The sequence below is a fragment of the Elgaria multicarinata genome, chromosome 1, assembly GCF_023053635.1.
Source record: "Elgaria multicarinata webbii isolate HBS135686 ecotype San Diego chromosome 1, rElgMul1.1.pri, whole genome shotgun sequence".
NCBI lineage: Eukaryota > Metazoa > Chordata > Lepidosauria > Squamata > Anguidae > Elgaria > Elgaria multicarinata.
The window spans coordinates 208354429-208483757 of NC_086171.1; the positions used below are offsets into that span (position 1 = coordinate 208354429).

Below are 129329 nucleotides of genomic sequence, written 5' to 3' on the forward strand. Positions count from 1 at the left end.
GCAGAGAGATCTAGTCTTAAAAAGGGGAGAGGCACTACACACTTCAAATCCCACAGGCAGAAATGGGAAGCAACCTAGCAATATAAAAAGATTGCACACTACCCTTTAAAAAAGCATCATATGAAGTGCCCTATTTAAAACACAGAGGGATGCCTTTAGCCACATATTCCTGAGAGGTCAAATGGGGTGGAATGGGGATTAAGCCCCTTCCGAATGACACCCCCAGTGCTAAGAGGGGCATGAACTCAAAGCCCTTCGGCACCCCCTCCTCCTCCTCGTGGAGAGGGGTGTCTGGCCAGTAGCAAGCAGGCAAGCACTGGTGGTACCCCCACACCTGTCAGGGCAGGGCCCAAAGCATCAACCAGGTAGGTAACCAAGACCACCTTAGCAACCAACAGGAGGCAAGCAGGCAGGCAGGCTGGCTAGGAAGGACAGCCCCGCCCACCCGCCTTTCAGCCCTCGCGACCGTCCCCAAACGGTCCCGAGGCTACCTACACGCGCCAAAGCCCCGCCTACCTTCTCCGCCTATCCCCGCCTCTTTCGGCCACTCTAACGGCGAAAAACCGCAACGCAGGCGAGGGGGGAGAGAAAGAGGCCAAACCGTGAGCGCGCGCGCGTGCGTCGTTCCCCTTGCGAAGCCCCGCTGGGCTCAAGGGCGGCAACGGACGCGCCCGCTCGATCCCTCAGTGCCCTCAAGGCAGTTCCCTCAGTCAGCCGCCCCCCCGCCCCCGCCCCGTTTACCTTTTCACAGGGAATTCTCTTCCCTCACGTACATTCTTACCACCTCGCAAGGCGAACTTGCCTCATAAATGCTGCCAAGAATTAACCTTTCCCTCCCCTCATAAACGTTTCTTTACGTCTCCTGAATTCTAGCCTTATGCCCCGCCAACCCCAACCCCGACTCCATTTCTGGTTCAGCTGTAAGGGGAGATTCGCCTCAGCTTCGCCAACACGCGTGCCAGGCTTTTCACAGCGCAACCAGCGCTTTTCCGTTCAGACGACATTAAATACCCTCAAGAGGACTTACTTCCGGGTAGCACTGTATATGCAGGGAATCCCCGAAGTGGTTTTTATTGAATGCCCTTTAGGCTTATTGAAATTACCCAGTTCCATAGGTGCAAACACTTTTTCTGAGGCAAGAACACTACATTTCCCTCAATATTATTAATTGATAGAACACCTGCTTTGCATGCGGATGGTCCCAGGTTCAATCCCTGGCATCTCCAGGTAGAGCTGGAAAAACTCCTGTCTGAATCTCTGGAAAGCCATTGCTGCCAGTCAGTGTGGACAATACTAGGCTAGAAGGACTAGTAGCCTGACTCCCCATTAGGCAGCTTCCGAAGTTCCCAGGCTGCAATTCAATGTGTAACATATTAAAATCACCAGCCACTTCACCCATAAGCATGCCCTGAAAAGCCCCAAACCCAACCCAAACTCTTAACTATCATCTTAATTGTGAATGCAAGTTTACAAACTTGTGCAAGTGGCATCCCATAGGAAAGCCATATCTTGCTTCCTACAATCCTATGAATGACTACTCAGAAGTAAGCCCCATTTACTGTTGGGATTGTATAGGTTGCAGCCCTTTAACTTCATTTAGGTTTACTTACCACACCCTCCTCTGTACCATAACCATTTTTAATCAATTCTTTATTATAAGTTTAACAAAAGGAAACAATAAAAATACATTTAAAAAACCACCCAAGTGCTACTGCATATACTTCAAAAGCCTCAGTTTCAAATATTACAATGTTCTAAATGAAAAAGAAAGGGAAAGTCGAGTAAATTACACATAAACGTCCTTGAAGGCAGACCAAATTTCCAAATATAAGTCCATCTGTAAATGGCGCCTGTATACCACTCTTTCAAATGTTGCTAGTGTTGTTAGGTCTTCAATCCATTGCATTATAGGCAGTGAGCTTTTACCTTTCCAATGCTGTAGTGTCAGTCTTGAGGACAGGGCTCCTGTATGTTTAACAGTTGTATTGAAAAGGAAATTTCAGCAGGTGTCATTTGTATATATGGAGAACCTGGTGAAATTCTCTCTTCATCACACCAGTTAAAGCTGCAGGTGCCCTGCCCTCTTTTAAATCTGGTTACTCTAATATAGCTCCTGCAGCTTTAACTGCTGTGATGAAGAGGGAATTTCACCAGGTTCACCATATATATAAATGACACCTGCTGAAATTCCCTTTTCTATGCAACTGTTAAAGATACGGGAGCCCTGTCCTTTTCATATGGTCACCCTAATTTAAGCTGACCGTGTGTTACTTTCCCAAAAGCAGGTACATAATTTAAGATACAATCAGAAAATATCCAATTCACTCCAGAATCCAATATAAACTTCTCCTGTTGACCTACAAAGCTTTTCACTGTCTAGCTCCTTCCTATCTTTCCTCTCTCATCTCACACTATTGCCCTGATCGTGCTCTTCACTCCTCTAATGCCATGTTTCTCACCTGCCCAAGGGTCTCTACTTCCCTTGCTCTGCTTCGTCCATTTTCTTCTGCTGTCCCTTACGCCTGGAACGCTCTTCCAGAACATTTGAGAACTACAAGTTCAATCGCAGCTTTTCTTTTTTCTAAAGCTTTTAAAACTTGATTTTGTTCTGACTTTTATACTGTTAGTTTTACTCTACCCTGTGCCTGTTTGGTGCATTCTCTTCCCCTTCTTATTGTTTTACTATCATTTTATTAGAATGTAAGCCTATGTGGCAGGGTTTTGCTATTTTATTGTTTTACTCTGTACAGCACCATGTACATTGATGGTGCTATATAAATAAATAATAATAATAATAATAATAATAATAATAATAATAATGAACTTAACCATTTTTTAAAAATGAAATGTTATATAGTTCCTATGTGCTTTTTATCTATTTAATGTCCTTTTAATAATAATAATAAAAGTTTGGATTGCCCCTACAATTATGGGATAAATGCCAGGAATAGTTCAAACATCTTTATACATACACACACACACATATTCATTTTACATATTAATTTATTATTTTGGTTTATTTGGATTGTATCAAATCAACAGTGTCATTCTGCTAGCATATATGGCATTATGCTTAAGTTCCTGTGTGCAAGGGGAGAATCCTGCTAAAGTTCCATTTGGGTTACTGCAGCCACTTGCAGATCTTGGTCTCCTGATACAACAGGGAAAAGACAGTGGCCGGGTTCAGCCGACACAATAAGCAATGGTTGATTTCAATGTCCCTCCTATTACCCCCACCCCACCCGCCTCGTTGATTATCCTGTCATCCGAACTCAGCCAGGATCTCCACTACCTCAGCAATTTCTTCTATTAACAGTACACATTCATTCATTCATTCAAAGTATTTATATGCTAGTTTAATCTTAAACATCACCTTATAATAAATTCCCATAGGAAAAAAAGGAACGGTCAGGTTTTTTTTAATCTCCTGAAGAGACAAGAGTTCCATAATCAGAAAAAAATACCCCATAAACTAAATTTTATTTTCTTATTGTCCTATTTCTGAAACACCAATTTGCTCTTAGGTTTACCTATGGCTCCCATTGTCAATAGTTGCCACCAAAAATACATCTCACTAAGAACCATTTCCCCTTTCAGGACACGTTTACAACTTCCTAGAGACTCACTGCTTTTTCCAAACATTTGGATGTGCCTTAAACTCAGCTCCTGGATACAGGTGAATATGACTACTTTTCTTTTCTTTAAAGTGTGATTTCATTTCATTTGAGAGTACCCTGAATATGTTTCTTAAAAGGCACCAAAACTGGAAGAGAAAATTTAAAAAAAAATTAAAAAAAATTAAACCTGTTTGCTTTTAAACTATTTTAAAATAAACTGTAGTCTAAAAATATTTTTGTGAGGAAACATTACAACAAAAATATCCCTTGAAAAACAAATCTATGTAGGCAACACCTAAGATTAATTAATTAATTAATTAATTAATTACATTTCTATACCGCCCAATAGCCGGAGCTCTCTGGGCGGTTCACAAAATATTTGTAATCCACAGATATGTATGTACAAAAAGTTCCTGCTTTCTGTTGACCATTTTCCTCACTAGAATATTTCCACATAATATTGTACTCATGAATATATTGGTTGTCAATATTACTTTCTTCCTTTCTAATGCTCTCAGCTGCACTGAAATCTTGTGTCAGATAATTTAAAGCATAGAACAAGCAGCATGTTCCAATGTAGAGAGTTCCCATTCAGCCAACCTTGCCTCTTCGGGAAAATTTCATTAAATGTCCTCCTCATCCCATTCTCCCCACCTCGCCCAACAGACACTCAACATTTAGTGACTACTAAGCATGGTCAGTCCTCACTGAGTTATTTTGGAGTGGGGTTGGGTGTTTGAGGTTTGCTTTGTTTTGCTATCTTATTGTTGTATCCTCCCTCTCCACTTGATTTTTTGTACTTCTGCAAACCTTGGGGATTCCCTAAGCATTCACAAAGATTTCCCTGTTGTTTCTCAGTGAACGTGTTCGAGATACAATCCTGTCAGTACTCAACCACATAATTTCATAGTTAGGAGTGATAGTTGGTTGGAAAGCGAAGTTCTGGTCTGTTGCATATGGTTTACTCAGTGCTTGAGATTTGCAGCTAAATATGTGAACTGCCTCCAATAAAAGGTATTGAGTGTGGGTCTTTGTGAGATAGAGCTCCATTGCACCTACTTTTTTTTATCAGGTTTTCATCTGGGCTTTTCCCATTTCCTTAGCGAGTCAAGTACTGGGCACTTTTACATCTGTGCATTGTTGCACTCTTTCAGCTCATGTATCTTTTCACCTGGAGCGCTACTATGCCAGTGAAATCTCCCACCCCTTGGGAAAGGTTTACAGGGGAGGAGGTGCAAAGGTTGGTTTGCTCATTTCAAGGGATGGGCAGATGAACAATCATTTAAATTAATTTCTTTTGTAAAGGTGGTCAGTTCTCCTTGTTTGCTCCAAAATAACCAAAATGCTTACATCTGCATAAGTTTTAAAGATAAAGAGATCAAACTTGGCATGGTGATAGCTCTTAAGGAGGGCTTTAGCCAACCCAAGTTTGAATCAGATAGGTTCATCCCTTGATTTTAAGGAATTTTTAAAATTGAAATTAACAAAAATGTTTACATCTGTATAATTTTTAAAGATAAAGAGATCAAACTGGGCACAGTGATAGTGCTTAAGGAGGGCTTTAGCCATACCAAATTTGAATTGGATCTGTTCATCCCTTGATATTTTAGGATTTTTTAATTTCCCCCTTTTAACCCTGTTCACCAGTGTGAAGGATTGATTTTCCTTTGATAATGCAAAGCTATGCCTCTCCAAGTTTATAAAACAGAGACCTGCTAGTTCCCTTACTCAAGAGTAAATCACATTGATTTCAAATACATTTACATCCAAGTCACACTAAAATCCCATGCATGTTTACCTTTGAGTAACCTCCATTTTAGTAAGTCTCTCTCTGTTCAATGGGGTTTACTCAAAAATAAGCATGCATTGGATTTTAGTATGATTTGGATGTAAATACAGTTGAAATGCATCTGAGGATGCATTTTCAACATTTCTTTTAAGGTGAAAATTTACCCCTGGTCATGCCTACTCAGGAGTAAGAACATAGAGTTAAATGGGACCTTTCTCCCTCCCTCTTCACGGATGAGTGGAGAACCGCACCGTCCTCCTCTTTTGTTAGCAAGACCACCCTTAGACACACACACCCAACAAAGGATGGGATGGTCTGATAAAATGCAACGACACCAATACACGGGAGGGAGGAACACATTTATTTCACATGGAGGAAAAATAATCCAGACTTTCCCTGCTCCAAATGAAACAAACATGGAGGGGAAGAGGGGAAGCAGGATGTGGATGATGTTGCAAAACCACATGCCAGGCATGGCGAGTGTGCGATAAATCACTGGTGTGATGGAGCCCGTACTCTGAATGCTTTAATAAGTTTATTTGTGACTGTTTTCAAGCAGAAAGCTCATCACTTGATATTTCAGTCACTGGGTGATAATTAGAACTCAGTAATCTGTCATTTCATTACTATATATAATTTTCTAAGCCTCTGTATCTCTCCTTTGCAATCTTCTAAACCAGAGCTTCCCAAATTGTCTTCTGCAGAACCCTGGTATTCCACGTAATGTAAATAGGGTTTCCATGAAAAAATGGCAATGTTAGTAATATTTTCTCTCTAAAATAATAAATATGAAATTATGTATAAACATTCTTAATGAAATAGTATATAAATGGTAAACTCTACTATTATGACGTGGTCATCACAGTGTCTCGGTGGCTTCTGCAAGTTGAGCCAAAGAAGAAGACAGAACAACCACCACCTCTCCTATGGCCGCTACGGGCGACCTTGAGAATGCACTGCCGTATCAGAGCACAACATCTGCATCACATGGCTGTTGTCTGGAGCCAAACCTCATTCTTTTGTGTAGGTAGCAGCAGCAGGCATCTCAGCTTTGTGTGTGTGTGTGTTTAATTTTTGTTTCTGAATTCTGTGAGTGAGAGAGAGGTTTTGCTGCCTGCAAGCCTGACACAAACTTGAATCCTTCCAGACCATCAGCCAGGGCTGGCCCTCTCATGAAGTGAATCTACTGTCTTAGTGGGAGGAGCAGCAAATTGTGTACTCCCTCCCTGCTAGGAGAATCAGCTGGTGGTGGTGTCCATTGCCACCATAGCGCCACCATCCCTCCCTCCCTCATCGCCTGTTCTGCAGATCCTGTCAGAGCATGTAGTGGGTGGTGGCCAAACTCTCTGAAGAACTGCATGGGAGGAGGCATGTCCCTGGAGAGTGCCCATGGTACAGTTGATCTCCAGGGACATCCCTCTTCCCACAATGCCTGGCTTTTCTACCTGACATGGTTCTTCAAAGAGCTTGACCACGCCAACAGTGTGTGTGGTGGCAGCAATGGGGTGAGAGGGGTGAGCAGATGGGGAGAGGAGGGGGGAAGACAGATGGGGAGGGGACAAATGCATTGGGCAGGGAGGAAGAAGATAAAGGTGGGCAGGAGGTGGCAGTGGGAGAGCTTAAGCCAGCACTGCCTTCAGCAGAAAGCAGCATCAGCTAGAAGGTAGGACAGTTTTTTATTTTCTTGTTTTTGGTGTTTGTACAACTTGGGTGCAGCTCTAGGCTCAGTAAACTATTTTTTTAAGCCTTGGGTTCAGGCTCCGCAAATTAATTCTTTTAGGGCTCTGAGCTATGTAAATCGAGGTCATATCACATCCAGAGTCCTATGCCGAACTTAAGAGTTCAGCCAGATGCAATGGTATGCCACACATAGGGGACACTTTTCTGGAACCTTGGGTGCATGGTGTGGGGTGGGTTCAAAGGTTATTGTGTAGTGCAAACCTCCTGTCTGTATTTATTTCGATACATTAGGTATTATTTGCATGAGAGTACCATGCATGAAAGTGACTTGCACCAAACAAAGGATTAGGATGAATGCAATGCTGTGGTATCTCATACAGGCCACTCACCCTGAGGTTTGGGCATATACTTGGGGATGCTTCCATCTTCCTTATCTGTTCATCCATACTTTGGATATTGTTGGCATTGATGGTAGTATACTTATTTATTTTTATTTACAATATTTATATAGCACTCCATATCTACAATAGATTCTGGAGTGGTGAACATAGGAATAAAACAGTAAAAAAAGATAAAAGTTTAAAACAGCATATTAAAATCATTCATTTTAAAACAGAATATTCATAAAAACGGTGGCTGTTCAGTTGAGGAATGCTTCCTGGAAAAGAGCAGTATTGACGCTTGCCTGACCTCCAGGGGAGGAAGTTCCAAAGAAAAAGGGCCACCACACTAAAGGCTTTTCTCCTGGTGGACTCGTCGGGTCATAGGTCCATGTGTGCCCTCTAATGACCTTAGTGACCAGGCAGGTTGGTAAAGGAGAAGGCGCTCTCTCAGGTATCCTGGTCCCAAGTTGTTTAGGGCTTTGTACACTAGTACCAAAACCTTAAACCTGACTTCGTAGCCAAAAGACAGCCAGTGCAGTTCCCTCAGCAAAGAAGTTGCATGCTGAAAAGGGACAGCTGACTGGTAGAGAAGACTGAACACACAAACCACTCTGGTTCTTGAGTCAATTCCTGCTGGTATTGCCATAAGCAGGTTGTGTCACCTTGCTGTATGGCAGGGCCAGCCCTGGATAAGATAAATTGTGATTACATACAAAACTATGTGATTTTGTCACTGATATGAATGCACATTAACTATCATGGATTGCATACAAATGCCATCATCACCATGACCCTTTTCAGGTTTTTCTACTGTGTTTCTTTGTGGTGTGCAGGTACCTTCATAATTTTGGAATAAATTTTGACGCTCCAGTTTTGGGTGGGTGAGAACGTATAAATGGCGTACTTGGAAGATTTCTGACGTAAAAAACACAATATGCTATTTTCCATTGGTAACCCCACCACTGTGTATGTGTTCCACATTTGGGGTTAGCTTGGCAGGGGCTGTAGTAGAAAGGCATGACTGAAAAGCATACAGGGGAGAGAAAGCACATGCAAACATGCCTAATCCTTGCCCATGCTGACTGAGGTTTGGCTGAGAACTGAAGTCAACGGCATCAGATTGGGGAAGGTTGCTGCCGACATTCTCACTCTGAGATGATTGTCAGCTGCTTTCTCATCTAAAACGTACTTTTAGCCATTCTTTTCAACCTAATCTATAAAGACAGGTAAACAGCCAGTGTGTGCTTGAAATTTCAATTTAAGTTGATCACACAGCTGAAAGGTCAAGCTCCTTTTCAGTTAAAATTGTTTTGTTCAACTGTTGAGAAGTTAAGGACAGCTCATTGCTTTCTACAAGTGCTGGCTAAATCATGATCTGGGTCTATAATGTAATACCCAGGTGACTGCTTTGCTACTTCCATATTGAAAAATGTGAACAAATTATGGAACATCTTGTTTACAAGTTTGTTTAATTAATGTAAAACAAAATGACGATATCTGCTTTTTAGAAAAGCTTTTGAGTGAATTATTTCTTGTTCTGCAGGATGACCTCTGATGAAGCTTCTAATCAAATTGAAAACATAGACTAATAGATTATCTAGTAGATAATTATATTATAAAAATACTGATACAAAGGCTTTCTGTAGATGTTTATTTGACTTACAGTAACAAAAAACTATGAAGTTCCACATTTAATGTACAGTAATATATTCTGAAATATAAAATACAATTTACAGAAACCTCTGTCAAGTAAACCTAAACAAACACTCGATTTTGCATACGTACACGTATGTCTTTAAGGTAGAAACATCTTGAATAAAAAATTACATCATGGTACATATTTTTGTTCGACACCACTTCTTTAATGTTTTGCTAAAGGTTTTGCATACAGGCCATTTTTAAATCAGAATGTCCTTGATGTTTAAAGACTAAGGTGTACCAATATAAAGTGTAAATCTGTAGTGATTTATTTACAGAGTAGTGCTACTTGTAATGCAGATCTCAAAATGCAGATGTTATGAATCTAATTTTAGATTTGAAAATGTTTATAAAAATATCAAAGTAACTGCTCATCTGTAAATGTATAAATCTAGTTAAACTTACTTTTCCTATGAATTTTTTAGAATTATGAATTAATTTTTTAGAATTATGAATTAAAGAATACAGGAAAAATAGTATACTGCATTTCACAGTGAAAAACTTTCCCTTTTAAAGCACAGAATTGTTAATATCAGCTTTACTACTCCAATCTTTACACAAATACTTCCAATATTATCAAGATAGCCATAGGTTTGACAAGAACAGGAGGTCATATTACAGTCGAAATCAAGCACTAGAGTTTGATGGATGGTACTGATATAACTACTAGTGCCTTATTTCGACTGTAATATGACCTGTCCTGTTGTAGTAGTAATATCAGTACCTTCCATCAAACTCTAAACCACACCCACTGAAGGTGCTCCTCCCCCTTTAGGACTGAATGTCCCGCCCTAGCTGGCCGTCCCGCTGCTGGAAGTCCCGCTGCTGGAAGTCCCACCACCGGAAAGAGAGGTCACCTGACAGGGGATCACATGATCCCCTGTCAGGTGGCCTCTCTTTCCAGCAGTGGGACTTCCGGTGGCGGGACTTCCAGCAGTAGGACATCCAGCTAGGGCGGGACATCTGGTCCTAAAGGGGGAGGAGCACCTGTCAGTCGGCATGGTTTAGTGTTTGATGGATGATACTGATAATACTACTACACACTTTTAAAATTCTACTGTCAATGGGACACTGAAATCAATAGAACTTAAAAGTGCTTAACCTTGGCTAGAATATCTTCAGATATGAGTGTTTTTGATAGAAAATTACAGGAAAAGTCAAGCTGTTTAAATTTTAAATATTAATCTCTGCATGAAGCATTAGTTCTGGTAGCTATTTCCCCTTTGTTCGGTCAATTTATAAAATGTGTTCAATAAGCATGTTTTAAAAGCTTAATTGTATTGTATACAGATGTAATTTTCATCTATTATATATTTTGTAAAAATGCAACATTCAAAACCTTTTACTCACATGAAAGGTTGTTTTTTAGACATATTCATTTCTTGTCTGATCTCATACTAATTGAAGTCAAAATGCCCTTGTGTAAAAAGATAATGAACTTAGAAGCGTAACATTTGTTATTCAAATACTCTGCAAGTAGTAACACTGCTCCTTAGCCATCATTTCTTAAATACACCAAACCCATCCATAATTAGATTAGCTCAGGCCAGATATATTGGGCTGTTTTCTATGTCAGAACTATGTGAGACACCAAAATACTATATATCTGAGTTGTAAAGGTATGGCTTCTAAGATCTTGCTTAAATTCTCATAAAATTACAATTCAAGTTACTGGAAAACATAACTTTATATCCTTAAAAAGCAATGTGCTCTTTGAAGATAGTCCCTATCTTTTACTTCTGTAAATGGAAATTTCAAGATGATGTAGTAGGAAACAAAACATTTTAGAATTATAATGCTATAGCCCTGATCCTTCCATGTGTTGGTGCAGCACCTGTATATGGCCTCAGCAGATACCTGTCTCCAGACACCCACCCCAGCTGGTAATGCACTGGCCCAAAGAGGGGAGGAACAGGGCTTTTTAAAGCTATACCAGAATCTGTCTTATACAAGTTCTGTACCAATGCAGGGAAGAATTGTGACTTACGTACTTTGTAAGAAAACATTATGAACAAAATGTAGCAAGTCCAGTATGTACTTGCTTAATATGTGAATATATGCATTTACAATTCAAAATTTCTCTAATTTTTGTGAAAGAGGTTTTACCAAAGTATTTTCTAACAAAGAGAATATACAATATGAACAAGTAGTACAGTCATTTTTTTTACAATTTTTTTCTCTCTCAGTGACTCAGTATTGAAATGAGTCTACGTTTGAGTCTATGTCTATGTCTGTTTAGTGGATGAAGGAGCAGCTTCTGGCTGCGATGGTCTTTGGCCACCTGTCTGAGTTTCTGGCTTAGAGTCTTTATCACATTCCTTACTTTTGCTGCGGTCCTTGCGATCTCTTGCTCTGTCTTTGTCACGATCCCTATCCCTTTCTCTATCTTTTTCTCTCTCCCTACTTCGAGCTCGGTCTCTATCCCTGAACCTGTCATAGTCACGATCTCTGCTTCTTGATCTGTCTCGTCTTCTGTAAGTATCCCCTTCTCTGTTTCTGGTTCTGTCTCTGTTTCTTTCCCAGTCTTTACCGCGTTCTGAATCTCTTTCCCTGTCTTTGTTATAGTTTCTATCCCTGTTTTTATCCCAGTCTTTTTCTTTGTGCCTCTCCCAGTCTCTTTCCCTACCCCTATTCCAGTTTCTGCCACGGTCTCTTTCCCAAGCCCAATTATGGTCACGATCTCTTCGTCTATCATCAGATCCTCTATTTGATCGATTATCTGACTGATCAGGCTGCTCTGATGTTTTTTCCTTATTACCTCCCTCAAATCTTTCTCTCTGTCTCCCTTCAAAAGGCTGAGCCCTATAGTCATTACTTCGGCCCTCTCGAAAATCAGTTGCTGGCCACTGTGCTTCTGACTCAGAACTCTCTCCTGAAACATTAGGATGAGGGGCAGGTGGTCCAGTTTCATCCCACATCTCTTTCCTATGCTGTGGTGGATGACTTGGGAGATCCAGAAGAGGTCTGGGTGCTGGTTTCATACCTTGCTGAGACTGTCCTGGAAAATTAGGTCTAGTAGAGGAAGGCTCATTTTGTTCTGGAAAAGGGCCAGACACAGGCCCCCTTGGTCCTCCAAACTGATGTGGTGCTGGACCTCTCTGGTTTGGAAATCTAGGTGGAGAGCTCCCTCTTCGTTCTTCAAATGGTGGTGGTAAAAGTCCCCTTGGTGCTGGCATGTGACCTGGAGTGGGTCCTCTTTGTCCTTCAAATTGATTTGGAGGAGGACCTCTTGAACCTCCAAAATGATTAGGTGGTGGACCTCTTGGCCCTCCAAATTGAGCTAATGGGCCTCCTCTTTGAGCTTTAAATTGATTTGGTGGAGGCCTTCTTTGGCCCCCAAAAGGAAAGTGTGAAGGCCCTCTATTTCCCATAAACTGGGGAGGTTCAGGTCCTTCAAATTGTCCAGGAGGCCCACTCATTTCATGATACTGAGAATCTGGAAATTCCCTATGTTCCATGTTAGGTTCCCGATGATCTTCAAATTGAGTAGGTGTTTTTTCTCTTGGCCCATGAAATGATGATGAAGGGCCCCTGTTGTCTCCAAACAGAGGTGGTGGTCCATGCTGTGCAGAAAATAATGAAGGAATAGGTGCTCTTGGGGCACCAAACCTGTTTGGCAGAGCCCCCCTTTGTCCATCATTATTCGGGGGAGGATTATGGACCTCAGTAAATGGTTGTGCTGGACCTCTCTGTCCATGGAAGTCAGGAGCACCACACATTAGTGGAGGCCCACCTTTTTGCCCAAGAGAAGAAAATGGGGGCCCACCTCTTACTTCCTCACTTTGAATTGTGGAAGTTTCCATTTGTTCATAAAAGTGGGAAGACTGAGGATTTCTTTGGTCTTCATAATGTGATGAACCTCTTTCTGCTTCAAAGTGACCAGGAACTTTCTCCTGAGATGTGAACATTGGGCTTGAAAAAGAATCTCTTACTACTCCTGGAGCATTATTGTCCTGAGATTCATTCGACCAACCTACAGTCTTAGCATTGTTAGGTGCAGTGAATGTGGGGATGAAACATGGATTGGGAGGTGTGGGCAACAGGACTTTACGAATAGGTGCAGTTGTAGATGTTTCAATAGAAACTGGTTTATGTATTGTTTCCTGGTGAACTTGTGGAGCATTTTCAAATTTGACAGGAATATCTTGCTCAGGGAGAGCAGAACCTTTTTCGCTTGAAACCCATGCATCATTATGACTAGATTGAGTAATGGAAATCAGTGTATTATCTTCTTTGTCAAGTGAAGCTTGTAATGGACCTGAATAGCTGAGTGGGAGAATTTGTCCTGCAGAGGTTTCTCCCTGATTCACATGCTGCTTTACATTAGAGTCAGAACTTTCACTACATTCCGTTAGAATCCTTCTAGCTTGTCGGGGATCTCGACTTTGTCTGGGGTCACTTACTTGACTGAATACCTGAGTCTGACTTGAGGATGTAGGCAACTCAGATTTTTCAGGAGTTTGTTTTTCATGTTGGAATATCTCATTTTTTGCTATGGATGTTTTTGGAGGTGGTGACATTAAAGCATCAGACACTGAAAAGTGAGCCATTGATACACCAACAGCTGCTCTCTGTTGCCGGAGAGCTTCTTCTTGTTCTTCCAGTTGTCTTTTCTGTTCTTCTATTTGCTTGTTTAATTCTTCTAGCATTTTCTGTTGTTCTACCAAGGAGGGTGGTGCAGATATGCCAGGCGCAAATGGAGCAGGTGTCAAGTTGTTTTTAGATTCTGAATACATTTTATTAGGTAGATCATCAACAGTAACCTTTGCCTCTTCTAAAATAGTTTCATCTTCTGGATCATAAGCCTCATCTTCTTGCTCTGAAGTTTCACATTGTTTTTCAAGTCTACTTTCACTACTATGCATTTCAAATGCTCTCTCTGGAGCATACTCTTCTTCAGGGTCATAAGGTCTGTCATCTTCTTCTTCGTCTATAGATTTATCTTTCGACATCTGCCCAAATTGCTGCACAATGGGATCGAGTAAGGGAGCAGTTGGTAGCGCTTCATCAGTAATAGATTGCCCTGATGGCATTGAAGCGTAAGCACCTTCAGATTCCTTAGTAGGAGAGTCAAAAGATTTCTTTTTCCCAAAGAGTGTTTGCAGGATGTGGTCAAGTGGTGTGGATGACTTTGAAGATGAGGAAGTAGTAGAAGATGCAGTAGTTGTGTTAGTTCCTGACACCAAAGGATTTGATGGTGCAACAGTGGTTAACTTTCCTGCTTTAACTGACGACAATATTTTTAACACAGAAGTTGTACCTGTTGAAGGTGGCTCTGAAGGTGGATTTGGGGGTGGAGGTGGTGGAGATCCAGGTGGCGTTGTACTGACAATTGTTTCTCCAGAATAGATAGAGAATTTTGGAGATTTCTTCTCTTGCTGAGAAAGTGTAGTGCTTTTAGGGTATCCAGATACTTCCATTTCTTCCTGCATCTGAATCCTGCTTCTCTTTTCCTCAATTTTTTCAGATTCTAATACACTTGCAGGACGCTTAGCTTTTTGACAAATCACTAATCCAAGAATTAAGTTTGGACGTGTTGATTCAAGACCTGCAAGACAAAAGAAGATTCCATGTAAAAAAATAAGGTTCTTAAATTCAAGTTTAAAGAACTTCAGTATTTTAGTATTTAATTTTTTTAGAATTGGCAGAACTGCTAAAACTGCCAGGGAATTATCTATATTTCTAGTATTCCTGAAACCCTCAGGAGCCACTGCCAGTCAGTGTCAACAATACTAGGCTAGATGGACCAATGGTCTGACTCAGTATAAGGCAACTTCCTATGTTCCTAGTCAAACCATTGGTCCATCTAGCCCAGTACTGTCGACACTGACTGGCAGCGGCTCTTGAGGGTTTCAGGCAGGAGTCGTTCCTTGCCCTACCTGAAGAAGCTGAGGATCAAACTGGAATTTGTATGAAAAGTATGTGCTCTATTACACTGAGCTATGGTTCCTCTATGTTACATTATTATAGCCAAAATGTTTTGCTACTAAAAGAATAAATTAAAAATTTAAGAATTCTGGTGTGATTAAATAAAGGCCAAGAAACATGAAAAGTATCCATGTTTCATTTTCAGATTAATAAACATAATTTAGCGAAGGTAGCCATGCCATAATTAGAAGTGCCCAATTGTCATCAGTTTATTTTCCTTATACATTACTGAGAGCCATATATGTTTTATGTTACAGAACTAGTAACTAATTTTCATACCCTTAATTCAAATATCTTTAATGAAGGGAAAACGCTGATACCAAGACAGGTGGTCTTAATTATAAACTACAGAAATATTGCAAGCATAAGAGACTGAAGCTCATGGTACTTACTACCATCTATTACCAATCCACCACAAAGGTTGTAATTTATGCCTCTTAATATCAAGTGTAAATTATGTTGTGTTTTATTATTTAATTACTTATTTAAAACATTTATATCCCGCCCTATATCAATAAGATCTCAGGGCGGCGTACAGATAAAAGCATACAGTATAAAATAGTAAATATACACAGTTAAAAACAAATTAAACCATAAACCAAGTTAAAACAATATATAATTTAAAAGCAGTAAAACTATTAAAACAGTTAAAACAATGTGCCAGCTTAGTGAATTCAGTCATTAAAAGCTTTGTTAAAAAGCCATGTTTTCACTTGGAGCCGGAATAAAATCAGCGTTGGCGCCAGTCGAACCTCCAAAGGGAGGGCATTCCAAATTCGGGGTGCCCCAACAGAGAAAGCCCTCTCCCTTGTCCCATCATAGCAAATGTGTTGTGCTGGTGGGATGTGGAAAAGGGCTGCTCCAACAGATCTCAAGTCTCGGCCAGGCATTTATAAGGAGAGGCGCTCCCTCAAGTATCGAGGTCCCAAGCCGTTTAGTAATGTTATTTGTAGTGTAACAGTGTGGTGGGCCTTACATTTAGAGCTCTTGTTTTATTTGATTCAGACCCAAAAAACCAGTAATTATTTACAGGCACGCATACTCCTTGAGCCATAAAACAGCTTTTACATACCAGTTGAAAGAACTGAACTGAACACACCATGGAATGCAATGGGTCCAGTCCCTCTAATTGCGATCAACTAGGCTTCTATTGCATCCTATACTCAATTACCTAGGAATGAATGCTATTGAACTCAGTGTATAGATATGGGTAGGGTTGCACTGTTAATGTACACATCAAAAATGAATGGTACAGCTATGCCTTTAGAAGACTTTGTGGTTCTGTTATAGAACTGTAAATTATAAAGGGCCCAGCCCTATGAAGTAAATAATCATATGGATGACTCAGGATATCTGCTCCTTTTTCTTTTCTCAACCCCAATTTTGCTGTCCATCCTCCCCATTGAACCTGTGCAAACGTTCAGCAAATACATGACTGTTAAGTAGTATCAGAATATTATCCTTTGCACTCTACTAATATGTTGTACTAAAACAAATCAAATGCTTTATTTTCTTGTTTACTATTACCATAAATAAGAGTGCTACATAGAGGACAAAGAAGTCTGGTTTTGGGGATCAAATCTAATTTTCAGGACCATTTTTTTATTGTAAGAATATTGCTAATTAGCATAAACTTTATTATAATTTGGAGGAGGAGGAGGCTAAGTGCAGCACTCAATTGCTTCATCATTTCCAGATTTGTAAAGGGTCCTGCTAATACAATTTTCCATTTGAAAACCAGGTGATCACATCTCCTGCCGGAAAATCATCCACTTCACCTTGAATCCCTAATACTGCATTATTTCCAATTCTTTCATCTAGCAGAATGATCTAACCTATAAGCTGCCTATCACAGCATACTGTAATAGTTATTGGACTGGCTGCTACTGTTATTAATACAATTCAACTTTGATTTTGTTGTTATATTGTCAACTTAGGTTTCGTTGTATTTTGTTGTTATATTGTCACTTGTGTTTTAATTGTGTGTGTGTCAAGTAAACTTGGGAGTGATAACCATTTACATTTCAATTACTTCTATTTCTCATTAATGTTTTAATCTTAAAACTGGAATATATTTTTAAATTAAATTGTTCTAAATATATCTGATAGCAAAATATTTCACTGCTTTATCTTTATAATTAAGCATGCTTGCATTTCAGTTGAAAATATAATTTCTTATATACTTAAAATCTAACATATGTTTAGAGTCTGTGTAATAAGGACTAAAACCAATCGCTGAGTGAATGTATTGCATGAAGTGGATAAGTACTTTGAAAAGACAACATGTTTTAGAACAGTAAGGAAACAATGCAGGATTTAAGGGCAATATCCAGACAGCTGTTAGTATGGTGATCTGATTAGTAGTATAACTTTTAAATTGTTTTCGAAAAAACTCAAAAATGCGTATGTAATATTTAAAAAAGGAATACCTATTGTGATTCCAAATATAGCTGTAATTTGCACCTTTTACTTGTTCTGATAAAATTCTTTTCCACATATTTTAGTCAGCAGTCCTATACACACTTACCTGGAAATGCCATTGAACTCAATGAGGCTTACTCTTGAGTAGACATGTATAGGAGTGCACTGTTCTCATTAGACAATTTTTTCATGTTTTGCCTATTAATGTTATCAAGTGGTCAGTATTACACTGCATAACCTTTGTTGTCTGAACAAGCCTCTCTACCCCTCTCCCTCACCTTCATTACTTCTCCATCAATCCCTATTCTCCCTCTATCACCTTTGTTCCATTCTGGGCATGAACTGTCAGTTCTGTGTCCTGAACAAGGCCTAGTACAATGCTGGAATTCCAACAAATCTTGAATAGCATTAAGCCAGATTCTGGCTGGACATCAGTAAAAACTTCCTGTTAGAGCAGTACGACAATGGAACCAGTTACCTAGAGAGGTCGTGGGCTTTCCCACACTAGAGGCATTCAAGTGGCAGCTGGATAACCATGTCAGGTATGCTTTAGGGTGGATTCCTGCATTGAGCAGGGGGATGGACTTGATGGCCTTATAGGCCCCTTCCAACTCTACTATTCTATGTTCTATGAAAGTAGCTAAGGTTACTGGATTTAAACTGATGTTTTGTTGACTTTAATGTAGCCAATCCAATTTAAATTCAAGAGCACTGGTTTAAGAATGTAGGTGAAGTTACATGAAAATCAACATTATGTTGAGCTAGTTATTCATAGCTGGCATTAGCAGTCCTGAGACTGGTTCACATCATCCTTCAATGAGTTGCACTCATTAGCAGAGCGGATTATCTTGCTTACTTTTGAAGGAATGAGAAAACAAATTTGAACGATCAGCAAAGGGGGGGGCTAAAGGAAGAATGTGGTCTCCAGTAAATATTTCTACCCTACTTAATATATAAATGCATGATAAATGTAGGTAACGCATCACAGGTACAGATGCAGCTGTTTCTCATTGGGAAGATCCTTCTTTCAGTTACTACAATAGCAGAAAGAAAATACATATTTTCTAAACTAATACTGAGCCTTTGTTGTTGGAAATTTGTGGAAGTTGCGCATGGAGATGAGTTTTGCTGATGGATTTTGAAGATATCTGCTATTTCATTGTAGCAACAGTGGTTGGTGGAGAATTGTCTACCTGAAGAATCCATATAGGTTATCCCCACCTCCCCTTAGATTGGTTGGGGATGGGGAGGCAACAGAATAGATGCAATTGCTCCCAGGCCACCACTTTGTTGTGGGCAGCTGTCAACAAGGTGAATCACACATGTTGGAGTAATGATAGACGAGCTGTGATAATTTACTTAGGTAGAAACAAAATTCCTTAGTGGGGCTGGGAACAATTATTCTGGCTTATTTTTTCCATTTTCCATTACCAATTCGGAAGAGAAATGAAAACAAATGATGCCATTGAAACGTTTTTACCAAAATCTTAATGATTAAGAAATCACAACTTTCAAGGTTTAGCCATTTTAAAATATTTCAATCCCATTACAAATTATATTTTCTTTTCCTGTCTCGATTTTGATACCAGATGAAGTGAACTCTTGTAGAAAGGATGTCTGCTATGTGACAGAATCATCTAGTGGTCCAGGGACAGAATAAGGAATCCAGGTGATATATTCTAGTTCTGCTATTTATGATCAAAACCGTGTATGTCACAAGTATTTCACCCATAACCTTTCTCCTTACAAATGTAACTAGTTTACTTTCTCTTTTGTTTAGGGCTGCAAACCTACACAAACTTACCTGGGATTAGATGCCATGGAATTCAGTGGGGTTTACTGCAGAGTAGACATGCATAGAATTATGCTGTTAAGCACTATGGCCTGGTTCAGACAACACACTAAACCATGCTGCTTAACCACAAAACGGTTAAGGGAATGCATTAACCATTTTGTGGTTAAGCAGCATGGTTTAGTGTATTGTCTGAACGAGGCCTATGTAGTTTCTATCTTAAATGTTATTATAGCAGATGTTACTTAAGCTTTGAGATGTCTATCAGTATTTATATTTTGATTTATTTGGTTTTTTAAAAAAACATTTCGCCTTAGAATTTTAGTAAAGCAAGAGTCTGAAATCCAGAATGAACCTTGTGATACATAATACACATGCCTCAACTATGCTTGTAAAATACCACCCTCCTAGGTGTCAATAACTATTTAAATTGGGAGATACATTTCAGAAACTAGAAAGAGTAAAAATGTATTATTAAAGTTACAAAAACATTTAAATTGAAAGAGACAAAGACCACTTTGCATAAAATATTTTATTGAGATTATGTAACGAAAGCTGCAAATTTCAACTGGCATTATTTGAAAAATGAGCATTGCATATTTTATACCTTTCCTCATACATTTATGCATACACCAACAGAACTGAGATAACTCCTTGTCTGAAAAGTTTCGAATAGCCTTAATATAAATATGATTAAAACACAAATATAAATTAGTATTTCTTCCTAAGAAGGTGTGGACTCGGAAGTCTAAATTTATAGTTGGTCAATCCTATAATCTACAACACTTTCATAAATCTGCAGTACTTGCCATTTGCTTTGTCCGCTTTCTATGGTAGGAGCTAATTTCAAGGGTTTTGCTGCTGTAATATCCAATATTCTGGGTGGAATGCAATGTTGCATGTCAGGACTTTCTCCTCTGACCTCGCAGTCCTCTCAAAATCTAATTTAGAAGGTCACCCAACCTTACAGAGCAGATTTTAAGGGTGGCTGGCTGCAAGAGGAGGGGGAATCACCACCTTCCTGGTTCCTCTGACAAATATAGTCAACTTAATAGGATTTCACCACCTTTACTTAAGAGCCAACCAAAAATGGCCAATGTATTTTGCAAAACCAGTTAATCCCTTCCTTTCCCCTTCAAAATTACATTTCAATAAATAGTAGTCATGGGGAAAACAGTAATTTGAGGGATTGGTTTTAGTTACCAAAATAATGCAAATGGCGTTTGCATTTCTCCAAATTGTAAAATTTCCTTTACTAAGATCCCACCTCTTCTTTTATATAAATTAAAGGCAATTCAAACATTAAAGCTGCAATACTATGCACATTTACATGGTAGTAAATTCCACTGAAGTTAATAGACTTACTTCTGAGTAGACATCCATAGGATTGTACTGTAAGAGGGGCACTTCATACCACTCCCATTGGGCTATAATCTCAAAACACACATAGGGCATCATGGTTTGGATACTGTCCCCATTTTTAAAAAAATCCAGTCGATATTAGTACGCTTGTACTTGACGTGTATGTAAGCTTTCAATAGCAAGGGAAATTATGATGTGGGCGTGCTTTCAAACAAACCTCAAATGCCTTCTGATTGCACCATGTCTCCTCCCTCTCCCTGACTTGGCCTTCAGATCACAGAGAAATACGCAATCCAAGGGTAATCCTTTAAATTGTCAGTATTTTGAAATCAGGTTCTTTGCCTACAGAATTCTTTAGTGATTCAGAAGGTGCCTTTAGGGTCTCTGTTTTTCAAACTGCATTTTAGGGATGCCTGGGTTCTTCAGAAATTTATCAGGAGTTCCTCAAAAGGTAGGTAATGGCAAACAAGCTTCCTTGAAATACAGTTCACTCATGTCTACTGATCTTCCCTTGAAATGAACAACTGCAGGGTAGCATTGGATGTTATGTAACTTCTAAGGGGTAGTCTCGGTTCATATAGCGAAACAAGTTACTTAAAATGAGTGTTCTCTCAGAAGTAATCTGGCAAGGGAATGCAAGCCACTGGTGAGCGGGGTCAGAGCCAAAAGTGGGTCAGATCACCTGTTCTCTCTCGCTCTTTCTGCCACCCCATTTTCTCTCTTGCTGTCTTTCAACCAGCCACTGGGCTGCTAGGGGAGTAAATATCACCAGGGGGTCCGAACTTTTGAAATTAGGCAAAGTGTTGCATGTTGCTCTCAGGTTGCCCACCCCTGCCATAGACCAGTGTTTCCCAATACATGCCAATGAAATAATTTAGACAACAACTCCCATCAACTCCAGCCAATATGGCCAATGGTCAGGAATGCTGGGAGAGTTTCTGCATTCTTGAAAAGGAGTGCAGAACCTCACAAGTATAGATTTTTTTTAAAAAAATAAAGTTATTTCTATTGTGCCACAACACTTGCTTGATTAAAACCTATTTCTAGATAGGAAAATATCCTGAAGACAGAAGGCATGAACTTTGTAATGATTTCCTACCTTGGTGTGATTTATCCCCAATTGTTAGGGCACCTGATATCACTTTACTTGGAAGGTAGCTTAGTGTGTGCCTGTTTTTCAGTTATAAAACCTTAGTGTCTCCCCACTTTTTTTTTACGGATGGTATACTTGATGGTATATTCCTAGGTATGTAATGTGTGTGTTTTTTCATTTCTCATTTTTTGTTCTGTTTTGTTTTTATTCACAATAAAAAGGGTGTAAACAAAAAATAAAAATAAAACCTTATTCTCCCCTGCTCCTCCTTCACTCCACTGGGAGATATCAGTGCCCAAACCAGCAGATCTTGTAGGGTTTTATGTGAGGGATCACATACACCTTGACAATTATTTGCAATGACAATGTTTGATAACCAGCACGTAGATCTTACCTTTCAACCTAAATGACATTTTGTGAGTTTCTGTGCTTGCCACTATTTTAAGATCTCACCCACTTGCGTTCTGGAGCATGTCATGTTGTATATCAGTATCTTAAAATATTATCCTAGCTATGACTTTTTTAAAAGAACAAAATTATTTGCAATCCTATGGAACAAAAGTCTTCATTTATGTATTGTATTAGATTAGATTAAGTATTCGCCTGTTATGTGTTTTAGAGCAGAGAGTTGAAATTCTTGCAGTTATATTCCTCAACTTCCAAAACTGTTATTTGTATATAATACCTTACTTTTCCATGTTTACCAAATTGAAGGATGTGTTATGCATGATGTCTTGTATAATATCCTAAATTGTAACTTGGGAGGTTGGAGGTATTTTGGGGTTCCTACAATTTATTGCTTACCTGGTCCCTCAAAGGGCAAAAGTTTGGATGGAATAGGATCCTTAGCACTGAGAGGTATCAAATAGAGGTCCTTGACATGTCTGTTGTTATTAGCTACAACACCAAATCGGCCGCGACTGCTAAAATAGGAGTAGAGAGAAATATAGGCAACTTCCTCCTCTTCTGTTGCAGGATGGAAACGGATCAAGCACAGTTCCTACAATATAAAGATAAAACATTGACCTACTGGTAATAAATAAAAGAGCAAATAAGGGCAATATGACATAAATGCACCATCTTTTAGGGGGGAATAATTACAGAATTATGGTGGCATAAGGGTTTTTGTGTTTTTGCATCACCATATCAAAAAATTCAAGGTGCTATAAAATTAGATCGTTGTCAATTTTTTACTTCATGATGAAGTAAAATCATGTAATACTTCATGGCTATTACATGGCTATAAAATCATTGATAATTCATTCTGAGCTGTAAATTTCAAAGTCACTAGCAGAAGCCTGTAGGAGTACAGAAAATGAGGAAAAAATGAGTGTATGATGGGACAACCAGTAGGGCAAGCAGTTATATTCTTCTGCGTGACTTAAGGTGCTGGCTGGCTGGGGAATGCTGGAAACATGCATAGGTTCATACTCATAAAGATTTGAATTTACATCTTATTGGCTGGGATCCAAAAAACTACTGGGGGGCAGTCAGTAGTAATTTTAACCTTTTACTTTGGAGTGAATCTGTATGCAATATTTCAAAATGCTTTTTAAAGCCTCCTCCACTTTTAAAGATACTGAGTGCAAAGTATAGCTTGCTGTACAAAAAACTAAAGCCCAATCTTCCCTCATCTCTTGGGCAAAGGAAATGGCTATATGGTTCATTGGATCCCATCCGTTATTATTATTTCAAACAAAGTACAAATTCCTCCATCATTACCAGACTTTTTCTTTAAATGAGTACCTTTGTCACAGAAGATTTAAGTTTGCCAATATAATCCCACACTGTCTTCGGGGAGATTCTTCCTCCGATATGAATTGTATCAGGTAAATCCTAAATGAGAAGCATTACGTGGTGTGAGGAGAGGGCACAAGGTGATGGCAAAGTATACTACAGTATAAATAGAATTATACTAACACAATGAAAATAAAAGCTACATTGTTATTTTACTATAGCCAATGTTGTTCATAATTCTATCCTCCCCCTTCACATCTTAACATTTAGCACAGTGGTTCTCAACCTTCCTAATGCCGCGACCCTTTAATACAGTTCCTCATGTTGTGGTGACCCCCAACCATAACATTATTTTTGTTCTTCTCTACATGATCCATTGTCATGGGATGGTTTGCTAATGAAAATAATACATAACAATAGCTTTCAAAATACAAAAGATGATACATGACATAGTTCAGTCAATACAGTTTCCTAAGACCATCGGAAATATGTGTTTTCCAATGGTCTTGGGCGACCCCTGTGAAAGGGTCGTTCGACCCCCAAAGGGGTCCCGACCCACAGGTTGAGAACTGCTGATTTAGCACAACACATCTTGCCTAGCTGAGCCTACAAACCACAGATGCTTAAACTTTTGGGTTGGTCAAATGCTATACATTCTGAATCTGGTATGTCTGTAACCATGCTGTATTTTCTACCTGGGAACTGGGAGTAACATCTTACTTTATAGAATATGGCTTTAATCTATATACAGGTTTGTTCTGACCCCACCACCTTCTGTTCCTCTTATGGAGAATAGGGTCTACAAAATCTTGGGAACAGAATTTGGCAGCTCAGAGAGGAATTACATCCCTCTCTTCAGAATGGGCTGTTGGTTGAAAGTCATCTTGCTCTGAAGCAAGATGACCTGTATTCAAGTAGAAACATTCAACCCCCCTTTGTATTAATTTAATTGCAGTTGCCTCCACTTAATAAGTACAAATATATTTTCCTGAACAGTAGTTTATTACAACTCAGTTCAAAATGAATTATGAAAACCTTATCTGGTTGATTTGTTTAGCTCTCAGGCTAATGTTTATACTTGAGTAACCTTGAATTATAATTGAAGTATTACATGGCTCAATCATTCCTTAAAGCATATTTTATAAGAAATATATCTTTAGTTATAGTCCCCACACAAAGCAAAGCACTTCAAAGTCCCACCTCACTGAGGTAATCAAAGGATCCAGAGACAGGATATGCTTTGGTGACAAACTTTGCTACACCCTGCATGTTGATGAAGCCTTTCCAAATAGTGTTGAGACGAGAAAGAAAGTGGGTAGTATCTCCATCTTGAGGGGAACGTATCTCTGACATACTGCAAAACAGAAAACCAAGGGAGAAAAACTGGGTCAGGTGGGAAACCTCCATTGCTCTACCCACAACTATCTCTCCATCCCCAAAATTTCCACTAAATTATGCACAATTAATTTACTGATCCACATATATAATTCCCATTACTCTTAAGAGTTGTTAGAATGGCTGCTTCTCTCTTACAAAAAGGAGATTATGTCAGGCATGAAAGGAGGCTGAAGATATAACCCTGTTTTGGGTGCAGAAAACAATTTTATTTTCAGTTTAATATGAATTAAAAATAAAACTGCCAAGAACATACTCCCTATACAAATCTATGGTGCAACCACACTTAAATTAGGATACTGTAGAGTTGGGAAAAGTGCAGATCTTGTAATACTACAACCCAGGGTCATCCTATGAAGCTGATTGGTGGAAGATCCAGAACAGATAAAGGGAAGCACTTCTTCACAAAGCATGTACTTTTTGTGAACCACCCAGAGACCTTCAGCTATTGGGAAGCATAGAAATGTAAATAAATAATGGAATTCAATTCCACAAGCTGTAGCGACGGCCACCAATTTGGATGGCTTTAAAAGCGGGTTGGACAACTTCATGTAGGATAAAGCTATCAATTACTACTAATCCTGATGGTTATATGCTACTTCTAGTATCAGAGGCAGTAAGCCTATGTACACCAGTTGCTAGGGAACTTGAGTGGGATTGTGCTGTTGCACACATGCCCTCCTTGTGGTTTTTCCATGGGCAGGTAGCTGGCCACTGTGTGAACAGAATGCTAGATTAGATGGGCCTTGGTCTGATCCAGCATGGTTTTTATTACGTTCTTAAACAACGGAAGTCAAGCTGTATAAAATAGGATCCTAGAGGGTTATGGATCTTCTCTCATACATACCTAACATTTAGTGATGGTGAAACTGCCAAGTATCTTGGGTCTGATGAAGATGACGGCTTTGTTAATATTGATTTTGGAGTTGGTAAAACAGATCGTGACATTTCTTGCTTACTTTCTCCTATAGTCACTTTATCAGGTGTAAGGAAATGGTGGATTGCAGAAGTCCCAGCAGAAGCAGAGGTTGACAAAGTGCTCATGGCTGTTCTGGGATCCTTTCCAGAGACTGTCACAGTGGTGATAACTCCACCGGCATAAGATGTGGGATAGAGAGAGCTCTCATTAGGTAGAGAAGATTCGGGATTAGTTTGTCCTTGTGTTAAAGGAACGTATGTTCTTTCTGAGCTTGGCTGAGGAAGTGCTTTGGTCGCACATTCAGCAACAGGTTCTGCAGCATTCTTTGAGTCTTCTTTTGCAGCCTCCGTATCATCTGTTGGTGCTGGGCTTTCGAATTTTGCTTTTATTTCTGGCTTTGGTTCTGCCTTTTTAGCAAATAATTTTGGTTTCTTTAAGGCTGGTTCATCATCAGATGCTGAAACCTGACCTATATGATAGACAAAATAATCATACATTACTCTGAGCCAGAGTGCTATATAGAATCTTGGAGACAGGGAAATCCACTGTCTGTAAAATCAGAATGCTAATGACAGGGCATTTTCTGTGGCAGGACCTAATTATGGAATTCCCTCCCAAGGCATTCCATAATTTGGGCTGGCAGGGAAACATTTTTATTCTGCCCAGCTTTTAATTTGAAATAGATGTTTAACTGTTCAGTTTTAATACTTGGTTTAATTCTGTTATTGTTTGTTTAGTGGTATTTTATTTTATTAACTGCATTGGGAGTCCTTTTTAAAGCTGCAAGACAGTACAGACATGTCTATGTAAATAAACAACGCACCTTGCATGCTTACTATGAGAAAAGCAAGACAGAAACCCTTTTGAAAATTTTATATAAATTATAATTAATAACAAAAGAAATCACTATTCTGTAGCAAAGAACATTATGCAACAAAAGCAAAGACTTTTGCATCCTTTTCAGAAAGGGAGCTTTGCAGTAAAATAAGATAACTTGCTTTTATAGATTCAATAACTAAGGAAATTATTAGATTTGTTGAAAATGTCTTCAGTTTGAAATGTGGGGATACCACTATGAATGAAATGAGTTACCTGAAAGCTTGCCCACTAATGTTTTTGAACTGGCCATTTTTACATCAAAGTCTCTGACCAGATTTAGGCTTGTATTCTGAGCAAAACTGATCTTACATATCACCGTTTAGATTTCTGCCCTATATTCCTACCACATGGGTATTCAAGCAGTGTTATTAATTCATGTGAATACCTGTACAGATTTTGCAGTTCAGGTCAAAAAGATGGGCTCGATGCTGATTTGTTGTGTCCTGTAACATACTGCTGAAAACATCCAGAATGGGAGCACTGTTTTTCTCAGGGGCTGCTCGATCTGACTCTTGTTGCTCCTAGAACACAATGATATGACTTCCTGGTTTTTCATTCATTTCAATTATATATTCAAATAACAGAATCCAGTGGGCTTGAACCAATTAAAAACAACACACCCACAACTTTTTTTAAAGCATTCATTATTACTAAAAATCTGGAACATGACCTAGCCTTGCAACAAGTACAGCCTGCTACAGAGAGGGATCGTCTTGTGTAACTTCCCCATGGGAACTTTGAGTTGAAGGAGGAAAGGGCTGAATGGGGGACATAGGAAGTGTTAGTGTGAATTAATTAATGTATATCATTTGTCCTTTTGAAAAGGAACCCTGCCCAAAGCAACATTTCAACTAATGGCCAAGATATTACTGTGTATTTGCCCTTCAGGATGAGGTTCCACTGGGCCATAAGGGAACCCTGCAAGACATGTTCAGCTGTTCTGATTGTGCCCTTTCTTTTTAACAGATATTTTTCTTATTTAGATGTTACTGCATTTTTCAATAATTTAAACCATGTCATGTTATATTACATGGCATGTTCCCCTGTAATAACAAGGACGAGCTTTTGGAGAATTATGCATGTAATTAGTTGTAAACCAGTACCTCAAGTGATTTATACTTACATCAGAGTCAGACACTGGTGGGGAATCTTCCATGTTAACATCTGGGATGGGATCTTGTTTTACAACCAATTTCTTATTTTCGAATGTTTTGCGTCTGGATGCCATTATCTATGAAAACCAAAGCATTATTTGTACATGCATACACAAAATCAATGGGTTTGTAATTTGTACAACCTCTGTAGCTATTTACCAAACCTGCTGTCATTACTACTATGTAAAAAGGCAACTTATTCACACAGTTCAATTTCCTACAAAGATTTATGGACACATTTTTGTATAGCAATAAGGTATTTCTATGTACCAATCAATTAACAAGATAACCTTTCAGCAATTCTTACATAGCACCACAGAATTGTATTACTTACTGCTTTGGCTGGTCTTTCTTTCCACATAGATAACTCTTTGGATAAAAGTTCTTCTGGCTTCATTCTTACTAATTTTGACAAAGGAAGATCTTCTCGAAGAACACGATGGAAAAGCCCCTGGAGAAAGAGGATTGATTTTAATATCAAAGTAATGGCCACCTACTTATGCAAATAGCAAAAAAGAGCATCTTCTATTTAGTAAATTGTGTCAAGCAGTTTATGAATTACTTCTAAAACATCTTAACTGTAAATAGAATGAAAAATTGTGACTATTACTAGATGAAAAAAATGTTCTTGAACAATTTGTTGATTTTGTATAGGAAAGAGACTAGAACAGGGCTAGGCAATCTGTTACCTTCCAGATGAATTGGACCACAAATCTCATAATCCCTGACCATTGGCCATGCTAGCTGGGGCATATGGGAGTTGTAATCAAAAATATGGAGTGCACCGGGTCACCTCCCCCTGTACTGTATAACATTACATGTATATGAAGCCTCTGGGTGAGGCAATTAGGGGTTTGGGTGTTAGCAGTATACTGATGATACTCAGCTCTACTTCTTCTTGTCATCAGAGTCAGCTGGGATGGTGAAGGTGCTGGACCAGTGCCTGGAGGCTGTAATGGGCTGGATGAGGGCTAATAAAATGAAGCTGAATCCTGATAAGACAGAAGCTCTGTGGATTGGTGGTTCCTGAGTCCAGGAATTGGGTAAGCAACCTGTTCTGGATGGGATTGCACTCCCTCTGAAGGAGCAGGTGCGTAGCTTGGAAGTACTCCTAGATCCATCCTTGTCACTGGAGGCCCAAGTGGCTGATCCACCAGCTACGGCCTTTCCTGGACAGGGATAACCTAGCCACAGCAGTGCACACATTGGTAACTTACCAATTAGACTACTGCAATGCACTCTATATGGGGCTGCCCTTGAAGACAACTCAGAACTTGTAGCTAGTGCAAAATGCAGCAGGTAGACCAGTACATCTTACAGATACCATATAATTGCACTAGCTGCCAATACGCTTCCAGTCAGAATTCAAGGTGTTGGTAACGTTTGAAGCCCTAAACGGCTTGGGACCTCAGTACTTGAGGGAACCCCTTCCCTATATATGCCTGCCCGACACTTGAGATCTGCTGGAGAAGCCCTCCTCAGCATCCCAACAACACAATACATATGCTATGGTGGGACATAGGAGAGGGCTTTCTCTGTTGGGGCACCCCGACTGTGGAATGCCCTCCCCTTAGAGGCCTGACTGGTGTTGGCTCTGGCTTCATTTCGGCGCCAAATTAAGACATGGCTTTTTAACAAAGCCTTTGATAGCTAAATTCACCAAGCCTGTACATAGTTTTAATTGGTTTTATCGTTTTTAAATTCTATACTAGTTTTAGCTTATTAATGGTTTAATTTTTTTTAGCTCTATATATTTATTTTATATTGTTTGTAGGATTTCACCAGTATTTATTTATTTTATTTATTTAGAATATTTATATACCGCTCCCCATTGAAAAATTTCGGAGCAGTGTACAAGGTAAAATGAAAATAAAAACAGAATAAAACCGTTAAAACAAAATTTTAAAAGAAGCAAAAATCAGAAATCCAAGGCTGCATGTTAAAGAAAGGCTTCTTGGAAGAAAGGTGTTTTCAGGAGGCGCCGAAAGGAGTACAAGGTCGGAGCCTGCCTGACTTCCAGAGGCAGGGAATTCCACAGGAGGGGCGCCACCACGCTGAAGGCTCTTCCCCTGGTGGATTTCAATCGGAGGATGAATCTGTATGCCACCCTGAGATCCTTGTGATATAGGGTGGGATACAAATGTTTTAATAAATAAATAGAGTGGAGTTTATGGAGCAGTGTGCTCTTGGCTCTTCCTCCCACTTTGAAATCGGCCCCAGAGGATGGGGGAGGGGGCATTTTGGAATTGAATGGGAGGAGGTGTGGAAATAGTCTCACACGGAGTTCCATAAAACCATCATAACTAATAGCCATTGCCCTATCATCCAAGAATTTGTCTAACCTATTTTGTTATTTTATTGTTTTACTCTGTACAGCACCATGTACGCTGATGGTGCTATATAAATTAATTAATAAATTAATTAATTAATAACCGCCACCCCAACCTTTTAAGCTATTTAAGCTAAGCTAGTGGGAAATGCTATATCCTGCAGCAGCAGATTAAAAAAAAACAACTTCACCTCGTGAGAAGTACTTTTAGTTTGTCTGGAATTTATTGCCAGTCAATTTCACTAGACGACATAGAGGTTCTACTATTGATAGAAAAAAAAACTTCTATCCACACAATGCATACGTTTGTAAACCTACCATGCTCCTCCTTAGTCTTTTTGCTAAACAAAAAAAAAGCTCAAAACGTTTTAGTTTCAGCTTTTCATGCTTCCAGAACAATATATATTAACCTATATTGAAGATGGAGTCAGATCAAAGTCAGATTCTAATCAAAATGGGCTGTTAAGAAGTTGTTCACTCATTTTTATACAAACAAACCTGATTTTTGGGGTCCTTGAGATTAAACATTATGCTGCGATATTTACTCTTATACCGATTGTCTGTAGCTTGGAATAAATTAAACATTTCCTTTTCAATATTCAGTGCAATCTTTCCCACTTCACTTTCTGTCATGACCAGATCATCGCTGTCATTTACTCTGCCAAAAGAGAGGGGGGGAAAGACTTGAATGAGAGTACTAATAAATAACTTAGGCATTAATCCTGTACCCATTTACCTGGGAGTCGGTTCCATTGAGCTCAATGGGCTTTACAATCAAGTAGATACATAGGACTGCACTGTTCATATATCTAAGCACAGCAATGAGATATCGGATTTTCTATGATTAGCGGTCTATTGAACGCAAAGAGAAATTTTCCTTCTCCGATTTTCATTACTACCCTCTCCATGACTGCCATATCTTCTGGCCCATTTGAAATTACCCTAACTGAAAATCATGTAATCAAAGAAGGGCCATAGCTCAGTGGCAGAGCACTGGCTTTGCATGCAGATGGTCCCAGAGTTCAACCCCTGGCATCTCCAGGTAGGGCTGGAAAAGGTCCTCTTTGAAACCACGGAGAGCTGCTGCTGCCAGCCTGTGTTGAATATACTGGGCTAGACAGACCCAGCATTTTCAGCACTAGGTCTGGGTCAGCATAAGGCAGCTTCCTATGTTCCTAACGAACTGTTTTCCTGCTTGAAGTGTTGAGGATAATTTGGAACAAGTGGCGATTGGCACTGTCAAAGCAGGAAGGTGCCAACAGAAATACACATGCCTACCTCTATATTGGGAATACAGCATTTCTGTGTTAAAATAAAAGTTTGAAGACAGAAATTTAAAATGGCCTTTAAATGACATTTAAAACCTTTAACGGAAACCTTTAACAAAAAATAGTATTCACTGAATAAAATAAATCTTTGTCTCAGTAGAAATATTCACAAATATTAACATGAAACTTATTTCATATACTTTATCTAAAATGTTGTGAAATGTTAATGACTCTATACTATTCATGTGGCAACATAAAAATTATCCTAAAATATATGGATGATTTTGCAGTGAACTAATCGTACCTTTTCCACAAAATCTCTTTAAGGGATCTCCGTATATTTTGACGAATTTGGGAGTTAGGTTGTGATTGACTGGCACTTGCAATTAATTTTGCTTGCGAAGCTGAGGAAGTTGTCGAAGAAGAAGCAGAAGACGCCATGGGCCTCTTATGTGCTCCAACCATGCTAGAAGAGGCAATTGGTCTTTTGGAAACTGAGGATGTACCATAAGACAGAGGTGAAGGCTTTGATGATGATACACTGCTTGATGTAGCTGGACCTGTTGAAAGTGAAGACTTCTTAGGTATTACCCCTTTGAAGCTTGCAGCAGAGTGTTTAATTGGATGCTTAGTTAGTGAAGTACTAGTAAATGCAGTGGGTTTCTTTTGAGGCAGATTTCTAGTTTGGGAAGACATCTGTTTCTCAATTGCAGAACTTGATACAATAATTTTCTTTGATGCTGCAGAAGATTCTGCTGGTTTGTCTTCATTCTTCCGCTCTTCTTTTTGTGCTGTTAAAAGAACAAAGCATAATGAAATGTGCTATCTAAATTATGATATTTTGGGCACAGGTAACAAAAATTTAACAACTGGCATGATTTAGACCCACTGATTTTGATGGGAGAGGAGGCAGAAAACAAGGATCTGCTGAGCCCTACTGAGATCTTCTTTGGGGCAAGTGGATTCTCACCATGTTTAGTAATAAGAAAGACAATAATTATACAGCAAAGGAGAGAACACACATACACACAAGAGCAAAACTATTTCATATCTGTATATTTTTTACACTTTGCAAAATAAAAATAGATCCATCTTCAAAGACTGCACACATGGATTAACATTAAAACACACACAAATATAAGGAAAGAAGACCATTATTAAAATTCAGTCTATTGAACTCTTTCATTTCTTACTCCTATTTCTTTTCCAAAGAGTTACAAGAATGTTTTAAACTGCCCCATAGTCCTGTTCTATTCCCAGACCCACAAGCTGATTTTGAGCAGGAACAAGGGAAAATACACACATTCTAAAATCAGCTTTCTCCAGCCTGATGCCTTCCAGATGTTTTGAATCTCAGCTCCCAACATTCATAACCATTGGCTATGCTGGCTGGGGCTGATGAGAGTTGAAGTTGAAAACATCTGGAGGGCACCAGCTTGGGGAACCTCTATCTATCCCACACATCTATTCCACTTGTATCAAATATGTCAAATTATCAGTGTTCTATAAATCAAATAAATAAATAAATATTGTGTTTCTCAGCAAGTATAATTTCAGCAGGAGCACTTCAGAAATTTGCCCATAAAAACATATGAAGAGTTTCATTGTAACATCCATCATTTTCATTGCTACCTGTACAAATGCCGAAGGGCTACAACCGCCCACAACTGCCCAGAATATTCATATCAAGCACACATGCAGCAAGAAACTTGTAGGATTATAACATGTTATGATCACAACAATTTCCTATAAATACACCCCGCCTCTTGGCAAGAGACCTTGAACTGTGATCATGAAGTTGCCAGGCTTAGTTTCTGCTTAAAGGGAAATTAAGGTGTATGGGGTACACATATACAATAGCTAAAATTTAGCAAAAAATAAGGAAATAACTCCATTAACAATGGAGGAAGGCTGGGACAACAGGTGGAATGAGGAACAGTATAAGACAATAATTGGGAAGGTTTGTGACCAAAGAAGTACAGTGTTGGAAATAGCATTGAATAGGAGCCAACGATAGGCAGACTGAAGAATGCAGTGTAAACTATTTCTTCTGTTTATGGAGTTTCCAGTAACTATTTGCCACACCCCAAGTACAGACTATCATTTTTATAGCTAAACATCTTATTTGCAAGGAATTTCTAAATACACATCTGAAACCTATTCATCATCAATATTTAAATATGATCTCTGAAGTAACATCGCATGAGAAATCTACTCTATTCCCACTCATTAGAAATCTTATAATTGTGGGTTTGTTGGTTTGTTTTTTCTTTTACACAAGGCCTTTTTACTCTCAAGCACAAGGTAGCATTATCCTTTTGTTAACCTCACAGGCTTAGCAAGGTGTCACTATCTTGAACAAACCATCTATGTGAGACAGACCCTACAACAAAACCAAATGACAGCTCTGTCCCCACAACTACTCTGGAAACACTATTACAAAACCTAATAATGTCACCCACAACATTAGGGATTCATTCACTTGCTCATCTTTCATTGTGATCTTTGCCCTATGCAGAATGGCACTGCTGACAGAAGAGCAAATGGCCCGTCACTTCAGAATAGAATAAATGGACACAAATCTGACATTAGAAATGGCCCTAATCATAAACCAGTGGGAGAAACACTTCAGCCTTCCAGGACACTGTCGCTGATCTTAAAATGGCCACGGTGGAGCCAAGAAACTTTAAAGGGCGATTAGTTCGAATCATCGACAAGTTCAATTCCATCACTAGAAGCTTGTATTGGGATAAAGTACTTTTAAAATCACACTACATGTTAACTGAATGTTATTAACAAGTGCACTGTGAATCACTACTGTTAATAACATGAGTGTCATATATGTAGGGTATGCATATCCATAATATGAAATGGGCTGTACGCCACAAAAGCATATGCAGAATAAATGTGCTAGTTTTTAAGGTGCCACTGGATTGTTTTGATGCAATAGACAAACAAGACTACCCTTTGGAAAATGTGAGAGACTGAAAAACATACAGAACTTTGCATTCAATATTAACCATACTCGGTGGGATCTGTGGTAAGTCCACTAAATCCAGTTGGTAATCTGTAATTTATGAGATAGTTGCAAGTGACATGCACTTACTGTTACAGTAGTGATTGGGCATCAGGAGGCACTGATATCTGCACTTGCAATTAGAATTAGAAGTGGCTAGTTAATAGGGAATTACACTTTTCAATAGTAACATTTAATTCTATTTCTGCCTTTAATAGTCCTTGAGTAAGCATATATTATTTGCATCGGTTTCACATCAAGAGCAATAGATTATCACATCATAATGTTGAAGTAGCATAGGTAGCTTTTCAAAATGTATGTTGATCCAGATGTGCCCACTTTAGTGAGATTTGCTTATTGAATATATTCCTGTTGCAACATGTGTTCTGCAAAATGGCATAAACAGCCACAAAAGGAAGAGATTGCTGCCTCATCTTTTCTTTTCTTTTTTGGCAAAGCGGATAATACTGAGCTGGCAAAAATTGGAAATTACTTTAATTCTCTGTCTTGTGATTGTGTGACCTTAAGACAAGATAGATATACATGACTTTATGTATAGCTTACCTAATACTTTAAAAAGTTGTACTAATTTTTAATAGCCAGTAGAGAGAACTTTGACTACCATTTTTTCCCCTCTTCTTCTCCAAGCCATTTTTCATTAATGTGGATTCAAAGAGCTTAGGCTCACTCAGTGGGCTTCTGCTAGCCCAGTGAAATTCTTAACTTTTTTGCTTTTGAGTGGCTGACCTCCATGTCACATTTAGGGGAAAAGAACCTACTTCCAACACTCCCCTCAGTTTCAAAAGTCCTTTTTGCCATGCAGCATGGGGCACAGCCGTTCAGGAAATACAAAGCCACTCTGGGTGAAAAGGACCAAGTTTCATAATTCTTTGGATCCCGGCTGTAATCTTTTACTAAGTGTGTCACTACAGATCGTTACCATCTTAATTTGAAGACCTCTATGAAACAAGTTTATATTTTGAACGTGAACTTACTCAACATGTTAGTGTCATAATATGCCTCAAATAATTGCTTGAGCTTTCTAAGTAAAAGGATCCTTCAAGGTATTTTGCACATAAACTTGTCACATGGCAATTAGTCACTTTTTCCATCTATACTAGCCAGAACAGGTACAGCAGGTACAATTTTAACTTGCATCAGTCCTAGCCAGAATGGCAATGGTCAGGACTGCTGAGAGTTGTGAAACAAAAAACCTGGAGGGCACCAGGTTGCTTAAAGCTGAGGTAAAGGATCATTTGGAGGAACTGCAGTGTGAAGCTGTCTAAACACAGACACCTTGCAGAAATACTTTGCTTCTCCCACAGTCACAAAAATGGCTTTGGAGCTGTCTGCATCTAAAGCTTCATTCACACTAAAGCTTGTCCATGAGATCCTGTATGTGGCAGGGACTGCATTGATGTGGGGGTGGGGGGAACAGTTTTCAGAGGCACTAAATATATTCAACACTGCTCTAGCTCAACATTATTCCATTTGCTCAAGTTCTTCTCAGTGTGGATTTCCTGTACAGCTCTACCTGAATTGCTAGTGGAATTTAGTAGGTGACATTACAGGAATTTCTGCAGATGTTTTCATAACCTCTTGAAGAAGGCCTTAAAATTAAAATAGGTTGCAAAGCATTGGGCTTCTTTCTTACTTCCTTTTTTGGAAATCTTTGTTTCAGCATCTTGACACATTTCTCTTCCATTCATGGGTCAACCTAAATACTGGAAAACTATGCTGGACCCTCTCATGGAAAGCAGAAATCAGTCAGTAGAAATAAAAAGATGTTATAGCCATGTTTGCTACACCAATAAGCTAAAATAATTATTCCCAGCTGCAGAAATCACACAATTTTAATCTGCATTTTAGCAGTCAATTAACTCTATGAACTATTTCCTAGTTCTTACTGAGGTGGTGCATTTGTCTCTGAGCTGTATCGTTAAAGACTAAAGGTGGAGACTCTCACGACTGAATGCTCTTCCAAAAAATTACGTATCAGGGAGGTTCCTAGTTTTGCCTTCTCCCTGACATGCTAATTTCCTGCGTAGAGTTTTTATTTGTTTTTGTTTTCATAAAGGAAGATTCAGTCATCTGCAGTGGTACAGACAAGAAAGTTTTAGCACCTCGATGAGAACGGGCCTAAATTAAGAGCTACAAGACTTCTAAAATTGAACACCTGAATATAGGGAGAGACCTAGTTGCTGTGGCTATGCTTAACTGTGGGACTGTAAAATGAATAGTTTAAAAAGAATAGATATCCACTTTACATTGCACAATAGCATTACTTTATTGTCGCATTTCTCTTACATATCACACCCCTTAAATTGTAATTATGCATGAAACTAGTCATAATTGGAGCGAAGGCTGCAACCATACATATGTTTGAGAGTAAGTTGAACACAAATTGGACTTGTTTCTAACTAAACATGCATAGTACTGTACTAAACAAATGGAATAATGTATTTACCATTTCTGTCCCCTTCTTCCTTGCCTGAAATAACATTGTTTATCTACTTATACTTTATCTACTTATACATATACTTTATATGACTGTCTAGATTTTGCCATTCACTATAAGCATGACACTCTACAGACATTTATGCAACAGGAGATCTGCTCACTTGTTTGCTATTAATGTGTGTATAATTCTGTGTGGCAATAAAAAAGATAATTAGACAATCCAAGTGCTACAGGAAAAGGGATTCCTTGGCATAAATCACCTAAGCAATTATCAAAATGCAATTAACTCACAAAGACAAATAAATTAGAACCTATGTTTACATCACTTCCCATATCTAAGCACTAGAAAAAACTCAAGATACTGTGCAGCAGTTTGGAATCCTTTATCTTACCCCCTCCCCACACATGGCAAATATTATGTCAAACATAGGAATTGCTTCCCACCTTTATTTGTACGTATGTAATCTAAGGTAGCACCCACAGTGGTTTGTGCTGCTGTGGGTGAAGGGTAATGTTCTGTGCTTGCCAACCCCATCTAGAGCGTCATCACATGGGGGGAAATCGGGTTTCCTTACCGTTGTTTCTCCACCCGCGCATTTGTCCCTTTTGCCCTGAGGGGAAAGAGGAAGTAAGCAAAGACCACGTGACCCATTTAGGAGCCATTTTAATTGTGCCGCTTTTCCTGCATGCAGCAGATTACGTCACATTCCATGTTTTAAAAAAGTCGGATTTTGGGGAGGTCTATTTTGTGACGGAAAAACGAGTGGGAGGTGTGCAGGAGGCGGATGTTGTCTAAAGGACGTGCGCACATCCGTAAGTGGGCAGTAGCGAGCTTGTGATAAAATGCTCGTCTGATGAACCTCCTAATTATATTTTCAGTTGCAATTTCATTATAAAAGATTGCTACCAATGGTTAGGCATGTTTAATTGCCAGATACACAAAGTCTGGCAGGTAAAATACCTTTATTATACACATCTCTATACAATCTTGTCACACAATTGTGCATGCTAAACCCTACACTAAGGGAGGGTGGCCATTGCCATTGCATCTACACAAACTGCTACCTTCCCTGAGACATCTTGGCCGCCTGACAGCACTAGTTCGCACCCACCGCTAGTGATGTTGCACTCAGATGGCTTCCCACTTCAACATCCATTGATCCCACTCCACTGAATTCTGTGCCACACCATAACAATGCTTGACAACACTCAGTCATCCACTGGCAGTACCTGTTGTTGTCATGCCAATTCTGCTGCAATAACAATGTCCAATGTTGGCTTGTGACAGGAGCACAACTTTTCATGTTGAGCTAGCATATTGATCATTGAATTCCATTGTAAATAATCCACATACTATAACAGTGATTCAATAAAAACAGGTCACTAGAAATCTGATTCTAATTGCTATGGTTCAAAGTTAAATCTCAAATATTTTATCATTTAAATAAGTTTAAACTAGCATATAACCAAGTTCATGATACTGCCATGGTTATTTAAATCAGTAAATAAATATTTTAAACTTGATGTTCCCATAACTCCCCACCGCCCAGCTTTACCTTACTAGTTGTTTCAAGAACAGCTCACTTCTTCACTCTTTCCTATTAGACTCATTAAAATCAGAGGTCCAGCACTTCAACCTCAATGTGCTCAACCAAGGCTGTTTCTACACCTGCCTTCCCCCCCCCCCCCCGGGATCATCCCTGTGCATCCAAATGACACACAGGGGATCCTGGGAGCAGGCAGGGACGATCCCTCCATTTTCCTGGGATAATCCTTAGGTGTAGAAAGGGCCCAAGTCTGGTCAGGACCTATGGAAGCCATGCCTTTTGGTACTGAAACAGAATATTCTGTCCCCCAAGTAACATCCCTCCATACACATGCTTGTTACAGCTGTTGTTGCCCCACTAGAATTCCAACAGCTTGCTTTTCCTTTTCTACTCATCCCAATTTTCTATGCTGATGCTCCTTCACCAACAGCATCTTATGATACCCTTCAGGGAATTAAATTGGAACATCCTACTACTAATCACAGCTTATTTTGCAATAAATAAAAATAGCATGGAGTAAGCAGAGCTTTATGTACTCAGGAATGTAATATTGGGCATAAATTACAGCACTCAAGAAGCCCAGCTGTTTTGTCTTTTAAATAATTTCTAAACCTTTTTTGTTGAATTTATTACATCTGAAATTGTATGGGCATTGCATGCCTGACAAAATCTTTGAAGTCCAAGGGGGGGGGGCTGGGGGGGAGTTTAGTAGAGGATCTCACCAAAACCACAACTCTGTTCAATCTAATTTTCAAAAATTCTAAAGCATATGCAGCACTGCAGAAAATGTTAGCCAGCACTCTTTAAAAAATGTGCTTGTTTTTGCCTTCGTAGAGATGTATTTTAAAAAGTAGTCCTAAGACACCCTTTGGGCTTTAAAACACACACAGAACTGAACAGTCACAGGAAAGGGGCCTCCCAGGACTGCAATGGTCCCTCTCCTCAGATGCTAGAAATGCAGGAATGAGACTTAACGAGCTTCACTGGCATGGATGTTATTTTTGCTAGCCAAACTTGCCGTTAGTAAAAGTGGTTACTTGTCTCTACACCCAAAAATTAACCGGACCAAGCCTGCTTTTGCTTGAGAAATCAGAGACTCCACAACTGTTCCTGTGTAAAATGATTTCCCTTTTTATGTACACAAAGCTGAAATGAATGTGTTTGGTGTTAAGTTCCAAACTTTCTCTATTTCATCATCAAAAGCAGGTCCCCAAGATAACTCCTGGAATGCATGTGCATACAAGGTAAGGAAACTTGCAGTTCTTATTGGGGTCTTTATAGAGATTTGCAGGAAAATATTTTTCCTCTTTAAAGTTCCTCCACTATTCAAATCAGATGTGCTACATTTTAAGAATGACAGGATGTGATGGAAGTTTGGAATCACCAGATGAGGTAGAATCAGTCTCTCGGACATGAGACTGCTAAAAGCCCTATTTGAGGGCAGGATACATTAAGTTTAAAGAAAGAGCAGATCAACAGCTGGATATCCAGCTTTAAGAAGATCAAAGCTGCTTATTTCAAAACAAGGAGGGGGGAACCTCAAGAGGTGTAGCTGGGCAAACACTGGGGACATGTCACTAGAGCAGGCTATTGAACAGTGGGCCACCAAGTCCCAACAGGAGAAATGACAGTAGGTAGCGGCTGTCTGCATCCTGTGTACTTTTCTTCACTTTTGCTGCTGTTGCTGCCCATCCTTGTGCATTACTGCAGAAAGTACAAATCTTTGGAAATAGTGTTGCTAGGACATACATACCCCCCCCTTCCCACGCACACCCATACACATCTCGTCTCTTGGAAGGTAATAGCAGGGCAGAGGAAAATGAGGCGCGATCTTCAGGCACCATGCAGTTTTGTTTGTTTGTTTTAAATCCAAACAGACGGGGTCTCAAATTGCTTGCAGGCTTGTTGCGTTGCTGTTCAGGAAGTGGGGGTGGGGGATTGTAAGACCGGTTTAATAGCAGAGCTGCAGCCCAGAGTAGGTGAGCACAAAGAGCAGCTGTAGCAGATGTCAGCCTTGATCAGTTGGCAGGAAGCTTTGAGGTTTGAAGGGGGAGCCGAGAGGAACTATTTGATGGCGCTATGTGGGCTGAGCCTCCCAAGAGCTCAGTGTGTAAGCGTCTCACCAAGCAGCTGCTATTGAGAGACAAGACCAGCTAGGGCCATAAGGGCAAACCCCAACCTGTCCCAGCCAATGTTCAGATCAAGATAATGGGATCATCTCCATAGTGAGTAAACAACTCCATCTATCCGGACAATGGGGCAGGGGGAGAGAAGTTATTTGCTTGCCAAGATTCTCAGACTTGCACCTGTATATGCAAGATAATGACTTATGAAAATAAGAGTCCATAGTCAGCGATTCCAATGACTATTAAAGGTGCGACAAAACAAAAAAATCCAAATTTACTGGTGTACAGCACTCAACCTCACGTTAGGTAAGGAACCTCAAAGGATTGCTCATTGCCATTAAGACTTAACACAGAAGAGCATTGTTTTCGCCATTCAGGAAAGATGTAGGCTTCAGTGACCTGTATTAAATCAGTGAGGGATTCAAGATGCACAGGAAGGATTCGTTTCATGCTGGAAAAGGTTATGAATTCGTAGTGGGCATTAGCCAAAGATTTCCTGAAGGAGTTTTTATGTTTACTGGAGATACACCAATGGTGAAAAACTTCTGAAGGGATCTTACAATAAACTTAAGAGCACAAAGGAATTACTCTGTTCTTTTTCCAAAATCAAATAAAATGCAGAAACCACACTGGATCAACTGAAAAAATATTCAGCTGAATCAGGCCTCATGGAAAAGTAAGTAAAGACTTTAAACTCACTTACTGCCTTCTACAAGCACTAGTTCTGTCTCAGAACTTTAATGCTTATTCAGTGGTAGCCAGTCTTTTAGGTAAGTAGACCACACATCTCATCTGAAAGTGTCACTGTTGTACACATTACAGTCCCTGCAGTGCAAGGTGTTTTTCACCTGTAGATTGCTGTGCTGAGAAGCAGGCAACAGCACTACACAGGATCCAGACAATCCTCTCCAGGCAATGCCACACATTTGTTTATGGCACCTGAGCTTCAGGTTGGTTACCTACCATCTAGGAAGCTTTGCACATAGTGGGATTAATCATATCTTCTTGTGCAAATTGTAACAAAGCTAACACTATCTAAGCATATGATCAGTCTCCACTTTTGAGACTGGGTCTGAAGTGCAGACCTCACAGCCATATCTGACCTAATGTTCAGATTACCCCCATGCCCTGCTTTTTTGTACTACCTTTCCTGATGAAGAATTCTGGAGAACTCTAGAACTTGTACTCTTTAATGACATTTTGGTTGGGCCTAATGAAATTATAGCTGAACTACGGATTTAGGATTTATTTTTCCTCATTAACCAACACAGCTGCCCTTACCTTTTATGTACCTAAGGCTATGTTACACTACATTAACACAAATATAGGCATTTATTTTAGATGAACAACTCCCAATCTCCTTCCCCAAGTCTGCACTGAGGGCTGGTTTAGTACAGTCCACAACTCAGGGGAACAAAACTGTGTATACATTCGTTAGCCCCTGCAGGAAGCAGAATGTGGGCACAATTGCTAAAAGGCAGGGGCACTTCTCACAAGACTCAACCACATACGTGCAGTTTTACATATGCATCTTAGGGTGGCTGATGCTAACTAGGCCCCCAAACATAGGCCACATCTACACCAAGCAGGAGGTAACATTTTGAAAGTGGTTTGAAAATGGTATATGGAATGTGTCATGGGTCCCAACAGTCGTCAATACCATTATAAAGCAGTAGTGTAGATCCTGCCCAAGTCATGACTATGGTTGTGCGGACATCACACTAAACTATGATTAAGTGACATGTGAACAAGCCAAGCCTGCTTCCAGGCTCATACACTCCCCTTCCTGCGAGTTCACACATCTTCACTTCTGCTTTCGATTAACCAGTTTCCTGTGCCATCCGAATCCAGCAAACTGTGGTTAATCTTAGCTACAAGTAGTTCTTAACTCAACTTGAAATCATGGATTACAAAACTGGCTAGTTTGAAACAAACTAGTTTAGATTAGCCACAGTTCCAGGTTCATACAACAAGGAAAGTTGTGGTTAATCAAAACAGGAACAGAAAGATGTGTGGCTGGAGGAAGAGTGAGTGGTGCACACAAGCCTGGGACGTGACCAGGATCTTCCATGTCTAAGCCATAGTTTAGTACAATGTCCAGACAAAGCTTGCACCTATCATCAGAAATCCAGCAGCCCCTCCTTTATACAGGCAAATTGTCAGCATAGCACTGATGCAAGTGCACATACAGCCTGAGGGGAAGTGGCCACTAAATTTAATTTGCTGACATTCAAGAGAGAATTCTATTTCATTTAAAACTAAAAATTCATCCCACTGTGACTCTAAAAGCATTGGGGCTCTCAAACTTCCACAAAGCTAGCTTTCTTAAAATAGAGTTGTTTGGAACTTCACAAATACAGCATTCCTCCACACTATTTCATTGCTGTCAGTTGTGCCCACCTCAGATGTGAGGAGTTTGTGGCCCTTAAGCAGGAAGAACTTATCCTCCATCCTGCCACCACTTTCCAATGTGTGATCAAATGTCTGCGTGAAGATAGTCTGATAAATCAGCAGTGTTTGGGTTGTAAGAAACATAGCTGAGACTTGCTGTGTCTCGAATGTTTGAGCTTACAAACATAACTTTTCTAGAGAAGCGGCTCCATCTCTTATGATGGTGATACTGGGATGTATAGCACTAAGGTTTTACATTTCCCTAGCTTCAGGAAGAGCTAGACTACTGAAGTGTCAAATAATAAAGGATTTTACTCTTGGCTTTCTACAAATAATGCACTCACCATCGGTTCTGTAGGAAGCAGCTTTTGGCTTAATTCATATTCAGAATCGCAGGCAGATGGGGATCTTAAAGGTCGCAGAAGTTCTATACTGCCTAGCTAACAAAATGTAATAAGTAGGGCTTGTTTATACTGTACAATTTCTTAAATGCAATAGCATCTCTCATAGCAACATGGTGATATATTTATGTCTGCTTATTAGCTGGCACATAAGGCATTCATAGGCTTGTTGCACACAAATACTTTATGTGCAGCCTTTAGCCTATTCTTAATTCAACACAGGACACAAATTATTTGCTTTAGATTAAGCATGCACAAATTGGAGTGTATTAAATAAAATCTACATGTTTACTTTAGTTTGAGATTTAAAATCAACCCTTTCAGTTTATTGTTGTGCCTTTTCATTTGAAGAGAATCCCTTTAGTTCAACCAGCATGGCCACATAATCACATACTGCTGGTTTGCCCAACCTAGAAAGGTACACAGGCCAATCTTTCATTGAAAAATGGGTCACCTGGATTATGTGGCCACTTTTCATGCCCCCAAAATTTGACAAGGCAGCAGTAGTCAAGGGAGTCTGATAAAATAGGTTCAACACATTCAGTGTAGCTTTATTGGGTGGATATTAAGATTTGCTCAACATGTTGCCTTTTGGTAGGGAAATCTGCCCTTTTCTATTAGAATAATTAGCATTTAAATTTGATCGGTGAATCTACAGGTTCCAAATATGCTTCCATCAGTTCCAAAGAATTTTCAATAGAAAACTTACTTCAAATTCCAGCCTGATTGATGGGGCAGGGGATGGACACACGCACAGCAAAATTACTGCCATTGACACTGCAGTTTTGGGTCTCCAATACTCATTTGCCATTCCAGTTTTGTGACATGTGCAATATTCCAACCATAGAATTAGTTTACATGGTCATTGTGTTGAACGAAGCAAGCAACCAGCAGGGTCACTGCCATCTTCAATAGAATCTTTAATTCAGGGCCCAGATTATTTTGTTAAAACGATTTGGCTTCAGATGGTAAAGAAGGGGAGAGCAGTTGTAATCAGCACCTTCTCTCCCCAAAACTATCAATTCTGCATTGTGAACCCTTGCTGAAGTTGATGCTAACCACACTGAGCTGTCAGGAAAGGGTTTGAACATCCTACACTGGTGGGCACACTATTTTTTTTTTTAAAGGGTGTGTGTGTCTTCCTCCAGAACTTCCTTTTCACGTTTAAAAAAGTGACATGAATATAATTAACTCTGTATTACTGTGGACTGCAATCGCATACTGAGTAGCAACATGAAATGAAATGTTGCAATATTAGCAGCTGCAGCATGAGTCTGGCTCATTTTTTCCACCATGCCTCCTTTCAAAAATATCAATAACAATGCCTTATGAGTGAAGGGAGAATAGTGAGCTCTTTTCTCAGTGAAATGCTGAATACCTTGTGCGATTTAACACTAGCTTCCGATGTTGAAAATGGCTTAAGTGCATGACTCATGTATATACCCGATGAAGCAGTCATTAAGGCCTGTATTGTCTGTCAAACCACTGGCACCACTGTACAGCACTGTTATGTGAATAATGCACAAGTATGAGCCTGCACAGGCAACAGCAGAGATTTTAATATTATGCCAACTTCCAAGAGCGGTTGACATAGCTTAAGTATCTGAGGGGAGCCTTCACAAGAAAGCTGTAAAACTTAAATTGTCCTCAGGTCTACATCTTGGTATTCCTATTCATTAGAGATGGCTTCTTAAGCATACTCATTGCTTTAAGATTTGGGTTATTTTAATATTACGATTAAAAATGATTTCCAAGTTTGCACAGGGACAAGTTTACTGCCTGGCTAAAAGTTACAGAATTTGGGCCAGCATCACACCCAGTTCATTTTTCAGATTTCAATAAATTGCAGCTTATGTATTAATATGATTTCTAGTCCTCATGATTACAGGTAAGCTCTTAAAAAGCATTATTTCAGTAGAACAATCCATATCTGTCACAACCTACAAGCCTGCAACTATACCATGGGCTACCCACATTACACAACAGGAGTTTCCCTTCCATTCCTATTTCCTGGAAGCCCACCACCCCCAACCCATGCTTTTAAACAATCCCCCAATCCTCCAGATCAACAGATTTGGAGGGTGCAGGAGGGAGGCTTCAGGGGAGAGGGAATTCAGTCCTCTAGCAGTGCTTGTTCCGCTCCTCATGTTCTTTCCTGCTGTTTTGCATTATCAAAACATGTAACCTATTTCAAGTTGAACCGTCTTCAGTGAACTATTACCACTTTGGCAGATCAGTTTATATTTGACTTTACGTTATGAATAATTTACTTTGCTCACAGAAAATATGCAAAATTAGTTATCTGAAGCAATATAAAGCAAATTGCCAAATATATCCAGCAACTTTGAATTACTGAAAGAACCTTGAATGGAAGGATCAGTAAGAAAAGCTTCTTCTTTTTTTGAAGTGAATAACACAACTTAGTTTTCTGTAACAGATCAGGCCAGGGGTCCTAAAGTATCTTGGTTTTGCTACTGAAGTATGAATATAATGCTCTCTTTATGCTATGGCTACAGCCACCATCCCAAATTGTGTGGAGAGCTGTGCGCACAAAAGCAGGTTGTACCAGAAATAGCAGAGTTTGAATTTCAGCAAATTCACACAACTATTAGTAGTTATAACAACTATGCAATAGGGCAAAAATAAGTTGAGGCTAGCTGCTGGGGGTGAAGTGGCGAGATAAACATTGCATAACTGATCACTCGTAGAGTTGATCTCACACTGTCAGTAGCTAGAAAAGGGCAATGTGATGCCATAATTCAATGTTGCACTTTCCTAAGATTGTGTAAATGGAATTTCAAGTTTTTTTGTTTTGGTTGCTTCCATACTGCATTGGTAATATGAGCAGCAGGATTAAATCTCTCTCTTGATAGATGAGAGGCATCTTAAGGATTTTCAACATGAGCCACTCAAGGAGTTGACTGAGAATTGTACACAGATTGTGCTCTTTTCAGTTTGTCATAGCTCAAGTGATGTATCATATTGTAGACTTCTGTTATGTATCTGACATGATTTGATTAATTCCTCATGAGTGGTTTGAGGGAATCTTGTGTGTCCCCACGCAGTCCATTGTATGCGGCTGGGAGTACTGAGATATGCAGCAGACCAGAATCTCTGAAGACCATTTCAACTTCTCGCCGTGCTGATAATTTTGGTCTTATTCCCAACCCGCATCTCAAAAACCAGCCAGGACCATCACTTCTTACTGTAGGTTGTGCCCTTTGCTGTATGGGCAAACTGAAACACAACGCTGAAATAATGGTTTACAATTGAACGCAGAGCCTCTTTAAAACCAATGTGTGCAGACCTTAGCATCACTGCATGGTCCATCTGGCTATTCCTGGAGCAAAGCTGAAAGACATTTTCATGTGCTGCTTTCACATGCAGGAGCAGGAATGCATCTAATTAACCCTGGTATTACTTGATTTCCGGCCATATTTTTTTTTAGGTACTGACTATATTTAAAGGCTATCCTAGAACACAGTTCTGTTATAGAATTGCCTCCCTTTTTTTCTTTTTTTAAAGCAATTTTCAACCCACTGAAGTCAATTGGAAGCTTGTTACATGGATGGAATATGAAGATATTCCTGCAGAAGTGACTAACGGGGGGGCGGGGGAGAATAAAGAACTCCCCAAATCCACCCACAAATTGAAAGATGGCTTTGAACTCTTGTAGAATGGGTATTTTAAACCCACAAAAACAAGCCCATTCCATGCACTCTCACACGGCTGAAAAATTGTATTAAGTCAAGCAGGTGCTGTAGGCACTCCGCAGGGGTTACTTACCACAAACTGTAGCTCTTCAAGTGTTGCCTCTGCATGGTCACACTGTTGGAAGATGCATGCAACACTGCAGAGCATCAGAAGCTCCTATAAGAGGCATGCTTGAAAGGCACTCAAGCACCCTCCTGTGGCCCTGAACATTTTCTTAGACCTGTCACCAAAATCTGCCTCAATTCCTTATCTGGTGGATAAGGAATTGTTTAGAGGAAGAAAGATCCATCCGTTTTCAATTCTGTTGTATATAACAACTTTTATCTTTTATGCTTTTGTTCTTATAACCTGGACCATTTCCCGCATTTTATAGTGCACCCACCCTTCAAAACTCAACTGTACTGTCTTGTCCATTCCTCTCACTACCCATCAATTCAGACTTGGTACCAACTCTGAGAGGTTATTTACATGTCCGGATTTTCTTATAAAAGACATAGTGAATTAGACATGTCAATGAGTATTTGCCCAATTCAACTCACCCATGATCACTTTCTAGGTTAGATCAGATTCAGTTGTATTCATTCCCATTTGAAACATGAACCACAACTATTTACTGCTGCCTACAATCAGGATTTGAACTCCCATAACTTGTGCCAGCATACTGCTACTAGCTGAAATAAAAGCAAATTGACATTTTTTTTTTTGAACCATAGCCATCTAGAAGTGATGCCATTAGGGAAGTAAAACCTCTTTTCCAGCCTCTCAAAAAGGGGGCTGTAGGAAGTTGTACACTCTCTATACATAGTGTTGCATAAAATAGATAAAAGGCATAGCTTCATGTCTGCACGTTTCTTACAGCCTTTCTAAAATACAGAGTGATGAACGTCAGTGTTCAACTCATCTGGATGAATGTGAGGTGCAGTGTGATGAACTTTTACCAGATATGTCACCAGCGACCTACTAGCGGCCAGTAAGGATGCAGTTTTCAAGATTGCTTTTCTTCCTCTGAATCATCCAAGATGGCAAATGGGGCATCAGACTGGCAGGCCCTGATGTTGAAGGTCTACTGAAACTTATCTCGGGGAGTTTCAACTTAGCATGTCTTCCTTGGATATTCCGAATCTCAGTAGTTGGCCTGTGGGATAAGAATAGTCTACACACACTCCCTCCCCAACCCAGATTAATGGGTGACTCTGCAGCTTATACACGTCCCCTGCAATATGTGGTGCATCCCACCGCTTAAATCTTCTTGGACAGGTCTTGAAGATGTAGCTCCACGAAGGGCATCTTCAGCTCCCATTCACTGTTTTCAGGCACAGCCAGAAGCCACCCCAGCAGTCAGGATCTGCTCCATTGTCTCTAATACTGGAAATATGAGACACCAGCATGAAGAACCCCTTTTATTTGGTTGGGAGGGGGGAGGAAGATTCTACTTAGTTACTCAACCGGCTTAAAGAAATATTGATTTAAAAATACAAAACAATATTATGCCTAGTGATGTAATTACCCTTCCATTATCTTCAGTATTTGATTAATGAAGAGTTGGAGAGGGAGGCACAGAACACCCTCAAGCAATTAAGCTCCAGTTGCTAACTGTGCTGGATCATCATTCTCACTTCCTCCATTCTTGCACAATCTCACTCAGATGAGAACTTACCTCTGATTCTGCGAATTCTGCAGCATACCTTGCTTTTTATATCTATCTAATCCCAGACTATGCCTGAAAAGCTGTGTTCCATCTGTAGTTTCTTACACCTGCTCCATGACAGAAAGTCTTATGATTGCTCTAAGATGCAAAACCCTAAGTGTTTAGATAAAAAAGAAAGCCTGAGTAACAGACGATCCCCAGAGAAAATCTCTCCTTTCCTATTAATATTACTCGTCTTATAAAATATTTGGCTACTTAGCCAGCCCCCCCCTTTCCCCCTTCCCAAGCTAATTCCAAGCACCAATTCATTACTCCTGCTTTTCACAGATGCAGTTTATGACAGCACTTTGATACTACCAGCGACTCTAACAGGAATTCTACCTGTTCCTAAACTGTTTTAGGGGAGAATGTTACTTTACCATAACTCTTACATCTTGGTTATATACAAAACTGCAGCCTTTTAAATATATTTTTAAAGGTACCTACCTCATAACTGCTTTAACCAGAATTGAACCATGCAAACATTATAGTCTCCCTCTTAAGGGCATAATAACATTTGAATAAGACCACTAAGGCGTCAAGTTTTGGCATATAAAGTTTTGGCATATAAACGGCAATAACCACAGGGCGAGATAATGCTTGGTTGGTCCAGATTTTTCCAAAGTATATCTGGCTACTTGCCTACCATTTTTAGTGTTGACTGTCTTAATATGTATCACAAGTTAGCTCTCTGGAAGCATCTATATTATATCCATCTAGGAGTCAGTGTAATAATGCTAAAGTAACTTGAAGTTAACAGTATAAAACAAACTTATATACTTCTCTCCCCATATCCCATCCCTGCCTTTCCACTAAAGACAGTCTTGCCTTAAGATAAAAGTAAATAAATAAACTTAGCTACATGCTGGATTAGTAACTGCATATTAATTTGGACCTTTCATTGAGAAAATAATTTTGTTAATGCTTCTTTTGCCTGTGAAGGGACTTCACTTCCCATCCTTCACAACCTCCTGCATTGAGCAGGGGGTTGGACTCGATGGCCTTGTAGGCCCCAACTCTGCTATTCTATGATTCTATGATCCTTAGGGAACAATCCGATAAAGAACATTCATAGGATTTAACCTTTAATTTCTTTACTGCTTTTCATTTCTACTGATTATTCTACTACTATGTTTTCAATCCCTAATTGCTCCTATACTTCTAGTTTTACAAAGAGGAATAAAAGCCACAAGGAAATGGCATTTTAAAAGTCTGAAGTACATCACAACTTTCATTGCAGCCTATCATTCTACCAATTCCTCTGTTCCCTGATGTATAGGAAAAGCAGATGAATGTTGAAATTATACATTTTAAATTGTATCGTTGATGTTTTGATTCTAGATTGTCAGAATCAAAGTAATGAGGACAACGGAAATCCAGAAATTTTATCTTTCTCTTGTCCAGTAAGTGGCATAAGGTCTGTTTCGGGGATTTATTAGTTGATTCTCTAATAAAAAAAACTATCTTACACCTCCATAAATCACTTTGCTTCATTATTTGGATTCTCAATACCATCATTATTTGGATTCTTTGTGACTACATTTGTCCTGCAGCCATCTCAAAACTAGAATTATGACACCACTGTACCTTCAGAATGACAGTAAGTAGAACATCCTGTCCAATTCACGAATGATTCATATCAAAATGCTGCGTAAGAAATCCTACCATAGAATACACACATATACATAGTTACAGCAAGACAGATCGTGGTTTATTGGCTTTGCTTTGATGTTGAAGTTGTGTACCTTGAGCATCTTTAAATATTTTGATATTTTGCTTTCCATCTTACTTCTCACATAAAGCAAGTATGATTATATAAACTTGCCTGCTATTAAATTGATAAGTAAATCAATTCAAACAGTGTGGAATAGCTTGATTTGGGGGGTTGGATTGGGGTACTCAGATCAAAACCTTGTTCAGCTAGAAAGTTACTCTCATCCTAACCTGCCTCACAGAGCTGTTGCAAAGCTAATCTGGGACAACCCAAAATAATATGATTTAAGGCCTTGAGAAAGGAAGTAGGATACTCTAGTCTTCACAGAAATTGGCTCTAATGCTTAAGCACCTGCGAGCAATTACAATAGATGCAACAGAAGTTTTGGGGAACCAGAATCTAGCTGCCTTCCTGCACACTCCAATAGTCTTCTTGAAACTGTGACTGGGTTGGTGGCTTATTAGCCATGAACTGGTTATCCAAACCCAGAACCTGACCTGTCAATTTCCCAGCTCTTTCCTACAAGGCTTGCAGGTATGTATTACTTCCAGTCATTTGACATATGTATTAAATTTGGTATTAACAGGAAGATACTTGGCTACCATATTAGGAGCTACTCTGTCTTCTCCCCAAAAGTCTACTATCAGCCTTCCTGGTACTTGAACATAAGGGGCTCTTCCTCTACCCAGTGTTTTGTTTTGCCCAGAGTACTACACATGTCACCACCCTTAATTCTTCCCATTTGAAATTGCCCCAGAACAGCAGTACTGTGTCTTGGCTTGAAGTGTAGCATGTCCCACTAGGAATCGATTGAAGTCACCAAGCAGAACTCTGGAGTGGACCGATCTGTATGCCGTTGTTCTGGAGTAACTCAGAGCTATTTTGCAAGAGAACTAGTGCAGTGGGTAAGAAATTCTCTAAACCTAATTGCTATTTAAGACTGTTGAGGTTAAATGTTGTTTTTCAGGGAAATGATCGCCAATACCCAAGCACTACAGCATAAAGATCATCAGATAGGCATGGGGTCATCGGTACCCACCCTAGGTACAGAGCAGAAAGAGGCAGCATGTTATCTTAGATACTTGTGAAGAATAAAAAGAGAAGAAAAGCAGTTGGAGCTTAGTATGGTGACATGTCTCAAATACCAATTGCTGTAGAGCTTACCCCTCTCTACAATATTAGTGTGTCTTTCAGAGATCAGAAAGTGTATGAATGATAAAGAATTCCGTGTATGAGATCTGGTCCTACTTGATCAATTACTCAAGACTTCTGTACCTGCCCAACCCACATAGTGTCAAAAATACAAATCTTGCATAACGTTGCCCTTCAAGCAATTGGGACGAATGCTCCACTCCTGAATAACCTCCACCACTGAAGGAGAAAGGAGACGTTTTAATGTAAAAAATTATATTTGATAATTTAGCAGCAATACAAAGAACTTTGAGACAACCATTAAACTTACCTTGACAGCAAGCTGGAGTGCCTCCTTGAAATGGTGGAAGCTCTTCACTAAATGTAAACTAAATTGAGTATGGTCCCTTTTTTAGCACCATATCAACAAGGTAATTCCAACCATGAATCTCCCCTAGTTAGGAGATTTTAGGGGGGGAAATGCTCATGTTTTGATATTGCACTAGGTAAAGTACAATTTATATGAAAATTACATTGTTGAGATTAGGTTTCTCAATCACTTGCCTGGCAATTAAAATAGCTCTGAGGTGACTAGGTAGGGAAGCTTTTGTAAAGTAGGAAGTTAACTGATCCCTTCTTTCAGGCTGACTGGCTAACTTGTGTGGGCAAGTGGACTACTAATGCTTGTATACTTCTTTCAGTGGATGTCTGGATTAATGAAAGTGGTGAAAAGAAAAAACTCTATCACAGGTTTTTAATTACGTCTTTGGGTCCTACATATGCCTCAGAAATGAAGCCATTCTCCTCCCACCACTACAGTCAGACAAGAACCATCACTTTGTGGGTCAAACCCCCAAAATGAAGGCAGGCTGAAAGAGGTACTCAGTGGCTTCTCCTCATGCCTTGGAACTCCATTCCTCCAGGGATTCACCAAGGCCATCTTCTGATAGTAATCTTAAATGAGTTAAGCAAGCATTGAGAGGTTGTACACAAATATGAAGTTATTTTAGCAGTAGACCTAATAATCGTGCCTTTTTCAAATGTTACCTGCCCACAACCTCACATCAGGGTTTACAAATATGTTTTAAACCTGTTTTAGCATTTTGACTCTGTTCCCTGTGCCATACTGTAACTGAAGAACACAAAACCCTACACTGAAACGATATTTAAATGAAGGCAGTAAAAAGGTCCTAAGAGAACAATGACTTCTCCATCACAAAGCATTAATTTACTTACCTTTTTAAGCTAACAAGATGCCAAGGATGTTCTTCAAATACTGAAAAAGTATAATATACAAGGTGATAATTCTCTGCCTATTGTTCTGCCTTGATGAGAGGTTATCCAGCACACAGCTTACATAGATTAAAGAAACAAGCATCCTGATTTAAGATGCGCTTGACATCATTTCATGTAAGTCACATTCTTGGAAGGAGGATTTCCCCCCAAAATTAATAGTAAAAGCTGTGTTTGTGTACGTATGTACATTATTTGTTCAAATCATTTAGAACCCCCGATGTCTTGAAATTCCTAATTCAAAGGCAGACAGGGACCAAAATTAGAGTGAATACAACAGTTACTATGTACATTGCATAATCCTAAGAAATAAATATTTATCGTTACCTACCTTCTGTTAGAACAAACATAGCTATCATCTATGAAGAATATAAGGTAAGTTAAACATATACTTGCAGATTAAAAGCCATTTTTACACAACCCAAGGATAAACCTCAAGTTGTCAATACTATGTATGAGCTTTCAAAACCCTCCTTGAGAGATATGTGTGCAAATCTTTGAAGATGGAAAAAGGGAGTCATTAAACCCCTTTCTAATTTTGCAGGGTCAAAAGCGGAAAGAGACCCAAGGAAAATTGCAGAGGAATATCCCTGTGAAATACATACATTTGAATAACAGTGATGATGAAATGGCAGGAGTCTTTTCTGGCTTTACTGCATTATAATTATGATCGCTTGCCCAGGATGGTGTGCTGCTTTCTGGGGGCGGCTCTTTAGCAACTGTCTGAGTGTTTGCTTCAGTCTTAACAGCTGTCACCACTGTTTTCTTCATAGTAATCTCTCTCTTCTCAGGAGCTGGTCTCTTCTGCATGGAGAGAGGTTTGGTACCTGCCTGTATAACCAGTAGAACCTTAATCACTACATATTGCAATGATAAAAGCAATCATAGCACAGGATTAGAGAGGGGTAAACAGTTTGTTACATATTAGGAAAGTATTGCAAACATTTCATTATGCACCATCATTTCAAACTGCGTATTTGAGCAAGTGGGAACCATCGGCCAGATCAGCAGATTCCGCGCAAAATTCCAAAAGCAAAATTATATCAGTTAACGCCAGGGCCAGGCCTATGATCAAAGTTCATAAGCTCAACAGCACTTCAGGAATGTGCCTCAGCCATTTACAACGCAGTATACTATGGATATGTTGGGAGAAAAATAACTGATAAACCTGGGAGGGCAAACATTTCAACGGTGGCTAAAGGACTATGCAGTGAACCAGGAGACCACTGTTCAAATATCCCTTCTACCATAAACTCATCAGGTTATTTTACACAGCCACAGCCCTCTCACCTCCACTGTGGAAGTTAACACTGGCCCTACTTCAAAGTGCCAGTGTTAGGGTTACTGTAGTATTGCTGGAGCATAGACCTATTAGTGGTGATTGGGCCATAATATGATGTCTTCATACTGAGAGGCATTATGCCCATGAATACAAGTCAAAGGGCAAACTAGCAGAAAAGGGATGTTGCCTTCATACCCTGCATAGGGGCCCTCTGAGTGTCATGACTCCCCTAGTGTCCTCATCTTCAGAGGGCGAAGGGAAAGAGCAAGCTCCAACAGATCCTGGGGAGGGGAGTAGCGGCCAAGGTGAACAGGAGCCCTGACTCTCAGAGAGCAGGCAAGACCCGGCAGAAGCCCCTTTAGTGGACTCAGAGAATGATGATAGGGATCATAAGGCTCGTCCAACCCCAGCTGAACACAGGTCACTGAGAGGGAGGGATCAATGTCAGCAGGCTGCCAGAGCACGGAAGCTCCGGGGCTAATTGATGTCACCTGGTGCCAGGTTAAGGCTTAGACGGGCTCAGAGCAGCACAGCAAAGACGCTGGAAACAACACACCCACTTCAGTGTTCAGTGTATCCAGCTTTCCAGGTGTCTTGGTTCCCTGCTAAATCACGACCCCTGGAACTGTGACCCTGAACTCTGCCTGCATCCAGGAACCTGCTCAATGACTCCGGACAGCATCACTCAACTCCACAGGCATTCAAGCTGAGGAAGCCTGCTGCATTTTATCTGGCTCACTTACTAACGACGGCTGTAAATCTCCATTTGTAGCTGACAAATGCGGACACGGAGAGCCACTGCTGGTAACAGAATGTCACACTTTTAATATGATCCCGTACTGCTCTTTTTTGTTCTTACATAACTGGCTTTGGACAAGTGTTACCTATATGCGAAGTATCATTACTTGTGAACCGCCCAGAGAGCTCCGGCTATTGGGTGGTATAGAAATGTAATAAATAAATAAATACATACATTGGTCCATTCAAGCTCGCTACAGATTCTGTCTGTTTACTGAAGTGCTTTAGCAAGACAGACGCAGCCTAAAGTGTTGCCTGGTTCAGTTTAACTGCCTGCAAAGCATGCCTGACTTTAAATTGGATGTTCTTTGCAGTGCACCCAATAATAATGATTTGTTACTGGATGATTTAAAATGTATTGCAAAACTGCTATACTATTATCTGGGCTATTCATGTCCAAGAAAGAGCCAGTGCGGTGTAAGTGTTAGACTGGAAGTCAGGAGATCCAGGTTCTAGTCCCCACTCAGCCATGAAAACCCACCGGGTGACTTTGGGCCAGTCACGGACTCTCAGCCCAACCTATCTCACAGGGATGTTGTGAGGATAAAATGGAGAGGAGGATTATGTATGCCACCTTGGGTTCCTTGGAGGAAAAAAGGCGGGATATAAATGCAATAATAAATAAAATAAATAAATAAATAAATAACACAATTTTATTTATTTTACTTATTTCATTTCTATACCGCCCAATAGCCGGAGGTCTCTGGGCGGTTCACAAATCTATTGTACAAGAGAGAATGATTATAACAACGCATGATGGGAATCGCAGGGGATAGGACACTCATCTGTAATTGTGGACCTGTCTATGCTAGACATGTACTGATTGTGTTTTCACTTTTAATATTACTGGTTTGGAGTTTTGTTTTTCATTTTATTTGGATACCTTATTGTTTCAGTGGTTATCTTTAAAGTACAGGTGTGGGTTGTTGTTTTTTAAACCAGTGTCACAAAACAGAATATTAACAGAGAGAAAATGAATGAAGAGGCACCCAAAGTAGTCTGTACAACTCTTCGTTGAATAGAATTTGAGTACTTTTACCATGCAAACGTATTTTGCTTATTTAAATCAAATCCTCACCAAGCCTGTTCCTAGCCAAAAATATCTGGGCATGGAAGGGACTATTTACTTCAAAACCAATTCAGACTTACCAGAGGCTGAGGTTTTAGGACAACAGCTCGTTCAGCTTTTAATCTTGTCTTCTCTTTTGTTTTTTGTTCTTTGCCTTCACTTAGGAATTTCATGGTGGCTGCAGCATGTTTGAGAATGCATTCATGACCACAGTACACAGAACCTGGCTGTGCCACATTAGAACACCCTGGGCCAATGCAATTGGCTGCTTCAGGCTCTTCAACTACCTGAAGAATAGCACAAGAAATAGAAACAAAATTTGAAGAAGTGTTTGCCCTCCACAACAGCAGGAAAAAAATTCAACACAACTATACTGAACACAAAGCTCCCTTATTTGGCAATTTGACAAAGCTATGTCATATTCCGAAATTTGGCTTGCTAGCACTTTAGCAACCTAGTTTTGGAAGTGATGAGTCATGATCCATTTTTTTATATATTATTTATCTGTTTGTATCTCTATCTGATGTGCTCATGTGCACAAGTAGCTTTTCAGACTCAGTGTTTTTGTTATTTAAAATTTCTACCCGCCCATTGCTTTGGATGTACATCCCAACATAAATTAGGAAGGTGAATGGAAGGCAGTTCACAGAATGAAAGCTTCCTGTTCCTCTGGATTTGAATCTTCTGAGGTGTCAAGAAATCCAAGAAATTTTCTTTTTAAGATACAGCTTCTTGTAACAAGCTCCAGTTTGGAAGAAGGGGCTGGCACACACTCGTTAAACCACCTGTGTGTGTTATCATGTTTGGTCTTCTGTTTGGTCTTACTATTGTTTATAGAATTTTAGGCTTGAGGCATGAAATAGAGGGTGTCAGCTTGAACCCTTATTTCTGTGCCCCAAATGTGTCCTGAAAGGTATGAAAATCTCCTGGCTCAGGCTGAGGTGAATGGAAAGGGGGGGGTGGCAGTCTACTGGGTAGTTTACCTGCTGCCCACACTGCGGGGAGTTGGGCAACCTATCCAATCCACTTGAGTTTTTCGATGTTCTATTAATAGGCTTCAATACAGTACCACTTATCAGAGTGCACCAAGCAGCCAACCCTCCTCCCAACTTTGAAGTTGGAGACATCAGCAGGAATCACCTGAGCAGTTGCTTGGCGTTCCCCACCCTCTCCCCGACTCCAAAGTTGGGAAGAAGGCTGGGGACTGTTCAGCATCTCTGTTGCCAAGGCAAAGAGCCTTGGCTATGCAAAGCCAAACAGGACTGCCATCAAGTTGGCCTTTTCTGCACTGGGAGGATGCGGGAAGCACCTAATAGTGCTTTATCCCTGTTTTTAGGAAGCAGAGCCCCAACAGGGCGCACTCCCTCACCCCGCCTTTCCTTTAGGAAAGACCAGGGGTAGAGGAGCATTACATTCTGCGGACTAAGAAGTATGTGGAGCACCTTCAGACAGCAAAGCCCAACAGGGCATGCTCCCTCCCCCCTCTTTCCATTCAGAAAAGCTGGGGCAGCTACAATTTTTGCTTGGCCAACAAGGCCAAGAGATATCAGTGAAATGCACACAAAACAGATGAAAAAAGTATACTGATATACATACAACAATCAACTACAATAAAAATAAATAAAAATATCAACAAAAATAACAGGTACACATCACTCTAAAACAGGCATCCTACAAAAAGGCGTTAATGTCCTTGTGGATTGTACTCAATGGCCTTATAGGCCCCTTTCGACTCTATACTATTCTAGAGCTACCCCTTTCCCAAAAATACTAATGAAAGGTAGCCAGACTTCCAAAACAATATACAGTTTGTCTGCCTTCTCTCAACTCTATTCTTCACGTTTTGCCATTTATGCTACTTCCTAAGCTTTGTTATCTATCCCAGAATGGAGTGGAGCCCTTGAAACATGCCATTTACCAGTAACTAGCTTCTAGCAAACTCTAAATTAGGTCATAGTGTGTTTTATTCATTAAAAGTGGATGTATCCCAATTGGACACAGAGGGACATGTGTAATCAAGACACGCACACATTTGTTAGCTATAATAAAGATTATTCCTCCATAAATATCACCAAATATGGACAAAATCTTCTTTAGGAAGACCACATCTCCAATATTTATGCTGGTTAATTTTATAAATCTTATTTTATAACATGTCAAGCAGATGTGGACATTTTCAGTCAAGGAGAGGTAACATCCAGATTTATAGTTTGGCACAGTATTAGACATTATAAATGTAAGTGCCATAACTCCATATTAATTCTAATAGGTTTTCTAAAACAATAGCCCCAGAGCAACTGCAACATAAACGTTTCCATATATAGAAACCTGAGTAAAGACTAGCAACTTTTGGGATTAGCTAACACAGACAGAGTGGTTTTCACAACTGTTGTGAAGCATCATACAATTTTAAGAATCTGGTCCACGTTCTTAAATATTTGAAGCATAAGACAAATTTGATATAGCAGATGGCGTAGCTCAGCACTGGGTAAAAATTGTAGTTCCCATATTTATGCAAAGGCAATAGATGTCATATGAATGCAACACATGCTGCTCCTTCCCTCAGGCTTCCTTTCTTGGTATTAGAGCAGGGGTCTCCAAACCCCAGGCCATGGACTGGTACCGGTCCGTGGCCTGTTAGGAATCGGGCCGCACAGGTGAGCTGCTTTCACCCACCAACCCAAACCCACCCCAGTGTACCTCGATGCGGGGCGCCATCTCGCCTGCCCAGCCAAAGCAAAGCCAGGACGCTGGGGTGGGGGTGGGCGGCTTCAGGACGGCGCACCCGGCTGGAAGCCACTCTGGGAGAGCGACTTCTGGGCGCGCCGTTCCGAAGCAAAGCCAGGACGCTCAAGGGGGGGGGGGCGTGACTTCCCAACACCATCCCCTCAACCCACTCCCCCAGGTCCATGGAAAAATTGTCTTCCACGAAACCAGTCCCTGGTGCCAAAAAGGCTGGGGACCGCTGTATTAGAGTATAAATATTACTAACAACTGTGGAGTGAGATACTTTTACGGGAACAGGACGTTTGCAGAAAGGAGACGAAGGTTCTGGTAATGATTTGTCTAGGAAAATCAGTAACACTTAAAATAGTAAAAAGAATTTAAAGATCAAAATATTGCCTTAGGAATTGTACCTAGAAGGGCAGGGGGAACTAACATATTGATGACAGAGCAGGCTGCAGCTGCAAATAAGGCTGCTAAAAACGAATCACCGTATTTCTTCGATTCTAAGACGCACTTTCCCCCCCATATAAACATCTCTAAAAATGGGTCGCGTCTTAGAATCACGGGTGCATTTATTATTTCTTAGGATCAAAGCTTTTTTTCTGTTGGTGGTACTGAAATCAGTGTGCGTCTTACAAGTCAATGGCGTCTTAGAATCGAAGAAATGCGGTAAAGATTTTCCAAGTTGCCTTTTCTAAAATGCCATAATCAAGCCTTTCAAAAAATATACGAGTATCCCGATTCACTAAGCATTACTGATTATTAATACCCAGTTAGTGCATTTGCTTAATGAGACGTCTAACACACCAAAAATATTTTAAAAATTACATTCACTTACATTTTTAACCAGAATCTTTATAGAAACACACAAATATGCTAATACGGCTATTAATTCAAACTGAATAGTTTGAATACTCACTGGTTGGAATATTTTGAGTTTTTTCTTTCCACTTGGATTTGCAGCTTTTTCAATCCGACCCTTAATTCCTTGATCCTCAATAGACTTTTGTTCAACAGTTCCTATGCTGGTAAGCTCTGTGCCATCACCTGTTACCTGACCCAACATGGCTTCTCGTTGGCCTGATTCCATAGCTGTTTCATCCTGCACCTGCAGAATAGTGCAATTCGGGCAAATGTAGTCCTCCCCATTCCTTTCCAACAGTCTCCCACGAGCCTCTGAAATCCCTACGCAGTTGCCATGAAACCATTCCTCACATCTATCGCAACAGATCATAAACCTAAAAAGGAAAGTGCCCACAGAAATACGTTAGTAACATATATTAGTGAGCCTTAAACATGCAGCAAGTCGACAATCAAATGTAGCTTATAAAATTTGTTATATTAATTTGTTTTTAGATTGTTGGTTGTTTTATTATGCTCTTCATGGTTTAAATTTCTGTGAACCACCCAGAGAGCTTCGGCTATTGGGTGGTATAAAAATGTAATAAATGAATGAATGAATGAATAAATAAATAAATAAATAAATAAATAAGTAACATTCTATTACCACCAAGGTAGCAGCAGAAGCTTCCACATTTACACAAAATGAGGCTAAAACTTACTTTTTCATTGTCCGGTCTTCCTCTTACATGCCAGAAATAATTAAGTAAATGTTGTAATTCCATATCACATTCACCTTTTCAGAAAACTCCTGCTGCTGAGCCAAATCACCCATATCTAATTGTCTTTCTTTGCACTATAGCTGACATGGGAACAAGCCTCCCCATGGCTGCGTTGTGATTCAAAGCCCTCTCACTGATGTGATACAATACGTCTGCTGTGTAATCCACGAAGTTTTATTTAAAAAACAAACATCTCTTCACACCTGAAGGGAGTGTGAATGCTAGGAGCTATCCTTTAAGCTTGGTAACAAAGCTAGGCAAGTCACCTTCAATTAAAGCAGGACTGTTTCCTACAATCCAACAGGCACTTTTGCTCAGGGAGGGTCTTTCGGGAGGAGCCTCTTGCAAGCTGCTACCCTAAGGGACCACCTCCCACCTCCTCTCAACTCCGCCCACTTGATCCTGCAACAGACTCTAGGATCTGTCATCTCCAATGTCCCCTCCCCTTCAGACAGAGGCGGAGTTCTCAGGATTGGGGGTGGTGGTCTTGGAGCCATCTGCATAAGCTCATGGAAAAATTCATCCTTGACTCCTGAAGAATCTTGGAGAATCTTCTCCCCCACTTCCTCTGTTGGCTGGTAAACAACTACTTCTTCAGAGTCCGACTGATCCCCTGAAAACCCTTCCTGATCCTGACAGACTGCCTTTTTCCTTCCTCAAGATCCAGGCAGCTATTTCCCTCTGACAGTTTTCACCACATGGACTTCTCTGCCCTGAATCATTGAGTGTTTTGTATCTCACAACTACTGAACGAATGAAGCTTTATTGAATAAGTCTTCCGACCATTCCAAAAATCAAAAATCACATCACCATTAAAAACAGACAAGCATTAATTACTGTACTATACAGACTGGGATATAACAGCAGTGGCAGATGGATGTGAAATGGCTGCAGAAGTGCCCTCCAGTGGCAGAGCAGCATTTAAAATTCTGTGTTATTTTCCTATTGCAGGTAAAACAACAAAAAGTTGTTTTAAACAGTTCCATTGTGCATGTCTTTTAAACCTCATTAAATTCACCTCCCTCCCCTTCCCTCAACATGATCTGTATACAATGTCAAACCTCTGTAAAAAAAAGAAGTCTGTATAGTACAGACTTTGCTAAGAGCACAAACCTGAAAACTGTATTTTTCAATGTTTCATAACAGCCAAACTTCCTAAATAACTGTATACTACTTAGATGGCTAGTTCAGGAAATATTTTGAGAATATTTTTGTAAAGAATACCTGTTGTTGTGAGGCTGTTGACAAATACAATACAGAGTACTAGGATCATAAACCTCCGACTCTGATTTCCTCTTTCTGGATTCCTCAGGTTCATCACTGGTCTGCACAGTAGATTTTATTTCTTTCTTAACCTGAACTGCTTCAGTAATTTCCTTGGAGACAGTTGCTTCGTCTCCAATCTCAGTATTATCTATATGTTCTGGTTCTTGCTTTACAGCTATTTCATGCTTAATTTGGTTGCCTGCCTGAGCATCAACTGTCTCAGTGGGGTTTTGTTCTTGATGCTTTTTTCTCAAGCGATTCTGTAACTCTTTCAGAGTTAGCTCTGTAGGTTTCTCCTCAACACGTTTCTTTCTTAGACGGTTCTGTAACTCTTTCAATGTTAATCCATCACTATCACTGTCTGATGTATCCTCCTCCCCTTCCTCATCATCTTGTTCTTTACTGGGTCTACTTTTCTGAGTTGATTGGCCTTTACCGTCCTTGGACCGACACTTCTGGCTTATGGTTTTTATATCTGGCATGCTTTCTACGCTGCCTTCAGAAGCAGTTTCAATGTCAGTAACATGGCAGGATGCTGGTTCATTCAAGTCCTCAAGAGCTGCAGGAAGATTCTTCCTTCCTCTACGTCTTACTGTCGTAAGGAATTCTTCTACCCGTTCAGTGCGCTTGGGCTGTCGCCCACTACGCCTGAGAGCCAAGCTTTGCTGCTGTGGAGATGACTGTTCTGCGATGTCCATCTCAGCATCCCCTAAGCCTTCACGCTTTGCAATTGTAGTCCTCCGAAACCCCCACGTTTTCTTGAACTCCTTACTAGTGGGTTTGATTGCTTTTTGTTCATCCTCATTGCTTTGCTCACCTTTGTCATCCAAAGCTGGTATTGAAGAGAAATAATTTTAAAAATATTCTTGCAGATTTCAAACATATCTTTTTTATTTCTTTAGCATGAACAGTAACAGACAGGAAGAAATGCAAAACATGCCATGTTAAAATTTTGAACAGCGAAAAGGGGGGAAATCATATTTCCTCTTGAAATTCCTACCAATCTGAATAGAAGAATATTTAATAAACAAAAACCTACGGTTTACAAAACAATGTTAAGGCTCTACAGTTTTCAACCAAGCTCCAAAAAGCAGGGAAATTGGGAGTTAAGGCTCACAAGCCTTAACGCCACATCTTCCCTAAGGAGGCAGAAAGTGCCAGTGAAATTCTCATTCTCCTGAAGCAGATAAACCATGAGGACAGGATGGAGAAAATGGTATGCAGAGGTGACTGTGGGGTTGTGGAAAACTGATGACAAACAACTTAGGGCCACCTACTTCTCTTTTTTTTCTTTAGAGCTGCCCTTCCCCAACCTGGTGCCCTCCAAAGGTTTTGGACTACAACTCCCATCATTGCAAGTCAGTTATGTTTATTGAATTTCATGGCTTTGTGTAACGGATGACCAGTTCAGTTGACAACCAAACCAGAATCAGCCAGGATATTACACCATGTTGACATCCAATATTAAATCAAAGCTAGTGTTATGTGTTGAACTCACTTTTCAAATTAATTAATTAACCAAAATGCTTACATCCCCATCATTTTTAAAGATGAAGAGCTGAAACTTGGCAGCATGGTAGCTCTTGCGTAGGGATATAGGTGTGGCAAGTTTGAATCAGATCTGTCCATGCCTAGATTTTTAGGATTTTTTTAAAGTTAAAACAGAAATCTCCTCTTTGGGATCTAGGATCTTGAGCAGTACAAGTTTTTAAAAAATGAAATTAAAGATAAAGATATGAAACCTGGCCACACGGTAGCTTTTAAGTAGGGCTTTAGGCATGCCAAGTTGGAAGCAGATCGATTCATACCTTGAAGGCATGAACCGATCTGTTTCCAACTTGGCATGGCTCAATTCTTGCACAGGCTTTATTTCCATCCCTAGATATTTACTCAAAGTAAGACCCATTGAATTTCCTTGGTTCTAGAAAAGCAACATACTTGCTTTTAGATTTGCCAGTCTCAGCACTCTACATGTGCTATGAATGCCTGCTCTGACTGTCCCTATAGTTTCCTGCAAGGCCCAGCCAGGGTAGGCCAGTAAATTAAACCCAGGGGTGGAGGGTGGGATTCCATCTGAGAGCAGGTGCTGTAGAACATGGACCTTCCAGGAATGTTGAGGCTGGATTTCTGACAGACCCAGCCAGGCAATTTTATGGCTTGTTAGTCCCTCCGTTAGCCCGCAGGAACACCTGCCTCATAAAGCAAATGGCCACATGAAAACTGTTATTATGGTCTGCTACTTTGTTTGTCTTTAATAGTCTGTGATCCAGACCTCTTCAGAAGGGGGAATAGTGTGGTTGAGGTCAGTCTAAATTATCTCCAGGGGTCTTACTCAGTGCCTCAGATCGCAAAGAGATTGAGGATTTACCCCCAACTCTGTTACCCTTGAAGTTGAAAATAGATTTTATAACACAAGCAGGAAAACAGTGAATACCCCTTTTAACTTGTTAAACCAATGAAAACATGCCACACAAGAAGTCTTAAGCTATGAATGGTTTATAAAGAAAAATGCAAAAGAACATCAAATACAGAAGGGAAATGTGAAACATTACTGTATTATTATTATTATTATTATTATTATTATTATTATTATTATTATATTTATTTGTATCCTGCCAATGCTGGGCAAAAGGCCTTACAAAATGAGAACATATACAGCTAAAGCCTAAAAACAGAAATATACAAAAGTTAAAAACATTATTAAATACATTTCAATATTAAACCATTTAATGTAAAAAAAATATGTAACTATTTAAAAGTCCAAGGTATAGACAGAGGTCCAGATTATTTGCCAAAGGCCTGCTGGAACAAAAAAGGTTTTGCCTGCCTCCAAAAACACAACAAGAGCCACTCTAGACTGCAATGATTAGAAAGAAAATACCTGTGTACACTATGCAAAACACACCACAGTTTAACTGTTTCTAAAGCTTATGAGAAAAACAGTGTGACTAGGCCGAAACCAATGCTGCAGGCCCAGAAGCACTTTAAAAGGTTTCAAAACTGTACTTAAATCTTACACTGTCCCAATCTAATTAAATGGAGTGTTTGAAGCTTTCAACTTTATAACAGTATTGACCAAACTCTTAGAAAAAAAGGAAAGGAGCACTGTGTGTGTATTGGGGTGTGTGTGTGTGCAGGGGGTTTAAAAGGAATGTATAGCTACCTTTTCTAAGGAGAGATCTGAAGACCAGGTGATCATGGATCCAGGGGAAGGCTGAAAAATCTCTGCTGAGTTCTATACCCTGCTTCACCAGTGAGCAAAAAAGCAAACTGGCCTTGGGGAAAGAGAGCCAAAACACTCTCAAAAAGCCAAAGGAAAACATGTTCCAAAACAGAACTCTTCTTCTCTCAAAAGGGAGGCAAGCCAGGGCTGCTTATGAACTAAAATTTCAATCCCATTCAATTCCATACCTTCCCCAACCATCAGAAGAAATAATGATTCCACTAAGGAAATGGCTGCTACAGGAGCCAGGCGGCCATTTTGTTTCCAACATTCCAATCTACCTGAGACAGGAGGGAGGGGGGAGAGCGATGCTACTGAGCATGCTCGTGCTATGAGTGAAGCCGGCTTCTGTATTCTCTTTAATAGGGCAAAGAAATAGTCATTAAAAAACAATGGAAGGGAATTTTTTAAAAAAGAAAAGCCATTCCACCAGCTAGAAGAACAGGGGAAGAAGATCCCACCACTGGATTGCAGGGTAAGGGTCCCAATTCCCTGAATTTTGTGCACAAAAATAGTCGCCATCCCTTTTTTTCAGTGGCATTTTGACTCAGAGAGGGTTTTTTTCCTTTTGTCCTTCAAACTGCCATCCTTCCCTCAATCTTCCACCAATCTTCTTGAAATTTTCAGGGTATGTAAAACCAGCATTTCTTTCTGGCACATGTAAATTTCAGCAAGATTGGTGAAACATTTTCCATTTTATGAACGTTACAATGAGCCAATCCCCAATTACGGCTTTATAATGGTGGAATGCTAAATCTAACCACCTATAACTACATGGACACTGCAGTGTCCGTGTAAATTTTATTTATTTATTTATTTATTTATTTAATTTCTATACTGCCCAATAGCTGAAGCTCTCTGGGCAGTTCACAAAAAGTAATAGAAACAAGGCGTGTTGCAAATCTCCTACTTCACTTGGAATATATGATGCTAGTTACACCTTCTTCCTCTGCATCTGAAATATGTGTTTCTAAAGTTCAGCTTCCCATCTCCAGCCCCTTTCCAGCTTTACATCCTAAAGCACAGAGGAACTGAGAGCGCAGTTGCATTACCACTGTGATAATCAGCACACATTTATGACTGCTGCCTGTCAAGCAATGGATAGGTGGTAGCAGTGATTAAGATGAATAGAACAGAAAACATAACAACTGCTGCCTACCTAATTATGAATTCAGAGCTGCAAATAGCCGGGTGTGTTCACCTCAACTAGCCATCCCCAACATGGTTCCCTCCATATGATTTAGTCTACAATTCCCATCAACCCTCTCTCATCAGGAGTTGTTGTCCAAAACATCTGGAGGGTACCACCACATTAGGGAAAGCTGCCCTAGATGAAGTTACTATTTGCTTTCTGTAACTATTGTATACAAATTTGGGTTCTTAAAAGCCAAACTACTGAAGAAAACTGTCATGAATATTATTATTTACATGCAAGACCTGCAACAAAATGATGCAGCATGGAGTGTTTCTGTACAGAGTTCCAGCCAATTCCATTATGTCCACCATCCTTGATTTTCCATTTCCCCACATTCCATACTTTATAGTCTGAGTAGATACATATAGGCGGAAATGTTCCTTTGGATATTCTGGCTCCATCCCATTTAGGGCTGGGGCCAGACTGGAAGCCAATGCAGCTGAAAAAGCACCAGTGTCACATAATCACATTTACTAGTCCCAATTAGTTGACCAACAGCTCTTATTTGGAACTAATTGAAATTTCCAAATGTTTAGGGGTTTTGTTGTGTTTGTTTGTTCTGCCTCCTAACACTTTTTTCTAAAAAAAAAATGTACTTCTATAAACCTTTGGGCTCACCCAAGCATATGAATACTTTGTGTGTGAGTGGGTTCCCTTTTGGCTACATAAGCAATGGCATTAACAGCCTAAATATTGTAAATAGATGGAATGATTAGAAGGTTTTATGAAATTATTCACTTCCCTAATCAACTCAGGATCACGATACCTAGCTGACTGCCTTCTCTATATACACCCAGTCAACCCAAGATCTTCTGAGGAGGCCTTATTGGTTATTCCATGACTTAGCGCATCGACAAGTAATAACGCATAAACAATTCTTGTTGTAGCAGCATTCACCCTCTGCAACACTCTGCCTCTCAAACAACACATGGCAGGAAGTGTTCCAAGCTCTAAATGCCACTTGAAGATGTATTTGTTCACCTAGGCTTTCCTTGACTTGTAATGGACACTGCTCTGTTTTATGATTTTCTTGTTGCAATGTTTTTTATGTATTTATTTCTTTTCTTGTTCTTTCACTCTTTGTATACTGATTTTATACAGTATTTTATGTGTGTGTGTTGTGAGCTGCTTAGAGATCTTAGGATAACAGGTGGTATAAGTGGTATAAATAATAATAAAAAAACTTACCATGAGAAGCTCTTTCCATATTAGACTCTAGTGCAACAGATTCCAAATTCTCTACTTCCATACTAGTGATACTATCATTCCCAAGTGCCAACTCTGAAAATAGACCAAAAGTATTAAAATACAATTTTATTATCAACAAAAAAAAGCTTTGACAGTAGCAACATAGGTTTTTGTAAAATATTAAATGGTTGATATTTTATTATGATTAAAAAGCTGCTGCTTTGAATGCTTTGTTATGCTTACTGTTATTGATAAGCCACCATTTAGGGCGTACACTAATCCTCCATGTCTAGAATCAGAAGTATGTAGGTGTTTTATCAAATATATCTTGAAAGGGACAATATACATAATTAAAGCATACACTTACTGAAACAGTCCCACAGTTAAATCTCCCCCGTTCTCTCTCTCTCTCTCACTCTCACACACAGTATCTTCCAGAAATATTCAAAGTGCGTTAACAGTACTTGATTGATATACTGCAACTTACCACATACTTCCACAGTTAGTTCCCCATCTCCAAAGTCTTAACTCTACATTACCTAAATATTTACTACTTCCCTACTTTGCCACTTTCTGTTCGCCTCTGGTTTGTTACTTCACAGGTGTACTTCTTGCTAGAAAAACAACAGGGAAAAACCCCTACAAGGACCAGACTCCAACTGTTTGGCTTCTATTCTATACCTGCTGTTCCCAGTGGAGAGCTGTTACCATGTACATTCATCACCAATACTGTAGCCTCCCACCAAGTGTCCGCTCACTATGTATGAAAATTAGCCAGAAGAGTATTATAAGCACCTGGAGAAATCTGTCTGTCTAAGCAGGTGCAAGTCAAGGAACAATGTCAAGAACTGCTTGACTTTCTATTCATGCTCATTAGGACTTTTGACATTTGTTTAGTTTCCACCAGTCTCCCCATACAGATTTACAGATCCCCTTCCATTTATAGACTTGAAGAGCAAAACCTGGAAAGACTCCTGCCTAAGCTCTTGGAGAACTTCACTGGATTGGGCCCATGACTGTTGTCCTACGCTACAGCATGAAAATAGGTCCAACAGCATTACACAATCACTCTATGAGAGTACCAACTACTGGAAGTAGCAACTACATAAAATGGTGTGATAACATGGTATTTCCATCATTTCTTCTGCTCATAACAAATTCATAGGGTTTGACTCCCACCCTTTCAGAGTTCCCTGCTTTGAGAAGGAAATTGCATACGTGTTATTTGACCAATAGCCTTATTCAGATGTTTCTCCCACCCCCATTCCACCCAATTACTACTGCACAATGGAGAAATCAGGAATAACCCTACTGGGCCCACTCCCATGTCTTTGTTGTGTTATGGCAGCCACCAAAGGTTGGGGTGAAATATCTGAAGCAGAAAATCTTTTCTACTTGAGTAGGCTTCCCATGTGACTTAAATAGAATCTCTGAAGAAAAAAGAGGGTGCAACACAACACATTACAACACAGGTGTTTACCTTTGAAGGTTAAGAGTACAGCAGATGAATCCCAATTTCCAGAAAAAGCAAAAGAAATAGAAGAGTCTCCAATATCCTCTAAATGCTTTTACCTGACACAGCATTAGAGGTTGCCAGGATTTTTTCTGCCTGTTGTTGAGTCAAACCAAAGGAAGCAGCACAGGCTGCTGAAGCACAACGTTCATCTAGACGTTCATCTAGACGCCAACCTGAAGACTCGGAAACCAGCAATGCTCCACTCGATATAGCTGCCTGTTATAGGAAAATGTATTTATATGTTTGTTCAATTGAATTACCTCTTAACCATTTCAGGTAAATGGTCTGTTCAGATTAACAGAAACTAAATTATTGAAACTTCTGTCAAGGTAATTTTAAAAGGGATAATTCCATTATGTTATAGGCAAAGTGAAACTTATTAAGTATTAACAATTTCTATAACCTACACCTGACAACAACCTTTCACATTTTGTCCTTTTGTCAATAATTTTATAGGAAGAGAATTAATTGGGCACAGGTATCTTTTTAGGTCAATTACTAATTGTAGATAATTAGTAGATAAAAAGTAGATAATTACTTTTTAGGTAATTTACCTGCTCTTAATTCCTTATGCTAACTTGGATTGTTTTTTAGAGGCTTTTGTGAATGTCAAACAACAAGTATTTGCAAAACAAAAATATTCCTTACATATAACACTAACTTACGTGTTCACCCTCCCATAGTATGTAGGATATTCCTGTTTAGTAGATGATTTTAAGAATGAGTTATGTGCTTTTAAGGATATTTTAAAAGATCTTTAGTGATTTGTTTTAATCCCTTGCTTTGTTTGGATTCCTTACTTCTGAGCATTTCATAACTTGTTCTGCTCTCTGTCAGTTTCCTTTCTATCCATTACTAACCTGTATTCTCTAACACACCTGCTGTCAGCTCCCTCTCTATCCATTACTAACCAGTATTCTGTATTCTCTAACAGACAAACCGTAACCACCACAAATCAAATGCCTGAAGATTCTACTCTATTTCTTTTAAAGGGGCAGGACATGGAATGTTGTTTTAATGACATTTGTTAGGCACAGAAGACTAATCACATTAAAGAGAAGATTAGGTTTTAGTTAAACATTGCAAAAATTGCTACTGAGCCACATCCTCAAAGTTACTACACACAACTGAAATCTTAACAACCCACTCAAATGACTACATAAAATTCATCATATTATTCTGTATCTCATTTGTGTCCTCAAATATTTTGCCAGATACAAACACCCTATTATCTAAAACTGAAATTTTAAGACAGAATTTATAATTCAGGGAATTCAAGAAAAATGTTAGTGTAGTCATTTAAGCTAAATAGGGCATTGGTGGTCATGGCAATCCTCCTTGAATTTGAATAATTTTCTTTACCAATATTAAAATTCAGCACTGCATATGAATAATACGGGTCAACATTTTTGCTGGAAAGCTTTCTAAATACCATAAATAAAGTCAACAGTGAAAATACAGGGTGGTCTTGTGAGTCCTGTAACATTAAGGTATTTGATACCTTCACTAAACTGCCTTGTGCTTCACTGCCTGAAGCAGTAGCTACATCCCAGGAATCAGAGCTTGATGGCTGAAGAGATTCTGAGCTTAAAGAGCTTCCTTCCACGATGCTGCTTTGTAATAACCTCTCAATCTCCCTGTTAAGAATCTCCAACTCATCACACATCATGCAATTTTAAAAGATCTGCCAGAAGGAAGAGGGAAGAAGAGGGGAAAATCGGCTAATGACTTCTTGTACAATTCTAAAAAAAGAATATCCCTTTTAATTCTAAAGCAAAACAAAAAACCTAATCAGCAGCTCATCTTTCTAAATATACATACATTAATATTAAAAGTCATATTCCATCAATTAGATAGATCCCAGAAGTACATGTACCATTCATGCCAAGGAACATGCCAAGGAACTCCTAATATGGTCAATCGCAAGAAAATGTAGTCAGAAATTACTCTGTCATCAAAAGAAGTCAGCATACAATTGGATTACTTTTTTTCTGCTTGAAATTCTCCACTGTATTGGAGAATGGAATGTTTTACTCTACCCTAAAACAAGTTAATATATTACAAATTAAATAGAATTGGCTTGATCCAGTTGACCAATCACAGCTACTACATGGGGAGGAGGAACCCACACAACTCAGAGTCCCCTTTTCCCATCTCCCAAGCACAGCAGGATCACAGGAAGCATGCAAACGCCATTGCAAGGAAAAGTGAAGGCTGTACATGTCTCCTATTTCCCATGAAGTTATACACTTTCTGAACATGAGCAACCTGTAGGAGAAAGACAGGACTGCAAGACGACAGGTGAGCCACACACAGACTTTCCATTCCCTGCAATGTACCATCACATTTCCTGTACTTGAGCTGCTCGGATAATAAAGAAAACAGGCCGGTGGAATTCCTTGATGTAAGCGTATTATAGCCATGACCTGGTTTGTATGACACAATAAGCTACAGTGAGTTGTCACCATGGCTTGTTGTGACATCCAAACCCAGAGCTATTTTTTCATGGTGGATTGTTTTCCACAAAAAGGCACCCTGAGAACCCATGGCTTGCTGTTGGGATGTTCAGGGTGGCTTGTTGGGATGTCCAAACCAGGCAAGGCGACTTCATTGTAGATTGTTGGGAACAGCTAGACAGCTGCCTGGCAAAAGTGAAGAAAACTCCTGCCACTCCTTCCAATCTTTGTAGTGCCAGCTGCAATCCTTCCTTATCCCCCCACCCCCACCCCTTGCTCCTAAAAATCGAGAAAAAAGGACACCGGAGAGTATCCTGAACATGTTCACTCTAAATCAAACCCCAGTAGAGGGATGGGGGGGAAGTCTCTTCCAAATGCAAATCACTTTTGAAGCCAAGATTTTGCAGCAGTGCGGTGTCCTGATTTTGAATCTGGTGGTTGCATCCATATGTATGACACTAGAGTTCCCAATATGTACCTTTGTACACAGAAGAGTTCTACACTGAAGATTGTAGCACTATATCTCCGTGCACTGGCTATCAGTTAGTTACGGCAGGTAGAAATGCTGGAAGTGCATTCAGGTAAACATGCTTACAGAGCTCATTTCAAAGCTTTGTGCATCTGAGAACTGGGCACATAGGGCTATTGGGGAGAGGCTTATGGACGTGCCCATGTCCCCCACCCCACCTTAGCCCTACACGTGAGCATATGGCTGCAGAAGCCTCCAATTCCAGTGTTACCAGATCTGCACACAGTTGACTTTAAAATGTCAAATTTGGTGATCCAGCTGCAAACTCTTTCCAATATGCTGCAAGCTTAATTATACCTACACATATTCTATCCTTCACATTTCAGTCACATCTCCTGCTTTAACGTCTACAAAGGTCTATTAGAAAAAGTTGACCAACCCAAAATATTCTTCTAATTCTCCCTGCTAACATTATCACCATTACTTACTTCTGGGTACAGATACATTAACTAGAAACAGACAGCCTCCTAAGAGTTATGTATGTGCATGGGAGCACACACACTCAGACACTTCTGCATGTGAATCCAACTGCCTTTTCTAAGAGCAGCTGAGTTCTGAAGATCCTCTGAGTTCCGCAGTCGGTTTGTCTGGTGACATGGTAGCCCCTGTCTAAAGGACGAATCTGACTAATGTATAGTTTGGCTGCATTTGGACAACACAAAAGTCAATGGTGGGTTAATAGTCAACTCCACATTTGATTATCGAGGGGGTACTCCCCACACAACATGATTATAATCAACCATGGTGTAGATTAAGGCCAGCGTCGAGTTTACTATTAGTCAATGGTGTGTTTGGTTGACACATCCCCCCTCTTCCCCCCGCTGGTATCCCATCAGCCATTGTGCGTTCTGTCAGCTGGACTAGAGCGGCAACCACCACTTTGGTCACTCTTGCCAGGGAACTCTGTAGTCACCGAAAATAACCAACTGTGCGATGAAATTGTCAACAGTGCTCGACACATAACACAATAACCGTTGTTCAAATAATCAACTCTGCACAGTGTTGGTCATTTGCGTTATTTCATCCAAATAACCAACCATGGTGTGAAAAAGTCCCGACAAATAACACAATAACTAACTGTTGACTATTTAACCCACCATTGACTATTTAACCCACCTTTGGTTATCGTGTCATCCGTACCCAGCCATAGTCTATGCAATCAGAATTTGCAAGCTTGAAAGAGCAATTAGATCATTAAGCAATTGAATCAAATGAGGGTGGATTTTATTTCAGAATGCTTTAAAACTAGAACAGAAGTACTACATTCAAAACCTAAGTTAGCATTGAGAGGTCTAGCATGTGATGGCACCATTGGGAGCAAGTTATGAAAGCATAGTGCAAAAGCCAACCCAAATTTCCCTCTTCCCCTTTCCTGTTCAGCTGACAAAGAATACAAGATTTGAAAATACATGGGATGAATTAAAATCACTAGTTTGAAAATTACCATAAGCAATTTAAACTGTTGATTTTAGTTATCTGTATAATTCACATTTTTGTTGAATATTAATATTTATTTATTTAACATGACTTAAATATGATAAACTGTCTTTCACTGAAACATGGTCACCAAGGCTACTTACAACATAAAATAGAATCCAGGTTCCATAACAATCTCTCTCTCTCTCTCTCAAAGCCCAGAGGCCTCCTCCAAGCCACTTATGTAAATAGGAGAGAAGGCAGAGGCAGTGGATTGGCCTACTGGTTGGTGATGTCACAATGACTCTGCCTTCTCTCCTATTTGCATGTTTAAAAATTCTGAGCTCACAGGGCCTTCGAAGTTCCAAGAAAAATAACTGCCATCTAGGGAAGTTCCAAGATAGAAGGCCAGAGAGCTCCTCCAAGCCACTTCTAGGTTTTGCCCTTTGGCGCCATGTAGCGACGTTTCTCGGAACTGTGGCCTTCTATGGAAGTTCCAAGTTCCGAAGAGAGATAACTGCCAGGAGGTTCCGGCCTAGCAGAAGGGCCAAAAACCACAAACCTCCTCACCAGACTGCTCGCACTCTACACCTGTCGTACGACAGGCTTTTTTGCTAGTTTCAACATATTGGTTTGCAAAGTAATTCAAAGCCTTTGATCATGAACTTTTGTACTACAAACATAGAACTGAATTCTCTCCAATTAGTTCCAGTACATGTGAACAACACATAGGTATTTTAATTGGTTGCCCCTAAATTGTGGAAATCTTAGCCAAGGAGGGTTCAGTTGGCCCTCTCTCATCATGTTCTTTCAGGTTGTAAAAAAATCTTTCTTTTTAAATTCTGGCTGGATTTTGTTTCACAGGATACTTTCCTATCTCATCTCTTCGCTCTCTGCTGAATCTGGCTTTTTGTCACATTGATATTTTCATAGAATGTTATTTTATAATTGGTCTTAAAAATCACCCTGAACAGTGTGCAAGCACTCAAAGGGTGGGATACAAATCCTTATATTATATTTTGTGAACCGCCCAGAGAGCTTCGGTTATTGGGCGGTATAAAAATATAATAAATAAATATTAAATAAAATAAATAATAAAATATCTGGGTAGAGCCTGAGGCAGAAAGCCAAGAAGGAAATGGAATTCTGAAATTAAATTATTTTGTTTCTCTATACACACAGAAGAACTCTAAGCAAGAGCATTTACTGGAAGACTACATGCTCAGAACTTTCTAGAAGCAAAGGCTGGTACTTACTGGACAAAACACCTTTCACCACGAGATCGAAAGTAAATGCAATGCTCTTTTGTTGATGTGGTCTTAACATAAATTTAAGAAACAACGCTTTGGAGCCAATGGTGGCACAGAAACCACAGATTCCCCACCCCCGCCAGCAGGTCCACACATCTGCTACAGAAGGTCATCCAATCCTCCAGAGCAGATGCAGAGGCTTGCAAGGGACTACAGGGAGAAGAGAGGATGGGAATGTCCACTCACACAATGTTGTATTTTAGCCAAAGGGTTGTATACAGTTGACATCTCCGGCGGATCAAGTTCCCCTTCCTTTCTGCAGCACTCCAAATCCACTTCAGAGGGTTGGAAAACCTTCCAGACCAAATCTAGGGGTGTATGCATTTGTGGGGGGGAGCCCTGTTGCATGAGCCTGTGGCACCCCAGTTGTGGAATGAGCTCTCCAGAGAGGTCCGCCTGGCGCCTACACTGTACTCTTTTCGTCGCCAGCTGAAGACCTTTTTATTCTCTCTGTATTTTAACACTTAATTTTAACTGAAATTTAAATTTTACTGTTCTCTGTATTTTAATCTTATATCAATTTTGCTGCGTGGTTTTATCCTGGTTGTGCTTTTTATCCTGTATTTTGTATTTGTGTTTTTAACCTGTTGGTTGTTTTATTATGGTTTTAATTTCTGTGAACTGCCCAGAGAGCTTCGGCTATTGGGCGGTATAAAAATGTAATAAATAAATAAATAAATAAATAAGCAGAACATGTAATGGTGGATTTAGCTCAAACACATTGCAGAACTCAGCAAAAATATAGGAGTATCAACACAGAAGCAACATCATCTTATTGCCTTGCACTTGGTACTTGCATTACCATCAAAACATATCATGTTACCAGATAATTATAATCTTGTACTTAATCCAGTAGTCATAACACCTTTGAAGAAAATAATTAAAGTGACTGTTTTCTAGCATAAACATTAGAAATCTATCAGGTAAGATTATTTGCTATTCTACTACATCTAGCTTGGCTAACCTACATAAAGCAGCAAATATCCTTTTTCAACACCTATTTGCTTTTCTGGATTTTCAGAGTATTTCAAAAGAGAGCATTTCTATGAGTAAGCAAAGCATTTCAAATGGTGATCCTATGGGAATCACAGGAAAGGGGCAATACCATGCAAGGAAAAGGTAGTTTCCAAACTCTTAATTTTCTATGAAGTACAGCAATATATTAATTCTAGCTAAGATCTTGGGAAAGCACTGTTTCAAAGAAACAACAGCAACAATAATACTAAGCTACCCCAACACATCACTCCTTTGTGGCTGTATAGAACCAACAGGCAGTGGATGAAAATAAAAACAACTAGATTTAAACATTTCTGTTAGTTGAGTGTATCAACAGCTGAGCTAATCTCACTCAAAGTTTCACCAATGGTGGAACCTACATCAAAGGTCAGAAAACATTTCCAGGTTTCTCTCCAAACAAGAAAAGGTAATTTGGAATAATGGACAAGGAATAATGGGCTCAAGTTACAGGAAGCCAGATTCCGGCTGGACGTCAGGAAAAACTTCCTGACTATTAGAGCAGTACAATGGAACCAATTACCTAGGGAGGTCATGGGCTCTCCCACACTAGAGGCCTTCAAGAGGCAGCTGGACAGCCATCTATCAGGGATGCTTTAAGGTAGATTCCTGCATTGAGCAGGCCCCTTCCAAATTTACTATTCTATGATTCTATGAATATCAAAAATCCAAATTTCAGTAAATATGATCTGTTAATGTATGTAGAATGGAAGTTAAAAGGTAAGCAATAATGTAGCTTTTTGGAAGACCCCAAGCAGGCAATGGAAAAAGCCATCTTGCAAAATGAAAGCCCAAAGAGAGAAAAAGGAAAGAGATGTAAAAGACACAAAATTCAAAGAGATCCACATTTCTCATCAAAATTATAACTTGTTTACCAGGAATGCACATGGGGGCACTTTACATCTGCTTGGAAAAATGATTATCAATTTGAAATTATAACTCAATAATGTTGATCATCAAGTGCAACATAACGTAAACACAAAGCCAATGTAAGGAAGCTGGAGATGTGAAAGCTTGGGGAACAATCAGAGGAATTCCCACCACATGTTTGAGTAGTTTTTCCTCTTATGATACAAACATATTAGAAATGCTTGCAATTTGTCTCTGTGTCCCGAGTTACCCTTGAAAATTCTTCTGAATATTAGCAAGATATCTATTACCTATACTATAGGCTCTATAGTATAGGTATGCAACACACATGCAATATAAAAGCATAGGTCTAGTGTATGGTTTGCAGGATTGTTGTGATTCCATCCCAATTTGCAAGTTACTAAAGGAATGCCTGGGGACAATTGTTGGCTGGTCTTGATGGCCGATACAAAAATGGTGGCCATCACCAGCATAACTGACTTCACAATGCTTAGCGAGATTGCAGAGACAATTCCCTGATCTTCACAAACTCCAAGCTTGGACCTTTAGAGGGGGGCGCCTATAATGCCAAAGCAAGCTTCAACAGACACATCAAATTCCAAGCTAGAAGGTGTAAAAGAAGCTCCTTTTGACTCTGCACGAGGGGAACTAAGTGTTTAACCAGTGCAGAGCCAAGCTGAAAAGCTTCTGCCTCCTCCCTCTACCTTGGAGTTGGGACAGAGGGTGGCACTATCCAAATCATAGGCATGGAGGGGATGGTAAAGCCTTCCGTAGTTCTTCAATGATCAGGTGCTTGGAGTATCCAGCCAATAGAGACCCAAGCCAACACAGCACTGCTTCCCTACATCCAGTCCAGGTCATTGGAGGTTTGATTTGGCTCTGCACTGGCTGGATTGTGCCAGTCCAATGTGCCTCCATTTCAGAGCTGGATGGGAAAGGTAGATGCAGGCTTTGGCAAGGAAAAATGGTAAGGAGGGCTTGGCCAGCACAGAACCAACGCAAGTCTGCAGCCACAACCTCTAGCTTCAAGCTGGAAGTAGAGTTATATCAGCTTAGCTCTGCACTGGCCAGATGTTCTGAAAATGACTGGTTTCTTTTTCTTACTTTTTTTTTTGCATGCTGAATTGGCCTTTATTAAAGAAAAGGAGAATAAGTGGAGAGACGTCAATCAACGAATTCCACGTATTAGGCTACTTAAACAATTTTGTTCCTCTTGCCAACAACCTATGTAGATTCCAACAGAGCATATTTTAGGATTGAGGCACATTGGACCCTGTTGGTTTTTGGGGTTTTTTAAAAAGATGTAAGTAGTATAGGGAATCACCTAGAATTCAGCATCTAATTTAGCATGCTTATTCCTTTTTAAATTAATAGGATTAAACATGCAAAACTGACTAGGGCACTCCAAGCAGCTTTCCTGTTGTTTAGGTATCGGGATATGACAATTTATCAGTGTTAGGGATATTCTCCGAAACCACTGGAGAGATTGGATTTCTGCCTACATTCCCTGGAAAGTGGGTGTCAGACAATTGTTTCATCAGCAACATGTTAAAAACATATGCAAATGAACAAATGGAATTTCAAGGAAGCTTTCATTTTTAAATATGAAGTTGTCAAATTAAAACCAGAGTAGTTCAAGGATCAGTTGTTTACGAAGGAAACTTATTGTTCCATGTGAAAATCCAGTTATGCAATAGCTTTATTAGGACTATCCAAAATGTGACAAAATAGTTTCACATTCTCCAACACTCTTTATGAGACTAGACCAAGGAAGGGATGGGATGTCATGACTGCAGTACTTAAATGAGAGAGCATGAAAAAACGTCAGATAAAAATTGACCTGGGGCGGGGCAGTAAACAATTTACAAAAGCTGCCAAATATAAAGCCTGGTTCACATATTCACCTCTTAATGAGATACCATATTAATGAACCTCTCTGTCTGTAGTGGCCTCCAGAAGAAGGGAGATGAGACATTTCCTACTGGGGAGCAAAATAAGCAATCATTTCTTTCAACAGCTATCTCCTTGCTGTGCCCAGTGCTCTCAGCCAGGATGGATTTACCACCTAAAGTCCCAGCTTCTAGCACCATCATTTACTTACAGCAGTGGTGGGCAACACATGGCCCCCACGGCCTTTTCTGTGGCCCCCAATGCCCACAACCAACATGCTACCCCGATGGCAAAGAAGTGGTAATTCTGCTTGGAACATACTCTTCATTTTCAAGCAGAACCACACTCCTTAAAACCTCCTATGAGCATGATCTTGCTTCCAAAGAAGGCATGCATTCCCTGCATGCCTTTGTTTTCAAGCAAAATCATTGCTCTTTTTTGCTGCAGCAGCAATTTCTACAACAAATTTATCAGTGGATAGGGATGCAGCTGACACCCAGAAATTGCCCACCCGTAACTTACACTTTTTCTCAACAAATCCTTGCTTGGTCTAGCAGAGTATGCTTTCTCCAGGGAGCTCCCAGAGAAAAATAAATGCTCCCAGAGCAAATTAGTCACGAAAGAAGGAGGCATGCTGGAGAATGCCAATGGATGGTAGCAACCAAGACTGTACATAGCAGCGCCAAGATGCCTTTTGGCCAGGGTGCAAAGTGAAGAACAGAAGCAACAATAACAAGAAGTCACACCCATCTCTGAAACAACCACCGTTCACAATAAATATAAACTATTTCTGAAACGAGTCCAGCAGCATTTCAACTGGCTCTGTACAACAACTACAAAAGTAAACAATTTAGCACGTTTAGACTAGATTTCCATTTCCAAACTGCCCCCAAGGAACACTGAACTATACTGATCTACCTTACATAGAGTCACACCACTAATCCAGCTAGATCAGAGCTGTTAAATCTTACTTGTAGAACATGACAACAAATTCTGCTCTCCAAGATCTTAGACAGGGTCCACCCAATTCTGTTACATGCAATTCCTAAACTGAAGCCTGACAGTTTACAATCACAAAGGTGGAAGGAACCAAAAAGCTATCTCATAAAACTTCTTGCCATGATGAAGAGCATATCAAGTAATGCAATTCAGAGTACATCATATCACAGAGAATACATGCACTTCAAAGACAGTACAGAGGCTATAAATAAGCATATGCAAAGTACATTATTGCCTCTTCATATATCAAAACCATTACTGCACAAAGGCCTCACATTTCCTCAGCTTTATTTAACTTTGTGATGAATTGTCATTTGTATTTCTGTTCTATCCATACACCTTGCAGCTTTTGCAACTTATATTTACTGTGCAGAGAGAAACCTATTTTCTCTCACTTAAAATACTAGTTCAGCTATTTCTTTCAGATGTTTTCATACACTTTAGTTTAATATATGAGCTATTCATTTCTGTGGAAACTGCAACTAGTATATACCATTTCTTGCTTCTATATGAAGGTGAAACTGCAACATACTTTTTAATGCAAGCAACATATATTAGTGACAATTTACAGATGAAATTCTCCCATCCTCTTCATTTATCTGAACTAGTTTTTACTAACTGCCCAAAATGCATGTACATCAGCTACCCTGACAAAGTGTTGATGAAAGGCATAAAAGGAACAGGCCTTATACATTACTTTCTATTTGCTACTTTATTCTAGCCCAGTTCACTCACTGCTTTTGGTTATGCATGCATGCAATGCTTCAGAGTTAACACAAACATCCTGATAACAATGAAAGACCAAACAGATTTCATCATCTGGCAGTATTACATTTCAATAGAAATGAAGACACTGGGTCACCATAACACACTTTCTGGAATTATCTTCAGTGTGAAGCTTCATAATCTAAGATAAAAGTATACATGCTAGGCACAATTCACCTGGAAGGTCCCCTCCACCAGACAATCTAAAGTGTATAACTTCCACTATTTTCAACTGACACATTAGGCCTTTCCAGAGACTTGTGCCACTCAGTTTTGTCTTCCTTCTCTATTTACCAGTAAACATAAGCTATATAAAACATGACTCCTTTCAGCAATATAGCAAGATTAGTTTGCTACTTGTAATACAAAGCATTTACAAACACAATTTTATGATCTATGATGTTCACTTTAGCTATAATTTAATTCAGTTTAATGTGTCTCTAGCCTCAGTGCAGTTTGACAAAAAAAGCTGTACAACTTACACATCTCATTTCTTTTATTCTTCCTTCTCTACTGCTTCTGTAACGGATGCAACATTTTGATGTGGATTTTAAAAAATAATATTTTGCCAGATTCCAGACTTGTTCTGCCAGAACAAACCCTAGAAAATAACAGGAGCCTAAAACATAAGAGCATCTTAATTATAAGGCTATACTCCTATTAACCCAAAATTTAACCCTAATCTTATTATTTTATTTCCTTTCTCCAATTCTTCCAGTACTAATTTAAAATGTTTTGGTGATTACTAACAATTGAAACTAAGCCAATTACTTGTAAGTAAACACTATTGGAAATCAACTTTATTTAAAGTCAAGGCTCTTAGGATTGGGCTCCACAGAAGTTGTGTTTTGAAAGACAAGATAAACAGAATTCCTTTTGTTGTCACTTAAACTGATTAAGGTGATGACACTTTAGGAAATTTCCTGATGAAGTCTTTATATTCTAGAAGATAATTACACTTACTTCTTACTGAAATGCCACAAAATGAAGGCATCTCAAATATAATCACAAAGTCTTTTGATACAGTCACCAAGGCACCATTCTGCACCAACACATGACTGCGTTATGTAGCCACCATGCACGCTCTGCAATCTCCAAGATTTCCACACAATTTCCCTTAATATCTCTGCTTTTTAAATTACATAATCTGTATTCTATACTTTAGGTTGTTCAGCCATTCTCTGGTCAATTGTACTGTTTTAAGTGGGACCAGAGGAATCATTAAAGGTAAGAATTTGTGTCTGAATAGTGCAGCAAGTCTTTTTAAAGTGTTTTGCTTCAGATAGCAAAGGAAGTTCGAGCAAAATATATTTTCCCACAATAAGAGTCAACAATGGGGACATACCGTGACTTTATAATATCTATACATTTACCAATGCACATAATGATCATGAAGCAAAGAGAAAACTAGCTAGATGGTCCTAGTCATAAAGCATCATCAATTACCTAAACAGCATGCCTTTCAAGTCCCTAACACTGGGAACCCCCAACATGATGCCCACAGCCACCTCCTCCAGTGCCAAAGGCCTGCTGCTCCTACAAAAACAAAGCAAAACCCCCAAACTCATTTAATATAATATATATATTAGCCTGGCGGGTGGGCTCACTGCAAGAAACACCACCCTCCAGCCAACCACCTTTACTTCCCCAGTGACACTCTTAGAAAATGAAGATGGTGGTGCAACGCTTCACTTTTCAGTGTGCATTAGCTACCCAGTAAAAATGTTCTTAAGGGTTGGGGAAGGGAGGGGAGTTTGCAGCTGCTGCCTAAGCTAGGGGCAGGGAGAGAAGGGAGGCACATGTATGTGTAGACATGTATGTTTGCATTATGAGCACATGCAGGTGTGTACTTTTGAAGAAGATGGGTAGGAGGTTGTCTGAAATGTATGCATGATATAGTAGTAGTAGTAATAATAATAATAATAATAAAAGTTCTAATCCAGCTCTCCATCCTGATCGAAATGGGGAACAACAGGTATAAAATACATAAAATATTAATCAAAACACAAAATACATTGTTAAAACTTCCTTAAAACATACTAAAAACATGTAGGATGAAAAAGGTTTGGGGGGGGGTGTCCAGGCGTGTTTGTGATCAGACCACACCTCTGCCTTGTACTTGAATTCTAGGGAAAGTTTTTTGTCTTTCAGCAACATCAGTTTGCCTTCTTTGAAATGGATGTTTTGTGACTGCCTGTGCCCAACATGACAACCATTTTATGAATGGACACACTCCCCAATGGCAGCCATTTTGTGAAGGTGCCCATGACACTCTACAAATTCCAGCTGTGTCCACCACCCAAAAAGGTTAGGGATCCATGCCCTAATCCCAAATGCCAAATACATGATTGAACCTTTTGTAAGAACTAGAAAACTGAAGCCCTTAGAAGAGCAGAGGAACTAACTAAGCAATGTCAGATCTTCCTTGACATAACATCGGCTTAACAGGATGTCATTCCCTTTAATATCAGCACAGTTTATCAAGGAATGCAGAGTATAAAAGAGAGTCCACTACTGTGCACTGCAGAAGAGCAAAATATGGAATATGCAATTTCCCTGTATTTGAAACAAATGAGGATGGTGCTTAAGCCCAACTTCAGCTGCTGTACCAGTTGAGTCCCTTCCTGGGGAAGGTGGATCTGATCTGAGTGATACATGCCTTTAATCACTTCATGTTTAAATTACTGTAATATACTCTACATAAGGTTGCCCTTGAAGAGTGCCTGGAAATTCAGCTAGTGCAAAATGCAGTGGCCAGACTTGGTGTGTTTGGTGCTCACTTATCTGAGGCCTTGTTGCACATTCCACCTCTTAAGAGAGGTGTGGGTGGATGGCACTTGGATAAATTCCTGGAGGAGATGGTTATCAATGACTACTAGACCTGATGGCTAAGTTCAATCTCCAGCATCAGAGGCAGTAAGCCTATTTACACCAGCTGCTGGGAAATATGCATAGCAGGGTGCTGATGCACCATGTCCTGCTTATGGTTCCCTGTCTGAGACCTGGTTGGCCACTATGTGAACAGAGTACTGGACTAGATGGACCCTTGGTCTGATCCAGCATCAGGACTCTTATGTTCTTATGTCACTTACAGCAGGACCTTTTGTGTAGCATTACCACAACTGCAGAATTGCCTCGCCAGAAAGGTTAGGTTAGCCTCCTCTTCAGGGTCCTTAATACATCTGGGGAAGATATTATTCCAACAAGCTTATAACAGTTAATGCAACTCTGTTTTTATCATCAATCTCCAGTCTTAAAATATGATCTAAGTTTTTATATGTATGAATTTAATTTTTGTATTTTTACTGAGCATCTCTTTGCGTGCTCAGAGTGGAGGGGTGTGCTCATGGAGTAGAGGGGCAAACTAAAAATATTCTAAAAAATAATGGTGTGGAGTAAGTTATGATGAACTTTAGCCAGTGGAGAAAGACGTCTGAATGGTAGTATTGTACACTCTAGCAGTATTGGGATAAGGGTGGAAGAGAGATGTAGATGTTTTGGCAAATGAAATAATCTGGAAAGCAAGCAGTGTCATGTGGGAAGGTGGCATAGGCTGTGAGGTGTTTGGAGCTTCAGGAGAATATGAAAGCATAGAAGGGCAGCTGGTAATCAAAGCAGCAATGGTTGTGTCAGTGAAGAGATTGGGGGTAGCCAATATATAGAGGGGGCGGTTCACTGGCAATGGATGGTGAAGGTTATTTCTGATATTCCAGTCATAGATCCTACTTTTAACCCAGCTGCAGAAACCCTGCTGGCTACATTCCAGCTCCCAAACTGTTTTTATTCGCCACACATACTCTTTATCTCTGCCCCATTCTGGTTGGTACATGTTTCTTGGAAGATCATACTCTCCAATTCATATATGCCACTTGATAAATATCAACTCATCATCGATAAACAACCCGATATAAGATACATTCAATTAATTATCATTTTATCTGATTCAACAGTGTTTTTATATACAAATTTTATATAAATACATAATAATAATAATAATAATAATAATAATAATAATAATAATAATAAATTTATTTCTTACCCGCTTCTCCCTTTGGATCCCTTCCATATACTGTATTGATCAGATAACAGCAGAGATTCCCCTTAGTGTGCTGCTCACCATCCAAAATGGGAAGGCGAGCAGTGTGTTAACTGTTTTGCCTGCCCACATCCTCCCCAATTGTGGAAGGTTCAGGGCAGACAAAACCAGCCCAGCCGAGCCACCAGCTGGAGGAGTGCTTTCCAGCAGGAAAGCCCACATGCAGCAAAGCTAGAGCCCCAAGCAAACTGCCACCTGGAGTATCTATAGACAGCACTTCAGCTGGGGACTAGATGACATCAAGGGACATGGCGCTGCCCCCTGATGTTAGCCACTCTGTGGAGGGGGTTGATAAAAGGTCATCCCACCTCCATAAGGTTCTCCACCCTGTTGGATCCAACAATGTCTTCTGTGAGTAGGAAAGCACTTTTGCGATTTCCCCACCCAGCTGCAGCCCCAAGTTCACATTCTGCTCTAAAGAGTCTCTCAATCTGCAGGAGCAGCTTTGGGCCTGTATTATTATTATTATTATTATTATTATTATTATTAATTTATTTATTTATATAGCACCATCAATGTACATGGTGCTGTACAGAGTAAAACAATAAATAGCAAGACCCTGCCGCATAGGCTTACAATCTAATGAAATCATAGTAGAACAATAAGGAGGGGAAGAGAATGCAAACAGGCACAGGGTAGGGTAAAACTAACAGTATAAAGTCCGAACAACATCAAGTTTTAAAAACTTTAGGAAAAAGAAAAGTTTTTAGCTGAGCTTTAAAAGCTACAATTGAACTTGTAGTTCTCAAATGTTCTGGAGGAGCGTTCTAGGCGTAAGGGGCAGCAGAAGAAAATGGACGAAGCCGAGCAAGTAGTTAGGATGCAGCCAGGAAAACCATACTGCACAAGTGAGTTCCACTCCGATCTCTGGATCTGACCAATTATACATAAAATAGCCCATTTCCAGAAACCATTCAAGAAAAAATGTGTAGAAGGAATATTAAACTAATTTTGTAGCCCCAGCAGAAGAGGGAGGAAAGGGCAAGATACTTATTTTAGAACCAGACCAACTTCTAGATCAGCCTTCTCCAACCTAGTGCCCGCTCCCAAATGCTTTGAATATGATTCCCAGCATCCCTGACCATGGGCCATGTTGGCTGGGACTGATGGGAGTTGATGTCTAAAACATCTGCAGGCCAACAGGCTGGGGAAAGCTTTTGTAAGACATGGTAGTTCAATTTTAAAAAATGAAGTGACATTTTATGTAGGAGTTCACTCATGTCTTGAATTTTACAATATATCACTAGCCAAAGTTGGGGAAAATATTGAAAATCCCTAGGCTTCAATATAAAAGTCTTCAGAATGAAAATTTAACTTTTAGGCGACAGCTGTACGAAAACAGAAAAATTATTCCAATGAACTTAGAAATGCCTGGGATTAATTCCAATTTTACTCCACTCATCTCAAACACATACCAATAAGGCAGTTCATAAAATGCCAATTTAAGTAGCTCACCAATCTCTACATAGAAGATGTGTTTCTTTACTTCTACTAAACAAACTATTTCAAAAAGTTAGTCAACCTTTCTGGAAATGCCTTAGTGCAGCCTTCCCCAGTCCTTCAGATGCTGATGGAAGTTGATGTCCAAAACATTTGAAGGGTACCAAGTCGGGGAAGGCTGCCTTAGTGTAAACTTTATTTCTGAGATAAGCATCCAAAACTATCAAAAATAAGTGAATATCAATATGTAAATGTAAGCAATATTACTACTGCACAGGTGTGTATTATCAGAACTGTGCTAGCAGTTTTATAGAAGTTAAAAAGATCATTTTTCCCAGTGTAATTGGCGTCGATCAATTACAAAAAAAAAAAAAAAAAGACAGGATTTTCCGGAAAGAATATCTGGTCATCTGCCAAACTACATACAAAACGATGTCTCGTGTATATACTGCTATTCAGATGTAACTTGAGTAAGGCCCTGTTCAGACATAACTTGGTTAGGCTAACTACAGTGCATGGTGGATAGCACTAAACACGCTGAGGGCTCCCACCAGACGACCATGGAACCACACTTCACACTGTGGTTACCCTAACCACGCGCTAACCACCTACTGCCCTGCAGGAGTCTGCAGTCCTCCAACCACTCCGTCATACATCCCAGCAGCCACAGCGGCGCTCCATCCTGCTGTGAGTGACCATTAGAGGGCTAGCACTTTCATTCTTTCTTTGTTCAAAAAATATGCAAAAATGCCCCCAAATGTGCATTTCCTCCACAAACTAAAAAGTGAAAATACGCATTTGGGAGGGGAAGTCCTACATTTGCGTTAATTGGGAAACTTCAAAAAACAAAAAAGGGCAAAACTTGAAAGATGTGTTCTGTGCACATCTTGGACTATGTCATGGAGTCGTGGCAGGAACAGCAGGGCTGGTTTCAGTGGCTCTTGGTGCTGATCTCTATGGAAGCACTTAGTTAACCACAGGGGCTTGACAGACAACACACTAGGCCATTGTTAGGCCTACTAATCCTTTAGCAGTAGTTATGTAGCCACCATGGTTAGGAAAAACAGCCTACACATGACACGCTAAGCCATCATGGTTAGCTCAAAACTCTTAACCATCATGGCTGAGCGTGATGCCAGAACAGGGCCAATGAAATATCTTCAGAAACTCTTTGGTACTCTTTTTATGGTAAAGTCTCAAACTGAGTAAAACCAGCATTATTACACAATTCTGATTTCATGCTGACATATCACACCATGGTGAGATATCATATGCCAGAGACCGTAAGGTTGTCCCATAGAAATCTACTATCTGCTACAGAAGGAAAAATCAAGGGCACGTGAGTTTTTATACAAGCTATACATGGGGACTGTTCACATGTAATCACGGCATTTGGCAGCAAATTGTGGGTTAATTAATCCATGAATTGTGGGAATGCTGCTTTGATAGGTTGTTACTGGGACATCTGAACCTGGACACTCTGGGTTGTTCATGGGTTAAACAATTGAAAGTTATTCCACGGTTTGTTCTTGGATTAATTTTGGGTTGTTTAACCCACAAACAACCCAAAGTACTCAGGTTCGGATTTCACAGTAATAACCTTTCAATGTGGCATACACAGTTTATTGCTGCATGCATTCCCGTGGGTTCATTATCGCACAATTTGCTGTTGAATGCCACCATTACATGTGAACAAGGTCACAGACTTCTCAGAATAGGAATTAGATGACTTGAACTAAATTCATTCTCTTTTCCAAATCCAAGGCTTCACATCTTCTGAAGAAATGTTAAAATAGTAACGTTCAGATTTTACTATCATGATAAGAAAAGATTACCACAACAGGGAAGCCAGAAACTCAACTCAGACCTTTCCTGTTCTACTACCACAAAACAGTGCAGTAGTCAACACACAGATCAGTAGGACAGCAGACTCAGATAATTACAACTGTAAAGGTTAAAATATAAAGACACTATACATTCACAAGGGACGGTATGCAATATTAATCAATGGCTGCGTTCAGACAACACGATAGTCAACAGTGGGATAATAACCAACTCAACAGTTGTTTATCTAGGGGTTACTGCCCACACAACGTGATAATAATAAACTGTGCTGTGGATTAGGATCAACACTGAGTTGACTATTAGTTCATGCTGAGTTGACTCACTCATCCCCTGCTCTCTCTGTCCTTCCACTAGTATCTCATCAGCCATTGCTGCCAACTTGACTAGAGCACCAACACTGCTTTGATCGCTCTTGCCTTGTGACTCTGTGGCTGACAAAATAACCAATGGTGCCCTCCATGCAACACGATAACCAACAGTGGTTCAAATAGCCTACTCTGCACAGCGTTGGTTATTTTGGCCAAATAACCAACTGTTGGTTAAAAAACTCCCTCCACACAACATAATAACCCATGGTGGGTTAAATAACCAAACATCGCTATTTAAACCACCATTGGTTATTGTGTTGTCTGAACCCAGTCAAATGTTTATCCTATATAAGAATTCTTGTGTGAGAAATTCTTCCATTTCTCACACAATTTTATCCTAATCACTTAGGCTGCAATCCTAAACACACTTACAGGGAACAGAAAAAAGATTTAATTAAGAATGAAGATGAACAGAACTGCACTGTTAATCTCTATGCTGTACTTCAATGTCCCCTAATGTCAGGAACCATTTTAAACCCTATTATCTCATTAGAAATAAAACAGTAGTATTGGTAAGAATACCATCAAAATGCAACGAGGCTTGTAATTCAAGAAAAATATTATAAGATACTTGTGAAAAGAAAACCAGTTCTAAAAATAAAATACAAGAGATGCTGTAACTGAAGTAGCAACCAGAAATAGTGAGACAATATGGAAAGTTGCTACAGTGTACAATATTCACATATGCCATCTTTATAAACAACAGAACTAGCAATCAACAGATAGATAAGACTGTTCCAGCCTTACTCAAGATTTATGCTACCCACAATTCACAAAGCAGCATGATATTCAGGGTGTTATATTGCTTCTGTAATCAAGAAAAGAAATTATAGCTTTCTAACAATTATGAAGTAGATAAGGAAGACATTAGCCTGAAAACTTACATGTCTTATTGGCTGAGCGTGTTTGTCCAACTGACAATAAAAACAAGTATAAAGACCATAACCGCCCCGAGAGCTTCGGCTATTGGGCAGTATAAAAATGTGATAAATAAAATAACCTCTCTCTATTCAAAGTCTCAATTCTCTTCTCAAGGAGTAAAAAATCTGTATAATTAGATCAGAACTGCCCCCTCATTATTGAAACTGCAAAACAGAACAATCCTCTGCACATCTACTCCCAGATAAATCGGTGTAGGACTACAATCAGGCAAAGCAATCTCAGGGGAGGGGGGGACCACAATGGAGCAACTGATGCTTCTCCTGCCACTTCACAGCGCCTAGGCTGGGACGTAACGGGAGGACAATCTGCAGAACTAAAAGAAATGCTTTTCCCTTTCCTCATAAACTACACCAGCTTTGGGGACAAGGGGCCTTAGGATGGCCTCTCCTAACACAGCCCTAGAATGTCCTCTTTTGGCCCCCATTCACCTAGAGTATAACATGTGCACGTCAGTGATGATGTTTCTTCCACTGCACTGGGGTGGTCTCGAACAAGAACTTGCCTCTCTGCCTGCAGAAAGGGAGGTCTGAAACATCTTCCCTGGGAGCACAGGATCGCTCCCTAAATCTTAAGTCCAACAATCCTTTGTCTTTTTATAAAACTGAAGCAAAGGAGTTGTAGCTACACTATATGAAATTGCCTTAAAAAATTAAAGCTAAAGCACTTAATAACACAAGATTTTATCTAATAGACTTTAAGCTCCATACCCATTTATATATTCCCTGTATCAAACAATACCTTATGCATTTTACATGCTAATCTCTGATTCTGCAAAGACAAGAGTGTTTGATTCTGCTACCAGTGTCTCCCTGGCTCTATTGTCACGATCAAACAATCCATGGTTAACAAATCATGAATTGTTTGTGAGCGTGCATGTGAGTGCAAGCTGGCTCCCACTAGCTTGCTTTTCCTTTCTGAAACAACTCAGGAATACCCTTTCCTGGATTGTTGTTGTGACATATAAACCAGGCACTCTGGGTTATTTACAGTTAAACAATCCAGAATTTTAACCCATCGTTGTTGCCTGGGTTGATTCAAAGCAGAACTGGTGAGCAGGCAGGAGGCACTTACTCACTCCTGTAAGGCTATGCAAATTCCTGAACTGTTTAACCCAGGAATAACATGTGAACCAGGTCATTATCTGCCACGTATTATATGGAACACATTTTAAAGTATTACAACTATGACTTGCAATATTATGAAGTTCTGAATACCGTAAACCAACACCATGCATCAGTTATGTCTATACTATTAATTTCCCTTACAAAGAAAAGTGCATCACAAATTTAGTAGTATTGTTCTCACTTCCAAGGAGTACTAGTACATCTACACATAGAACTTCTGAGAAAGTTTAGCTCTAAAAAATGAGTTAAAAATAGGTTTCCCCTAGTAAATTATGTTAAGCATTGAATTAACATGGAAAACTAAAACCCTAGAGAACTCTTTGCTACTTAAGAAATTGCCCAAACAGGAAATAAATAAATATCAGAGATCCTCTTCTGTGTTCCCCCACTAACAGAGATATTGCAACTAGGTACATAGGAGATGTCCTTTCTGATGGCAGCACAATTGTGCTATGACTCCCTGAAAAGGAGGCCCATATGCCCCCATAACTGCTGGCCTTCCATATTTTCCATAATGCTGGGGGGCGCAGGGCATATCTGGATCCTGGGCATGATTTCACAACTTATTTTTGTATACTGATTAATTGTATTTTATTTCATAACAAAATTGGTTAGATGACTTGGGGAGTTATTTTTAAAGCCATAAAGGGGGGATATGAATGATTCTATAAATAAAGTAACAAATCCATGAGCTGCACACAGGAATAACCTGGACTTTGTAATGCAAAAAACAAAACAAAAACCTACATTTTGTAATTTTAAAAGATTGAAGAGATCATAGCTCTTTGGAGGCAGGACATGAAAGGCCTATAAAAAGTAGCATGTACATTGATGGCACTTTACCCATTATATTATTAATCAAGCAATTGTTCTTTTAGTGCCAGCTATGAAGGTCTACCACACTTGTAAACACGTGAAGAACTAAGGATTTAAAGGTTTGGAACTAGATGCATAGGTGCATTCAATGAAGTATTTTAATATTACAAACATGTTCAATTTCCTATGATTTTTTTCTCTTTCAAGTGTTTTAGGCATACAGTACAATCTGCCTTATCTATGCTATTATTGAAATAGCATACGTCTTTCATAACAATGTACTTATATTTAAATATTTAATCTATTTGCGGACAAAATAGGAGTTACAACCTTCACCAACCACATAAAGAATTAGACTGAGCACAGAAGCTATTTGTGGTTTACCCATGAACAACCAATCTCCAAGAATTAATTGAGGTGCCAACTATGGAGGAGTGGGGCGAGGAGGTGAGAAGAGCAAATGCTGATTAAGATCAAAGGTCAATCTGATCCAGTATTCTGTTCACACAGTGGCAGACCAGTTGTCAATGGGAAACCCACAAGCAGGACATGAGCACAAGTGCACCCCCCTGCCCATGTTCCCCAGCAATTTTTCAGTGTTCCGCCACTGAAAAACAAACAGGCTTCAATGGTGACTGATAAGGCCAAGCATAGATGCTTGGGAGGGCACACTCCTGACGATGGAACAAGCCTTATGGGTAAAAATAAATTACACAACAGGCAGGATGACAAAACCACTGCTACAGGCAGTTTAGACTATTTACAGTACAATCCCTTGTCTACCTATTTAATTCAATGAGACTTACTCTCATGCAAGAATATATAGAGATGTAGTTTTTTAGTATCGAAATACATTTATCTGGGAGTAAGCCCTACTAAAGTCAACATGGTTTACTTCTGGGTAGACATGCAGAATAAGATTGCACTGCAAGGTTTTTTGATTTTTTTAAAAAAACCGCTCTAGAACGTGAACAGTTTAACCGATAGTTAAAACCACAAACTCAGGCTTAACACTTCCACGAGGGAAACCAGCTAGCACCATGGAGAAAAAGTGAAGGTAAATAAAGATCGTGATTAAAAGCAAGGAAAGAATCACATCCTTAATCAAAGAAATCAGTCATTCCAAGGCGCGGTCAGGTTGGTACTACAGAAAACGAAGGCGCGTTTAAATTAAGTTACTTTCCTATTCTGCAGCACAAAGGGAAGAGGGGCAGGGATGGAGAATCCACATCTAGCGGGGCTTGGCCGGGGCCTAATTCTACCCTTAACATACCCAACGGAGCCAGCAACGACCGCCCGGAAGGCCGATGAAGCCGTTGACGTCCTCTTTCTCCGTTCCCCTCACGCGTTAGACCAAGAGCCCCCCACCCCAAATGATTTCTGGGTGCCCTCCCCAGAAATTCACGGACACTTTTACGGGCGGCCAAGGCGGCGACGTCACGAAGCATTTTGACGCCATCTGATTATGGGATCACCGCAGGTTTGCGCGTGAACGTTTGAAGCCTGGATTCCTGCAAGACGCCGGGGAGGCAGAAGAAACGCAGGCCGCGGGGAGCCAGGGGCCTCCAGGCCGATCCTTCCTTCCCTTCCATCCCCGCCCGCCTCCTCCATTTCCCAGCCTAGGCCCGAAGCGCTGGCTCCCCTCACTCACCGAGGAGGAGGGGAAGAGGGGTCCCAAGAGAGGGAGCCTGGGGGAGGGGTGGGCTCCGCCTCGACGTCGCCGCCTCGCTTGTCCTCGCCGCCTCAGCCGAAACGCGCGGCGGCGGCGGCGGCCGCCATTTCCTCCGTCTTTTCTCCTCCTCACGGCTCCTCTCCACAGCGCTTGGGCGGGGAACTTGTTGCTCCGCCCGCGCCGAGGCTGGAGAACCCGTCGCCAAAATGGCCGCCTGAGGAGGCTGTGCGCGCGAGAGAGAGACCGCGAGACGGCCGAGGCGGAAGAGGGGGCGGAGCGAAGGAGGCGGCCGCTCTCTCCCAGAAACACACTGGCACTTCGGAGGACTCCGCCTCCCGCCTTGGACGGCCGCGGGGAGAGAACAGAAGGACATCTCTTGCCAGAGAGACCCTCTGCGCACTACCCCGCCACCGCTGAGCATGAGGCGCGCGCTCGCCCCCTCTGGGCGAGAGGAGGAAGTGGCTTTGACCCCAAATCTGTCATCTTCTCCTCACACCCCAAGCGAAAGGGGTTTAGACGGGAAGAGAGGAAAGCTGGGGCTCATCTACACCAAGCAGGATATTCCACTATGAAAGCGGTATATAAAAGGCAGGAGCCACACCAAGCAGGATATAGCAGTATATAGTATGTGTCAATGGGCCCCAACAGTTGTCAGTGCACTTCAATACTGCTATAAAGCAACCGTGTGGCTCCTGCCTTTTATATACCGCTTTCATAGTGGAATATCCTGCTTGGCGTAGATGAGTCCCTGGTGGCCCTCCAGGTGTTTTGGACTACAACACCCATCATCCCTAGCTGTGCTAGGGAGTTGTGGCCCTTCAGGGTTTTTTTGGTCTACAAGTTGCTTTAAAACCCATGTTTTAAAGAATTTGAACATCCAAACCCAAATTGGTAGGAAATTTCACCAAAACAAAATTGGTGGGAAACTGAAAAGCACTGCTGGTTAGGCTCATGCCCCAGGAGATGAGCCACTGACCACCCGGAAGAAGCTCCTGGCCACGCTGTCCCTGTGCCTTGATGTGACTGTTTGCTTGTCTTCCCTTCTCTGAAGGACTGGAGAAAGGAGCAACGGCCAGCAGTCACCTTATTTACTTAATTCATTTACAATATTTACATGCTGCTCCCCGTTGAAAATTTCAGAGCGGTGTACAAGATAAAATAAAATAAAAACAGAATAACACACTTTAAAATAAGCAAAAGGTACCGTGAACCACGGCTGGTCATGAAGGAAAGGCTTCCTGGAATAATGACATTTTTTTGAGGAGGTGCAGAAAGGAATACAAAGTTGGTGCCTGCCTGACCTCCAGAGGCAGGGAAGGCCTTTCCCTTGGTGGACTCATCTTGGAGGATGGGTCTATGTGGAACCACCAGGAGCAGGCCCTCGGATGACCTGGGTTCTGGATGATCAGGGGTCTGGAAACAAAGCCCTATGAAGAGAGACTGAAAGAACTGGGCATGTTTAACCTGGAGAAGAGAAGATTGAGGGGAGACATGATAGCACTCTTCAAATACTTAAAAGGTTGTCACACAGAGGAGGGCCAGGATCTCTTCTCCAGCCTCCCAGAGTGCAGGACACGGAATAACAGGCTCAAAATAAAGGAAGCCAGATTCCAGCTGGACGTCAGGAAAAACTTCCTGACTGTTAGAGCAGTACAACAATGGAATCAGTTACCTAGGGAGGTTGTGGGCTCTCCCACACTAGAGGCCTTCAAGAGGCAGCTGGACAACCATCTGTCAGGGATGCTTTAGGGTGGATTCGTGCATTGAGCAGGGGGTTGGACTCGATGGCCTTGTAGGCCCCTTCCAACTCTGCTATTCTATGATTCTATGACCTCAGTGACCAGGCAGGTTGGTAGGGGAGAAGGTGCTCTCTCAGGTATCCTGGTCCCAAGTAGTTTAGGGCTTCAGGCCAACATCAAGGGTAGGCATGGTTGGCCCACTGACAAGAGCCTCCTGGGGTTGCTTCTCCATCACCATTGCAACCAGCCTCCTGCTCGGACAACGGTGGTAGTGAGAAGGAGAAGCAGCAGATGCCACTGCAAGAGGAACGATGCTGTGAAAGAAGAGGATGAGGAGCAATGGCAGCTGGTGACAGTGGAAGACTGTCTGGGGAAGGGTGGCCATGGAGGGTCTCTTGCCAAAGGGACCTCGAAAATCCTGGAGCCGGCACTGCTCACCTTGCCCTCTCCTCTTCTGGGCAGCCATGCGGATTGGGCAGCAGCAAGGGAAGTGAGGATGAGGAGGCAGTCACACTCAGGGAAGATGGACCACTCAGGGCATCTTGTCCATTTCTCTCCCCTCTCCACAAAATATGGAGCTGGTCCAGAAAGCAGGTTACCACTGTATTACATGCCAGTCACTCCCGCTGATTATTTTCTCAACTCTCCTTTCCCACTATGCAAACATCTTGATTGATGGCTGCATTTGCACATATTTCAGTTTGTTTTGCACATATTTCAGTTTGCTAAGAACTCTGCTAGAAATATCTAGACACACACACACCCTTTATACAAACACAGGTCCCTGAGAAAGGGAAAATACTGTTAAAAATTATTAAGGGTGCAATCCTATGCATGTTTAGACCGGGTGCGGGGGGAGTCCTGCAATTCCCAGCATGGCTGGCTGGGGCACACTGGGTATTGGAGGACTTTTCTCTATCTAAACATGCATGGGATTGTGCTTTAAGCCTCCACACTTATTTGTGAATAAGGCTCATAGTGCAAAATAATCTAGATGTCTATGATATGGATAATATAACCCCTTTTGCTGAACTTAATTTACTGAGTCCAAAAGTATATCTTTCAGTTCTATCAAAATAAAAGTTTGCAAAGGAGTTGATTTCAGCTATTAATGTTTTTCTGAGCTTTTAGAGCTCAGAAAAACATTTGACAGAAACATTTGAAATGTTTCTTCTACAAAGCTGAAAGTACCGATTTTTTAAAAAAATTGAATGTTGAAATTCATAATTTGCCCGAGGAACTGCTGATCTTAACCACTTGTTAACACACATTTCTGTCATTGTACCAGCCAGTATCATGAGAGAAGCATTCGTGTAAGTGTACTTGCCAACAAGTAAATAGGTTTACTTGAGGCTTGTGCATGTAGATTTCCTTCCCCAGTTCTTGGCTGTGCTGCAATCACACATCTGTTTGCAAGCTACAGGTTAGACTAGTCTGCCAAGGGAGCTACTGGGTCTGTGAAAATGGCAAAGTCCACTTTTGAAGGAAGTGCAATTCTCCACAATCTTCTCTTCCTTTAGGTCCTCTACTCCCCTGCCCTGGTTGGTGTACTGCTAGTAAGTCTAATAATGCTTGCAAGATCCAAGGGAGTGTCCATGTAGCTGTTGGTATTCCACTTCCTAAGAATTTATGTTCTAGCACTGCAAATTCTCTGTGGCCACAGCTAGACCTAAGGTTTATCCTGGGATCATCCAGGGTTCGCCCCTGCCTGAGCACTGGATCCCCTGTGTGTCACCTAGATGAACAGATTTGACCCCTGGACGATCCAGGGATAAACCTTAGGTCTAGCTATGGGCTGTGTGATTAAGTTCTATAACTGGCCATCCTGAAGCATTTTTTTTAAATCAACATCTCTACAAAACTGTGAGCAAGTCTTGTCTTCAGGGCACAATTCACAAGAGGAAAAATAATAATTAGAGCAGGGCTGTGGGAAATCAGGAGCAGGGCCCAACGGTCTCTCCTTGCTCCTGTCTCTCTCCCTTCTTTCCCACAGGGTCATGATGTCAGTTAACCCTGTTGTGTGTGGGGGGGGGGGGGCGTTTTCCAGCTGATGGTCTCTGCTTGCTCCTGTCTCCCTCGCTGCTGCTTCCTCACTCCTTTCATCCATGTGTAGAGTTTTTAAACAATAAATCTCAAGGCAGGAAGATGTTGGTCAGAGGAGTGAGCTTGGGCCAGTCATTAACTCACCCTAAAATTTATTATTATTTTGCAAGTGCTGCTAGCTTCTTATTTTTATATTGTAGTTTTATTGAACTTGTAAATGTTTATATTGTATTTTATCATCTGTATTTAATTGTTTTCTATTTTATAGTTTTAATTGTTGTGAGCTGCCCAGAAAGTTTCAGCTCTTGGGCGGTATAAAAATGCAATAAAATAAATAAAGAAATAAATAACCTACCTCATAGGGTTGTTGGGAGGAAAAAATGGAGAGGCAGAAGAACATGTAAGCCACTTTAGGTTTCTTGGAGGGAAACAGGTGGGATATAAATGTAATAATAAATGAAATAAAATAAGTAAGTAGCCTTCACCCTGTAATGTATTCTAGAGGAGGGAAAACACAATTTATAATCATAGCTACATTCACACACACACATAGTGCTTCGCAAGCATTATTGAGCTGTCATTTTGAGAACAACAGGTAAGGTAAGGCAGCATTATCTCCATGAGTACCGCAACAAAATGTTGCAGCGTGAAGTGCTCCTGTCCATGTTGCAGTCTTCTTCCAGGATACTCCATTGTATTTCCTCTCCCTTGGTATTTCATTTCACTGCCTTCCCCCTCCCAACACTCAGCATCCTGTATCCACTGAGCATGCTCAGTCCTCATTGGGCTATGCTCAGATGCATTCGCTCTCTGGCACATCATATCCTGCGCTACGTATTTAATTGGCATTATCCTGACCCCTTGGCTCAAGAATCCATATTGTTCCAGGAGCTGCCAGGAACACTGTGACCGCTCTATAACCGCTGCAAAGGAGCCATACAATGAACGTGCTTCCTTCCTGATTATATAAAAGAAGGGTTGTTCCCTGCATCCAGGGGAAAACATGCACCCAGCCAACCAACCTAGGATGGTGGTAACTTTGAATTGGCCAATTCAAAGCCGTGGTGTTGGGGAAATGGTCCATTTCGGAAGTGTCCCCACCTCGCAGCCAGGTCAGCCAAGCAGTACCTGGGTTCCTTTTGTTTTGGAGATTGTACTATGTATAGCCAGCTAAATAGAACCTTATTCAAGAGGCAAGGAACTTCCCAGAGCCTTCCATTCAGTAGCCAGAACCAAATTACCTGCTTCTAGAATCGTCGCCCTCAGTCCACATGGGCCATGCGATGTCCTGGCCATTGCGCCTGTTGCGGGACCCATTTTTTTTAAAAGAGGAAGAGCTGGAGCACACTTGCGCTCCAGCGAAAATTAAGGTAAAAAAGGCCCACCCCACCCCCGATGGCCCTGGACTCCCCCCGTCCTGGCTCTTTCCCTCTGATGATCCCCGTTACTCGCAGGGGAGAGGGAAGAAGTTAGGACGGGCACCTACACTGCCCGCGGTCCTCAGGATCATCCCGGGGCTGCAGGTAAAACAGGGATAACTGAGGTCTCAGTTATCCCAAGGAAATGAAAAAATCATCCCTCCCTGCTCCCGGAATCCCCTGTGCATCATTTGGACACACAGTGTTGATCCAGGGATGATCCCTGGAAAAACAGATGGTGTAGAAAGGGCCTGATTTGCAACCAAGTGCAAATCATATAGCAGAAAGGTTCCATACAACTCAAACCCTTTCATTCTCTTGCATCAGTAGAAGTAGCTTTGACAAAACTTATTATTTATTATGTTTAAAGTATGTCAGTTTTTTAAACAACCAAACTGCAGAATGTTGTTCTAGGAATTAATATGTCCTGTAACCAACCCTACTAGTCAAGCCCGCACATAGTTTTAATTGTTTTAATTGATTTTACTGTTTTAAAATTCTGTACTGGTTTTAGCTTATTAATGGTTTAATTTGGTTTTAGCTGTCTATATTTATTGTTTTATATTGTTTGTATGATGTTACCTGTACACCGCCCTGAGATCCTTGTGATATAGGGCAGGATACAAATGTCTTAATAAATAAAAATAAAATAAATTTGTAGTAGTAATGGTATTGTTTAGCTAAAAGCCATAACAAGAACAGAAGGCATGTTCAGAGCTGAGCAACAAATGCACCTCCCAATTTCCTGCAAATAAGGAAACTTTATTTATTTTTATATTTCCCAGTAGCTGAAGTTCTCTGGACAGTTCACGAAAATTAAAACCACAAAGTACAGCATAAAATATAAAATATGGAAGCTTAAAAACAAAAGTACAGCCAGAATAAACATGCAATGTAACAAAACGTTCATTATCCCCCCCCCCCACAAAAAACAAACCGGTTGGGGGGGGGAACAAATTCATTAAATGTAACGAAATTCTTCTAAGCCTAAACTCAGACAAAGATATATTTTTTCATGTAGATCCTCATAAAAAGGACATTGGGTAACATAATAGACAATATCCTCAGTAACTTTTTACAAAAACTCATAAGAACACTGTTCTTATGGTAAATTCTTATGACACCCCCCTCCCCAAATTATCTTTGGTGTAGGTTTGGCCATTTACAGTGAATGCTAATTAATATGCCCATCAATACACTTGGATAATCAATAGGACAAGATTATGGGTGTGTGTGTGTGTTATGCACTAAGGTAAGGATAATGTGGTTTGCTTGCTAGTGTTGCTAAGGATTCTGGGAATTTGCTTGAGGTTGCCGTGTGGGCTTCCTCTTGCATCCCAATAATGCCTGCTGAACATGTATATTTGAAATGAACAGAAAGGCACAATACATGTCTCCACTCCTGCTCTTCCTTAAGGACCTGTGGATGATAGCTGGGATTTCCTGCCCTTGATCATAAAAACATACGTCTTATTTCTCATACTTCTTCCCACTTTTCAAAAGTTCAGAGTACCTCATATACATTATCTTCATTGCACCTGGAAAAAACTCAAAAAGGTGGACCAGTATTATTATTTCCCACATTAAAAAGCAGAGGCTGAGATTACTTGGGCCAATTTACAGCACAATCCTATACCCACATTCCCTAAGAGTAAGTCCCACGCCTTAGCTAGACCGAAGGTTTATCCCAGGGTCATCCCGGGGTCATCCCTGTTCATGTAAATGACACACAGGGGATCCCGGGAGCAGGCAGGGACGACCCCGGGAAGATCCCGGGATAAACTTTAGGTCTAGCTAAGGCCCAGTGAACTCCACACTATTTTACTTCTGTGTAGACAAGTATCAGTTTCTGCTCCTAATGAGTGGGTGAGAATGGAAGGTGAACTGCGACAATACAACAAGGTCACATCCAGAAGGTTCTTTCAGCAACCAGGATTAAACTGCTTTTATTCAGCCAGAGTTTAAATTCAAAAGGGACACCTATTCGTAGAAAGGAAGGAAGGTGTAATCCCAGCCAAGTACAAATAGAAGTGAAATAATTAGTTGTTAACAACTCAGTCAATTCTTTTAATTGTTTATGCAATTTTCTGATTTAGGGCTATTGAACTAGACGATTGCTGGATATATTCCCACTCTGTTATTGATCTCAGAATATAGCAAGCTATCAACATAGTGCTTGGAAATTTGGTTGTCTACCTGAAACAGAAGTTCAGCATTGCTTAACATCTATTGTCAAATTTACTCTAGCCAAAAAAGGGAAACACTAAAGAATGTTCAAACTATCGGACAGTGGCACTTATTTCACATGCCAGCAAGGTAATGCTAAAGATCCTGCAAGGTAGACTCCAGCAATTCATGGAGCGAGAATTGCCAGATGTACAAGCTGGGTTTAGAAAAGACAGAGGAACTAGAGACCAAATTGCCAATATCCGCTGGATAATGGAGAAAGCCAGGGAGTTCCAGAAAAACATCTATTTCTGTTTTATCGACTATTCTAAAGCCTTTGACTGTGTGGATCATAACAAACTGTGGCAAGTTCTTGGTGGTATGGGGATACCAAGTCATCTGGTCTGCCTCCTGAGGAATCTGTATAACGAACAAGTAGCAACGGTAAGAACAGACCACGGAACAACGGACTGGTTTAAGATTGGGAAAGGAGTACGGCAGGGTTGTATACTCTCAAATTACCTATTCAACTTGTATGCAGAACACATCATGCGACGTGCTGGGCTTGACGAATCGAAGGCTGGAGTTAAAATCGCAGGAAGAAACATTAACAATCTCAGATATGCAGATGACACCACTTTGATGGCTGAAAGCAAGGAGAAGCTGAGGAGCCTTATGACAAAGGTGAAAGAAGAAAGTGCAAAAGCTGGGTTGCAGTTAAACCTCAAAAAAACCAAGATTATGGCAACCAGCTTGACTGATAACTGGCAAATAGAGGCAGTGACAGACTTTGTATTTCTGGGTGCAAAGATTACTGCAGACGCTGACGGCAGCCAGGAAATCAGAAGACGTTTACTTCTTAGGAGGAGAGCAATGACAAATCTTGATAAAATAGTTAAGAGCAGAGACACCACACTGACAACAAAGGTCCGCATAGTTAAAGCAATGGTATTCCCCGTAGTAACCTATGGCTGTGAGAGCTGGACCATAAGGAAAGCTGAGCGAAGGAAGATAGATGCTTTTGAACTGTGGTGTTGGAGGAAAATTCTGAGAGTGCCTTGGACTGCAAGAAGATCAAACCAGTCCATACGCCAGGAAATAAAGCCAGACTGCTCACTTGAGGGAATGATATTAAAGGCAAAACTGAAGGACTTTGGCCACATAATGAGAAGACAGGATACCCTGGAGAAGAGGCTGATGTTAGGGAAAGTGGAAGGCAAAAGGAAGAGGGGCCGACCAAGGGCAAGATGGAGGGATGATATTCTGGAGGTGACAGACTTGACCTTGGGGAAGCTGGGGGTGGCGACAGCCGACAGAAAGCTCTGGTGTGGGCTGGTCCATGAAGTCACGAAGAGTCGGAAACGACTGAATGAATAAACAACAACAATTCATTCAAGAACATGTTTTCACTTTTCTGGTAGTAGTTATAAGCTGCTTTTAGATCTGTTTAGTTACAACACCAAGAATCAGCAATGTCTCTGCTATAATGTTGTCTCTTCCCCTATAAGATGTGACTTTGCACATGATTAAGTCTGAAAGCACTTACAGCTTGATCTTAGGGAGGCTTCTACAACTCTGGCTATTAAGATGGAGTTGACTATAAAGTAAATTGTAGGTTTAGCAGGACTGGATTATTGAGCATCTTTCCTATGCTGTAGTACAGAAACATGTTTGCTACATTACTTTAATTTTCTAAGGAGGTGATTTTGACAGACTAGTCCAGACACGGATTTTGGATGGTGTTTCTAATGTATCTGCTTGGAAGTAAACCTTTGGGGTTAAACTGCTTTCCCTGTTGAAATTGGATGGCTTTAAAAGGGGGTTGGATAAATTCCTTGAGATGAAGGCTACTAGCCCTGATGGTTGTGTGCTATCTCCAGTATTCGAGGCAGTAAGCCTGTGTGCAATAGTTGCTGGGGAACATGGGTGGGAGGGTGCTGTTGCACCATGTCCTGCCTTGTTGGTTGGCCGATGTGTGAACAGAGTGCTGGACTAGATGGACCCTTGGTTTGATCCAGCAGGGCTCTTCTTATGTTCTTATTTGTTGTATCTGGGAATGCAGGGGAGACTACAAGTAGTCTTGTGATGTTTGCCCTGTCCTGGACGGGGTTGCACTCCCCCTAAAGGATCAGGTCCGTAGTTTGGGGGTGCTCTTCGATCCAGAACTGTCACTTGAGGCACAGGTGAACTCAGTGGCAAAGAGCACCTTTTATCAGCTCAGGCTGATATACCAGCTGCGCCCTTATCTGGACAGAGATAGCTTAGCTACAGTTATCCATGCTCTGATAACCTCTCGTTTGGATTACTGCAATGCGTTATACGTGGGGCTGCCTTTGAAAACGGTCCGGAAACTTCAACTGGTGCAAAACAGGGCAGCAAGGTTATTAACAGGGACTGGCCGGCGAGATCACATTACGCCAGTCCTTTTACAACTTCATTGGCTGCCAGTCCAGGTCCGGGCCCAATTCAAAGTGCTGGTATTAACATTTAAAGCCCTAAACAGTTTGGGGCTAGGTTATCTGAAGGAACGCCTCCTCCCCTATGTACCTGCCTGGACCTTAAGATCATCTACAGGGGGCCTTCTCCATGAGCCCCTGCCAAAGGAAGTGAGGCAGGTGGCTACTAGGAGGAGGGCTTTCTCCGCTGTGGCACCCCGGTTGTGGAATGAGCTCCCCAGAGAGGTCCGCCTGGCGCCTACACTGTACTGCTTTCGTCGCCAGCTGAAGACCTTTTTATTCACTCAGTATTTTAACACTTAATTTTAACTTAAATTTAAATTTTACTGTTTTAACTCTGTATTTTAATCCTATATCAACTTTGCTGTGTGGTTTTATCCTGGTTGCGCTTTTTATACTGTATTTCGTAATTGTGTTTTAAACTGTTGGGTGTTTTACTGTGGTTTTAATTTTTGTGAACCGCCCAGAGAGCTTTGGCTATTGGGCGGTATAAAAATGTAATAAATAAATAAATAAATAAATACAAGTATGTTTGTGAGAGAGTCACGGGGCATGCAAGATGTGAAGTAGGTTAGACTGAGAGAGAGCAATTTGCCCAAGGACTTGTTGTGAGCTTGGTGGCTGAGCAAGGATGGGTGCTACTTGGGGCTCATGTACACCAAGCAGGATATTCCACTATGAAAGCAGTATGAAAACGGTATATAAAAGGCAGGAGCCACACTGCTGTTTTATAGCGGTATTGAAGTGTAATAATAATAAATTTATTTGTTACCCGCCTCTCCCTCTGGATCGAGGAGGGGTACAACACAAATGCAAACACAATAAAATACCAACTGTTGGGGCCCACTGGAACATACCATATACCGCTTTCATACAGCATTAATTGTGCTATATCCTCGTGTGTAAATTCACCTGGAGTGAACCCCAGATATGTCCATTTCCTCTCCCTGTGCCCCCTTGCCTCTCCATTTTAATTGCTGGAACACTCAGTTCCAGTGAGCAGTAACTTTATACTAGTTGCAGTTTGGCAATGCTCCAAAGTAAACACGAGCTGTTACATCCTATCCCTTAGAGCAGTAGTTCCCAATTGGTGGTCCGCATAGCCCACCCAGGGGGTCCGTGGCACCATTCACATATTAGCTCTGCAAGGTCCGCATTTTAATAAAAGAAAATACGCTGTCTCCCGCACTCTGTTTGCTTGGACGGTGACGTAATGCGCAAAAGCACCTGCGTGATTTAGCGACTAGCTTCAGAGATTACTTCCTGAAAACTCATGGATAAGGAATCCTTTTGAATGTGGTGATGTACAACTAACAACTCTATCTGCGGAAGAGCAAGATGCACTTGTTGACGTGACTTGTGATGGTTCATTGAAATCATTTTTCAAAGAATATAGACTGGACCAATTCTGGGTGAAGGTTTTTCCTGATTAAGAAGTTAGGTGAAAAAGCTTTGAAACATCTACCATATTTCTTCGATTCTAAGACGCACTTTTTTTCCCATATAAACATCTCTAAAAACGGGGTGTGTCTTAGAATCGCGGGTGCGATTATTATTCTTAGAATCAAAGCTTTTTTTCTATTGGTGGTACTGAAATTAGTGGGCGTCTTACAAACGAAGAAATACGGTAGTTCCCTTTTATTCCACATATCTTTGTGAACAAAAATTTTCGACATTGTGTTATATGAAGAACAAGCATAGAAATCGGATCAATGTTGATCCAGATTTAAGATTAAAAGAAGGAAATATTGAACCGGATGTGGAAGGGATTGTTCGGGACAAAAAGAGGCATGATTTCTCCCATCACATTTAGGCTTAGTAGCTGCTTCACAGGTCACAATTTGTTCATTTGTAAACTAGACGTTAGTAAAATTAAATTTGGCTTTATATTCCTAACTAAATCATTGTCATTTTTGTGTGGTAATATCACAAATGTTATGGTCTGTTTTTTTTAGTATACCTAAAATCCTTTCCTTATTAGGGGCTACCCCTTATTTTCTCCAAGAAATTGCTTCGTACATAACTACCATAGAAATAACAATTTTCAAAAGTAGGGGGTCCATGGCTTGACATTTGAAAAACAAGGGGTCTGCAGTACTTAGCTAATTGGGAACCACTGCCTTAGAGCCCTCAGCCATGCCTCAGGGTCAATTACCCAAGCTTGCATAATAAGTCTAGCTTGACTACACATCACAGGTCAGTTTCAAATGACACTGACCAGTTAAACCCAGCCAAGTCTTTACCACTGCCCTCTTTGGTGCATCGCCTTATTAGGAAGGGGGCTACATGCAGGAATGTGAGTATACAGTGCAAAGGATACCTGGGAGCAGGTAAACAATGCATGTGGCAATGGCGACGGCCAGACATTTTCAGCTGCAATTCTCCCTCTGACCACTGCATTGGATGTGTTCTGCACAGGCTTGGGTGACGTGACTGGTGATGCGGGCCAATGTATTTGTATTTATTGTATTTTATATTATGGTTTTATACTGTTGTTTTATATTATGAATGGTTTTAATTTTTGTGAACCGCCCAGAGAGCTCCGGCTATTGGGCGGTATAGAAATGTAATAAATAAATAAATAAATAAAAAATGGTATGTGAGCAATGACGTGTAACATCTGGATGTATATAAGCTGTTGTCTTGCCCCAGCATGGTGTGACCCTGATTCTGCAGCATGAGCGCCAGGAGGTCACCTTATTCTCGAGAATAAAAGTTGTTAACCCAACACTTCGTCTGTGATCTTTCGCAAGTGTACCAAAATTAGATAAGTTGCACTTGTAAACGAGCATTTTTGCAACAGCCTCCTCAATATAATAAAATCCCTAACTAGTTTTCATATAAATATTAAAATCACATTTAAAATAAAGTATTAAAAACAATTCCAATAAGAGCAATACAAGGAGCAGTAAGATGGAGCAGCATGATTAATTTAATTACATGCCAGGGAAAGATGCCTTCGTCCAACGATCTTGTGGCAATACCAGTGAACACAAACACACTTTACTTTTACAACAGCCCTGTGAAGTAGGTTAGACTGAGAGACAGCAATTTGCTCAAGGAGTCGTCGTGACCTTGGTGGCTGAGCAAGGATGTGAGCTATGTGCTACTCGGGCACAGTCTAACCACTACACTGCACTGCTTCTCTGAACAGTGTCTTCCTAGGTTTCTCCATTGTACTGCTCACATTACAGCAGGGGTGTAACACTTGTGTCCTACAACTCCCAGCAGCCCTAGCTAACATGGGGGGGGCAGTCAGGTGACCTTACAGCTCATCAGCTGTATGGTGGCTAGGGTAGGAGAAAGGGGAATGATGGAGCTGGGGTGGTTTTGCGGTGCACTGCACAGGCGCTGGTGGTGGAGGGGAAATTGGATGTGCAGATGAGAGAGAGAGAGCACAGTGCGTACTTGTGCTGGGAGATTTTGAAGCACCTAGTATAGCAAGGCTTCCCAACCTTTTTGGACCCATGGGCACATTTGGGAATTTGAGATATTGCTGTGGGCATCACCACAAAATGCCTACTTAGTGAATCACTGCTTTGGCATTTATCTTTCACCTCTATGGATCTAAGGCTGCATCTTATCTGGTAAAAATGTTTGCCTTGTGTCTATTGGACACCGCTATGTGTCTTTAACAAGGCATTGTCTAATTCAGCTAATTTCTAGCAGTGCAATAATTAATGCTTCTTTGAAACATATGTTTTGGCCATGTCTAGTAGTTGCTTCTTTTTGCAGGGAGGTTATTACACAGAATTTTTTTTGTACAGGAACAACCTGTGATGTATGCGCTTTTAATTTTTTTTAACCTGCTTCATTGAAATTAACAAAGGGTCACCGTAAATGGATTCTCTGCACCCCTTTGACAGCTAAAAGGATAAAAACCCATGTCTTATAATGCCATGGACTATCTAATGCTTTCATTATTTGAGAGGATGGCATATTAGATGTCACTTCCAAGTGGATACTTATTTGGATATTTGCTCCACTTTTGTTGCAGCCCATGTGTAGAAAGTTGTATACATTTCATACAAATCCATGTATGTATATTTTTAAACATGGAAATACATATTTTCAGGTGCCCATGGACATCACGTTCATGGGGACTGCACTACGTTGGGGGCCCCTGGAGTAGAGCAATACATGCACCAAGTGAACCTGGAGGAATTCGCCTGCCTGGTGACTTGATGTTGCTGACTGACTGATGTGGCCTTGCTTGGATTACAAGGAGGAGGATCGGAGGAGAAGCTCACACAACATCACTGATTGAAATGAAGGAAAGACGAGGCTAAACTGATTCTGTATTGATTAATTGCTGGGCTAAATGCCTTGGCTACTTTTTTGTTCTTTTCATTGAGGCTGATCCTCCCGAGTTCAGTCAGTCATCAGTATTTGCATCTCAAAGGTCCTCTCTGCTACCAACTTGAAAAGCCTTAAGTGTATCATTATATGGTGAAACAAATAATAGGACCAATGCAAAAAAAATTCACAAAAATACAAAGATAAAATACAGTCAAAACAAACATGCATCAAAACCATAGATTCTTAGCAGGATTGTGAGAAAGCAAACAACAACTTTAAGAAGCAGGCCATAAGAGAAGGGGAACCTGCCCTTGCTACTAAAATCAAGAAACAAAATAACATTGATGTCTTTTATCAAAAACATAAGAAACTGAGAACCAACTTTCAAAAGTTCATAAGTAAAATATGTTTTAAAAATCAAATCACACCTTTCTTCTTCCCAAAGGAAAACCTTCTCTGGCAGTTTTTTTTTTTTTAAAAAAAAATTTCAACGTAATTGTGTGAGAAGTGCCACAGAACAATAAAGAAAACAGGAAGACACAAAGTGAAGGGGCATAATATAGTAGCTTAAAGTTCTTGTTGCCAGAAAATAAACCTTAGGAGTGGCATACTTTGAGAATGGGGAAAAACTGCCCAAAGGAAACTATCACAGGATTGGGGGTGTGTGTGTGCCATGTTTCTCGCCTGCCCAAGGGTCTCTACTTCCCTTGCTCGGCTTCGTCCATTTTCTTCTGCTGCCCCTTACGCCTGGAACGCTCTTCCAGAACATTTGAGAACTACAAGTTCAATCGCAGCTTTTAAAGCTCAACTAAAAACTTTTCTTTTTCTAGGGTGACCATATTTTGGAAACCAAAAAGGAGGACAACATGGTTGCCCCCAAGGGGGCATGTCCAGTACCAAGGGGTTGTGCCCACCCAAACATAGCCTTGGTCACATGTCTGATTTTACAGCACACATTTAACAGGGTGACCATATTTGGGAAACCAAAAAAGAGGACACCTAGTGTGTGTTTGGGGAAGCAGCTTTCTGAGTCCTGCAGAAAGTACGTTATTTCCCCGCCACCTTAAAGAACCCGATTGGAGTGGAGGAGGGGAAAGGATTTCATTCTGCACCACCACCATCCACTCCAATTGGGGCCTTTTCTATAATGTCCACGAATGACCCACTTTCCCCTTTAAGACCTCAATTGGAGCTCGGGGTGGGGGAATGATGTGCCTCAAGAAAGCATGTCACGCCCTCCTGCCATGCTAATGGCAGTCTTAAAGGGGAAGGTATGTCATTCCAGGACATTATTGAAAATTATAGAAAATCCCTCCTGACACCATGGAAAGAACAAAAACCAGGACAAATCGGGGGAAATCCTGACAGTTGGTCACCCTACTTTTTCCTAAAGCTTTTAAAACTTGATGTTGTGCGGACTTTCTACTGTTAGTTTTACCCTACCCTGTGCCTGCTTACCCTACCCTGTGCCTGTTGGCATTCTCTTCCCCTCCTTATTGTTTTACTATGATTTTATTAGATTGTAAGCCTATGCGGCAGGGCCTTGCTATTTACTGTTTTACTCTGTACAGCACCATGTACATTGATGGTGCTATATAAATAAATAATAATAATAATAATAATAATAATAATAATAATAATAATGGGTGTGCAGGACAAGTGCTGTAGCCATCTGGGGAACTTGGGAGGGCAGGATTTGACCTGAAGTTCTGCATCACTGTTCTATAGTATCTTGCACCAATGGTCAAAGATCGGTGGACTTATGAAAATGGCTTGTTTCTTGGGGCACTTTTCTACATCCTATACTAGCTGCAGGCATATCTCTTTCCTTCAACTTCTAAAAGAACAGCCCTATGGATTTTATTTTGCAAGCCTCCCTGAGAACTTTTTGTTATAGGGGATAGGATGTAAATATCCGATATCGATAAATGTTTACTCAGAGGTCAGGTGTAGTGGTTATAGTGTAGTACTGGGGCTTGGGGGATCCCAATTCCAGTTCCTGCTGGGCTTGTGTGACTTTGGGCCAGTCACTGATTCTCAGCCCTACCTCACAGGGTTGTTGTTTGCATAATACTGGGCCGCCTTGACGCCCGGTATTGGGCAAAAGGCGGGATACAAATAAATATAATAATAGTAATAATAATAATAATGTGGAGAGGGAGGAGGGCTATATAAGCTGCTTTGGATTCCTTGCAGGAGGAAAAACGGCAGGCTAGAAATGTAATAATATATTTAATAATAAATATTAAATGTAATAATAACTAATTAACGATAAAAGTAATCAAGGGCACAATCCTGTAGCATGTTTATAAGGAAAAAAGCCCCACGACTCTCAGCATTCCCAGTTGTAGGCCATTTTCCCCTCTAAAAATGCATCAGATTGAGCCTTCAGTGTCTACCCAAGACTAGCCGTTCTAGGCCTTCCATCAGGGTCTGGTACTTCTTCCTCTCTATGGTATTTCCCTCCTTTTACTGAACTCCGCTCCTCCCCACCTTTCCCGTCTCTATGATCCGCGCGACCTTGCGAGGCCCTGAGCGACGCGATTGGCTGAGGGAGTGGAGGGGTGTGTGAAATACGGTTGCCGAGCGCTCGCGAGAGGCGCGGCTTGAGGGACTGCGCGCGCGCGAGAGAGACAGCGGCAGAAGGAGGGGGGCGGAGCGGGCCTTGGCGTCGAGGTGCCGGTGGTGGCGACGGCGACCCGGTCGGTGAGTAAAATGGCGGCGCCCGTGAGGGGAGGGTGGGGGCTGCGGCGGCGGTAGTAGTCAGGGTGGGGGCTGCGGCGGCCTACTCGGCTGAGGGGAGCGGCGGCGGCGACTGACGGGAAGAAGCCATCTTGGAGTCTCTCGGCGGCTGTGCGAGGCCGGCCCGCCCCCGCCTGGGCCTGCTGCGTCGGGCATGAGAGACAGGAAGCCCCGCGACGCGACGCTCAGAGCGGTGGGCGGGCGTGTCTGGCGTGGCGGGCCCGCAGAGGCGCCGGCTCTGCGCCTTCCGTTCTCCCTTGCCCTACCGCTCCTCTGTAAGACAGCGCCGTCTTCTGCCGCTTCCCCTGCATGGGCTTCCAGGCTGCCCTGTCCCGAAAGGCCGAGCCTCTGCGTGTGTGTGTGTGCGCGCTGCTTGCGTGTTTACTAACATCTCTCCTCCGCCCCGCCCCGCCTCCAGGAAGTCAGACCGGCACCACCACGAGATAAGCTTTACTGACAACGTGGAATTAAAAGAGGCCTCAATTCTGAACTGATTCCCACCCCCCCTCCCCCGTGGTCTATTAGACAAGACAACCTAGACAGGGGAACACTTTGTCGTCGTCCCCCTCCCCGACCTCTTTTTAAGGAAACACGTTTTGTCAAAGAAAAAGGTGCTTCAGTTCCGAATGACAAAACTCTTTGGAGAAACTTCAGTTTTTCTACGCATTTCATATTAAGCATAATTTCACTGTCTTTAGTAGGGGCATTTTTTTTTAAAAAAAACTTTTTAAACAAGCTGTCAAAACTTGAAAGCCTCTATTAAGATTTTTTCTATTTAGTGTTAATGTAAAGACTAGTGACTTGTTATTATCCAATGCCATCAACTGTTTCAGTGAACTTTTTATGACCATCCTGAGTTTACTTCAGAATTGTATCCATTTATAAAAATTTTGAAAGTGTCAAGGGGCTTCATTTCTAAATGGAGTTCCTATACTGTGGTGTTGGAGGAAAATTCTGAGAGTGCCATGGACTGCAAGAAGATCAAACCAGTCCATACTCCAGGAAATAAAGCCAGACTGCTCACTAGAGGGAAAGACAAAACTGAAGTACTTTGGCCACATAATGAGAAGACAGGATACTCTGGAGAAGATGCTGATGCTAGGGAAAGTGGAAGGCAAAAGGAAGAGGGGCCGACCAAGGGCAAGATGGAGGGATGATATTCTGGAGGTGATGGACTCGACCTTGGGGGAGCTAGGGGTGGCAACGACCGACAGTAAGCTCTGGCGTGGGCTGGTCCATGAAGTCACGAAGAGTCGGAAACGACTGAACGAATAAACAACAAAAAATGCGTGTTTAGACAGAAAAAGCCCCATGCTTGTTGTATGACTTTTTCCAGTCTAAACATGCATAGGGTTGTGCCCTTGGATATCAAATAGGCCCTGCTTAATAGGAGAAGGAAGGGGCAATGAGTGCTTAATCCTAATAGCGCCTGGAGCAATTCCTTTTAGTTTATAGCTACAGATAGGTTTGATTCTAATCCATAAAGAACTCACAAGGTCATAACTGCGAACTGTAAGACATACACTTTGCAATACAGACCGCAACAGTTTCCTTTTTTATCCAGGCATACAACCTGCCTTGCCCTTGGAGCCCAAGAGTGTTTAAGTTGTGTTTGTGTGGGAAATGTCTGCCTTAAAGTGATCTAACTAAGGGTTCTCCAGAAGAAGATAAAATTCATGGCAGCAAGAATCAACAGCCTTCAAAAGCTGAAACAGCTGCTGTTAATTGGTTGGACGATGGTATTGCTGTGGGTTTAGCCACCAGTTTGCAGTCTGGTACATAACTTTTATACATACTAAACAGGGTGGAATTAATATATATGACTTACAAATACAAAGTTATTTATCGGTCGTTGTTGCAACAACAGATCATGAGCAGCATCCCATTTTATAAACAGGAAGCTGATTATTATTGGGTCACACAGGATCTATTTAGTAACTGTGAGACTAATAGCCTAAGCATGTTTACTTTTTCCTAGGTTCCATTGAATTCTCTGAAATTTATTTCAAGGTTTGGGATTGCAGTCTGAATTGATTTGAGTGTGCCAGTTTGACTTTGGTAGTTTTGTGTGTTGGGCCTAGTTAGAGGTTTTTTATTTATCTATTTATTTTAGCACTTTTATCCCACCCTTTAGCCAAAAAAGGCTTTCAAGGCAGCTTACAATTTTTTTTCTTAAGACAGTTAGAGGAGATACATACATAGAAAACATTTTTTCTTTGTATTGGTTCCTTCTGCTATAACAAAATCTCAGTCGGCTTGTTGGATCAGACCAAAGTCTCTAGTATTCTGTTGCCAAAATGACTAGCTTGGTGTTTTTTGGAAGTTCTCAAACAGGACACAATGTTGATAGCCTTCCCTATTTATTTTATTGCATTTCTATACTGCCCAGTAGCCGAAGCTCTCTGGGCGGTTTACAAATTTAAGACAATTCACTATTGTTTGTCCCCAACATCTTGCAATCAGAAGTATACTGATCAAGTTATTTTTAACTGTTACATTTAGGAAGCATCAACAGGTGCATTCCCCCCCCCCCCCCCGCCCTTAACTTGTCAAATCCCTTTGAAAGCCATTTGAGGTACTGGTCATCAACATCACATGTTGTAGCAGTGAATTCCCTAGGTTTATGCATTGCTTGAGGAAATATTTCCTTTTGACCTATTGTCAGTTGACTTAATGGGATGATCTGAAGTTCTAGTATTGAGAGAAATTTCTATCTCTCCATTCACACTTTTAGAAATCTCTTTAGTCTTCTCACCTTCTAAAGTAAAACATCCATTCTCACTTGGGCTACCTTTGCCAGACTTCAAGACACTTATTAAAAAGTTGGAATAGTTTGAAAGTTGGTTTTGGGGCCTGGTGGTGAAGAAAAAATAGCAAGAATAGCTAGGTATACAAGCGGATTTAAAGAAAAAAGAACAACAATAACTAGGTATACAAACAGATCTGTGGCATAATCACTTCTGTGTCATGGCAATTTACTTAATTAGTAATGTGTGCAACTAGGTCATTACGAGATGAGCTATGAGCTAAATCCAGTCTCGCCTCTTCCACAATCTCAGTGGGTATCCTTGAGAAAGCCAAAATTTCTCAGCGTTCCATCTGCAATTGTGGAATACACCCATCTATCTAAACACAGAGAGCACTAAAGACTCTAAGAGTACCTAAAAAGTCTCCTCAATCCCCTCCGTCCTTCCCTTATATATCACCCCTCCCCCTCCCAAGACATTCTAACTCCGCCCACTCAGGCCAACATTCTAAAAACCACAGACTTACAAACTGCAGACATACATTTGGAATTGACTTGTGGGGTGTAACGCCACAGGTATCCTTGAGAAAGCCAAAATTTCTCAGCGTTCCATCTGCAATTGTGGAATACACCCATCTACCTTGCAGGGATGTTGCTCTTTAAGCACTAGATAACTGCTAATAATTATTAGATGCTTGTCACTACGTGTCATAATGGCACAGTAGTACTAAGATGAAAGTTGGTAAGTCTTCTAACAGAGTCAGGGGGGCAGTTATTCCATTGCAGTTAAAACAAAGTCTTGTGGCTCCTTAAAGATCAACATCATGGCATAAGCTTTTAGTTGCATGGTTATGCTGAGTTAATATAGTCATGGGTGGAAGGAGATCTTAGATGATAAGAGAAGCATCCTTGTATTGCTGGGCCAGTTAAAAATCTTTGTCCCTATTCAAGCCACTGGAGATAGAGTTGAACTTCTTGATGAATTGTAGTGAAGCTGTTACATGTTGCAATCTGTCTTTGAAGTTCCTTGACTTTTCCCCCAAATGGTAAATAACAGTGTGTCCTGGGAATCTGAAATATGCACCAATAGTTTTTAAATATTGCCATTTCTGATGTCAGATTTGTATCAGTTTATTGCATTAGAGATTGGCCTCTTTGTCCTAAATAAAATGCAGTAGGGCTTTGCTGACGATTGTTGGCATATATCACATTGGAAGATGAGCAGGTGTATGAAGCCCTGATATTGTGGATGACGTTATTGGATCCTGTAATAGTGATGCCAGAGTACACATATGGGCAGAGTGGGCATCAGTACCAGTTTGGCCCTATTCTGTATTTTCACTTTGTTGGGAGGGGGTTAGTATGAAAAGCGCCTGATCTAAATCGTTAAATTGTGAGTCTCAGTTTAACTTGTCTGAACAGTAAGTTGTATCATAGTGTTTAGTTGTAGACCATGGATTTTGTGGTGTGTCCTCGGTGGAAATTGGAAGCATATTGGTATGTGTAGCGTTCAGTGGGTTTCTTACATCTCCATTATATAGTTGCACAGTAGTGTCTAGAAAGTGAACCTGATGATTTGTCTGGTCTAAGCTCAGATGTTGGACATTATTGAAATCTTATTGGAATTTTGCTAGGGTCTCCTGTATATGAGTTAAGATAATAAAGAAGTCATTAGTATATCTCATGTAGAGAAGAGGCAGGTAGTTTTTAGGCAATAACTACAAATTACATGAATTATATGGCCATGGTATATAGCAATTGGATGTGTGATTTCTCACTCTCCTCTTCCCCCTTAGGAGAACTTACCCATGTCCTGATTTCATGACAAGGCATGTTCTCCTGCCCCCCCCCCTTATACTGAGCCAGAGCAATCCATCCAGCCCAAAATAGTCTACTCTGACAGGCAGTGCGTGGCTCTTCAAGGTCTCAGTAGGCCTGGGAAGGGTCTTCTGCTTATTTGAGAATGTTATAACTAACAACATGGGGAGGTAAAACCTGGAATGTTTTGCCTGCATAATATATGCTGTATAGTATCCATGTTATTCTGCAGCTAGACTAGAGTCCTCCCCATGGTGGGATGTAAATTAATGCACCATCCTGTGAAATGGGTAAGTCCTAGATCTTACAGAGGGGGAAGGAGAAATTAAATGCACAATTTTGTTTTGGGAGGGCGGGCAAGCAGGCATATAGCTCCAGTCTCAGTGTTATAAGATAATTTGTTCTGTATTGCTATATGATGTCTGGTTTAGTGGAAAGATAAAGTGGAAATTGATGTATTGAATCCTTCAGGATCCTATTGAAAAACAGGTTTTCTACTGCTAAAATGCTTTTAACAGATATTTATTTATTTATTACATTTTTATACCGCCCAATAGTCGAAGCTCTCTGGGTGGTTCACAGAAATTAAAACCGTAATAAAACAACCAACAGAATACAAAATACAGTATAAAAAGCACAACCAGGATAAAACCACGCAGCAAAAATTGATATAAGATTAAAATACAGAGTTAGAACAGTAAAATTTAAATTTAAGTTAAAATTAAGTGTAAAAATACTGAGAGAATAAAAAGGTCTTCAGCTGGCGATGAAAAGAGTACAGTGTAGGTGCCAGGTGGACCTCTCTGGGGAGCTCATTCCACAGCCGGGGTGCCACAGCGGAGAAAGCCCTCCTCCTAGTAGCCACCTGCCTCACTTCCTTTGGCAGGGGTTCACGGAGAAGGGCCCCTGTAGATGATCTTAAGGTCCGGGTAGGTGCATATGGGAGGAGGCGTTCCTTCAAATAACCTGGCCCCAAACCGTTTAGAGCTTTGAATGTCAATACCAGCACTTTGAATCGGGCCCAGACCTGGATTGGCAGCCAATGAAGTTGTAAAAGGACTGGCGTAATGTAGTCTCGCCGGCCAGTCCTTCTTAGTAAATGGGCTGCCCTGTTTTGTACCAGCCATCTTCCTTTAAAATGTCAAAGATTACACTAACTTGTTATTGGGATGTGTGTAGAATCTGATGGTGCTGTTCCAGCAGAATTTATTTATTTATTAAATTTATATACCGCCCCATAGCTGAAGCTGTCTGGTTTACAAAAGGGAAACAGCTGGTGGAACATATTTCCTTTCCTTTCTACACCCCCACATGTGTGCCCCAAACCTATTCTGGAGAGTTAGGAGGCAAATAGGGTGTGTGTGTTTGGGGAAGAAGACAGGGAAACCCTTTTGTGTAAGTGGATTTCTGCTTGTGCGACATTGGATTCAAACCAAAATCAAACCAAAAATGTCTAGTAGGTACATGGCAGCAATACCCCTGCACACTAGAATGTTTCAAGGTAGCTAATCATTCTCAGTAGTCACTTCAACTACTGTGACCACATCTACTTTGTGATTATAAATGAGCAAAGGTCTATGTACCATCTTCGATCACTCTTTTTATACTGAGTGATCTATACAGGCTATTGAGGAGGTATTTGTTCTTTGCTTTTGTATCTGTTTACTCAAATTAGCTTTTGAATCCTCATTTTTTTCTTTCTTGCTAGTGAGGACAAGAATGAGTTATGCGGAAAAACCCGATGAAATCACAAAAGACGAGTGGATGGAAAAACTCAATAATTTGCACATCCAGAGAGCTGATATGAACCGCCTGATCATGAATTATCTTGTTACAGGTAATCATCAGTGAGTTGGTTCCAAAATAATTTATTATCAATAGAACCATATTAATTTGAGAGCAGTTATTCATCTCTTGCTAGCCTCTAGTAGCATTGATGTCACTGGGAACTTGTTCAATATCAGTAGTGTTGTATTTGTCATCTGGACCGGTGTTTAAACAGCTTGGTCTGTTATACCTCAGGAATGACTTTATTCCTCAAGTACCATCAGTTGAAACACCTCAGCAGCAGCTATATCTATTGGTTGGGGTATAGGCATTTTATAGCTTCTCCTGTTAGAAGCTGCAGACTGTCTGGCTGCCCTGGTGAAGTGGTGCCCTGCCTTCATAAGAACATAAGTGCCATGCTGGATCAGAAAGCCTGGGGTGCTGCCTGTCTCTGGTTGTACACCAAGTGGTTTTCTCTCTCTCTTATGACTCCTGCATTGAGCAGGGGGTTGGACTCGATGGCCTTGTAGGCCCCTTCCAACTCTGCTATTCTATGATTCTATGAATCAGTGTCTGATCCAGGGCAATGAACTGGACAAAGGCCAATAAACTGAAGCTAAGTCCAGGCAAAACAGAGCTACCATTTATGTAATGCCTTCCCCAAAGAGATTTGTCTTGTGCCTATTCTGCCAGGACAAGACATTCGTCTTCTCCCAGGCATTTTAGTTTTTTTGGGATTAGTATTATTGTACGTTTTAAACTTTTTATTGTATGAGCCACCTGAGAAACTTTGTTATAGGGTGCATCATATAAATAAAATAAGAAATTATGGTTACTATGGAACCTTCAAAGACCGGCAGTTGCAGCAGCATCTTCAACCTTGAGAATGGAGATTTTTCATTATCATCCCTCCACCACTGCCTTTGAAAAGAACCTTATGTTTACTTCGTATCTATTTTCAAGTATTGTCATCTGTTGGAGGCCCTTTTCCAGGCAGAAAGCTGGGTTATACTTACTTTAAATAAATCTTAAATTGGCTGTGAACACCCCCCACCCACCCCGGCAATACCTCTATGTAATAAAATTCCTGTCATTCTTACTGGCTGTCCCACTTTTGTACAACTTCTGTCTTTGGAGACTTGACTAAGCGGCTTTTGATACAGATATAAGATTTATTTAAAAACTGGATTAGCCATGTGCTGCTGCTAAATATTATATTGCCATCCTTGATTGAACAAAGCTCTGACCCGGTTCAGGTATCACGGTGGCAATTCCTGGGTTGTTTAACCTGGGAATTGTGGGGCCAAGTGGGATGCTCAAGCCATTTCCTCTTTTAATCAACAGTTCAGGAATGCCTTGTGATGTGCGAACCTGGAAACTCTAGGCTGTTTATAGGTTAAACCCCTCAGAGTTAACCCATGCTTCATTGTTGAAAGGAGAAATGGCTCACGCATGACTTGCACTCTGCGCTTGTCCCCGCAGTTCCTGGGTTAAACAAGTTAGTCAATTTCTTATATTTCAGAAGGTTTTAAAGAAGCAGCAGAGAAGTTTCGGATGGAATCTGGAATAGAGCCAAGTGTTGATTTAGAGACCCTGGATGAAAGAATAAAAATTCGGGAGATGATCCTCAAAGGACAGATTCAGGAAGCCATTGCACTGATCAACAGCCTTCATCCAGAATTGTTAGACACAAACCGGTATCTTTACTTCCATTTACAGGTAAGATTCACATTTAAAGGCACTGGTTGCATTTAAAACTAATTGGAAGTCGTTAAGAGCAGCTGTTTTATTACAAAGTGTGGGTGGGGGAGAGTTGTAGCCTATTGTAGGGTGTGCATTTTTAATGAACTTTGGTGCAGACATCACCAACAGTGTCAAAAGTTCCCATCTGTAGAGTGGTCCACAGGCCTATATGCTTACTCCCTTGCCTTGTTGGCCTTAACCTTGGGTTAGCATCACATTTGTAGTGGTATTAACCATAGCCAGTGCATACCGTAGTTCCCATCTTAACCAGAGTTTGAAATCAGAACTTGAAGATTTGCACTCCCTGGTTAACATTGGGAGAAATGGGTTAATGTTGCTTTGTGCAGATGCAGGCATACTGTTAAACTATGGTTAAGGTATAGAAGTGAGGGGGAGAATTCATGCTGGGAGGTGAGAAGGGCCTGCAGCATGTTCAGGACCAGATTTCCCAAGTGTTGCACCTTCCCTCTTCCCTCCCCATCCCCTTTTCCTTGTGTGTCATGTCTTTTTAAGATTGTAAGCCTGAGGGCAGGGACTGTCTTCTTTACTGACCAATTGTAAGCCGCTCCGAGAGCCTTTTTGGCTGAGGTGCAGGATAAAAATACTCTAAATAAATAAATAATAATAATCTTTTCCGTACATGATCAAGACAGGGAAGAATGGTGGGTGGTTATGGTAGAATCAGTTAGCCATGGAGGAGGAGATGAGGGAAGGTTCAGTGAATGGCTTTTTATAGTAAACCATCACCGCCTGCCTTTATATAGAGAGACCAGCCATGTTCTCCTCCTTATGATTCATGAAGTCTTTGGGCAGCAGCTTTAAAGCAGTGAATACCAAAGTTAGTTACAGGAGCCATTTTCTTGAGATGTCCCTTCCTAAATGTGCTACTACTTGCAATCGTTTGGAAGAGCATTAAAACGTTGCAGTCTGTAGAACAAGAAAAGTCAATTAGCCGTTGAATAACAGAAACAAAGAGTTGGAGGAGACCAGAATATCATGTGTCCAAATCTTCTTCCATGAGGCATCAGCCTCTAAAATCAGTTGAATCCTTCGCTGTTGAAATTCTGACTATTTGATAGCTTCTTTATCTTATTGTTGGACGAATTATCAGCAGACAATATTAATCTATAATGTAAGAAAGAAACTGAATTCATTGTGTTTGTCGTTGTCTACCTATTTACATTGTTGTATTTGGTCTCTGCAGCAACAGCATTTAATTGAATTAATTCGGCAGCGTGAGACAGAAGCTGCACTGGAATTTGCTCAGACGCAGTTAGCAGAACAAGGAGAAGAAAGCCGGGAATGTTTGACGGAGATGGAGCGCACTCTTGCCCTCCTTGCTTTCGACAACCCAGAGGAATCGCCTTTTGGAGACTTGCTCAACATGATGCAGAGACAGAAAGTAATTGTGTTTTCCCTTGTGGAAGCTAAAACTAGATAACTGCATGAGTCTTACAAAGACACCTTTAAATTTGCTTTTATTACATTATAACGAGAAGGTAGCTTTTTAGAATTATGCTTTTTATCATCTCACCTAGTAAGCTGGGATTGGGCTAAGATCGGCTCTCTCTTTTCCAAACATTTACAGGTTGATTTATTTTATTAGTATTGTTATTCCATCATCTGCCCAGAGTTTGAAAAGCACAATAGGATGTCAAGTTTAACCACTGGGTTATGTCACAATTTTTTTTCCTAACAGCAAGTCCCATTGCTGCTTCAAAGCCCCCATTTTTGGAAGCTTCCGAGATTCTTGTGCCCTTCCAGGCTAGACTCAACAGGGCAGGAGTTGGACAGGCAATCTTTGCCTCCACATCCTCTAATCTCTTTTAGTTTTGTTAGGAAGGTTACTTAGCTCATTTAGCAAGGGCATTTTGGAAGGGGAGGACAGGTGGCTAGAGGAAGCTCAGGATAAATTGTATCCTGGCCTCTCTGGTGGTGTCCTCTTCCTGCCCATCGGAACGCCCCCTTTCCCCCTCTCAGACGTCGGGGAGGCAGGTGGGACAGTTCTCTCTGCATGGGCTGTGAAGAGGTGGTGGTCGGATCTCAGACTCTCCCTCCTGAAGTTGGAGCGCTGTGTCCAAACTTGGATGGTGTTTTCTGAGCCATCCTATGTTCCCTGGGACACTCACCCAGGGACCATACGATTGCTCTCTTAATAAATTCACTTTAGTTGATCAAATGGAGGTGATAAATTTTAATTGGTGAGGCAAAGAATACAATGAATGGGTATGTTACTTTGGTTCTGTTTTACTCTTATAGGGTATGACTTTGAAAATATTTCTGACAGCTTTCCCGCCCATGGTAACTTTGACGTTTTATATCTGACTTCCTTTCAAAAAGGCACATATGTTGAGGGTTTATTTCAGTATTATAAAAGTCCACCTTGGTAGCTATTTAGCATATGAGATGGTATATAACTGTTGTTGATGGTGATAATAATATGAATCAGCTAAGTTTAAAAGCAGATGATTGCTCTTTAATCAGTTCATAAGCCCTCATATGTAAACAAACACTGAAACATCATCTTAAAATCCAGCTACTAATGAACTCTCTACTCATCTTCAGTTATAAACCACTTACTTAAATACAGTCTTCTGTCTTGTTTGGAGGATACAAATTCACAGGTTTTGGATTAAGGCCTTTATGGAAAGGCAGTTCGAAACTGGCCTTCAGGCTTGGTCAAAGGACTATTCATTTTTATAGTACTTGTAATTTACGAAGTGTTTTACAATACCCTGTAATCCATGCAATATATTTTTAATGCTCCTATTTTATAGATGGGCCATCACTACTATGGAAGAATTTGGTCCTCCAGGTCAAAACCCAACAGTCAGTGGATCACTTTGGCTCTCTTTGTCATAGGCATATATTGTACTAAACTAAGTTGCTTCTTTCTCTCTCTAGGTGTGGAGTGAAGTTAACCAAGCTGTTCTAGACTATGAAAATCGTGAGTCGACACCCAAGCTGGCTAAATTACTGAAATTACTACTGTGGGCTCAGAACGAGCTGGACCAGAAGAAAGTAAAATATCCCAAAATGACAGACCTCAGCAAGGGGACAATTGAGGAACCCAAGTAAAATGTGCAGGTGGACACTAAACCTCAGAACTGCACAGTTATATACATTTTAATCAGTCTGTGACTGAAATATTTTTACTACAGTTCAGGACTTTGCAATTTGGTTGTGTGTATTTTTTCTTTTCTTGGCAAGCATACTTAAAGGGAGATGGGTCCCTTTTTAAGTGCAGCAAATTGGCATTGAAAAGCTTTGTATCACTTTGACCATCTGACTTAGGCTATGCACTGTCATACATTTTTAGCAAAACAAAACAAGTCTCTCTTTTTTTTAACTACTGTGCTGAAGGTTTATAATGTCTGGCTACTGAAACACATTTTGGTGGCCAGTGAATTGATGTTGAAGCTCTTTGCAACTCTCCAGTTAAACCTAACCTGTCTCTCACTTGAACATTGACTATTTTCTGTGTTAATTTATAGCCAAACATGCATTCCCTATTTATAAACTAGCAATTGGTTGAAGTGATCATTTTGTAAACCTCATGGCAGTGTTGTTTTTCTGCATAGAATATAGCATAGAAAGCTTGTAAGCTGTAATTGAAGATAATTCCCCTTGCTTTTCACACCTTGGTGACTTATTTATATGGGGCTGAATGTTATATTCATGATGGGCCTAGTTCTTTCAGAAGTATTGCTGGAAATAAAGACATTTTCTTTTGTAATTTTCAAGAACGACCAAAATAGCCTCTGAAACACGACATTAGATCACTTTGTAGGTAGGTTTTCTTTGACTGAGGTTCTATTTTTGTTTCATTTTTCAATACTAGTTGCAGTAATTGCACTGGCTTGGGGGACAGCTACAGCCTCAAAGCCAACAGTGTGTATGTGGGAGGTATAAAAGATACAAAAAGTGCTGTTGTGTTGCTAGGGTCATCTCAAGTTAGAAGAAATATCTGTCAATGCAAATCCACTGAAATGGCATGAACGTTATTGGACTATAACTTATTTTGATGGAGTTATTTCAACAGGTGGGTTTTTTTTGCCTTGGATAAGTAGGACTTTGATTTACAAATCACCTTCCTTCTTGAATTCCCATCTTTATCATGGGGTAATTACCACAAGCATGCTAGGGTTTATTTCTACCCCAGTTAAAGGCCCTGTACTTCCATGAGGTCCTTCAGTTGCGGCATTGTAATCTCCTTTTAGGGTTTGGGACTTTGCATAGCATGCATGACTGTCTTAAAAGCAGTGTTAACTTGTTCGGTTGATAGTATTAAGCACTAACCCATCCCATGCCAATTCCAAGATTACGATCCGAAGCACTCATTTAGTTAAGTTACTTGTAAGGCCGCTGAAGCCACTGACAAGTACAGTAGCAAAGTTGTTTACAAAGTTATGGCTGTTTTGCAGCTGTGGATGCAAATCCAACCCTCCCATGCAAATCTTCTGTGTGGAAGCAACTTTTATACTTTATATAGTCAATGCAGTAATCAATTGGATGCTTTATTAATAACCTCAGCTTAGTGACAAGATGATAAAACTAGAATAAAGTCATTTGGCTTCTAGCAAGCTTAGCTCTGGTCTCTGTGACTGGCTGTTGGAGTAAAAAAAAAAAAAAAGAACTTGGAGATGTTCCACTGGGGATGTTTTCCCTGCAAGCCTGATAGAAATAAATGGAAATTGCTTGGGAGGGATTCCTGGGTGGTTGTGCCCGTAGTCATTGATGACAACTGTGAATGCCGATTCTTGACAGATGAGTCCTTACATCTTAACTGACCATGGAGCTGTATTTGACAGGCTGAAAACAGCTGTGTTCTTGTCTCGGAGTATAACACTTGCAATTCGTGTGATGTAATTTTTGTTTTAAGGACAAGATGAGGCAGGGAAAGTGAAATGGGTTGAAGCCCTTCTTCAAATGTAAACAGCTCTTCTTCACGTTCTTGCTTCTGACGAGCAATCTGAAGCGTTTGGAAAAATGAAGCTTCAACTTCTAGTGTGAAGTTGGTCACTTCTGTAACAAATGGCATCTTTCTGCACCAGAAATACTGCACTGCAGCCCTGTTTAAGAAGTTTCCTACATGTTTAGAGCACTTTGCTTATTCCATGAGTGCATAGATGACTGGAATTTTCATTAGTTTGCTTAATTCGTTAATTTAAAAGCCAAATAAGTGATTTAAATATAACAGTTTAGATTTACTTCATTTGGGTTTTGTTAAAGCATCACACACTGAAGCAGCTTTAACCTGTAAAGTTTTTTGGGGTAACTTGAGAGAAAATATTTAAAATGGTATGAAAGAAAGCTATGCATTTTACAGAAAGCTCAAGGGTGTAGTCCCAATGGTACTTTTAGGGATCTTTATATTCATGTGTATATAAAATAGTTTGCATATACAAAATATAATATAATCAGTTTGAATTAATCTCAGATGGGGGAGGCTGTGAAACATAACTTATGAAAATATTGTATACAGAAAACACAGTCCTCATTACGTAAATGAACTTTTGTCATATGCATGAGAAATGTCTTATTTGGTGGCTATGGGTGAATGGTTGCAAATTGGTTAGCTCCATAATGTTAGATCGCCACTCTTAACTGCTTAGCATTAAATACCACTTTGATCAATATGTTTTACATTTGATTTTTTCTACAGTCTTTGCAGAAATGTTGTTACATAATCTTTTAAGTGCCCCACCCACACCTTATACCTATTTTACAATGCAATTGTATGCATGTATACTTGAAGTAACCCTGATTGAATTCAATGGGACTTTCTCGCAGGTAAGTGTGCATAGGATTGCAGCCTTAGTAACTATCAGCAATCCTTGTACAGTAGGCAAGGTTGTGTCTACACATAAAACAACCAATGCTCTCATTTCATGACAAGGAAAGATAGATTTCAGCACCTTATATAAATAATACAAATTTAGTGGATTTGCAATGATTGTTTTTAGAGGACATTGTTTAGTTATGTGGTAGTTGTTTTTTGAGTAAATGAAAATGGTATTATAACTCATTGGGCAGCAGATTTAAACATTCTTAATGCAAATACTGCACTGCAGGTGACTAGCACTATCTTAAGAGGCATTCTTCTCTCTCTCTCCCCCCCCCCCTTTCCCATGAATGGAAAACCTCTTCTAAGATTATGGCCCTATTCAAATTATGGTTAAGCATTTTGAGCTAAACATTATGGCTTAGCATGTCGTGTGAACAGTGAATTAGCGTGTTGTGTGAAAATAATTGTATTTCTTACCCGCCTCTCTATTGTGATCGAGGCGGGGAACAATGACAAAATACATAATACTCAACCAAAACAAAATATACATTGTTAAAAACATCCTAGAAACATTAAAAACATCTTGATGTGAACTGTTCCTAACCATGGTGTCTATATAACCGTGGTTTAAACATGCTCACTATTTGCTGCAAAAGGGTTAGAAGCTTCAGCAGTAGTGGCAGGGGGGAAAGAGCTATATGTATCAGGATTACTGAGGAAGGGGATGAAGAGAAGACTAGCCAGATGGGCTCTGTAGTTAAGGCCTTGGAGAAGGATAAGTTGTCACCCCTGCCCTAAAGGGAGGGGAGGAAGTGACATTTGCTGCTTCCCCTGCTCAGTCTTCCACTCAGTTCTGGAGGTTTCCCCAACCCTTTAAATGAGCTTTTCCGGGGGCTGCAGGTAAAGGGAACAAATTGTTCTCTGCCACACGCCCCCACACCTTTCACTGGTGGGAGCATCCCATAAGCCAAACTGCTAAAATATGATTCTTGGTTCAGATAACTTGTATGCTAGTTTAATTGAATAAAACTCATACTATTAGTAAAATAAGGCCACCTCCCTATAGTGATGTCCTGGGGAGTTTGTCAACGAGGGGTGGGGATTAACTTCTGAGTAGACATGTATAGGATTGCAGCCGAAGGCAATCCAGGGAGAGACCTACTTATGTTGTGTGGTTCTGGAAGTAGGCATGAGTGTAGCCTTGCCCCAAAACAGAAAATCTTATTTGGCATACTCTGGGGTATGAGCTTTCAGCAGGCATTGTTCATGCACTCTTGAAATATCTTTGTACTCACGGGCTAAATGCTTGCCTTTTCCATTTTTTTTTTTAATTTAAAGCCGAGACTTTAGGAAAGTTGAATTCTGTACCGATAAGCACACTCTACTCCTGTGGCATTGTGGTACAGATGGCAGACCAAATTGTAGGCCATTATTATTGCTATGTTACAGATAGCTGTGAGTATGAGAGAGAATGGGTTGCCTAGGGCTATTTGGTGTGTTTACGGCGGAGGTAGAATTTGACCCAGAATCCTGGCTCATAATTCATTTTGTTAACCAGCTTTTTCTTTCAAGGCACAGACCTGGTTTGCACATAATGTCAACGCATTGGTTTAAAAACTGATGGGTTGTCGGGAATGCTGCCTGCAGCACACCCACTTTTCCACTTTCCTGCAGGATCCACCTGTGAACCCAGAATATTGGGCTGTTCAGGGGCTAAACAACCCAGCAGCCCACAACCTATGAAGGAGCCAAAGTGGGTTGTGTGCCAAAGCAGAAGAAGTGAGCATACTACTTGCGGTGCACCCACGCAACTTATCAACCCGTCAGGTTTTCAATTGGTTATGTGTGGACAGGCCCATAAGTGTTTATGAGAGAGCTGCTCAGTAGTCAAGTAGTGATCTGCATATATTAAAATAGATAACAGCACCCTCTTGGTCTTTGTAAAAGCCAACATCCCTACCATAAATAGGGAGTATCTATTCAACGCTATTGCTAACATATATAACATTACACTAGTGTAAGCAACCTAGTGCAATGCCAATAGCGTTTGCTGATGCAATGGTTTTCCCCAGGAAGCCTATTGCACCAGCCAATACTATGGGCATTGCACTGGAAGTCTCTTGCCTTGCTGCAATGTTATTTACATGAGCGTTAAATAGGATATTGACCAGTGTTTTTAGATGCATCAAAAGGTTCCTGGGGAGTGGCTTCAGCTATCTGCTATCTTTTAGAGACAGATACCTATGATTAGCTATGAAGAATGCATTGTAATTAAACTTGGGCTCTGTGAGTAAGCAAAAAATGTCTTTTTTGTTCTTTTAATACATCCCCTATTGCTTATGGTTCTTACAAAGGCGCTATCCTATATTTTCTCCTTTCCTCTGTAATTCTCACAAGTAGATTAGAATTATTGCTTCCAGGGTTAAGAGGATAGGGCAGTGAAGAGTGTGTGAATGGAACTAACATTGCATTCTATAATACACATTTTCAATACATGGAATTTTTAAAGGGAAAAAAATCGGGCAGCATGCTCTATGAGTTGTAGGCTTTTTAAAATTTGAGCCTGGGGGAAGTGTTATGAATATTTTAAATGTTCATAAATTCTGTTGCACTGTTCAATGTGCAAAAATAATTTATTTCATTTAGGACTGTTTGAAGAAGTTAACTGAGTGTCTGGGGAGCAATAGGTTTGTTTGGTTTATGGGCTCCAAGGTTGGACACGGCTACAACTTGGGACCCAGAAACTGCACTCCCCGCCACTTCCACTCTCCCTGGCCCAGTTCTCTCTGCACCGGCTATGACTCCACAATTGGAAATGGAACGTAGAGTTGGGAAAGGGGGGTGTTTGCAGGGAGAGGAGGAGACTCCAGCATCGGCCATACAAGGAATCCTGTGGCTGTCCCAGCCTCCATCGTCCTCTGTCCCCGAAGCCTTCACTAGATGGACGGAATTGCCTTTATAGCATAACTGCAGAGTGGAAGGCACAACGCTCCTGCCGCTCTGCATAGGATTCCCATAAGCATAGGAATAATAATAAATTTATTTCTTACCCGCCTCTCCATCCTGATTGAGGCGGGGAACAACGTTAAGTATAAAATACATAAAATACTGATTAAAAACATAGTATACATTGTTAAAACTTTCTTAAAAAGCATCCTAAAATTCCACTGCATAGGCCTGGAAGAGATAAGTCTTTATAGCTTTCTTAAATGCTCAAAGACTGTTAAGTTGACAAACCCCTTGGGGAGGCGATTCCACAGTCTGGGAGCAGCAGAAGAGAAGGTCCTCTGGGTAATACCTGTCAGCCTAGTTTTGGCTGGGTGAAGGAAATACTTCCCAGATGACCTGAGGGTGTGGGGCGGATTGTACGGGAGAAGGCGATCCCGCAGGTAGCCTGGACCCAAACCATGTAGGTCTTTAAAGGTGAAACCAACACTTTATACTTTGCCCAGAAACTAATTGGCAGCCAGTGAAGAGATTTTAAAACTGGTGTAATGTGGTCGCCCCTAGGTGTACCGGTGACCAGGGCAGATTGTATATGATTGTGCCCTTCCTTGCACCTGGGTCTGATGTTACAAATGCAAACATTTTTTTCCTTTAAGTGAGTCTAATGTGAAGATAACATCTGTTTCTGTTAGCAGGAATCTATATTCAATTTCTTTTTGTGTGTGTTCTATCCTTAATATTCACATAAGCAAAATTAGATGCTCAAAAATTAGATGCTCATTTTTGCCCACAAAGAACCAAATTAACTTTTATCTTGAATCAGTTTAAAACATGTATAGGGGAAAACATAATTAAGAAGCTCTGTTCATTTTCTTTTCTGTCCTGCATGAAGTAAGATTAGTAAACAGGTCGATTTCTATAGAGAAGAACAAATTGGACATCAGAAATAGCAATATTCAAAAACCACTGGGGGTAAATACTTCAGCCTTCCAGGACGCTGTCACGGATCTTAAAGTACACACTGAGGAGCAAAGGTGTGTTAATTGGTTTACCTTCTGTCAGGATGTTTTGTTATCCGCCACTCTAGTATGAGTGTCCATTGTTAACGATGTGATTGTTACTTGTAGTATTTTCTGCATGTAATTTCCTTCTGACATCACAATTCCCCCATCCCTACTTAATGGATCTAGGATTGCATTTTTTTTTAAAAGGGGAGATCATAGAAACTAAAGTATGCTTAATGAGATGTAAAGTGTTAGCCTCAGTTGGCCAATACACACGTTTATGCAGGGTGTGTGGAGGGGCGAGAAATGTTGAGATGAAAAGGCTACCAAATAAGCTACAGTATGTGCATATTTCCATATAGAGCTCAAATGTATACAAGATAAAAATAATGGCTCTACGTTAGTAGAATTTAGTGATAACATCTTGAGTGCTGCTGTGTTGATTTAACTAGGAGAGGGAGATAAGTCACTCATCTCAAACTAATGAGTAAAATCAAAGTGGCTAATATATATTTACACTCACACTGTATGTAAACCTGCAACTCTTAACACTCCAAACATCTGATGAAGAGGGCTATTATCCATGGAAGGTTCTGCCAGAATGAATCTGTTAGTCTTTAAAGTGCCACAAGACTCTTGCATAAGGAAGCCAACCTGCACTCTTATGCTGAACTTCCTCCTGAATAAGTGTGCACTTAGTGAAACTTTAGCATAAGGTCATCTGGTATCTGGTACATGCATCAAACCTCACCCTCCGGTTCCTTGATACAATCAGTATCCCAGAGGAACCAGACTACTTTGCAATAATGTAGTCATTGCAATGCTATGTACATTTCCGTGAGAGAAATGCCGCATGAATGCAAATGTGAGGGTGCTATTGCATCAATATTCTGTTGTAGGCTTGCCATAGGCATCTATTTTATTATTTATTTTATTACAACATTTGTATCCTGCTGTATATCACTGGGATCTCAGTGGCGTATAGATAAAATCAGAACAATGTAAGCATAAATAATCTACACAGGTGAAGTGTTAAATCATGAACAAATTAAAGCCAGTCGATTTTTTTTTAAAGCAATAAAAAACAATTAAATTAAAACTATGTGCATCCATGGAGAATTTAGCTCTCAAAGGCTTTGATTAAAACCTATGTTTTAGCTTGATGCCAGCGTCAGCTGGGCCTCCAAGGGGAGGGTATGCCACAACCCAGTGCAGACTGGATAAGCTCTCGGTTTGATCCATCGTGGACCCTCTTAAATTATTCATAAATATGCATAGGCTCAGCATAGGTATGTTTACTGCCTTGTAGGCGTGGCCGTTTCCAATTTAATGTACAGTTAAACTTGGGTCTAGAGCTGTCACTCCTTCCATGTGGCAAATGTATGCAAATTTATGACTGATCCACTCTGACAAAGCAAAACCAACCCAAGGGGCTTCGTGGAACCAAGGATAAATGGATTTCCAATTACAGTTTTATTTTAATTGCTAAACTAAATATGGTATTGGAAGAAGCAAAGAACAGTTTTATGCCTAGTGGTCGTTGATTCCATTTTGTAAATCACCCCTGGAAAGATTTTAACGATAAGGTGGGGATTAAATCTATTATTAACAATTGATTGTCGGACCCAGCATTTTCAATTTTCAGAGCGAGGGTGGGAAATAATATTGCATGTACTGTTCGTTTAATTACTGGCTGGGGTCGCTTGGAATCATTTCATGCGCGCACACTTATTTGAAACGGAATTCCGTCTTCTCTCTCTCTCTCTCTCTCTCTCTCTCTCACACACACACACACACACACACCCACCCACCCACCCACCCACACACCCCTCCGTCCCTCTGTTGTAGTTATTAATGGACAGCGCTTGTCTATTGGACGGTATAGAAATGTAACAAATAACATAAAACAAATATGATCTGTCTGCAGCCGTTAGGAGAGTCCGCCGCGGGACATGTAAGTCCCACCGTTGTTAACGTGGCGAGTAGAATCGAGGGCTGTAATGGTCTCCTCCTCCCCCCCCCCCCCCCAATTTCCTCTAACCGCAGCCATCCTAAGCGGGGAAAGGTGTCAGCTTTCCGGGTTCAATAGCACTCTTCGACGATCACATGTTAAAACGATAAAAGCAACGGCGACCTGAACTCTCCGCAAACCCGCCCCTCAGGCGCCTGTAAGAGCTTCGCCAGGACTTCTGGAGAGCATCAGCTTGAACAGTGGGTCGCTGCTGTTTCAAGATCTCCGCCTCCCGCGGAGATATCCGCGCCCGCTTCTGCGTGCAAGCGCTTCTCCTTCTG

At 40.6% G+C, this 129329-nt stretch overlaps 2 protein-coding genes across 6 annotated transcripts; one reads left to right on the forward strand and one right to left on the reverse strand.

Moving 5' to 3' along the window:
- Positions 1-10130: 10130 nt before the first annotated feature.
- On the reverse strand, positions 10131-92492 carry DIDO1 (death inducer-obliterator 1). 5 transcript variants are annotated; one of them, XM_063146990.1, is made up of 17 exons: positions 92342-92492; positions 68867-69026; positions 67295-67387; positions 61647-62520; positions 59720-60038; positions 56154-56360; positions 53530-53755; positions 31749-32235; positions 30675-30834; positions 28182-28298; positions 27817-27924; positions 27079-27214; positions 25743-26283; positions 24701-24854; positions 23510-23599; positions 22568-22763; positions 10131-14715 (listed from the first exon to the last, which is right to left on the reverse strand). In XM_063146990.1, the coding sequence occupies exons 3-17, from the start codon at positions 67353-67355 to the stop codon at positions 11393-11395; spliced, it is 6999 nt and encodes a 2332-aa protein (XP_063003060.1). In that variant the 5' UTR covers positions 67356-67387; positions 68867-69026; positions 92342-92492; the 3' UTR covers positions 10131-11392. The 5 variants fall into 5 exon arrangements, with proteins under 5 accessions (XP_063003060.1, XP_063003033.1, XP_063003025.1 ...); XM_063146963.1 differs by lacking the exon at positions 92342-92492 and adding an exon at positions 70687-70739; XM_063146955.1 differs by lacking the exon at positions 92342-92492 and adding an exon at positions 70312-70561.
- A 16609-nt stretch (positions 92493-109101) lies between these two features.
- On the forward strand, positions 109102-122936 carry GID8 (GID complex subunit 8 homolog). The gene is made up of 5 exons (XM_063147002.1): positions 109102-109189; positions 115498-115626; positions 117079-117275; positions 118504-118701; positions 120204-122936. The coding sequence occupies exons 2-5, from the start codon at positions 115509-115511 to the stop codon at positions 120375-120377; spliced, it is 687 nt and encodes a 228-aa protein (XP_063003072.1). The 5' UTR covers positions 109102-109189; positions 115498-115508; the 3' UTR covers positions 120378-122936.
- Positions 122937-129329: the final 6393 nt, after the last annotated feature.

Excerpts from the sequence above, each read along its gene's own strand:
- GID8 (XM_063147002.1), top strand. The coding sequence starts at position 115,509 with ATGAGTTATGCGGAAAAACCCGATGAAATCACAAAAGACGAGTGGATG. Across the intron at positions 117,276-118,503 it reads ATCTTTACTTCCATTTACAG|CAACAGCATTTAATTGAATT; the intron begins GTAAGATTCACA and ends TGGTCTCTGCAG. Across the intron at positions 118,702-120,203 it reads ACATGATGCAGAGACAGAAA|GTGTGGAGTGAAGTTAACCA; the intron begins GTAATTGTGTTT and ends TTCTCTCTCTAG.
- DIDO1 (XM_063146955.1), bottom strand. The coding sequence starts at position 70,479 with ATGATGTGTGATGAGTTGGAGATTCTTAACAGGGAGATTGAGAGGTTA. Across the intron at positions 28,299-30,674 it reads TCAAGGACCCCAAAAATCAG|GGGCTTTTCCATCGTGTTCT; the intron begins GTTTGTTTGTAT and ends CTCTTTCTCCAG. Across the intron at positions 27,925-28,181 it reads AAGAAAGACCAGCCAAAGCA|ATAATGGCATCCAGACGCAA; the intron begins GTAAGTAATACA and ends TGGTTTTCATAG.